The sequence below is a fragment of the Hibiscus syriacus genome, unplaced genomic scaffold (assembly GCF_006381635.1).
Source record: "Hibiscus syriacus cultivar Baekdansim isolate YM2019G1 unplaced genomic scaffold, ASM638163v2 tig00110599_pilon, whole genome shotgun sequence".
NCBI classification, from domain to species: Eukaryota; Viridiplantae; Streptophyta; class Magnoliopsida; order Malvales; family Malvaceae; genus Hibiscus; species Hibiscus syriacus.
This window is the reverse complement of record NW_024062796.1, coordinates 79,214-223,392: the sequence shown is the minus strand read 5'-3', so window position 1 is coordinate 223,392 and position 144,179 is coordinate 79,214. Positions and strand designations below refer to the sequence as shown.

At 35.8% G+C, this 144,179-nt stretch overlaps 6 protein-coding genes and 4 pseudogenes across 6 annotated transcripts in view; 4 read left to right on the top strand and 6 right to left on the bottom strand.

Moving 5' to 3' along the window:
* The window catches only part of LOC120134828 (transcription factor MYB2-like), an 898-nt gene extending 841 nt beyond the window's left edge, over positions 1-57 (bottom strand). The window contains exon 1 of the mRNA XM_039151216.1: positions 1-57. This exon is cut by the window's left edge and continues 100 nt beyond it. Within this exon, the coding sequence (XP_039007147.1) occupies positions 1-57 (57 nt within the window).
* Positions 58-7,111: 7,054 nt separating this feature from the next.
* LOC120134857 lies at positions 7,112-39,647 on the top strand (annotated as a pseudogene).
* A 4,262-nt stretch (positions 39,648-43,909) lies between these two features.
* Positions 43,910-45,589, top strand: LOC120134810 (galactinol synthase 2-like). Its single transcript, XM_039151206.1, has 4 exons — positions 43,910-44,262; positions 44,473-44,793; positions 45,116-45,250; positions 45,336-45,589. The coding sequence occupies exons 1-4, from the start codon at positions 43,966-43,968 to the stop codon at positions 45,549-45,551; spliced, it is 969 nt and encodes a 322-aa protein (XP_039007137.1). The 5' UTR covers positions 43,910-43,965; the 3' UTR covers positions 45,552-45,589.
* A 32,133-nt stretch (positions 45,590-77,722) lies between these two features.
* Positions 77,723-80,007, top strand: LOC120134835 (annotated as a pseudogene).
* A 458-nt stretch (positions 80,008-80,465) lies between these two features.
* On the bottom strand, positions 80,466-82,674 carry LOC120134827 (probable boron transporter 2). The gene is made up of 8 exons (XM_039151215.1): positions 82,508-82,674; positions 82,349-82,431; positions 82,054-82,246; positions 81,844-81,982; positions 81,587-81,741; positions 81,203-81,394; positions 80,833-81,060; positions 80,466-80,757 (listed from the first exon to the last, which is right to left on the bottom strand). Exons 1-8 carry the CDS (start codon positions 82,609-82,611, stop codon positions 80,466-80,468), a joined length of 1,386 nt encoding a protein of 461 aa, XP_039007146.1. The 5' UTR covers positions 82,612-82,674.
* A 1,854-nt stretch (positions 82,675-84,528) lies between these two features.
* Positions 84,529-86,925, top strand: LOC120134808 (proteasome assembly chaperone 4-like). The gene is made up of 5 exons (XM_039151205.1): positions 84,529-84,731; positions 84,801-84,869; positions 84,982-85,057; positions 86,388-86,452; positions 86,533-86,925. Exons 1-5 carry the CDS (start codon positions 84,570-84,572, stop codon positions 86,557-86,559), a joined length of 399 nt encoding a protein of 132 aa, XP_039007136.1. The 5' UTR covers positions 84,529-84,569; the 3' UTR covers positions 86,560-86,925.
* Positions 86,926-87,674: 749 nt separating this feature from the next.
* LOC120134805 (probable receptor-like protein kinase At5g18500) lies at positions 87,675-91,070 on the bottom strand. Its single transcript, XM_039151202.1, has 8 exons — positions 90,702-91,070; positions 89,619-90,272; positions 89,425-89,529; positions 89,122-89,244; positions 88,865-89,035; positions 88,607-88,736; positions 88,188-88,400; positions 87,675-88,028 (listed from the first exon to the last, which is right to left on the bottom strand). The coding sequence occupies exons 2-8, from the start codon at positions 90,251-90,253 to the stop codon at positions 87,927-87,929; spliced, it is 1,479 nt and encodes a 492-aa protein (XP_039007133.1). The 5' UTR covers positions 90,254-90,272; positions 90,702-91,070; the 3' UTR covers positions 87,675-87,926.
* A 795-nt stretch (positions 91,071-91,865) lies between these two features.
* On the bottom strand, positions 91,866-93,316 carry LOC120134833 (pentatricopeptide repeat-containing protein At5g66520-like). Its single transcript, XM_039151221.1, has one exon. It carries the CDS (start codon positions 93,168-93,170, stop codon positions 92,001-92,003), a length of 1,170 nt encoding a protein of 389 aa, XP_039007152.1. The 5' UTR covers positions 93,171-93,316; the 3' UTR covers positions 91,866-92,000.
* A 2,907-nt stretch (positions 93,317-96,223) lies between these two features.
* LOC120134809 lies at positions 96,224-99,862 on the bottom strand (annotated as a pseudogene).
* Positions 99,863-107,590: 7,728 nt separating this feature from the next.
* Positions 107,591-127,088, bottom strand: LOC120134826 (annotated as a pseudogene).
* Between the last annotated feature and the right edge of the window lie 17,091 nt (positions 127,089-144,179).

Sequence of the window (144,179 nt, the reverse complement as noted above, 5' to 3'; positions counted from 1 at the left end):
CTCTCTCTGGTCATCATCTTCTTCACTTAGCACGCTGCCCTTCGCCTTACCATCCATTATATTACCTTTAATGGAGTCTCTCAGAATATATATGTATATAAATATCTTCCCTTTAATGGGAAGATAGCTCAAGTGGGAGGGTTTTATAGATGGTGATCGGTCGCTGTAATATTAAAATAATAATAAATTGTGATAAATTTTAGGATAAATGACATGTTTAGTACTTAAATTATCAGTTTCAATCCATTTTAATATCTAAACTTTTAATTCTTTTTCAAAATCATACCTAATGTTTTGGGCACGAAAATGCCTCTAAATCTCACCCATACACTCCCCTAAGACTAACAAAGCTTATTAAAGTCTTATTTGAGGTCCTAGAGATTAAAAGTTATCATCTTTCATGCTTGCAAACAACAATTACGAATCTTGCTATGAAAATTACTCTAGCATGCTTCATGAACCAAACAAACCATAAATGCACATATAATGACCTACATGTGGTATGGTAAAGTTAGAATCGTGTTACCTTGAAGTTAGGTGATTGCAAAACGTCCCCAAATCACCCAAGTATTAGTTTTTCCTTGCTCTTGAACTAATCAAAACAAGTTTAATGAGTTGTTAGTTCATTTTTTAACCTTAGGGAGAAGCCAAGAACATTTTCCTACCAATCGAAACCCATAAAACGAACCAAAACTTTGAATCTCATAAACCATCACTAAACTCAATTTTGTGAAACTTGGCCAAAACTTATCAAATTGGGTTTGAATGAAAGCTTGAATGATGAGGATGATGAATCTACCTTAGATTTCACAATGGAGGCTTGAATTTCTTAAAGCTCCTAACTTTGTTTGGTTCTTGAAGAGAAAAGAAAGCAAATAGTAAAGAGGAAGAAGACAAAGCAATGGTGAAGAAAAAGAGATAGCAAAAATCAGACGTGAGATCATTTCGGATTAATGGGATTCATCCTTTGTTTCAAAAATTGGGTTAATTACTTCCCTAGTCCTCATTCATTTGATGCATGGTTAAAATCATCCCTTTTCAAGCTTGTTGGGCTCATCCCAAGCCCAAATAAAATCTACTTGGGGTCCAATCTTTGATTTATGTTTTCTGATATATAATATATCTGGCTCCCGATCTCTAATATTACTGGTTACTGTTAAACTGATTTATAGTGGGGTATTGATTGGGTAGGTTTCCTGAGTTCTGAGGTTCAACTAGATGTTAATTCCTTTTTGTTCTGTATATTGGGTACTATATATAGAGTATTCGGGTAGAGGGTACTACAATGATTTTAAAAATATGTTTTATTGAAATAAACTACTACTGTCTTTAAACAATTTGTACACTATTTCTATTTTATGGAAACACACTAGATGCCTATTTTCAATCTCCTGAACCTGATCCTCTGAGGGTTTCCTATGAACTATAAACTTCATGTCTATTACTTGAAGAAATATCAGTCGAACCTCAGCTCATTACGAAAACCTGTAGACACCTGGATCAATAAAGAATTTTATGCTTACAATTTATATGCATGTCCTTCAGCATCATATGGTAGTTATGTATTACTGAGCTTTCCCAAAGCACACTTTGTTATTTACCATTTCAAGTTAAAAATCGATCCCATGCAATTATTGACATCAGCATGGGAGTTCCTTTGGCGCTGCTTGAGAGTACGACATATGTGTAATTAGGGGACATGTATGTCACATTTGATTTCACTAAGTCTGAAACTTGTATGATTTTAATTATGTTTTTAATAGATGAGTGGATCTTTCTTTATATGTGTTTTTATATATAAATTGTTTTTATAGTTTTAAGTTTTTTCATGAACTTTTATTATGGGTCGCTCTGGTGGCCTTAATATGACACCTTGAATTGGATCAGATCACTCAAATTGATCTAGGAGTGTTACAAATCAATTTAAATATTAAAAAAAATCAAAGTATTCAACTTTTATTTGTTAATTCTAATTTTATTTGTAATTTTTTTATGGGGCTTAATACCTAGCCAGTAGCATAGTACCATTATTGAATTTAATCTATTAAAGAGTATTACCTACCAATATTGACATTAAATTTTTTTTATAATAAATTCATTTGAAACTATTAGAATGAGTAAAGAAAGCTGGAAATCTTGATGGAAGTTACTTAGTTCTTTTCATTAACAACACATGGTTTATATACACATGGTAACTAACTCCACAAACTGGTAATCTGGTATAATAGAATCCTAACAAACTTACTGCACTACATTACACACACACAGCAAATTACTTCAGCAGCTCATTCTAGATTCATTCTAGAATATTCACTTCAATATCCTCCCTACTTTTTCTCTTCTCAACTTCAAGAAACGACAGCACACCAAGTCTTTGCCTGAACTGAGCAAAGCTATCTTTCGTTAGTGCTTTAGTAAGTCCGTCTGCTACTTGATGTTCAGAAGGTACAAAATTCACTTGAAGCCTTCTTGCAGCCACACGTTCCCTCACAAAGTGTATGTCTAACTCCACATGCTTTGTCCTAGAGTGGTGTACTGGGTTAGCACTCATGGAAATCGCACTGGTGTTGTCACTCCACACCACTGAAGCAGCTTGAACTGGAACTTTCATATCAGTCAGCAATGCTTCAAGCCAAACGACATCAGATGTGGCATCAGCTAGGCTCCTGTACTCAGCCTCTGTGGTGGATCTCGAGACTATCTTTTGTTTCTTTGAACTCCACTGAACCATAATACCACCTAGGAAAACACAGGTGCCTGATATGGACCTTTTATCATCAATACTACTTCCCCAGTCTGCATCAGCAAAGGCCACAAGCTGAAATGGTTCTGTTCTCGGCAAAAACACCAGGCCATAATCAAGTGTCCCCTTAAGATATCTCAGCACCCGTTTGACAGCCACCAAGTGTTGTTCGCATGGTGCATGCATAAACTGTGCTAGCTTATTCACACAATAAGCTATGTCTGGCCTTGTATGACAGGCATATAACAAGGACCCAACTAAACTGCGATATTCCCTTGCGTTTTCTAACAAACTGCCTGCACCGTTACTTGACAGTTTAATCGACGCAACCATAGGAGTTGGAGTTGCTGTGGCCTTACTCATTCCTGACTTATCTAGCAGCTCCGTTATATATTTCTTCTGACTAAGGAACACTGCACCATCAACACCCTTAACTTCAATTCCAAGAAAGAAATTAAGCTTACCAAAGTCTTTGAGTGAATATTTTGCTCCTAGCAGCTTCACAACTTGCTCGATGTCCTCATTTTTGCCTCCTGTAACAATGATATCATCGACATAGGCTAAGACATATGTGCTGGTACAATCACTATGTCTAATGAACAACGAGGTATCTGAACGATAACTTTGAAACCCTAAGTCCACAAGAAAATTTTTCAGCTTGGAGTACCAATTCCTTGGTGCTTGCCGTAGCCCATACAAGGCTTTCTGTAGCTTACACACCAACCTTTTTCCATCTCCAGCCTGTTGTTCAAAGCCTTGAGGTTGTTCCATGAACACCTCTTCATTTAGTTCGCCATTCAAAAACGCGTTATTTACATCCACTTGTCTTAGACTCCAACCATTGCGAGCAGCAATTGTCAACACAATATTCACTGTTGACATTTTTACAACAGGGCTGAACGTTTCTTGAAAATCCTTACCAGGGACTTGTGAGAATCCTTTAGCAATAAGTCTGGCTTTATATTTTTGTATCGAGCCATTAGCATTACGCTTGACTCGAAACAGCCACCTACAGCCAACAACAGTTCTTCCTTCTGGTAGAGGGACAACCAACTATGTATTATTCCTCTGAAGTGCTTCATATTCAGCAAGCACAACAGCCTTCCACAACGGATCCTTGAAGGCTTCATGAATATTTTGAGGTTCAACCTCACTCATATCGCTGCTATTCTGACATGCAGATTCACCACTGATAGTTGAGGAGTACAACTTGGGTTTGAACACTCCATTTTTGCTGCGTGTAACCATGTGATGGCGTGTCACTGGTTGTAATATCTCATACTGATCGTGACCACTTTGACCACTATCGCTAGATGCTCCATTAGTCTGGTTCAACACCACGGTACTTGTCTCATTTGAACTTTGTTGTTCAGCCACATTCTCATCTCGCTGTTCAACCTTATCTACAGCATTTTCTCCTGACACCACAGGTTGTATATCTGCTTCATGACTAGCATCTTCAGGTAGATTCATACTATTAAACGAGTTGGACCCTGACTCATCAACACTGGCCACAGAGTTAACACCCTGTGATTCTCCTCTCATGCAGACACGCTGAGCACCAGCTACTAAAGGAAATTGTACACCACTCTTACGTAACGTACACTTGCACCCAGTCTTGATGCCTGATGTTGCAAAAGAAAAAATTCTTCATCAAAAATGACATGTCGTGAAATAAACACTCGACCGTCCGAGTCCATGCATTGATAACCTTTGTGTTGAGTGTTGTACCCCAAGAACACGCACTGAGAGGATCGATAGTTGAGTTTATGAGCATTATATGGCCGTAAATGGGGAAAGCAACGACAACCAAAAACTCTGAGATAACCATAGTCTTGTTTCTTTGAGTACAACACCTCGTATGGGGATTTGTTTTGAAGAAATTTCGTAGGTAGCCGATTAATAAGATGCACAGCAGTGCACACTGCATACGACCAGAACTTAAATGGAATCGAAGATTGAGCCATAAGAACTAGTGCTGACTCAATTATGTGTCTGTGTTTTCGCTCAACCACACCATTTTGCTCGGATGTATGTGGGCATGCTAGACGATGCAATACACCTAGAGATTTAAGCCAAGTGGAGACTGATCGATACTCACCTCCCCAATCGCTTTGAACTTCTTTCACAGTAGCATTGAACTGAGTTTGTATCAAGCTGAAGAACAACTGAAAAGTTTGCAGAACTTGATCCTTGGTTTTAAGCAAGTAAACCCAACTATGTCTCGTGCACGCATCGACGAAAGAGACATAATACCTATATCTATTGGAAGCTATGTGTGCTGGACCCCGTACATCACTGAAAACTAGATGAAATGGCGTGGTATACATTGTTTGAGATTGATTGAATGGCAATTTATGGCTTTTACCCAATCTACATGCAACACAGAATGAACTGTCAACCATATTATTTCTAGAAGTAAACACTACACCAACTTCTTTACATGCTTGCACAAGAACCGGATGAGCAGGATGCCCAAGCCTCTTGTGCCATAGATCATACTTTTTATTGTTACTACAAGAGTCTTTTACCACCATGGCATGACAAGCTTCCAAGCATTCTGTATTTGCTACAAATTGATAAAGGCCTGCTTGCTCTTGTCCCTTTAGCAACACGACTTTAGTCACTTCATCCTTAACCAAGCATGATCCCGCATGAAACTCAAAGAACACCTTGTTATCTCTAGCAAACTTTGACACAGAAAGAAGGTTTTTAGTAACTGAGGGCACATGCAATAAATCATTAAGAACCAGTGCACGAGAATTAGTAGTCATGGCAGAAGAGCCAGCTCGAGCTATAGTTAGACGATGTCCATTACCAACTACCACCTTACCTGGTCCATTATAATCCGAGCTAGTGGTAAGGTTCGAGGCATCGGGAGTGATGTGATGGGTAGCCCCAGAGTCCACAATCCACCGGCCAGAATTTGTGGAGGCAATGTGTGCTTGAGCATGCACACCACTGCTGCACGACTTACACTCATCTACAGCAGTGTAATTTGCTTCAGTACCTTCACTTTTGTCAACCAACACACCTGGAAATGTCTGATCGAAGCGATGCCAGCAGCGATCGACCGAGTGTCTATTTTTTCCACATAGCTGACATTGTAACCGAGGACGGCCACGACCACGTCCTGCAGATTTGTTATTCCTGTTATAACTGCCAGCGCCATTTCCGTTGTAGCCTTGAGCTGTAGACCTGCCATTTTCACGATTGTTTGTTCGAATAGTAGCTACATTCGCACTCATAGGAAGAGACTGCTGCAATTGAAAACCACTCAACTGTGATTCATCATCCATTAAGACTGTTTTGAAATTGTCAACAGAGAACATCTCTTTGCTCGCAGTAATCACAGCCATAAACGGTTGATATTCAACTGAAAGACCATTTAGAATGGTAGCAATCTGTTCAAGATCCGAGATAGCACTCCCACACGCTGCAAGCGCATCACACACTTCTTTAATCTTAGTAAGATATAGCCTCATGCTGTCATCTCCTTTCTTAACAGATCTGAGTTTACAATGCAAACTCATCACAGTCGTAGTCGACCAATTGGCAAAGAACTTCTAAACCGTTCGCCACACATCAGCTGCTGTCTCGGCTCCTACAAACTGAGGTAACAAGGGATCACTGATTGTAGATAGCAACCAAGATGCAAGCGCACTATCCTGAGCAACATAGTTTTCATAGTCTTCATTCACAACACTAGCACCTGATTCATCGGCAATTCGAGCAGCCTCTCTAATCTGTGGCTGCGAACCGTGAGCAGTATTTATTGTTTCCACAACAAATAATTCGCTTCATCCAGCAAGATGTTGATCTTCTTATGCGTGAAGATCTTGCTGCTACGAGCAGCTTCCCCGAACTCAAAAGCAATATTGCTGCAATCGCCCATGAAAGCAACAACCTCCAGGATCACAAGGCGGATGATACCATATTAGAATGAGTAAAGAAAGCTGGAAATCTTGATGGAAGTTACTTAGTTCTTTTCATTAACAACACATGGTTTATATACACGTGGTAACTAACTCCACAAGCTGGTAATCTGGTATAACAGAATCCTAACAAACTTACTGCACTACATTACACACACACAACAAATTACTTCAGCAGCTCATTCTAGATTCATTCTAGAATATTCACTTCAATAGAAACTCCAATTATTTTTTTACTATAATGCAAAATGCCTCAAGTGAAAAAAAGGATGAATCAATTAATTCAATTCTATTAAAGTAGGTAAATTGTGAGTTCGAATTTGATTGGTTCGCCCCCCATTTTTTGGTATAAATTTTTAAAATGTATTTTAACATAATTTAATGATATTTATTTACTTTACTCTATTTTTTAACAATTAATTTTTAATTTTTGTGTATTTGGGGGTTTTTTTTTAGAGGAGCTGAGTTTCGACGATGTTCTTCTCGGGTGATCCGACTACTCGGAAGCGGGTTGCTTTGGGAGGTCGGAGCTCGAAGGACAGAGATAGACAGAAACTCCTCGAACAGACGCGTTTGGAACGCAATCGCCGTCTCTACTTGCGCCAGCAGAATTCCGCAGCTCTCAAGATTCATGTTTGGCTTTTGAGTTAGGCTTCTTATTAGCTTTATTGAGTACTTATTATGGTTAATAGTTGAAGAATTATGTCTGCATTGATCTGAAAATTGATCTCTTGAAAAATATCCATGATTGTTTAGCTTAAATACAAATTTATATGCAATGGATTGCCGGGAATAACAATGCTTATTTTGTTGTGACAGTTTCCAAAATTTGTCGGTTTGTTTGTAAATGGAAGAGCTGGTTAGATTCTGTTGTTGCAGAGGTTTAATATATGTGTAGGCTCTTTATTTTTTGCTAGATAAGTGATTATTTAATTTTGGGGTGTCAAACTATAGGTAGATACGATCATTGTGTTACGGAATGCGATAGAGGGTTAAGGCAAATGATACAATAAACTTTCACCATTATCAGGTTTATTTGGGAAAGTATGTACTTTAACATGTATTAACGCATTGAACTGTCCTGTTTGGTTCACGGATGTAAGATTACCAGTGAGAATGTAAGATTATCAGGGAATAGGATTACTGGAAATGTTACATTACTGTGTTTGGTTTGTTTGGCAGGAATGTATGATTACAGTGTTTGGTTGAAGGAATATGAGATTACTGAAATGTATATTTTACCAAATTGTCCTTGTGCTATATGTGTTAACAATTGGAATTCTAAATATTTAAATTAAAATATTCATATAAAAAAGCATAAAAAAATATATTACTTTATTATTTTAAATTTATATACTTTTTAATAAAATTTGTATATAATTTTTTTTATAAAATTTAAAAGATAAATTGGTAGAATAAAAGAGTAAATATATCATGTATTATTTTAATTATAAATAATATTATTTTTTACATTAATTATTTAAAATTTTACATCATGATTTAACTAAATAAGCATATGAAAATTTTAATAGATGAACCATTTTACTCCTAAAGATTACAAAAGCTAAATTTTATAATTTAAACATTTTTTAAAATCAGAACAAAAGCTAAAATTTATATTTATTCATTCAATAATTTCATCATTTTATTTTGAAGTTCTTGATTGAGGTTGTTATTATTATTCTCCCCTAGAGTGGTCTTCATTGTTGCTTAAAATTTGCTCTAGTTTGTGGTGTTGCAGAGTGGATTTGGAATTCCCGAAGATTGATGTTCGATTTGAAAATCTGACTGTTGAATTTTTTGTCCATGTTTGAAGCAGAGCATTAGCAACCATTCCCAATTTTATTTTTAACATTGTCGAGGTAACAATTAATCCCTTTTTAAAAGCACATATAATGCTTCTATTTCTTGTTCATCCCATTCCAGTGAATGCTCTACCATCCCAATATAGTAAAACAATTTAAACCAGGCTTACATGGAATAAGGATCAACCTAGTATAAAGAATGAAAATTGAGAAGTAAATAGGTGTTCAGAACATAATTAAGTAAAAGTACAAACTGAAGGATAAGAGATAAGCTTACGTTCTTTGTTTAGCTTACAGAACAAAAATAAGTATAACATTAACCATAAAAAACAATAACAATGTTCAGACTTACAAAAGATAATAGCCATGACATTCTAAACTTAATCATATATGTTGGCTATATTATATACACAAAAAATTCTCCAAGTCAAAAGCTTCACATATACCTAGTGGAGCTAGACAAAAAAGTTGGGACCATATTCTAAAGTCAAAATCAAAAAAGATCGACATACAATCTCCATCATTTGTAGTTGTAAAATAAGAATTGTATCTGCAGACCACTGAAATCACATTGCCAGTTGCCAAGGTTATATCCCAGAACATAAGTATATTTCCAAGGAATGACTTACTGCCCCCAACATATGGTAACATGAACTAACAACAGAAAAATTCAGGATGAACTACCTTGACATGTCAATTTTTTGCCACTTTCCAAAATCCAAGCTAGAAAGCAGAACAACATGCTTCTTTCCACTTGCAGCAGTAAAATTTGCCAAGTATTTGGCAAATTCAACCATTCGCCCTTGTTTGGAATGACCATTCAAAGATTAAATCATTCAATTTACATTCAAGTTTTGTATAGCTTGAAAATGAAGGGGGGAAATTATTTGGAAGACAAATTTTAACAATGTCAAAAGGATACAGTTAGTTGACAATTGAATTTCAAATGGAATTGTGATCCCTCAGTCAGGACAATAAGAAATGACCCAGCACTCGATCTAAAAGTAGTCATTCATTGCTTCAAGAAGGTAATTGAAAGAAAAGAATCCATTAGCATAAGACACTAATCCAATCACTTAACTATATAAATTCAGAAATTTTTATTAATGGGGTTCCCTGTTTCGAACTGACTAATATTTAGTTAACACAGTTGCTTTCTAATAACGATCAAATAAAAAATAACAAGCAGTTTATAAGTAAATTCAATGGTTGTTATCCTTCTAGTTCAGTTTTAAGTAGTAAAACGACCTTAAATCGGTGATGAGTATTCAATGTTAACCATCTCAGAAGGTCATGGCAGCAGAACATACTTGCAACAGGAAAATATAATCGAATCATTCTAACTATAATTGAAGCAATACCATAACAACCAGAGACCACTGTTGGAGAAGAGTGAGATGACTGAAAGACGATTCGTAAGCTGAAAGATCAAGAAAGGGCGTACTCAAGTTCTAATATATTAGTCCAAGCTTACTATAACAAACAATATGAAAGGGGAGTAAAGTGAGCACCTTCGAGAGGAAGAGCAAGGTCGCCGTAAGGAATAGGGTATAAGCATCGTTTCCAACGCAGGGAAGCACAAAGGGATAATATGTATGATTTTTGAAGCATTGCTGAAGTTGCCAGCCTTCACATCATGCTTTTGACAGACAGTTCATGCTGTATTTGGTCCCTCAAGACTCTCCTAAGCAATTTGTTAGATGCAATTCTGGGAAACTCTGGGATGATCTTCACACTGTTCACCTGTGATCAATCAACTATCAATGTCTCTCTCTTAATGCAAACCACAAATATCCCTAGCCAACATATTTATTATGTAGAAACATATTCACAAACAAACCACAATACACCCAAATGGGTATGAGCCTATAACTGAACAACAATGCTATTGCAGTGAAATTCTAATTTACAATGAATCCGAAATAGCTTGACCATGCCAATTTTTTTGTCAAAGTAAAAGGCAATTTCATAAATGTAAATAAGAAACTCTAAAACATCCTCATGTTACACCTGTCTGTAAATCTTGTTTAACATTAAAATCAATACAATCTGAAGCTTTCAATTTAATAATTAGAAATCTGCGTTAAGAACTCAAAATAAACATCTGATTGGATTTAATGCAAGTTATCAATAATTGGAACTTACAAAAGCTTAAACTTAATACATGAAGAAATATCACATAACCACATCTATGTACAATCTCAAAGAGACCCAAAGATCACCCAATTAAAATTATATTTCCCCGAAACAACCATTTCTATGATATAAAATGGTTTGCATCACAAGCAGGTTCTACTTTTTTCTGTTCTATATTACTACAGCTATTGCTTCTCTAAATTTGAAATATTCAATCATTTGAAGTTAATTGTTCTTATCCCACAACAAATCCATCAAATAAGTTGTCAAAATGCCAGTTCAACTAGACATGGTAGTAAACCAAACGCACAAAGCAAGAACACAACTAAAGATCCTCGAACCAGTTTGTCTAAATTCAAAACTCCCTTTCAAAGCATAAACAGAAGGAAAGAAGAATTTAACCGCCAACTGTTCTATCTCTACCAAATCAATATTACGAGCAAATAAACTCAACCATCTACGAAAATCCTCGTAACCAAACACCGCCTTACTCTCAAAAGTCCCTTTCAAGCCTTTCGTCCTTCAATTCATAACTTAAATTGCCATCAGATCAAATGACTAAGTGACCACAATAATGCAGTAAAACCAAGAAACTAAGAGGGAATCAAAATAAGGATAAACATACGTATCCTGGCAACCGTGGGGTCCTCCGCTTGAATCTCATCGGCAGCTTGAAGAATGGCGTTGATGTTAGTGGCGTGACCTAACGAGGGTGGGGGTTGAACTGCACCGGCGATCCCACCCGGAGATATCCGACCCATCATAAATTCTGAACTTTATATCCACCAAATCCTCCTCCGACATTTTTGCACCTGCTTCCACTTGTTCAATTCCTCCTCAAATCCACTCACCCACTCATCACCGTCGACGGCTCATCAAATTTAAGTATCGACCGAAAAATGAAAGGAGTAAAATTCAAACCTGAATTCTAAAATAGGAAATTCGAAGCTTAAAAAGGGAACATAAGAGGAATAGGAAGTGAGCGTTGGGGAAATGAATGGAGAGATGGGATAAGACTTTGTCCATTTGCTTTGAAGTCTCACACCAAGAAGCTCAGAAATGAAGGATAAGCGGTGCACCACTCTGGGTTTTTTTTTTTTGGGTTCTTTCAAAACCAAGAAATATGTTGAAAATAAAAACTGAAATATGAACGTCAGAAACAAATATCTAAGTTAAATCGAAGAAGAAGATTTCAGCAGAACGAAGGGGAGAGGGAGAAGGCTATTTTAGACAACGGGTACGGGAATGAGTAAATACCTAAGGGAGAGGAGGGATAAACATTCCCGGGAATGCAGTAAAAAAAATCCCTGTTGGTATTAACTTTTTCCTGATACTTGGTAATATAACCCATCCAAACATGAGTATATTCATCTGAGAAAACAACATTCCTCCCAGGAAATAAATATACCGTGAACCAAACGAGGCCTTAAGGTCATGAAGTAAATAAGTTTTTAATAAATCAAAAGTCAAAGCCTACATTGTTTATTTAAGCTTTCGGTTTGCATTTATCTTGTGCCTGAGGATGCATGTTGTTTGGTTGGTAGTCATTTCTCTCGATTCCTTCTTAGCCTCGGGTGTTCTTATGATGAACAACATCACACTCTTATGGCTAAACTGAATTGTCATTGGCTTTGGTTCTATACGATAATCTTTTAGCTATACATTTTTACTAGGCAGTTCAGGTTAATAAATGGTTGTCTGGATTTGTTTTTAAGAACTTGGTGGTCTACATTTGGCGAAGTGTTGACTAACTATTAACTACAGAAATACTTCAGAGGGAGAAAGATAGCGGAAGTTGAACATGCCAAGGTACGAGAGCAGTTTTACCAAACTTACGGAAAGCACTGCCAAAATGTAGACAGGTAAATTTGAACACCTATTGTGTTTTTAACGTGTTTCCAGTCAAGAACTCTTTTGGTTCATTTAATTGAGAACTCCATTTAATAATGACACAGTGAATTCTAACATTATTTCTTTTTGGACTGCTTTACTGCATTTCGAAATGCCGAATTCTTTCATGTAACTCTGGACTAGGATTAGCTGTTGATTGACAAAAAGTCAAATGTTGAATTCTTAGTGTTGAACTTTATAAGTATTGAATTTGAATTGTAAAAAAATCTTTTGATATGTTACTTATAATTAAACATCACATATAAATATACTGTTTGTTAAATTTTTTACTCTTGGTTCTGCATTTTATGTTATTTCAAATAAATATGAATGGTATATTTCAATTTGAGTATGAAAGTAAAATACCTAGAAAAAAAATGAAGTATGGTATATAAAATATATAAAACCAAAAAATAGTAATTAATATATTTTTTATGAGTTGATTTGCTATTTAAAATATAATATAGTTTTATAATAAAAATTGACTGAATGAATTCTCTATTAAGTGACAAGTCACTTTCTTCGACATATTTTCTGATTTTATTCAGATTGTCCCTGTTTATGCAGGCATTGTTTTGGTCCAGACTCAGAGTTTCTCTGCCAGCTAATTTTCTTCGTTAATGCACGGAATATAAATTATTTTTCTATTCTTGTTGAGATTTGCCGGTTAATTCAGCATTTTGTTGGAGACAGTGGTGTACTTCTTTCACAATCCCTTGTTGAATATTTATTTATTTTATAAGAATGTAGACCTCATTAAAAAACCCCTTTATAATTAATAGAACACTAAGTGCTTCTTAATCAACGGAAGGAGGAAAAGAGTACCTTAGGATTCATTAAAAACCACAATATACATAAAGTTTAACAACCACGCATAAACACTCCCTTTACATAAACCAACCAAAGACTACACAAGCTAATCACAATAGTAAAACTAGCCAATACCAGCTTTGGCTAAACTATCAGCCTCAACATTGGCTGACCTAGCAACCCATCTAATAATACCATTCAACTCCCTTAGCTTAGTAACAATATCTTTCACTAAATTAGAGTATACACCGGGGCAACGATCAAAATTCTTGACCCACTCCATAGCAAGTTTACTATCTGATTCAATAATTAAACGTTCCTTAATATGCTGATGAAACGGCTCAAAGAAAGTTAATCCCCTCTTTACTGCCACTAGCTCAATCAACATCGGAGGACCTAGACCAGAAGGCTCTTTAAAAGAGCCCATCACCGAACCATCTTCAGCTCTAAGAATTCCCCCAACACCACTCTTCCGCCAATCACCATTCACTGCTGCATCCACATTTAGTTTAATATAACCCTTTGGAGGAGGAGACCAAGACACAATTTCAATGATTGAACACCTTGAGTTAGAGCAAGAATCCCCAATAGTAGGATCAGAGATGAGAGAGTCTTTTAGAATAGAGGCATCCTTGGAATTAGATATGAACTAGGTCGCCAGCCTACATCTAGCCATAAAAAACAGATCGATCTGATCAAGCCTACCCCCATGAAACACAATGTCATTCCTAAATTTCCATATAGTCCATAGCACCACACCCGGAATATATGACCAAATTCTTGAGTTAGGGACCATATGCTCCCAAGCTAGCAAAAAACTTTGAGCATTGTCCTGCAAGACTGAACTAACACCCCACAATTTCAAAAATTTCATCCATAATGCCCATGCCACAAAGCAAGTAAAAAATAAATACAATGACGATTCAGCCTCATTTTTACATAGGGGACATGACACATCTAGAATAGCTGAAACTCCTCTCCTTTGTAGTTCCTGTTTTACTGGCAATCTATGATGCACAACCTGCCACATAAAGACCTCCACTCTGGGAGGTACCAAACCCCTCCAAATGAAGCTCAACCAAAAAGAATCAACTGACAAAACATGACTGCAAGATTTGACACTGGAATTGACAGAATAGATCCCATCTCCATTCCCTCTCCAAACCAAACCATCAGACATATTCTTGGATAGAGATATATTGTGAATTAAGGTCATCAAATCACAGAACTGAACCAGTTCCCAGTCACTCAAACTCCTTCTCAATTGAACATGCCAACACCAAACTGATGACTTAAACTCACCAAACTCTTGTAGCTTCCCATCTTTATTTAAAGACAAAACAAATAGTCTCGGGAAGACCTCTTTAAGAGGGGAAACAGTCGCCCAGTTATCAAACCAGAAATTGATTCTGTCTCCAATGCCCACTCGAACATCAAACAGACTTCGAAATTTAGTTCCAAACTGGTCTTCTTTGAAATGATTATTGACTATCGAATTCCAAATCCATGAAGAAAAAGCATGTAGTTTTTTCTTGAAAATCAACAATCTAGGGTCCAGATTATACTTACTACAAATAACCTTTTTCCACACTGACCCCCTATCATTCGCAAATCTCCAAGACCACTTTCCTAGGAGAGCTCTATTCATATAATTAAGATCTAGAACACCTAGACCACCAGCACCTTTTGCAGAGTATACTGTCGACCAGTTCATCCAATGGATTATTTTAACCTCTGCCCCTCCTCCCCATAGAAAACTGGTGTCGTAACCGTCTTTCGGTTGGGCCCCGGAATTGGGTTTCGACTTGAAAAATATGGATTGGGAGTCGCCACCGATCATTTACTTTACGAAAAGTGGGTTGATCGGATACCCTATTTCTTACCTGATCTGCGTCTTTCCAAAGATGTGTCGGGTTTGGGAGTCGGTTACGGTCAAGGAAGGATTAGTACCCTTGAACCGCCCTTTCGGTACTATGTAATTTTCAGTTGTCTTTAATTAAGAAAGTTGAAAGTTTAAATTGAAAGGTAAAATAACGATCCAAAACTTACATTTGATTGATTGAAAATATACCCTTAAGAAAGTAAAAAAACCTATGTTAGATAAAATGGTAAGAAATTAATTAATTAAATTAAAATGAAAAGAAAACAAATTAAGTAAAATGATAAAATGAAGAAAGCAAAGATAAAATAGTAAGTAAAAAAACAAATAATAAAATATATATAAAAAGAAAAAGAAAATAAATAAAATAAATAAACAAAATAATAATAACAAAATACGAATAATATATATATATAATAAATAAAAAAGTAAATATATATAAATTAATAAATTAAATGACGAAAAGAACATATACACATATAATGGTAAAAAAAACCAAATAAAGATAATTACAATATATATATATAGTAACAATACTAATAATGATAATAAGTAGTTAAAAAAGACAATCACACCGAAAAGGAGAGAAAAGAAAGTAAGGTTTGGTGAAGTATAATTGACAGGAAGAAAAAATGATGAGGGATGGGGACAAAGTAGTAGATATAATTAATTTGTGTAGAATATATATATATATATATATATAATAGTAAAATGTGTATATAACAACAATAATATCAATAAAAAAAGAAAATAAATATAATATAATGATAATAAAAATATAGAAAATTAATAGAAAAATATATGTATAATATTATAAAATATAGCACTTAAAATAAAAAAAAACCAAATATTTATTAATAATAGGTATAAAAAACTAAAATATTTAAAAAGAACATACGCATATATATATATATATATAACAAAATAACTAATATAAAAATAATTCAAGCAATAATACAAGAATAATAAAAAGAAAGAGAAAGAAAAAATATAATAATAATAAAATATAAAAAATATACATATATAATTAGAATAAAAGGAAAATATAATAGTAAAAATAATAATAAATATAATAGTAATAATAAAAATGCAAAGAAAATAAATATATATATATGGGTAATAACGTATATAAATAGAGAAAAATTAAAAAAGTGATAAATTAAAAATAAAATTAGCAAGTATGTATATATATATATATATAAAACTAATTAAGGGATTAAAATGAAAGGAATGTAAATTAAGTGGGTAAATGTCAAAGAACATCGAAGATTAAAACCGACAAAAATAAAAAAAGTTTTCATTTTTTGATAGATTTTCGTACTCTCATTCCAAAAATGTAATTTGTTTTTGCGAAATAGCCTATAGGGAGCGTAGATCTGAAATCAAAGTTTCGAAAAAACTCCCTCTGGGTCATCGGCTAAAACATTTGTCTTTAGGGTTCTCCAAAGAAAACACGATTAACAACGCATGCAAGTGAAGAGTAAAGAGAAACAAACGAATGATAAAAAAAGCTTTCACCTTTATTACTTCGAATCGTTTACAATAGCTTTGCCTTTGTATTTTCCGTGTTTTCCTCTGTATTTTGTCTGTAAATCGTGTCTTACAATAGTGAGTTACAATGACTATTTATAGTGCTTGTAGATCCTATCTTTAGGAGTTTAAATCATAGTAGAACTCTATCATATTTTTTGGAGTTTAAATCCTAGCAAAATTCTATCATATTTTTAGGAGTTTGAATCCTAGTAGGACGAAAAGGTGTGTTGACAGCTGCCCCTCTTTGCCCATAGTCGTATAACGGGGATAGGAAAAGATTAAAAGACACACTTTTCGTTCGGTGGAGTTGAAAATTGACTCTGATGTTTCAATAACTCCCTGTCGAATTGAGTTACGGATGACTCCTCCGTCGTGAAGCCGAGTTCATCTTGAAATGATATGAAATTGAAGTCGTAGTTCGGAATTTGAATCAGCACGTGGCTTCTCGTTGCCTTTCGGTCTTCTTCTCAGTTTAAAGACCTTGGATAAGAATCGAACTCAGAAATCTTCATTGACAAATAGCTTTGCTTGAAAATGGTTGCTTGTCACTAAAGCACGGTTAACCCAGGTCCTCTTCTCAACTTGAAAACCTCGACTGCAACCGGAAAGTAGTGCGATTGATGTGTCATCGAGCTGAATGGAATCGAACTCGACAATTTTGATGGCAGATAACCCTTCTATCCTTGGGTTATGCTGTAAATGATGTGCCTTGGAGCTGAGCGTAGTCGAACTCGAAGGTCTTTGTTGACAGATACTCCTTCTTTGAGTTGGATATCCTTCGTCGTGAAGTTGAAATCCAATCTAAAGATAGATGATGCTTGTGTGCACGATTCCCTTCGTTGTGAAGTTGAAACCGCGGGTGGCCCCTTCGTCGTGAAGTTGATCCTGAATTTGGATATCCTTCATCGTGAAGTTGAAATCCAAGTAAGTAGCATTGTTCTGAGTCCAATATCCTCCGTCTTGAAGTTTTAATTGGCTCTGGAACTGGGAAATTGTTTGTTGACAACCAGTCGTCCCTTCATTGTGAAAGTGAACTTGTGTTGTCTCGAGTCTAATATCCTTCGTTGTGAAGTTGAAATTGACTCTGAATGAAATTTTGTTGACAATCAGCCGCCTCTTCATCGTAAAGTTGAGCTTGTGTTGCCTTGGGTTCAAGATCCTTCGCTGAGATGTTGAAATTGGCTCTAAAATTGGGAAGTTGTTTATTGACAACCAGCGGTCCCTTCGTCGTGAAGTTGAACTTGCGTTGTCTTGAGTCCAATATCCTACGCTGTGAAATTGAAATTGGCTCTGAAATTGGGAAATTGTTTATTGACAACCAGCGGCCCCTTCGTCGTGAAGTTGAACTTGCGTTGTCTGGAGTCCAATATCCTTCGTTGTGAAGTTGAAATTGGCTCTAAAATTGAAAAGTTGTTTGTTGACAACCAGCGGTCCCTTCGTCTTGAAGTTGAACTTGCGTTGTATGGAGTCCAATATCCTTCGATGTGAAGTTGAAATTGGCTCTGAAATTGGGAAGTTGTTTATTGACAACCAGCGGTCCCTTCGTCGTGAAGTTGAACTTGCATTGTCTTGAGTCCAATATTCTTCGCTGTAAAGTTGAAATTGGCTCTGAAATTAGGAAATTGTTTGTTGACAACCAGCGATCCCTTCGTCATGAAGTTGAACTTGCGTTGTCTGGAGTCCAATATCTTTCGTTGTGAAGTTGAAATTGGCTCTGAAATTGAGAAGTTGTTTGTTGACAACCAGCGGTCCCTTCGTCGTGAAGTTGAACTTGCGTTGTCTGGAGTCCAATATCCTTCGTTGTGAAGTTGAAATTTGCTCTGAAATTGAGAAGTTGTTTGTTGACAACCAGCGGTCCCTTCGTTGTGAAGTTGAACTTGCGTTGTCTGGAGTCCAATATCCTTCGCTGTGAAGTTGAAATTGGCTCTAAAATTGGGAAGTTGTTTATTGACAACCAGCGGTCCCTTCGTCGTGAAGTTGAACTTGCATTGTCTGGAGTCCAATATCCTTCGTTGTGAAGTTGAAATTGGCTCTGAAATTGAGAAGTTGTTTGTTGACAACCAGCGGTCCCTTCGTCGTGAAGTTGAACTTGCGTTGTCTGGAGTCCAATATCCTTCGTTGTGAAGTTAAAATTGGCTCTGAAATTAGAAAGTTGTTTATTGACAACCAGCGGTCCCTTCGTCGTGAAGTTGAACTTGTGTTGTCTGGAGTCCAATATCCTTCGTTGTGAAGTTGAAATTAGATATGAAATTGGGAAATTATTTATTGACAACCCGCAGTCCCTTCGTCGTGAAGTTGAACTTGCGTTGTCTGGAGTCCAATATCATTCGCTGTGAAGTTGAAATTGGCTCTGAAATTGGAAAATTGTTGTTGACAACCAGCCGTCCCTTCGTTGTTAAGTTGAACTTGTGTTGTCTTGAGTGGCACGATATCCTCCGTCGTGGATTTGAAATCGTGGATGCTTGGCTTCGAGCTAGATATCATTCGTTGTGAAGTTGAAATCTACTCTTGAGCAAATTGTGAGTTCGAGAGAAACTTTCAATCTGTCGAGTTGGTCGAAGTGTAGCTTCTTGCTGCTGAGTTAAGCAACCAATATGAATCTTTAAAGGTGCTTTTGAATCGAGTATCCTTTATCTTGAAGTTGAAACTTGACTCTAAAAGCTGCAAAAAATTATGTATATGGAAAATGATAAATATGATGCTCTAAAATGTATGTATAAGATGCATGTAACATGAATTGGTTATATTTTATCTCCTGAAAAAGGTCTGATAATTTGCATTAGGATGTTGAATCCCCAAATGATGCCCCAATATCCAAAAATGCCCCAATATTTGATGTTGAATCTTCAAAGATGCCCCAAATGTTCCTCATTTATTGCTTCAACATTGATTCTGAGCATGAGTTTTGTGTCTAAAAGTCACATGTCATTTACCAAGATCCACTCTAGAGAGACTGTCTTGTTTGAAAAAAAATGTTTTTCTTTCTCTTTTATTTTCAAAGTTATGAAAATATCAATTAAAAGAGTTTTGAAAAATGTTTGATCTAAAGTTTTGAAAATATTATCATTTTCACGGTTTTACAATTGAGACGAATAATAAACTAGAGTTAATCGAATATCAAAGAATTAATTATACTGTTAATCCTTTAATGAATTATAGCTATTTGACAAGTGTCAAGATCAAAGCTATTTTTGGGAAGTGGTTAAGTAAGGAAATGATAAAAAAAAAATCTCAGGTTATTATGTTTGGTCAAAGGTTTGGCATTTGATGCTCAAAGGTTTGGCATGTGATGCTCATAGGTTTGGCATTTGATGCTCAACGGTTTGATGGGGTAGCTTGCATGCTCCTCTACTGGAAGTGTTCTCTGACTCCCAACCTTCGTGGTCACACTCGGGTTGTGTGATGTCGTATCAAGGAATTTGTATGATCGCCTCAGTTGCAAAATTTTTATATTCGAGTCGCCTTTTCAGGTTTTCAACTCGAATCCTCTTTTGGTTTCAAGACGTTATTCAGGATTTACGTCTTGAACCCCCCCCTTTGTTATTTTCTCTACCATACATTAATTACATTGTTTTTTGCAAACAAAGATTAATCCTGATGGGCGGGATGAAATCTGAAGATATTCTCATTTGTTTAGAAATCCATGTATGATTAGAAGGGACTTTTAAGGCACGTAATGTAGGCCAAGGTTCATGGTTATGAAAGAAAAGGATAAATAGGCCCAAACAAGTGTTTCAGGGTGTTGAACCAATGATCAATTCATTCTGATGCCTTCAATCTTGCTCAAAATATTTCTCTCTCTTGATGCTCTATGATCTTCGAGTGAAGTGATTCAGTGATTCGGGAATGATTGTGCTTGATCAATCTCATAGTTTGAAGCTTGATGTACCATTTGTCTTTAGGGAATCTTTGTATGTGTTTTTTTGTCCCTTTTTCTTTTTGATTTTTGTTCTTTCTTTTTTTTTCTTCTTTTTTGCTTATTTTCTTTTTTGTTTTTGCCCTTTTTGTTCTGATTGAATCTTCGCACTTGGCATTTAGTTCACCTTTTGGTATCTCATCTGAATCAATGTCTTCACTCATGTGAGCATATTTCTTCCACCTTGCCCCCCAGTGTGGAGGGTGATCCTTGTTTAGGGTTGAATCAGAAGAAAAATACTACAAGCTGAAAAGGGGACACAAGGGATATATTTTTTCTCCTGTTGTGAAGGGATAAAGAAAGAAAGCCGTTCATCATTTCATACATGTAAATCTTCACAGAAGATGTATCCCCAGGGGGATAGATTTTCAAGATTAATTATATTCACATGAAAACAGTGTAATGAATGTATGATAGAATTATTTCGAATGAATTCTTTTTCTTTTTTCCCAGATGTCTCAATGTTCAGGCTCTCCGCGAGATGCCTCAAGTTGGTTCTTTAGAAGAATACTCATGTTAAAATGAACAACTCAATGCCTTGGGTTTTAATGGTAAGAAAGGTTATTTTTGAGTCTAAAAAAGACAGTGGTGTGATCTTATTGACTCAAAGAAAGGTATGAGTGTATCAAAAAGATAAAGCCAATTGTTCAAGAATTTCAAAAGGAGGTAATGTCAAAATTTCGTCTTTTGGTAATGACCACAGTTGTTTTGGGCAAAGAATCAAGGTATTTTATTCTGGGGTTTGAGATAGGGTAAGAAAGGTCTAATCTTTCTATATGTCAAAAATCTATAATTATTGAAGAATTAAAAGAATCATTAATTCATTTAATATTCAAAGAACTAAAGATTAAAATTTGTTCAATTGCTCCACCTTAGAAAGCATCATAAATTCAATCATTTAAAAGATTAAGCAAATATGAAAGATCAAAGACGTGTTCAAACAAAACAATCCTCTAAGTGCAAATGGTATATGCCATGCCCCCTTCTTCGGCAAGCGCCTTACAGTTTTCAGAGGAATGTTTGGGGCTTCTTATGTGGTAACAGCTAACAGCTTCAACATCGTAGCTCTTAGGATATGGGGATTCTGTTCTTAGATCATCCTGGCAGGCTTTGTCCTACAATCAGCTGATCAGGCTCCCACTGTATTGTTTTCAATTTTTTCTTTTGATGTTACAATCTTGCTTCCATTTGGTGTCATGTGGTTAAAACCACTTTATCGAATCCTCCATGAAGAAATTTCATGTTTATGAGAAAAAAATGAAATGTAGATGCACAACGCAAAATGAAAAAAAATGCATGAAATGTTCGAGGCATTGATCCAGAAAAATGTCCATTATTATAAATAATCCTTATTTTAACAAAAATGTTTTATCTTGTAAGAGACATAAAAACAATCAAAGGTACATTCGGACAATTCTCTAGACCCCGAACAGCTTCCAACAGGTTGACAAGTCTTCTGTTTTCATTTGTCTCTGGTTGTATGCCTTGTTGGACCACTCCAGCTTCCGTTACCAGGCCATGTAGATGGCGAGCTGCCTTCTGTACTTGATCCAGGAAGTCTCGGATGACTGCTTCTCTGGCCTTCACCCTTTGTTGTGCTTGCTCCCAATGAAAACGCCACTGTAAACATCCGTCGAAGGGCACTATCTGAAGCTTGCTTGCTTGCTTCTTGAACCCATCTACAATAGCTTCTAACTCAGCTATTGTTTTACCATCTCTCTCATGTTGTTTCTCCAGATCAGCCATCCGGATTCTCAAGCATTGGTTTTGATGCTGACTGCCTGCTAAGTGCCTCTGGGCAGTCTTCATCTGTTCCTTCCAAGCTCTCTCATTCCACTATTTAGAAGCCACTTTCAACTTGGAGTTATTCTTGACTTTATCTTGATACCCTTTTCTCAAGTCTTCGAGCTCTAAACGGACTCTTTTTTATTCTCTTTCTAGTTTATCTGCTCGATCTTTCTGAGAGTCGACATCTAGATTCCACTGATAGCGCTCAGCCTCAAGTTCCTTTATCCTCTTCCCAGCTCATTGTTCACAGCTTTAAACTATGTTTTGGCTATCTCAAGTCCAGAAGGGACGGGCCTGAGATGTTCTTCCATTGTCCGGGTGTCCTCACAGTCTGGCACCAAAATATTGTCATTTTTCCTCAATTTTTGCCACTCCATATAGTCCGGAGCAAGCATGTTTCTGGCAGCCACAACATCTATCCAGGATACTTTCTTCCATGACTCGGCTATCTCTTTGATCTTCTTCTTATAACTGTCAATGTGATACACAAACTCTGATGTAGATAATATGTATGTTGTTGGGACAAACTGATGTACCCATATTGTCTAATTGTCAACAACAGAGCATACCCAACTGCACCCCAAAGTCCAAGTAAGGTCATAGTGTCAGAATCCCCAAATCGTAAAAGAACATCACTGAAGAACAACCAGGGGGCTCTCCAAGTAATATCCCGGTACTGAAGATGTGTGAAGACCTTCATCCATTTTTTTCTTCGAAGCGCCTTCAAGCCATTTCATGGTGATAAACTCTCTCAAAGGTGAATACGTAGTGCTAAATCGGCAGTAGGCAACCCCATTAGTTTTCCAGAAGTGGCTGTGAATCCAAACTTGAAGGAGCTGAACACATCCAATGAATCTACCTCCGCCAGCTCTTCGGCAATGGTTGAGAGACCGAAAGGTCTCGGCTAAGATGGTTGGTGCTGGGTTGACTCTTTTCGGAAGTTGCTCAATCAGTTCCACCACGACTGCGTCAATGCATCCCAAAATCTTCGGAAAGATGATCAAGCCATACAGACCTACTGCAAAAAAGGTCTATAATCTTCCATTCATCAGGGTGGTCATTCATTAGTTTCCTTATGTGGATCCACTCAATTCCTTGCCCGTTACCTTTGTTTTAGAGTCGGTCAGTCACCTACTTTTCATCAACCCCTGCAAAAAAAGGCTGACTCTTGATGTGTTTGATGTAGGCTCGCTCTAGTTTAATGCTTTCACAGTGCAATAGTGTAGTATACTCCTCGATGGTAGGTACCATGTCCTCTTGGTTAAAAGTGAAACAACTGTATCCCGGGTTCCAGAATTGAACCAAGGCTCTGATTAAGGGCTCACCGGTCTTAACATGAAGCAAAAGTGCAATGTCACCATACTGCTGACTGAACTTCTGTTTTCGATCATTCTTCCAACTGTCCCAGATGTCTCGAAGTTCTTGTACATTGTTCTATTTTAGGCTGATAGAGGCATAGCTAACAAGCTCTGACACATAACTTCCTTGAAGACTGTCTCCCTTTTCTTTCTGAGTCTTCTCGGACCATAGTCGTACCTCGGGGTTTTTAATCTCCTGTATTACAACACATTTGTCCATTAATGCAGATTATTTATGGTTAACGAACACATTTTTTGGTGGATCAACACCTCTTTTGAATGATGCAGATGATGGAAATAAAATAAAAGAGCGGAAAAAAATGAAAAGAGTTAGTAAGGTAAAGATAATAATCAAAGCAATCGTGAAAATAAAAGTCCTACCCCACATGATATCTACCCTACATGCTTATTATTCCTACCCGGACATGATCTCTATCCCGCAAGTTGATTTTGAACAAGTCCTAACCGCATAAATTTCTAGTTCACATGTTTTGAACAGAAAGTAAAGCAGGAATTTCAGCATCCTATGGTTTAAAATGAGGTTTTGTGGTGGGCCTAACTCCTTGTAGTCTTTGAGTTTAGGTTCTAAAAAAAGGTACTCGAGTTCTCCTTACCGGTGCCCCCTTGGGCTTGCCAGAACCTTAGTCCTAAACCCATCACAGGCTTGTGTGGACTAAGTTAAACTCGAGAGGACACATTCCCTTATGCCCGCACGGTGAATAAATTCACACGAAGACATAAGGTATATGAATCCCAAAGGCTACTTGCTAGGCCCGTATGGTGAATAAATTCACAAGAAGGCGTCGCTTTTACCCCCACTTAAAACAGGGTTTGAAGCTCGAGTATAGAGCCTTAGATGAAAAAAAAAACTTTGAAGGCTGAAATCATGAGAAAACGATTAGTCCAATTATTTACTCGAAAATATAATCAAAAGTAAGTAAAAATGATCGAAATATTACCGTAAAATTTAAACTTACCCTTTTCGTTAAAAAGACAACTGGAAATTACCTTAGCCTGACTCACTTACCTGTGTCCCCAGCAGAGTCGCCAAGCTGTCGAAACCGTCTTTCGGTTGGGCCCCAGAATTGGGTTTCGACTTGAAAAATGTGGATTGGGAGTCGCCACTGATCATTTACTTTACGAAAAGTGGGTTGATCGGATACCCTATTTCTTACCTGATCTGCGTCTTTCCAAAGATGTGTCGGGTTCGGGAGTCGGTTACGGTCAAGGAAGGATTAGCACCCTTGAACCGCCCTTTCGGTACTATGTAATTTCCAGTTGTCTTTAATTAAGAAAGTTGAAAGTTTAAATTGAAAGGTAAAATAACGATCCAAAACTTACATTTGATTGATTGAAAATGTACCCTTAAGAAAGTAAAAAAAGCAATGTTAGATAAAATGGTAAGAAATTAATTAATTAAATTAAAATGAAAATAAAACAAATTAAGTAAAATGATAAAATGAAGAAAGCAAAGATAAAATAGTAAGTAAAAAAACAAATAATAAAATATATATAAAAAAGAAAAAGAAAATAAATAAAACAAAAACAAAATAATAATAACAAAGTACGAATATATATATATATATAATAAATAAAAAAGTAAATATATATAAATTAATAAATTAAATGATGAAAAGAACATATACACATATAATGGTAAAAAAAACCAAATAAAGATAATTACAATATATACATATATAGTAACAATACTAATAATGATAATAAGTAGTTAAAAAAGACAATCACACCGAAAATGAAAGAAAAGAAAGTAAGGTTTGGTGAAGTATAATTGACAAGAAGAAAAAATGATGAGGGTTGGGACAAAGTAGGTAGATATAATTAATTTGTGTAGAATATATATATATATATATATATATATATAATAATGGTAAAATATGTATCTAACAACAATAATATCAATAAAAAAAGAAAATAAATATAATATAATGATAATAAAAAATATAGAAAATTAATAGAAAAATATATGTATAATATTATAAAATATAACACTTAAAATTAAAAAAAATCAAATATTTATTAATAATAGGTATAAAAACTAAAATATTTAAAAAGAACATACGCATATATATATATATAACAAAATAAATAATATAAAAAGAATACAAGTAATAATACAAGAATAATAAAAAGAAAGAGAAAAAAAATAATAATAAAATATAAAAAATATACATATATAATACAAATAAGTAGAATAAAAGGAAAATATAATAGTAAAAATAATAATAAATATAATAGTAATAATAAAAATGCAAAGAAAATAAATATATATATATGGGTAATAACGTATATAAATATAGAAAAATTAAAAAAGTGATAAATTAAAAATAAAATTAGCAAGTATGTATATATATATATATAACTAATTAAGGGATTAAAATGAAAGGAATGTAAATTAAGTGGGTAAATGTCAAAGAACATCGAAGATTAAAACCGGAAAAAATAAAAAAAGTTTTCATTTTTTGATAGATTTTCGTACTCTCATTCCAAAAATGTAATTTTTTTTGTGAAATAGCCTCTAGGGAGCGTAGATCTGAAATCAAAGTTTCGAAAAAAACTCCCTCTGGGTCATCGGCTAAAACATTTATCTTTGAGGTTCTCCAAAGAAAACACGATTAACAACGCATGCAAGTGAAGAGTAAAGAGAAACAAACGAATGATAAAAAAAGCTTTCACCTTTATTACTTCGAATCGTTTACAGTAGCTTTGCCTTTGTATTTCCCGTGTTTTCCTCTGTATTTTGTCTGTAAATCGTGTCTTACAATAGTGAGTTACAATGGCTATTTATAGTGCTTGTGGATCCTATCTTTAGGAGTTTAAATCATAGTAGAACTCTATCATATTTTTAGGAGTTTAAATCCTAGCAAAATTCTATCCTATTTTTAGGAGTTTGAATCCTAGTAGGACGAAAAGGTGTGTTGACAACTGGTCATAATAGAGTTTAGCTTAACAATCACGGAAGAGGGTATTTTGAACAAGGACATGAAATAGGTGGGTAATGAGCATAAAACAACCTTCAATAACACTAATATTCCTGCTACAAACAGAGTCCTCGCCTTCCAGCTGGCTAGCTTCTTGTTAAACTTCTGCACTATCGGATCCCACAATGCTATAGAATTCCTCTTAGCACCAAGCGGTAAACCCAAATATTCCGAAGGGAAATGTCCCACGACACAACCAATAGTATTAGCCCACTGCAACAACACTTCCTCACTGATATTAATCCCAAATAATCTACACTTAGTGAGATTTAATTGCAGTCCTGATGTGACTTCAGAAACCCGTAGGACCCTCTTAATATTTAGAATTTGTGTCTTCGATGCCATACAAAAGAAGATAAGGTTATTTGCAAATTGCAGATGTGACAAATTAAGAGAGATATCATCCTTGCCAACAACCAAACCACTGAACAGGCCCGAAGATACTACGTTCCGAATCATTAAATTAAGTAGCTCGCCAATGAAATTAAACAACAATGGGGACAAAGAGAACCCTTGTCTAAGACCTCTCGCCATAGGAAATTCATCCGTAGGAACCCCATTCACTAGCACTGATATCGAGGCAGTTGACACACATCTCCAAATCCAGCTACACCATTTGATCCAAATCCCATTCTATCCATAACTTTAAATAAAATATCCCAATCTACCGTATCATAGGCCTTCTTGAAGTTCACCTTCAACACACAACCCTTTAATCCTTTCTTCCTTCACAAGTCAATACCTTCATTAGCAATAAATGAAAAATCCAAGATTTGTCTACCCGGAGTGAAGGCAAATTGTGAATCACTAACAACATCATTCATGCACCCCCTCAACCTTCTTGAAAGGCACTTGGAAAGAATCTTGTACATCCCACCTACTAGGCTAATTGGTCTGAAGTCATCTAAACCCCCAATATTAGAACCCTTTGGGATAAGAGTTATGAACGAATGATTAATCAGAGTTTTAAAAAGCGCGCCTGAGGCGGCGATTCAGTCGTCGGTGAGAGGCGATGCTTTTAGCGATTCACATACAATGACCCATTTCAGACATATAGATATCAGTGTGGTATGGATCAAGAACAGTTGAACATGGAGGTGGGAGCAAGAGGAGGAGAATCAAGTTGGTAAAGATTGAGAGCAGGTCCAACAAACTGGAAAACTATCCAAGCCCCGATTACGATGAAAATCGAAGCATACGCAAACTTGTTGAGCCAGAACAACAAACCCTTCTCTCCAACATACAACTCTAAAGCCTTCTCTGTCATGCTCATTTCCTCCCATTTCTTCGGAGTTGCTTCAGTTGCAGCCTTTGAGTTCATCCTTTGCCCTTCTCCCCGGGCACCTTCTTCCCGGAGCTGCCGACGCCTTCTTGACCCTCTTTTGAACCGAATTTGAAGAGTATCTGACGACGGTCTTACTGGCGATGAAACTGATGGTTCTGCGGCCTCACTGCTATTATCGACGCTGCTGTTGGTACAATAAACTTTGGGCTACTGTCGGCGACGGCGAGGAAAAGGTAGGTAATTACATGTTGGCGAAGACGAGGGTTTTAGAATAAGAGGGTTGGTTGGTAGGGGTGATTTTGAAGCAAGGGATTGGAGAATACTGCTATTCATTTTCACTTCTGAAGTATGGGTATGCTTATCCTTTTATATTTCTTGTGGGGTGAATGATATATACTTTAGTTTTGAGTTTTTTTTCTCAAGGAAAATGTGCATTTTTAGTATTTAAACTTTACGTTTGCTTAGATACTCAAACTCAAATTCAAGTTGATTTATTTAATTTACATGAACTTTATTTTTTAAAATTTTAAATTCATAATAATTATTCTTTTAATCAATTTGAAGTTCAAACTCAAAAGATAAAGGAAAAGGTGTTGCCCAAACCTCCACTCATAGAAGGCCCTCTACTGGACAAAATTTAATTGATGAAGACGATGAAGAGATAGAACAAGATATTGGACTTTCCGAAGATGATGGGGACGAGGAGGAGCTTGGGATTGATGTTGATGACGATGATGATGAAGATGAGTTTTAGGCATTTTGATTATTGATGATGCTTTTTATTTGTCTTTTTGAGATACAATATGACATATGCTACTTGGTGTTTTTGCTTATTAAGTTAATTATTAAGTTGTTTTGTGTTTGAGGTATGGTTATAAAATATTTACAAATGTTTTGTAAAATTAAGCGCCTCGCGTACGTGAATCCCTCGCCTCAAAGCGCCGCAAAAATTGAGGCTCTCGGGTAGCTAATCGCCTTAGGGCGCCTCGCGCCTTTTAAAACACTGTGATTAATGTCATGCTCCCAATCCTTTCCCGAGTAAAAATTATTGAAGAAATTCATAATATCACCTTTCAAGGAAGACCAATTTTTTTTTAAAAAACCCATACTCGGCCCATCCGGACCCGGAGCTTTGTTGCTATCACACGAATTCAAGGTTTCCCAAATTTCGTCTTCCATAAACTCCTTTTCTAGCATAAGACTCTGCTCCATAGAAATTATTGAGAAACTTAACTTAATATCCTCCACTTCCAAAGTTATATTAAGGATAAGTTGTTGTGGGTTGCATATAATTGTTCTTGTGCTTATCTTTCTTTCTCTCTCTAAACTTTTCATATTTATGGATGATTCATTGCACATTGCATATAATTATTTTAGTATACACGTTTCTTTCTCTCTCTAACTTTTGCATATAATTATGCAACAGGGGATGTCGTGGGACTCTTTGCAGGCATGGACTCCTTATCCAATCAGTCTTTGGTTGTCTACAGGTTGAAGCGACTCTCATTTGCTTGTATTCAGGCTATACATCACAACAGGTTAGTGCTTCAAACCTTCTTTTGTCAGCCGGGTATTGTCTTATTCTTATATTTCATTTTTATATTTGCATCTCATCGTAGATCCCATGTTCCTTTGTAAGCAATTTTAGATACTTTCTAGAATCTCATGGATCTAACATAGAGACTAAAACAGGGGGAAAATTGATTGCCTCATCTTGATGATAGCTTAATATATATTGTCATGCACCCCTCTCTCTTTTCCTCCTTTCATCCCATTTGTATTGTCTTGCACTATGATGACAGGCTGAATATAATGTATTCATCTATTCAGTGCATGACTTTAAGCTGTTTCATAGGGTAATATTAGTTTTTTACTGGACAGAAATCAATTGAAAGATCAACTGTTGATGACAGCGGAGGAGTCCAGTGCATCAGCAACCATCTTGCTGCAAGTACTGGTTTTGCTATTAGATCCTAAATTGCCACGGGCTTGTAAAACAGTTGGTTACCTCATGCAAAGAAATGTATTCTCTCTGTTTAGAGAAGTTATTTTGGCAGCCAAGGTAAGCACTTTTTCAACCCTGTTTTTAATCCTTCTAATTGGATAACTTCATACGTACTGATTTTGAAATCCTTATCACCATGTTTCCACATTTTAATACTTGTGATTTCCTTCTACTTTTCAAACATTACCTTTATCTTGTCGTGCAGGAAAATATGGATGGCGAAGGTTCTTCTGGGAAAGTATCTGCATTGGAGCATTTGCTTGCTTGTATGATTTCTCATGTTGGTCAGAGTCCATATATTTGCACAAATGTGGATCCACAGCGGAGTTTCTCATTCCAGATTCTTACAATCCCTTTCTTATGGCAAAAATTTCCATACCTGAAAGAGGTAGATTCTTCTATGCCTACTTGTTTGAGACTTTGTAAGTTGTTTCTTTGATTTTAATTGAATCTTGATAGTGGTTGTATGTGGTGCTGAAAAACTTCCAAGGTACATGCTTTCTGTTCTTTCTTTGGCCATCGAAATGCTTTCTGTTTAGTTAGCTGTCACTTGTTTCTACTTTTACATCTTCTACAAACTATCTGTACATATCACTAATACATACATGTGAACACATATTGTTAATGCTGCAAATATCCTACATCTTCTGTTTTATCTTATGCTTGTTATAGACTAATTTTTTTCTAATGTTTTACATTTTAGGTTTTTTCTTCTCGGAGCTTGATCCAGTACTACACTAATCAGATGGCTTTGTGTATGCAAAACCGTGCTAATGTACTTCCCAGTGATATATTGAATGAGTTTCCTGGTTATGCCTGCATCCTTGGTAATATATTAGAAACAACAGGCGTTGCTTTATCTAAGCCTGAATGCTCATTTGAAATGGTAAGAATGAGATTTTTTTTTTAATTATTATTTGAACCAAAAGTTTTTGCTATAAGCTTTTCTGTATAGTGGTAAATATAGAGCTTCTACATGCATGACCCTTGCACAGTATTATCATTTTGATATGATTTGAATGCTATGCATATGTTTGTATCTAAATGCATGCATCTTCAGATGCTAACCCTAAATAGCTTCCTGGCATCCTTGTGCTTATACTTTCAAATTATAATCATAGTATTTCCATTAAAGCTGTGTTAGCTTTAGTATCAAATGTGATTATCTACTTTTATGTTTGGATTAAAGCTGCTTCTTATGTTAAAGAAATTTCAATTTTAGTTTAAGCATGTTTTCAGGTAGTTTTCTCCTTTTGGTTTTTATTTTGAGCAGGCCTTGGACCTTGCAGCAGTTACAACATTCTTGTTGGTAGCTCTTCCTCCTATAAAATCTTCAAGCAGAGAAAGTATGCTTTGCCTCTTCATTGTCATCCATTTCTCTTTTCTCTTTCCTCCACTTATGCTGATGGATTTTTTCCCAGCGTCCTTGATAATAAAATTATAGATTTTTTTTATAATACTGCAACTGTGAATCGATTTTCTGCATGGCAGTTCATCTTATAAATTAGTTCATTGAAAGCACGTGTAACTATTTGGCTTCAGGTTCTACCGTTGGGGAGGATGATATGATCGTGGGTGATGAATCAGTGGAAATCATTTTGGATGATAATTTGCAACAGCAGATAACAATGCTATTGATTCACGTTTCCTTGTGCAATTCGTAGGTAGTTCTGACGCTTTCTGTTACTTTGAAAATCACTTTGGCTATTCTAAGAACTTGGGATTTCTTTTCAACATCAAAGAAAGGGTTCAAATTTTGTTTCTTCTGAGCAGACTAATGTGTTATTTGGAGGGATTTCCATGGTCCATGGTTCACATAATGAAGGTCCAGATGATAAAGAGGTCGCAGCTGTTGCTTCTTCTTGTGCTTTTCTGCACGTTACATTCAATACTCTACCTCTAGGGAGAATTATGACTGTACTAGCATATAGAACTGAACTTGTTCCAGTGTTTTGGAGTTTTATGAAGCGTAGTCATCAAAATCAGAAGTGGTCATCCTTTCCTGAGAGCTTTTCATATCTTTTGGGAGATGCACCTGGTCGGCTGCTACCTCTGTATGTTTTTTGTCCAGTGTACAAGTAAGATAATTGGTTGATTTCTGGCATCATAATTTTATGCAATTCTTGTTGCATGCTTCATCCTTGATTTGATTTTCTAAATGCTGAATGTTGTTTAGAGATTGATGTCTGACTAATCTGGGTTTTTTGTGGTTGATTAGGCACATGCTTATGATAGTTGATAATGAGGAATTTATGAGCAGGAGAAGCCACTGTCTTTGATGGATGTCAGATGCCTAATTGTCATTCTGAGACAGGTTACTTCATTTTGTATGATTGTTGTTCAGAAAACTATTATTTAAACTATGAAGTATGTCATGTAAATCATGTCTTTGAAGGATGTCCTTAATTGTCATTCTGAGACGGGCTCTGTGGTAAGAATAACAAAAGCAGCACCTGAAGCTTCTCTCTAACCCAGGTGTTTTTCAAATTTCAAATATCCACGACCCAGGCGTCTTTGAAATTTCTCCCCTCCGACATCCATCCGTTGTCCGCCGCTGCCGTCCGCCACCCGCCGTCGCCGTCAGACACCGTGCCGGCCGCCACGTCCGGTTGCTGTTGAACACCAAAACTTCCTGGTTTTTCGTCTCGACGCCAACATCCCGGATCTAGGCATCATTACGCCAGGGTGAGTCTACAACTCAGTGGATCTTGGACGGGGCCCTTCTACTAGTAGCTATTGGCGACGCATCTTCTTCTCCATCGAAGGTGTGAACTTTCACAGCAATAAAGCCTTGCGGAAGCTCCCGCTTCTTCTTGGTTCAAGGCATTTTTGCTTTCTTCCATCATTTCATCTTTTCCATCGCCGTCCGTCGACGTTCATCATCGCCATCCGCCTTACACCGTCCACTGTCTTCCGTCTGTCGCCTGCTGCCTCACTCCGTCATCAGTTCACCGTCATTTTTCCTTAGGAGGATCGTCGCCCCACTCTGATTCTTTTTTCGAGACTAGATTTTCAAGAAGGTCTTTTATTCGGCGTTGTTCTAAACGCCTTGGTTTTCCGATTCACGCCGGAGTTCATCACCAATACATCTTCTTTCCACTGGGCTCGCCGTATTCTCGCGCTGTTGGGCTCTCTTCATCACCTCCACCCTTCTTTCTTCACCGGCAGTCACAACCTTCACTTTCGCCGGGCACGCAACTTGGATAGTTTCGTCCAGTCTCTGGTTTTTTAACTTCATCAATTATTCTTCATGTCGGGTGCTGGAATCCCCCCTTCTCTCCAGCAGAGTTCTACGATCCAAACTCCTTCATCCTCTGCAGCTACACTTTCTCCGCCATCACACCCTTCTCATCAAGACGAGGTTCGTACTATCTTCATTATGGGTGTGCCTGTTGATGTCAAAGAGAGAGAGCTGCAGAATTTTCTGAGATGGCTTCAAGTTTTTGAAGATTCTCAATTGAGTTATAAGGGAGAAAAGCCTAAGGTTTTTGCTCTCTTCTCAAATGCAGAATTTGCTGTTGCTGCTAAGGATGCCCTTCAGAGAATGGTTTTTGATTCTAAGTTGAAGTCCCTTTTACACATTGAGATGGCAATGAAGAATCTTGTTGTTAAAAGAGGTATTATTACTGATTCTGATGTTTATGTCAAATATGGACGTTTTACTGTTCCTCCAGTACTGTCATCGCCAAATCCAGCTTGTGTAGCTTCTCCTAGTATTCATGTGCCTGTTAGAACTGGGTGTTGTGACGAAAAGTCTGCTGTAGATGGTGTCCTCGAGGGAACCAGGGAATCTACCACAAAGGAGTACAATATTGACAAGTCTGGATGTTACTCTTTATTTGTTGAAAATCTGCCTGAGAAGATCCATTGGAAGAGGTTTGGATCTTTATTTTGCTCCCATGGTCGAGTGCTCGATGCTTTTATTCCAAATAAAAGAAATGCAAAAGGAGTTCGCTTCGGTTTCATTCGCTTCGCTTCAATCCAAGAAGCAAGTAGAGCAACCTCTATAATGAATGGCTCTTTTATCGAAGGCAGCAAAATTGGTGTTTCTTTCGCTAAATTCAAACCTCGTCGTTCCTCTTGGAGAAAGCCTTCTACTGGTGTTCTCCACAAGTCCGGGATGGAAGATGATTCGAGGAAGAATCATTTTAAAGTTGAAGGTGTTATAGATGATGAAAAACTTCAGGTGTTGAGCAATTGTCTAGTGGGGTAGTACAAAAACTTTATTAAAATCGGTCACCTCGCTAAACAAATGCATGCGAAGGGCCTCACTGGCTTCTCCTTAATGAGAGCTGTTGGAAATGCAGTATTAATGATTTTCGAAGACTCTGCTTCATTGAGAAGTGTGAAGAACGAGAAATCAGATACTCTCGCAGAGTGGTTCTCCTTAGTCGAAGCTTGGTCAGAGAGTTTGGTATTGGATTGTCGCCGAGTATGGATAGTTTGCGAGGGTGTTCCATTTCACGCATGGAATTGGGATACTTTTAAGAACATTGCTGATAGTTGGGGTCAATTACTAGCAATTGATGAAAGCTATCAGTCTCCATCATCCTTTGATCGGGCAAAAATTCAAGTCCTCGCAAAGGCAGGCGCGAGAATTGATGCAACGTTGGAATTGAAGGTTGGTGACAACTCCTTCAAGATCATGGTGCATGAGATAGAGCCTTCATTCAAGCCAAGCTCTTGGGCTCCTGAAGAAGACGAATCTCTCTAGATCTCGTCTTTCTATTTGTGGTTTAATTTAGTTTATATGGTTGTAGGTGTTGCTTTTCTTTTGTTGTATGTTCTGTTGCGTTGTTTTAATCCTTTTTCTGGAGGTGTAATTAGAGATAAGGTGATTAGTCTGTGACTTTGGATGAGGTTATATGAGGCTAAAGTGTTTGTTGTAATGGTATATTTCACCATAGGAGGTTATTACATGTAATCTTTTGTATTGGGTATTATTATTAATAAACTTTGAGGTACTCTTTTCTTCCTTCCAATGTTCGTTAACATACTTCTTAGTATGTGAACGAATACGAAGGGAGTTTTTAATGAGACCTCCAACTTCTATAAAAAAAAAGACAGGCTCTGTGGCAACTCCCATGAGTGAATCCTTCAACTCACCTCAGTTTTAGGAAATCTTTCTCCAACACTTCTGGTCATAAGAGGCACCCTGTTGAAGCTATTCAAAGTAGGGTTGGTACTGTAGCCTCTGAGCTGCTATCCCAGGTAGATGCCAGTGTAAATTGTCAAATTTCTCACTTCCCACTTGTTGATATTTTGTCTTGTGTATGATATTAAAATCAACTGGGTTATCCTTAATAAATATAAACAGAATGATGCATTTCTTGAGAGTAATATCATTTAGGGAATCATTATGCTCTTTGTCACCTTTCTGATTTTGTTATTTAAACCTGCCCTTATAGTTGCAAGATTGGAATAACCGGCGGCAATTTACTCCCCCTAGTGACTTCCATGCTAATGGTGTAAATGACTATTTTATTTCTCAGGTAATAGTTTCTCTATTGCAGCTTTAAGTTCCAAGCATAAATTTCCGATGTAACTTGTTAGTTCTGAACTTCTGATCTGAGCTTTCCCTAGCAGACTGTAATGGAAGGCAAAAGAGGGCATGATATATTGAAGCAAGCACCTTTCTTGATTCCATTCACTAGCAGAATTAAAATATTCACTGTGAGTAATAGCAAATTTTTGTTTGGAACTGTTGGATCTTGAAGAATAATATCAAACTGTTGTGATCATCACAATATAAATTCCTTGGACTGAGAGTTTGGAGTTTTCTGTCAAATTAGTCCAACATTCGGAGTCTTTTTTCATTGATATCTAATTTCCTTTTTATCTTCTCTATATACCTCCATCTACCAGTCACAACTAGCCTCAGCCAGGCAGAGACGAGGCCCATGGTGTTTTTACCAGAAACCGATTCAGAATACGAAGGAATCATATTTTGGAAGATGCTTATAATCAGATGTGTGCCTTATCTGAAGAGGATCTTAGAGGACTGGTATACTTAGGTCTTCTCACTATAAAAACACTATTATCTTTAATGGCTACCGGAATCTGGCCTCTTCAATCTTGACACCATCCAAGTTCCAACAATTCAATCTTGTCACCGTCCAAGTTCCAACAATGATATAAGTAGCTTCATTTGCTTCCCTGCAGATTTGTGTAACGTTTGTCAATGAATTTGGAGTGGACGAAGCTGGTATTGATGGTGGTGGAATTTTCAAAGATTTTATGGAGAATATTACTCGAGCTGCATTTGATGTACAATATGGGTTATTTAAGGTTATTAATTTATACTTAATGCTATCTCCTTTTCATCTTTCCGTATACACTGATAAGCTGGTTAGGCATACTGTCGAGATACTAAATTTTATTTTTTATTTCACTTATGGTAAAGTGCCAATATATGATCCCCTGACTTTCTCTTATGGTGTGATTTAAGATGATATGCTTTCTCTGGATCAAACAGGTTGAGAGAGAAGAGCAATATTCATTTCTTTGCTGAACAAGGGAAAAGTAAAAGAACAATGAGATTACCTTTGATCACAATTAGTTTTATTTATTTATTTAGTTTTTTTTACAAATAATATGAATATGATTGGCATGAACTGTAGACAAAGAGATGCTCTGTTAGACTGTTACAGAGATGGAAACACTGATTAGAATCTGAACTTGCTTTGATCGTCACTGGTTGGGATCCGCTTTGTTGTACATGTTAACTTGTCTCACTTGTTCTGTGTTGTTTTCTCTTAAATGTTTTTTTTTTTTTGACATACTACTTGGAATGGCTATCCAGGAAACAGCTGATCACCTCTTATTCCCAAATCCTGGATCAGGGATGATACATGAACAACACCTCCAGTTTTTCCATTTCTTGGGATCACTCCTTGCAAAGGTATGCCATTCTATTACTGAAGCTTAGTCTATTCTGGGCAATGCTTTATCTATATTTAATTTTTAATTTGCCTGTATGCTGGGCTTACTGATGAGGCAGGGTATTCCTTCCTTGTAGGCCATGTTTGAAGGAATTCTTGTAGATATACCATTTGCAACTTTCTTCTTGAGCAAACTGAAACAAAAGTAAGGTTTCGAATGGTTTCCTCCTATTTGGAAGGCCTTGTACTGCAGAGATATTTATACACATGCATTTTTTTAATTGATTAGGTACAACTATTTAAATGATTTGCCTTCCTTGGACCCTGAGCTATATCGTCACCTTATTTTCTTGAAGGTGATTATTCTTGATCTATTCCCTTTCTTATATCTTGTATTCATACTTTTTGGAAATGTTAATTGCATAGTCACCCTTTTACGTAGACTGCTTGTTATTATGGCTCTAGCACTCTAATCCCTATGTCTTCCATGACATTCAACATTATAAAGGGGACATTTCGGAGTTGGAGCTCTATTTTGTAATTGTGAATAATGAATACGGAAAGCAAACAGAGAAAGAGCTGCTTCCAGGAGGCAAAAACATACTTGTTACTAATGAGAATGTTATCACATTTATCCACCTTGTATCTAACCACCGTTTGAATTTTCAGGTAGTAAGACACTTCATTTCTAAGTAACTTAATGCTTTTTTCCTATACCTTACGTGATAGTGACACTATGAAATGATGTATTGCGGATAAGACAACAAAGTACACATTTCCTTGGGGGATTTCAGCAACTTATACGGAAAGAGTGGATTGACATGTTTAATGAACATGAGTTGCAGATATTGTAGCCTACTTTAAAATTTTGCAGGTTGGCTCACTTTGTGGGCAATAGTTTCCAAACCTTACATTGAGGTTCTAATCTACCCATTTAAACATGATAGATGGAGTTTGCCGGAATTCCTTTTGACTTTGGAAAGTTAAAGAACTTTCAAATTGTTATCCCTGTGAATTGAAATTTTTCCAGTTGTTTGTGGTTGTCATGCATAATGCCTTTTTAACATTGTTCAAATTTCCTAGCATTATTTTGATTCAATTATTCTTTATGTGTGTAAGCCTCTTAAGTTCCTAACATCTTTTCTGTGATACTTCAAGATAAGGAAACAATTACTGCGTTCACCCGGGCTGAAAAATCTGCGTATCTTTCAAATTAAAACTTTCATCACTTTCGTGCATCTGCTAAAAAATTTTGAGATTCTCTTAAATTCTCTAAATGTTTTTTCTATGCAGCTTCTGATATCAGGTTCACTTGACAGCTTGGATGTTGATGACCTAAGACACAATACGAATTATGCATGTGGCTACCATGGTGTAAGTTTTTTACTGCTCTCCACATTTCATTTTTGTTGGATTAGAATGGTTATTACATATTTCGTACCAGCTTCACTTTGAATTTTCCTAGTTTTATTCAAGTTGAGATGACAAGAATGCAAATCGTTGCCGACATAACTCGTTAACCTGTCTGTCATATTTATCGACAATCAGCTCTTTATATTGGATTTCAGAAGCTTATTTTCACTTCTTTGCTCAACAGGAGCACTACGTCATAGAAATGTTTTGGGAAGTCCTCAAAAGCTTTTCGTTGGAAAACCAAAAGAAATTTTTGAAGTGAGTTGCATCATCTTTGATCTGTGTGATTATTATCCTCTTGTAATGGCTAATTTAATAATTCGCTTCAAGAATTATGTACGTGAGAGAAAACAGTAACTTGATGAAGTTCTTCTTAGGTTCGTGACTGGTTGTTCCCGAGGACCGTTGCTGGGATTCAAATATCTTGAACCTTTATTTTGCATACAGAGGTATTCATTTCCGAATAGAAATTAAATATTTTACTATCAATTCATTTTGCAGACCTGGTGGCAGTGCTTCTGAAGAAACATTGGACCAATTACCGACATCTGCGACTTGTATGAACCTTCTAAAGCTTCCAGCATATAGAAGGTTTCTCTCTCCCTCCCTCCCTCCCTCCCTCTCTCTCTCATGCTGGCTTTCTCGCTCCCCTAGTTGCTTACCATAGAATGATTTCGAGAGAAGTTGTATTTGAATTGTTGACAAGGTTTGCAATATTTCTAAAACAAGTCATGAACTCAGGAGTCGATTATAAATTAGATTGCAAAAAGAAAGGAACTAATGATTCTCGTCTATTCCATATCATTAACCGTAATCATTTTGATATCGGCTTTTTCCTTTACCTTTCTTTTGCGATATGAACTTCAGCATGATGATAATGATGATATGTGGTTATGGTGCAGCAAAGAGCAACTGGAAACCAAGTTGCTATATGCCATAAATGCAGATGCTGGATTCGATTTGAGTTGACGTACTCTACATAAAGAACTCCATTTCTACACTAGACGAGGACAGGCTCCAGTGGTAGGTCGAGAATTATACATATATGCATCGGCAATTTGTATTTTATATTTAATTGGAATTGGAATGAATGGTGGCTGTGAGAATTTTCTAACCAATACCTATCAGAGCTGGAAGGAAGATGGTTAGGTCGGGTTGGGCCAAAGGCCAGGCATAACGGTGAGCGAGTGCATAGATAAATAGGTAGTCAGCTGTTCGAGTCTGGTTGTCATCGACGGTGTATATTCTGGTTCAAGCAAAGATTAAGCAACCGATTGCAAATCTACGATATTTATGCAGGTTGCTACTCTCAAAGATGTTTTTGTAATGTAAGGCGAAGAATTAGTTTTGTATTGTATCGTATCGCGATTTTTGTAAATGGATAACAATAGTACCCAAAAAAAAAAATTGCCCGCTCTCGGTTGTTAATAATCCAATATGAACTAGAATGTTGGACAGGTTGCCACTTAATATTGGTCTGACCAAAGTATAACAAGCCTCTCAATTACATCAAAGCAGCCATGGTGGTGTGGCTGTTGTACTCTAGAGATTTTAAATTTTTATATAATTTAAATATTTCTTTTGTTTCTTTTATGACCTACTTTTGTATTTTTTGAAATATCATAACTTTGCATATCTATTTCTAATATAATTTTTAAAAATTTACATCATTGATATAAAATTTTGGGTAAATTACATCGGCCATCACTAATTTTACTCTTTCTCCTATTTCTCTCGATATACTTTAAATCCGTTTAATTTTCTCAATGAATTTAACATAATTAGCATTTTTGATCATTCATCCGTTTTTTCACTAAACGACGTTATAAATGAGCAATTATATAGATGTAAAACGATGATGTTTTGGTGAAAATTTTATTTTTTTAAACGGTTTCGTTTTAACGCTGTTAAATATTTAACGAGTGAGTGATCAAAAATGCTAATTATGTTAAATTTAGTGAGAAAATTGAATGAATTTAAAGTATAGTGAATGAAATAGGAGAGAGTAAAGTTCAGTGATGATTGGTGTAATTTACACTAATTTTTTTTAATCGATCATGCATCAAGTATATGCTGGGTAGGTGTAAGCCACTTGTCTTGAGAGATCTAAATAGGCAGGGATGAACTTAGGGCAGTTGCCTGGCGTAAAAATTTAAAATTATTATATATTTAAATTTTTTTATATTTCTTATTAAAAATTTATTTTTGCCCTTTTGAAATTTTATAAATTCAAATTCGCTCTCCCTAAAATTTTAAAAGTTTAAATTTGTCCTCTTAATATAAAATCCCGGGTATCAGAATGAATATATAAATCTTCTTCATTTATAAAAACAGATACAAAGTCATGTAACACTTATTTAGCTTAATAAGGTACATTTTGCTATGGTTTGTTTTAGTTACACGATTTCCTGTGATTATTAAAAAAAGAGGAAAGCAAAAGAGGTTAGGAAGGTGGTTTATAAAGTAAAAAACCTAATACGCGCATGCACGAATTTTGTATTGAATATATGTCTACTGGAAACGATATTGATTGAAAGTAAGATATGTTTTATTAATTTGCTCAAATCATGGACGAAATCACAGACTTACAATAACACGCATCATTTCATCCTTTATTTTACATTATTATTATCATTATGATCAATTACAAATTTGGTAACTGAATTTTATTCTCTCTCACACACATTTCACTCACTATACTTTAAATCTTTTCAATTTTCTCATTAAATTTAATACATTGGATTTTTCTGTCACTCATCTACTAAATAGTTAACGACATTAAAATGGACAGTTATATAGAAGTAAAACATCATCGTTTTGGTGATTTTTTTAAAGCGACATCGTTTTTAACGTCATTAGCTATTTAACAATGGAGTGACTAAAATAGGAGATAGAGTAAAGTTTAACGAGAAAAACAAAAATCTCAATGCATTAAGTTCAGTGAGTAAATTAAAAAGGTTTAATGATCGGAAAAGGAGAGAGAATAAAGTTAAGTGATAAATTTGTAATTTATCACTTATTATTATTAAACTTTGCTAAATGTTGAAGAATATCCGTGTGGTCCGGAATATTAACTGAAAACGACTCCCGTCCACAATGAAACTATTTTCTGCTTTAATTTAATTAATTTCCCACTTTGAAAGCAAACACAGATTTGGTGCCCTCAATCATCAACCTAACCAATTTCCCAACTGTCTCAATATCTTTGAATAACGGTTTATATATACACACACACGTGGATAAGATTCGATTATTTTCATAATTTTTCTTATTTTATTATAAAAAATTATTTTCTTTCTCCTAGAATTGTAGGTCAATCGTCACCAATTATCGATTGACATTCGTGACAATATTAATATCAAAATCTTCGTATTTTACTCATTTTTTAAATCGGTTTTCTATTAAATTCACTCAAAATCAATGGAAATTCATCTAATGATTTGATATTCTTAAGTGTTGATCTCATCTAATGGTCGTCCGGTAAGACTAATTTTAAAAGTATTTTGAAAGTATTTAAATTGATAAAGTGATACAAAGATTTCGTGAATTTCATATTCGTTCCATTATGGTATGGGGTATGAATGTCTTAATCTGTTAGGGAAATAATATAAAACTTGATTACGAATTAATACATTTGATTTGGTCCCAATAATATATATTCTAAAACTAAGCATGTTTGATATATACTAATATTAATTATTATTATAATTATATAAAATATATATTCAAAAAAGTATCATTAAATTTTGTCATTAGAAAACATGGTCGAAATATATTTAATGGAATTTACGCATTCTAAAGTTCAAATTAATTTAATAATAAAATTTTAATATTTCTAATATTCACCAGAGATGGACATTTAATCCGAATCCGATGAGTTTCGACCCAATTTTATAAGGTTGGATTTTTATAAAAAAAATAGAATTGGATTGGTTTTTTAAGGATAATGTCATGTTAGATCGGATTCGGTTTAGGTCAAAAATACTCGACTCAACTCGAGAATAATACTATAATCAACTTTTTTATATATTTAGAGATAATTGTTATGGTACTTCTCTATTTGTGCTTTTGCAATTGACTCTTTATTTTACCTATAAAAAATAATGTATATTTATATTTATATCAGGTTGGGTCATGTATGGTACGAGTTTTTACCTTAAAATCGAGTTGAGTTTCGAGTCAATGGAACTTCCATAAACTCGAACCAGACCATATAACATGTGAAAGAGTGTTATACCGTGATCAAATTAAAATGAACTAAAAATCTAACTAAACTCGAGTTATGGTCATCCCTATTTATCCTAAATTGAGTTCTTCACGATTATTGTTTTCCAATCAAGGGAATTCATATATTTAGTAGCAAAATTAAATATGTTTATTTATATAATTAAATCATATATAGGGGAATAAATTCCTTTAAGTTATAATCATATGTATATATATTTTATATAAATCAAAATCAATTATATATATAAATATATATTAAATAGCGAATGAAATACTCAAATTAAGGCAATATCCTTATGTTTACCCAATGAATTATTAATTAATTACCATAAATTGATGAGATCCCACCTCTTAATTAACTTAAATTATCCTACTCAAAGGAAAAATCAACCCAATGGTTGAGCCATTAAGATCTTAACACATGGTATAGGTTTCATCACACTTGGAATTACTAATAATTTGCTGCCACCTCCCATTAACTTCCAAAATTTCAGTTATTTCTCTCTCTCTGTTTTGAGTTATCCTCACCACCGACTACCAATTTGATAAGGCTCAATCCCTAGCGTAGAATAACCACCGTTGGATCTAACATTAAGTTGACTTGCTAGCTTCTTAGTCGTTGGATGTCCACTAGACATAAAATACGTTGTTCTATAAAAAAGGAGGACAAAAAGACATTGTGATCTACAATTTGGATCATCGGGTTGGATTTTCAATAATTTGATCTCATATTGTGGTTTTGTTTGTCAATGTATTCATATCTGTTCGAATTTATCTTTTGTTCGAGTTTTAAACTTTTCCCTTATATAAAATTTATATAATCTCGAGTGATTAATTTCTTATGTCAATAGTTATAATAAAATGTCTTAATTATATATTTAGTTTACATTTATGATTGTAAATTTTAATTATAATTCGATAATTTAATAAAATTAGATACTTCTATTTGCATAAAAAGAACATAAAAGACTAAAATTTAAAAGTCTAAGAAATACAAGGACCAGGCGCAAAATTAAATCATCTAATGAAGGTAGCAGCTTAAGTTTGGTTTCCCTCGACATCTTAATGTGTCAAGAGAAGAGGCAGGTGTAAACTTTCCTTTTTCTTTTCTATATAAAAAATTGATTAATTCTTTTTGAATATAAAATATAAAACAAATATAAAAAGATATCGAAATAAAATTAAAAAAGATTCAAAACAAAGGAGTTGCCAAATTTACCCGAAATCTTTTTTTTAATTACATCTCAAAAGCTTATAAATAGAGTAGTAGGCCTAACCCTTGTTTCACCAACACACACACCCCACATTGATTCCTCGGCTTCTTATATTACTGTTCTGTTTCTTCTTCTCAGCTCATAAAACATGTCTGCAAACGGTGTTTCCGGCGGTGTTCCCAAGAGGGCTTACGTTACTTTCTTGGCCGGCAATGGTGATTACGTGAAAGGTGTTGTCGGTTTAGCCAAGGGCTTGAGGCATGTCAAGTCTTTGTACCCTTTGGTGGTTGCTGTTCTGCCTGATGTTCCCCGAGACCACCGCGAGATCCTCTGCTCACAGGGCTGTATCGTTCGTGAGATCGAGCCGGTGTATCCGCCGAAGAATCAGATACAGTTTGCCATGGCTTACTATGTCATCAACTATTCCAAACTTCGTATTTGGGAGGTAATATATATATATACACACACGCTTGCAAGTTTTTTAAGAAGTTATATTAAAATTTTAAAGATGTAAAATTATAGAATTTTAAATATACGGAATTAAATTTTTAATATAAAGTATATGAGAACTTGAACTTTTAAGGGTGCCATTGTACTACCACCTTCAATTTATATGACAATTAAATTTCTTAATTGTGAGTTAATTAATTTGTAGTTTGTGGAGTATGAGAAGATGATATACTTGGACGGCGATATTCAAGTGTTCGGCAATATCGATCACCTTTTCGAGCTAGAGGATGGCTATTTCTATGCCGTCATGGACTGCTTCTGTGAGAAAACATGGTCCAGTTCTCCTCAGTACACGATCGGATATTGCCAGCAATGCCCCGATAAGGTTGAGTGGCCGGTGTCGATGGGGTCGCCTCCGCCGCTCTATTTCAATGCTGGAATGTTCGTCTACCAGCCTGATCTTGGTACTTACTGCCGCCTCTTAGACATCCTCAGAGTCACTGCTCCTACTTCCTTTGCTGAGCAGGTAGATTCATAATTTCATTTATTTTCTCTTTAATCTCAAAGTCTTGGTCCAATTTCGGTCTAGGTCCTGTAGTAAACTAAAATTAAGATTTAGTCCTTGTAATTTTAAAATCTTTATTTTTCTTTAAAACCCTTTACTATGCCAGCATAATGAGTTAGAATGGATTCTTTTAACAAAATCACATAACAAATCAAGATATGTCGAATTAAAAGGATTAAATCATAATTTGAGCTTAGTAAACGGACTAAAACTGTAATTTGACCTATTTTTTATATTTCATGAAATTTTGATTATTAATGCTATGGGGAAATTACAATTGCAGGACTTCCTGAATATGTTCTTCAGGGAGATTTACAAGCCGATCCCTCCTGTTTACAACCTCGTCTTGGCTCTTCTTTGGCGCCACCCCGAAAATATAGACCTCGGCAAAGTCAAGGTCGTCCATTATTGTGCTGCGGTAAGTATTTATGTATGCATCTATTCATGTACGTATGTTAAGTAACTTTTACTGATGCATGCATGGATGCATGTAACTATTGCAGGGATCAAAGCCATGGAGGCACACAGGGAAGGAAGAAAACATGGAGAGAGAGGACATAAAGATGTTGGTGAAGAAATGGTGGGAGATTTACGAAGATGAATCTCTGGATTACAAGGGATCCGCCATTGATGAACCAACAAAGCTCGGCTCCATGATCTCTAAACTTAACAAAGACGATGTTGTCGGAAACGAGAGGAAAGCTCCATCTGCAGCTTGAACAAGTCATATTAATCCATTACTTATTGTTATGCTATTAGTTTTGAGATATGTTTAATATGCATGTGGGTATGTCAACGTAGTATTAATTCGGTTGGCATCGATCTTAAAATACTCATACATGATTATTATTCTTCTTTTAAGCATCAATATGTTTTTATTGACTCCTATGATATCAAAATAAAATAAGTGTTTTTTTACCTCTTTTTACGTCTATCTTTAATGGTTATATTCTACGAACCCAACAACCTAAATGATAAAGAAGTTGTTGATATTCCTTAAAAGTAAGAATTTTATTTGTAATCGCTCCCTAAACTTTTGGGTGTTTCAATTTTATCCTTAAACTATGACTATCATTCTAAATTAGTCCTCAAACTTTTAAACATTTCAATTTCATCCCCAAACTATGACCTTCATTCTAAATTAGTCCCCAAACTCTTTTAACATTCCAATTTCATCCCAAACTACACATATATACTAATCACATCCATTGTTAATAAAATCGGTAGGTCAAGTTATATTATTATATATTTGAAAGAAAGAAAAAAAAACAAAATTTAGCTTAAATTATGGCTGAAATTAATTACATATTTGAATGGACCTGGGATGAAATTGAAAAGTTCAAAAAGTTTGGGGACCAATTTATAAAGAGGGCATAGTTTAGAAATGAAATTGAAATGATTAAAAGTTTAAGGACTAGTTTAGAATGAGAATAATAATTTGGGGGTGTAATTCGAATATTCAAAAATTTAGTACCAATGGAAAATGATAGTTATAATTTGGGGACATATATTATGGTGCAATTAACTCCGGAAAAATTAATACTATCCATAAGACTAGAATCTAAAATCTTGCCATACAATCCAATAAAATTAGGGACTGATTGAAATTATAATTGGGAATATTTCTGTTGAGATTTTATTTACTTTTATTAGTTAAAATTTATTTGATTGTAAATATATTTAAGGTAATACATATATTATTATTTTAAAAATCTTGAATAAGATTTCTTAATAATTAAATTATTGTTTGTAATTGAATAGGGTTTAACCTTTAGAATAAAGTGAATTTAAAGAGGTCTTCAATTATGGTAAATAATCAATTAAGTGCGTTTAGCAATCTATCTTCGTAATCAATTATGGTAAATAAACCCGTATATATTAAATGTTTATCAATGTAGGGAGAATATTCCTATTAGAAATCTTACTTATAAATGCTGAGATTTAGATTTGATTGATTGAATTTCTTAATATGATTTTTTTTTTAAAATTATATAATTTGTTATTTTAAAATTATATGTATTTTCATCGTTCATTTATGAATTGTTTTTTGAATGTCTAGTTGGTCGTCCACGACGAGCATAGAACACATGAACAATTTTCTTGCTCGATGTATCATAGTCAATGGTGAGGACAGCTTCATGTATGAACTCCTCGCCATTGGGTTCCATGATATAGACTTTGAGGATTTTCTTATCGATGTAGATAGCCTTGGTTCTTCTATTTGCCAAGAAAGGGAACTTCTCGGCACGGTAATCAATACCGAGCGCGTTAACCTCCAGTGACCTTGTCATAATCGACGTGGTCGAGTTTACCGGCTATAAACTCAACACCATCCTCCTCTGTTTCGTGGGCTAACATTGGCCCTGGAATCATATCTCCAATGGCATACACAACTGCCTCATTCGTAGCTAATGTTATCTTCAATCTCATTGAAGCTGTAGACACATTTTTCTTCGTCCATAATATTTTATTCAGGACCCATGTTACCAGCTGGCCCAAGGAACTACAAGCCCAGCAGCAGCCCACGTGGAACCCTAACCCCATCTCCGCCACAGCGTTGTTTCCTCTGTGGATTCTTCTCACCCGTGTCCGAATTTCACGCAACAATCCCACCTTTTCGGCCTCCAACCGGCGTGCATGTATGGGACACCAACAACCAACACAGTAGAGTTAGATTAGGACTCAAATTAGTCTAAAAATAATATTTTTTTTGTGTATAAATAAGCTCGTAAATCAAACAAGTCACATACACAATAAACACGAGAAAGGCAAAGGAAATACGAGCAAATCAAAGCATGTGTACGGTTCAAAGAGAAATAAAGGACATAATTTTTTACCTATATTGCTTCGGTTCTTGCTTGACGTGGCTTGTTTCTCTCCCTTTTTCCGTTTTTGCTTCGAAAAACTGATGAACGGAGGGGCGTTTTCAAGATCTATCCCCCGAAGTTTATATTTTTAAAAAATACGTTTTGATTTTTAAAAAAGTGGATTTGAAAAGCTTTCGAAAATTGTTTAAAAAAAATTCCGCCGAGGCGGCGCGGTGGCCATTTCTGGGTTTATATGGCGGGTGTTCTTCGTTCCCATGAACATTGCAGAGGAAATATGAACAAGGGGGAGCATTCGTTTGGAAGGAAAGGAAATGAGGGATTTTGGCATATAAGTGGTACTTATAGTACCCATTTAATTGACCCACGACCCGATCCAATACCATGTGACCCGCGTGTTTCTGTTTAAAAAGGAGAAATCTCATTTTTAGTCCTTTTGAGTTTAAATCCTTTTACTTTGCCCCCTAAATCAAATTTACACATTGAATTTCTTTTTATATTTACCCCAATTTTGTTTTTCTTTTAATTTAGTCCTTTTATTATTTTTATTTGTTCATTTTGTTTTTTTTTCTTATTTCCTATTACTATTATTTTTTATACGTTATTATTAGTATTATATATATATATTTTCTATTTTATTTTAATCTTTTTATTTTTTTATATCTTATCATATATTTTATTTTTTTTCCTAACGTTCATGTATGTATATATTTTTATTATTTTTTAATTATCTTATTAAAGATTATATTGTATATATATATTACTAATTTATAGGACCCACTTTTTTAATTTATTCCCGTTAGGTGGTATTAGTGGTGTTAGGTAATTTTTGTTTTATTATTATTATTATTTGGTATATTATTTGTTTTTATATAACGTCATCTTTATATTTTTGATCTTTTTTTATTTCTTTTATTTTGTATATATATATTATTTTTATTATTTTATTTTACTTATATTTTATTTATTTATTTTTATTTATTTACTTATTTTTATTTTCTTCTTGTTGTTATTATGTATATATTATCATTATTATTACTTTCCTTTGTTTTATTTGTTTTATCTATTTTATTTATTTATTTATTTATTTTTATTTTTATTTTTAAAATTTTTCCGTTAATACGTTTCTTGATTTTTTTGGGTATACTTTAAAATCGATCAGAGGTAAGTGGTTGGGATCGTTATTTTACCTTTTAATTTAAACTTATAATTTTTTAAGACAACTGGAAATTATATAGTACCTGTAGATGCTCGTTTCTGTCTGGGGCCAAGTCGGAGCAGACCCGAAGCAATGAGAGCCCAGATGAGCCCAAACCAGATGGAGGTCCATCTCCAAACCGATGGACAGCAGCAGTATGCTAAAGATGAGAGAAATTGGGGTCAATTTTAGCAGTTAAAATTAACCACTAGATAGAGAGTGGGGGTCAGTTTTGAGGGGGTTTTAACCACTAGAAACTATTAACCATGAGAAATATAGAGAAAAGGAGGGAACGAATAGAAAAAAAAAGGGCGGCGTGATCAGGAATTAGGGAAGAACGAGACGAAATAGAGAAAAGACAGAAAATAGAGGATTACAGGGAGAGAGAAGGGTAAACAAACAAAGGAGAAAAAGCATCAACAACCAAAAGGGGGGATAAATTGAAGTCAGTGAAATCAAAGGATCGGCTTTTCCTTTCATTTTTTACACGCAGGACAGCACAACAAATTCCTTTTTCATTTTCCTTTGTAACAGAGGAAAGGTAAGTGTTAAAACTCATGTTTGTATTTGAGGCATTTTTCTATATCTATAAAAATCAATGGAAATTTCTAAAGAATATTCGATTCTGTTTTAGTCTATAGTGTATGGTATTTGTGTGTGGGTATGTGAGTACTTTGGAATGGAGATATAAGGATAAAGGGAAGAGGGTAGTCTTACCTTAGGTGTGGTGTCTTTGTTTATGTAATATTCTGCTTTTGGTTTTCATTGTCGAGCGTCGGAGAGGTAAATCTGATAAGTCGGTTGGGTGAAGACAGTGAGCTTCTAAGGTCCTTGTCGAGAGAGTGAGAAGATAAAAACAAGATTCTCGGTTTATATGGTTTAGCTTGGGTTTTCCTCTTTGTTGAATGGTTGTCGTCGAGTGGACTGGCCACCGAGTGGTGGCAGATGCGACCGTTGTGAGGATTAAATAGGAAAAGGATGTCGTTGTTTCCTAGATGGTTGGGGTAGCCAACCGTGTATTGTGATGTTTGGAAAGCAGTGTCGTTTGAGAAGAAAATGGGAGAGTTGAAAGCAAAGAGAGAGGGACAGGGAGTGATAGTTAGCTTAGGTTTAGTTTTATTTAGCTTTTATATTAAGATATTTGGGTTAATTAGTGTTTAGCCATTAATATTTTAGGATGAAACTATTATTTGGTCCATGTGTTGATTTTTTTTAGCTTCTGATTCCACCATTAATTTTTGTGAGTATTTAATTTTAGCCCCTTGAATCTAATTGTTTTGAATTTTCATTTTTTATACATTTATGATATTTATTTTGAGAATTACATTTTAGTCTAATATGAGATTAGGGATTTATTTTAATTTCAGTACATGGAATGTGATAGTTTATATATTTGGACTTGATTTATATTAAATTTATGATTTTAATTTCAAAGTTATGTATCCATTTATTTTTTGTCCTTAGGTTATTATTATTATTATTATTTTATCATGATAATATACATATAAGGGTATTATGAAAAAAATAGTGTTTAATTAAATAGATTTTACATGGATTTTAATAAATTATAATTATATTAAGTAATTTTTGTTAATAATTAAGTAATTTGTAACATATGTATATATATATTTATTAATGGTTTTTTTTTTAAAAAAAAATTCTTTAAATAAATTAACCTTACGGATATTAGCATTGCTTTTAAAAAGTCATTAGAATATTAAATTTCATTGGTTTTAATATATTTAATGTATTAAATATTAATTTCTATAATTACATTTGTTTTGTTTACTTATATCATTTTATTAATTAGTGGTATTGTAATTTGCATGCTAACCTCATTTGCATAACTCGACTTATTACATAATCGGACTAAGGGTAATACCCTTTTAATTTAAAATTGTCTTGAGTGGTCTGTCTTAACTGATTAGAGGGCCGTTTTGATGATTTTAAATTAAAAGTGTATCCCGAAAGTGAAACAAAAAAAATTGATGCGTCACTTAAAATTTGGGAACAAAAGAAAAGGAAGTGTTCGTTTATTTAAATTTATCGAGAAAAGGTTGTTATAGCTTTTAAGATCTGGTCTCGATATTTGTAAATAATCGAACACTCTTTATCTTTCTAAAACGACTTTATAATTTTAATTTAATTTGTTTGAGTGCTGTTGAATGTTTTTAAATTTATATCTTTGTTTTATGGGATCAAAAATCAAATTAAGTTCGAATTTGTAAAGTTCATTGCAAAAACGTTAATTAATCGACTAGGTACCGATTTAGGGCGTTGTGGTGGTGCTAATCCTTCCCCATACGTAATCGACTCCCGAACTCGGATTTTGGTAACGCATACCTCAATTTGTTGTTTTAATTAAAATTAATTTTTATTTAAAATGACAAAGCATTTTTGGGTTCCCAATCACACCCTAATCAAAGATTGGTGGCGACTCTTTGAACCGTATTTTTCGATCGTAAAGGAAATCCAAAAAATTTTTTGAAACGAGAGGTCTTTTAAATCGCATTTGTTTTTAAATTAAAAAGAGATAATTAAGAATTAATGTGGTTTTCAAAATCTCACCCTTTTCTCACTTTTAAGAAAAAAATCGTTTCGACAGCTTGGCGACTCCATTGGGGACTTTTTTTTAGAGAGTCAGGCTGATAGTCGATTAATTAATTGTCTTTTCAATTGGAAATTATAAATTCGTTTTAATTTGGTTTTTGATCCCTTGCTTTGTTTTTAATAAGTTTTGTTTGTATTTTGATTTCTTTAATTTAATTCGATTGACAATTAAATAGTTATACTGATCTGTTTGCTAATGATTTCAGAATGATTGTGTGTTTTGGGAATTGATTTTGAGTGTTTTTATTGATTGTTTTTTCGCTTTTCCTCACACACTGCACAGCTGCATTATCATAACATGAGCTAAAACCCCGCTCCGTCCTAATTAAGTAGGAGTGAGAGACTATACCCTCGTGTGGTTTTCACCTCCACATGGGATAGTGGATCGCTCCTGGAGCTCACGCCTTATGGTCCTCGTGATGGTATTCACCTCCGCATGGACATAAGGAGGTGTGTTCCCTCGAAATTGAACTCGATCCCCTAAAGCTTGTGATGGGCCAGGATTGAGGGTTCGGTAGCCCAAGGGGCACCGACAAGGACAATTCGAGAACCTATTACTTTAGAACCTAACCCGGCATATAGTGAACATAGAGCCTGAACTTAGGTTGAACCAAACCCGAACCTTAAGAATCCCGTGAGGAGGGTACACAAGGAAAAGCTTTTTTTTAGTCATTTTTTTTCGTTTTTCGAATAAATGCTTGCGAACTAGATATCATGCGGTTAGGTTTATTTTTCGAACAAGCATGCGAACTAGATATCATGTGGTTAGGTTTATTTTTTGAATAAGTATGCGAATTAGATATCATGCGGTTAGGACTTATTTTTGTGAATAACAAAGCATGGGGGTAGATATCATGTTGGGTAGGATCTGATAAAGCATGATGGGGTAGTCAGCATATGTGGGTAGGATTTTTGAACAAATTATTATCCTGAATTAATTGCTTCATGTTTACTAACCGATCTTTTGTTGTTTTTGCCTTGTTTCTTTTCTATTTTGCATTGCATTGTCCATTACATGGTGTTGATTTGGGGTCGATGTCCATATAGAAGGCCAGTAATAGGGAACGAACGGTTCAGAAAGAGGTTGAGGACAATGCAGATGTTCTGAGGTTGTCGGAACAGTCCCAATTGACCAATGGAGACAGCGTGATGCCTGGATATGTGTCAGAGTTATTTGGTTACACTCACATCAACGTACGTCAGAATGATCTGAGTGAGCTAAGAGAGATATGGGGAAGATGGAAAGCAGCCGATAAGGAGATGTTTTATCAGTTGTACGGCGATATTCCGTATCTTCTGGATGTTCCTATTGACCGAAATCTGTTTAGAGCATTGGCGCAGTTCTGGAATCCTGCTTATAGCTGTTTCACATTCGGTAGAGTGGATATGACACCAACAATAGAGGAGTATCAAGCATTGGTCCGTTGTCCGAGGTCCCAGATAGATAGAATATATACCAAGCTGCCAGTCAATCCTTCATTTAAGAAGAAATTACTATTGATGACCGGAATGAGTGAAGATTGGGTAATCAGAAACATTAAGAAGAAGGGAGACAGTGAGTGCATCTCTTGGGCTGCTCTGAAAGAAGTAATTGCTCATCATCCTGATAAGAGAAAGAAGCTTGACTTGTTTGCTTTAGGGATTTATGGGCTCGTTATTTTTCCAAAAGTGCTAGGATATGTAGACGTATCAGCTGTTGGCCTGTTTGAAAGATTAGACAAGCACGTGGATCCTGTTCCAGCCATTTTAGCTGAGATGTTCAGGTCTTTGAGTTTTTGTAGGCGCGAGGGAGAATGACGCTTTATAGGATGTGCGTCTTTGCTGCTAGTGTGGATTCTAAGTCATTTCAAACATGTTGAAAGAGCACCAGGATGAGTGTTTATAGAGGGGTTTTCGCCTTTGAAAGATTTTCTTTCTAAAGAATGGCCTAGGGGCTTCACCAAAGAAAAATGGATGGTCATCTTCAAGGATATCAGAGATGGAGATATTTTGTGGCGAGCTTCGTGGAATACCTATTCGGATATACTTTACCGATGTGGAGAGCGAGATTGGGTTCCTTTGCCAGGTATATGGGGTTCTGTTGGGTATGCACCGCTACTAGTTTCCAGACAGTTTGGATCGAGGCAGTTCATCCCAGCCATGTGGGACTTGGTAGGACCGGATTTTGCATTCAAAGGAGATCAATATAAGGGTAAAGTTAAAGGGGTTGCTGAGGCCTGGAAGCAAACTCGTCGCGTGAATTTGTTCACCTATGACCTCGGGTTATCTCAAGAGTACAAGCAGTGGAGAAGCGGTCGAGTAAACGATAACATCCCGATAGTGAATCCTGAAAATATTCAGCCAATAGAGGAACAGTTGAGAGTGGTGCCATCTCCATTAGAGTTAGCCAAACGCGATTTCGAAGCAGAACGGAGACAATGGAGAATGACTTTGCAGAAACTGGAAGATGAAGTGTATCAAAAGGGATTGGAGATCGACATTCAGAAGAGTAGAGCAGATCGAATTGAAAAAGTGGAGAAGCAACTTCGGCTAGACTTTGACGATCTTCGGTCAACTTATCAGCGAATGGTAAAAGCTCAGGCAGGTTCTAGCTCGAGTAAGTCTGTCAAATTGAGGCAAGAGGTGGCGAGCCTCAAAAGAGTAGCCGGAGAGAGTCAAGAAGAGCTCAAGCAAAGCAGGCACCAGGTGAAAATTTTACCGAAAGAAAATGATTCTTTAGAGCAGCGGTTACAAAAGAGTCAAGCCCAGAATGAAAAGTTGAAGGAGAAAATTTCAAGTTTAGAGACCGTATTACGACGGTACCAAAGCGGGGAAGGTAGCTCGAGCCGTGGGGAGGTTGAAAGTTTGAAGAGACAAGTGAGCGAGCTTGAAGCCATGGTTCAAGAGTTTCAGAGGCAATCAAGTGAGCTATCGATAGTTCCTTATGAGGGGGATATACAATGGCGTTTTCAATGGGAGCGAGCTCAGGCGAGAGTTAAGCAAAGAGAAGACCTTATTGCTTGTTACCTAGAACACACGCGGGGAATAGCTCAATATTTGGTCATTCTATCTGAGGAAGCTGCTGATGTAACTGAAGAACTGGATCCAGAGGCTGAAGAAAATCAGAAGATTGTAGAGTTGCTAGCACATGTACAAGAAATAGGAGAGATGGTGCAGATTTATTTGTGATATGTTTCAACTTTGTAATTGAACGTCGTTCTAATATAAAGAGTTGTTCTAAGGAGTCGTTCCAGGATCAACACCCTGCATTTTGCATATGCATTTTTAATACATTTAAATTTTTGCATCGCATTTTATTTATACATATCATATGTTTCATATTCATTAATAAATATCAGCGATAACAAAATTACTCTGTGATAGAGTAATACTGGAAAATCCCAAGCATACCTACAGAACCAGGAAGAAAGTTATGGAGGAAAAACTTACCCAAATTGAGAAGACTCAGTGGAGTTACAAGATAATATCAAGAAAATGCAAGAAGATATGATTAATGCCCAAAAGGAGATGTTTGCCAAGTTTGCGAGTATGTTGGAAGGAAGAAATCCAGAACATGGGAAAAGCCCTATGCCAGAAGGTGTAACTGATGACCCACTTCATCATCCAGTGTTAACCCCAGAACAATCTCATAACGTTCAAGTGACCCCTGTTCATGTCGGGAAGGTGCACATTAATCCAGTCGGTGCTTCTGTTAACGTACAGCCTGGATCTAGTTCGTATCAGGAAGAACATCAATATCATCAAGTTCCGGACCTTGATGAAGAAGCCAAGAAGGACCAAAACAATCTGTTGGAAGAGAAATGGAAGCAGTTAGAAAGAGAGGTCAGAGCCATGAAGGAAGATACCAGTGTCTATGGATTTGACGCAAAGGAGTTAAGTCTAGTTCCTGATCTGGTCTTGCCTCCAAAGTTTAAAGTTCCTGACTTTGAAAAGTTTGATGGTACTAGGTGTCCCTCTGCGCATATCACAATGTTTTGTAGGAAGATGACCGAATATATAGGGGACGATCAATTATTGATACACTACTTTCAGGAAAGCTTAACTGGCTCGGCAATCCGATGGTATAACCAGCTGAGTAGAGCTAATATTAAATCGTGGAAAGACTTGGCTAAGTCATTTCTTGAGCAATACAAACATGTGAAAGATGTTAGGCCCAACAGGATGATGTTGCAATGAATGGAAAAGAAGTCTAACGAGAGATTTAGACAATATGCTCAAAGATGGAGAGATGTAGCAGTGCAAGTCCACCCGCCATTGGAAAAGGAGGAAACAAATATGCTTTTTGTCAATACCTTAAAGGCTCCTTTTTCTAGCATCTTATCGGTAATCCTTATCGAAGTTTTGCTGATGTGGTTACAGCATGAGAAATGATTGAAATGGCGATTAAGAGTGGAAAGCTCGAAGGAGGAGAGTCTAGTAAGAGGCCACCAACGAGGAAAAAGGAAAGCAAAGTCAGTAATGTGAGGCAGTACGATTCTAATAACATCACTGTTTCCGTCCTCAAGGAGCAGGGTCGTCAACACAAAATGATAATAGACAAGGGGCAAGGGATCAGAGGAGAGAGAGGCCTCAGTTTGACCCCATCCCGATGACTTATAAGGAATTGTTTCAGATTTTGTATGATCGGCATGTGGTTTCGTCGTAGCACGTGACACCAATGCAACCTCCTTTTCCCAAATAGTATGATGCTAGTGCTCAGTGTGAGTACCATGCAGGGAACCCTGGGCATTCCATTGAGAATTGTATTGCTTTTAATAAGGTTGTCCAAGCTTTGAGAACGAGGAATGTCATCAACTTTGGTGACAGTGAGCAGCCAAATATAGCTCAGAATCCATTGCCAAGCCATGCAGGGGCAGGAGTTAACGCGATTACTGAAGAGAAAGGAAAGAGAATTGTAAGGAATGTTAGTGAGGTGGTATCACCCATGAGTTGGGTGTGGTACCAGATGGTCAATGTAGGATTATTGAAGCCCAGTTTGACAGGTGAACAGTTTAACAGTGGAGAGGTATGTCTGTATCATAACAGTGAAGGACACAATATTCAACAATGTCCTGACTTCCTATCTTTGGTACAAGACATGATGGACAGTAAAAAAATTGTGTTCTTTAGAGAGATTGCTGAAGAAGAGGAAGCGGAAGTTTGCGCTTCAGAATGATCGTCTAAAGGGGTATACAATGCCAGTTGTCCCCTAATTATTACTCCCAAAAATCGAGTTGCTGAGAAGGTAGTCCCGAAAGTGGTTATTACACCTCCATCTTCATTCCCATATCGGGATAATAAACAAGTGCCTTGGAGATATGATTGCCAGATGGGAGATGTAACAAAAGAGAATGAGGAAGTAGATGAGGTGGGACGCTTTACTAGAAGCGGTAGGTGTTATTCTCTTAATCCACCTAAAGAGTCTGAGAAGAAGGTTGCAGTTGATAAGGGGAAAAAGGTTGATGTGCAGATAGAAGAAGATAAGCCTGTTATCAATGAACCAGTAACCGAGAGTGAAGCGGTAGAATTTTTGAAGTTTCTGAAACATAGTGAATACAGTGTTGTGGAACAGTTACACAAGTTTCCTGCCCGTATTTCTGTTTTATCATTACTTTTGAGTTCAGAGGCCCATAGGAATGCTTTGTTAAAGGTTTTGAACCAGACTTTTGTTCCGAAAGAGTTGCCCATTGAAAAGTTGGATCGGTTAGTTTCCAATGTACAAGCTGATAATTTTTATCTTTTTCTGAGGATGAAATCCCTTCTGGGATGATGGGTAGTCAGAAGGCTTTGAACATTACAGTTAAATGTAAAGGGCATGTGTTGTCCCGGGCCTTGGTTGATAATGGTTCAGCTTTGAATGTGATGCCCTTAGTGACTCTAAAGAAGCTTCCATTAGATAGTACACTTATGAGAACCTGTCAAAGTGTGGTTCGAGCTTTCGATGGGACTAAAAGAGAAGTGTTGGGCAAGATTGATGTTCCCCTGAATATTGGTGCAGCAACTTATGAAGTGGAATTTCTCATAATGGATATTATGCCTACGTACAATTGTTTGTTGGGAAGGCCTTGGATTCATCAGGCCGGTGCAGTTCCGTCCACATTGCACCAGAGACTGAAATTTGTGATTGATGGAAGGTTGGTATGTATTCATGCTGAAGAGGACATTATTGCTTCTGTTTCCACTACTGCTCCGTACATTGAAGTGGATGAGCAAGCGGTCGAGTGTTCTTTCAGATCATTGGAGTTTGTCAATGCTACGTTTGTGGCTGAAGGCGGGAAGATACCAAAGCCTAGACTGTCAAATTGTACCAAAATGGGACTCAAGCTGACCCTTGGAAGAGGAGCAAAAGTTGGGAAAGGGTTAGGAAGTCAGTTACAAGGACCAGTAAATCCAATATGCCCTGTTACTAAAAGAGATCGATTTGGTTTGGGGTATCAGCCAACTCCGAGGGATAAGCTGAGGGGAATTAAAAAGGGTCAGGAAATGAGAAAGGCCAGATTGGCTGGTGAAGACCTTAGCTGGGAACCCATGACCTTCCCGCCGTTGAGCAGCATTTTCATATCTGGAGGGTATATGTTTCAAGGGAATTCAAGGAACACTGAGGTGATGGTTGAGGATGCATTGTGAGATTTAGGCATTAATGTTATAACTGATGGCGAGTTTAAGGAAATGAGAGCTATGGGCATTTATCCTGTACCGTTGGGCTTCGTGTTGAACAATTGGACTGCGGAAGAACTGCCTGTAGTTTACAAATCTTTTACAGAGTAATGCACTGGAACTTTCTCCCTGTTGTTCATACCCTGGGGCAATAGGTGATTTTATGTAAAGGGTTAAGCTGTTTGTTTTTTCTTGATTTCAATAAAAGATGCATTCTGTTAGTTCCAAATGGCAAACATTTTCCCATGCATTTCATTCATTCATTATTTGTTGTATATATGTATGTATTTATTTATTTCTATTTATTTATATGGGAAAAGATCCTCCCATATGTATATATGTATATATATCTTCTCTTTCATTATTTTTTCAGGAGCTCAGATATCAATAATATGAATGCCAATGACTCTGACCCGGAGATTGATTTCGAGAAGCCTATATGTCAAGGAGAAATCGAGGATTGTGATGATGATGAGGGATGTGAACTACCTTCTGAATTGCTGAAAATGGTGGAGAATGAAGATAAGCAGATTCTACCTCATAAAGAGCCTACCGAGATTTTGAATTTGGGAACAGATGAGAATAAGAGAGAAGTAAAGATTGGAACCACTCTATCAGTTGGAGGTCGACAAGATTTGATAGAATTGCTTCAAGAATACAAGGATGTGTTTGCTTGGTCATATGAAGATATGCCGGGTTTAGATACAGAATTGGTTGTTCACAAGCTGCCAATAAGGCCTGAATGTAAACCGGTACAACAAAAACTGAGAAGAATGAGACCCGAGATGCTGCTCAAGATTAAAGAGGAAGTGAAAAAACAATTTGATGCCGGGTTTCTCAAAGTGGCTAAATATCCTGAGTGGGTGGCGAATATTGTCCCAGTACCGAAGAAGGATGGAAAAGTTCGAATGTGTGTTGACTACAGAGATCTCAACCAAGCTAGTCCAAAGGATAATTTTCCCTTGCCACATATAGACACTCTAGTGGATAATACTGCTGGAAATTCTTTGTTCTCTTTTATGGATGGTTTCTCTGGCTACAATTAAATTAAGATGAACCCTGAAGATATGGAAAAAACGACATTCGTTACCATGTGGGGAACGTTTTATTATAAAGTAATGCCGTTTGGACTGAAGAATGCAGGGGCAACATATCAAAGGGCCATGGTGACGTTATTTCACGACATGATGCATAAAGAGATAGAAGTTTATGTCGATGATATGATTGTCAAAGCTAAGACAGAGGAAGAACATATTGGGAATTTGAGAAAACTTTTTAAAAGACTAAGAAGATGCCATCTAAAACTCAACCCAAATAAGTGTACTTTTGGGGTGATATCTGGGAAGCTGTTGGGTTTCGTAGTAAGCCAAAAAGGAATTGAAATAGACCCAGATAAAGTAAAAGCTATTCAAGATTTGCCAGCCCCATGAACACAAAAAGAAGTCAGAGGATTTTTGGGGAGATTGAATTATATAGCTCGGTTTATTTCACAGCTGACTGAAAAGTGTGATCCCATATTCCGCCTTCTTCGTAAGAATAACTCAGGAGAATGGAGTGAAGACTGTCAAAGAGCTTTTGAAACAGTGAAGAGATATTTGTCGAGCACTCCAATCTTAGTGCCACCCATCTCAGGCAAACCCTTGATTCTTTATTTGTCAGTTTATGAAAATTCAATGGGGTGTGTGATGGGGCAACGTGACCAAACTGAGAAGAAAGAAAGGGCTATCTATTATCTCAGCAAGAAGTTCACTGAATGTGAGACAAGATACTCACCCGTTGAAAAGTTGTGTTGCGCTTTAGTATGGGCTACCCGAAGGCTTAGGCAATATATGTTGTATCATATTACTTGGCTTATATCCAAGCTTGATCCCTTGAATATCTAATGGGTGTGCCTGTATTATCTGGAAGATTAGCTCGTTGGCAGATCTTATTGTCCGAGTTTGACATCCAGTATGTAAACCAGACGGCAATTAAAGGAAGTGTTATAGCAGAATTCATTTCAAGCAGGGCTTCGCAAGAATATGAGTCGTTGAGCTTTGATTTCCCAGATGAAGATTTAATGGCTATTTCGGTAGAAGAAGTAGTTGCATCCACTAGCAAATATTGGAAGTTGAACTTCGATGGTGCTTCAAATGCCTTGGGACATGGAATCGGGGCAATTTTGGTCTCACCAGAGGGAGAGTATTATCTTTTCACCAGTCGGCTTAATTTTCATTGTACAAAAAATATGGCCGAGTATGAAGCTTGTGTTCTGGGTCTTAGAGCTGTCGTTGATTGCAAAGTAAAAATGCTTAAAGTATATGGAGATTCAGCTTTGGTAATATACCAACTCAGGGGAGAATGGGAGACAAAAGATCCTAAGCTTGTAGAATACCGTAAGTTGGTTATGGAACTTGTTCAAGAATTTGAAGAAGTAACTTTCAATTACCTCCCCAGAGAAGAGAATCAAATGGCAGATGCCTTAGCCACACTGGCAGCAGCGTTTAAGATGAACGAGCATTCAAATATGATGCCCATTGAAATGAAGGCTTATGAGTATCCAGCCCATTGTTTTAATATCGAAGAGGAAGAAGATGGAAACCCTTGGTATTATGATATCTTGTAATATATAAGGTATCAGAGTTATCCAGGACAGGCCACTAAGAATGATAAGAGAACCATTAGAAGAATGGCATCAGGATATGTGCTTGATGGTGAGACTCTATACAAGAAAAGTCTGGATCAGGTCTTGTTAAGATGTGTGGACACGAAAGAAGCCAAATTGATTCTTGAAGAAGTGCATGAGGGAATATATGGTACCCATGCTAATGGGCATGCTATGGCTAGGCAGATTATGAGATTTGGGTATTATTGGTCAACTATGGAAACAGACTGTATCAATTATGCCCGAAAATATCATCAGTGTCAGATTTATGGAGATAGGATACATACTCCTCCTCATCCGTTGCATGTAATGACAGCTCCGTGGCCATTCTTAATGTGGGGCATGGATGTTATTGGACAAATTTCGCCCAAAGCTTCAAATGGTCATCGCTTTATTCTGGTAGCCATAGATTATTTCACCAAGTGGGTAGAAGCAGCTTCTTACGCAAATGTTACCCAGTCTACAATATGCAAATTTTTGAAGAAGGAGATCATTTGTAGATATGGTTTGCCCGAGAGGATTATCTCCGATAATGCGTTGAATTTAAACAATAAGATGATGGACTTGGTCTGTAAACAGTTCAAAATAAAGCATCATAATTCCACCACTTATCGCCCAAAGATGAATGGGGCAGTAGAGGCGGCTAATAAGAACATCAAAAGGCTCATAGAGAAGATGACTGAGACCTATAAAGATTGGCATGAGAAGTTGCCATTTGCTCTGTTTGCCTATCGAACTTCTGTACGAACGTCAACTGGGGCAACTCCATTTTCTTTGGTTTATGGGATGGAAGCTGTCTTACCTATTGAGGTGGAAATTCCCTCACTTCGGATTTTGTCAGAGGTAAAGCTTGATGAGGCAGAATGGGTCCAAGCTAGGTATGATCAGTTGAATTTGATTGAAGAAAAGAGATTGAAAGCTATTTGTCATGGTCAGATGTACCAAAAACGTATGATACGGGCACATGGTAAGAAAGTTCGCCTTCGAGAATTCCATGAGGGAGATTTGGTGCTTAAAAGGATTTTGCCTATTCATAAGGATTTCAGAGGAAAATGGATGCCCAATTGGGAAGGACCTTATGTTGTCAAGAAGGCCTTTTCTGGGGGAGCTCTAGTCCTAACTGAAATGGACGGATCAGAATTACCATATCCAGTGAATTCCGATGCTGTTAAGAGATATTTCGCTTGAACAAGAAATAAAATAGAAAAAATGAAAAAATGAAAAAAATGAAAAATAATAAAAATGAGAAAAAGTAAAAGAAGAAAAGAAAAATGAGAAAAAAGAAAAATGATGGAAAAACGAAAAGAAAAAAAAGAAGAGAAAAATGGAAAATAGAAGAAAAAATGAAAAATGAAAAAAGAGAAAAATGAAAAAAAAGAGAAATAAAAGGAGGGTTCAAGATGAAAACCCAAAAAGGGCGCCTTGGAACCAAAGGAGGTCTCAAGTTGAAAACCCGCAAAGGGCGACTTGAGTTGAGTTTGAAATTCAGAATTCGTGCATGGTGGAGGTTCTGAATCAATTCTGGAAGTGGAAAGAGATCCTGATATGGATAGTAACAATGACAGTTGGTGATCTGGGATGAGACTAAAGATTAATGAGTCTCGATTGAAATAACCAAGAGAAATTGAATGCACATGAGATTCAATACTTGTTTAGGGCATCCAATGATAGAGATTTGGGAGTTTAGAAGCAGCTTCATACTCTTAAGCATCACAATTTTGGAGATCTTTTTGACAGAAGCTACACTCGAGACATTCTAACGGCGTGCCAGTTCAAAAGCATTTGCATTATTGATATTTGAAGACGCCTACTCTTTTGTTCTTTTATTGTTTCCAGTTAAAAGTTTGCCATGTAGTTACCTGAAAATTCTCGACATTTATATAAATAAAGAGATGTCTTTACTTGTTCGTTTCCCTCTTGTAAGTATCTTATTTTGAAAAGTTAAAACATATAGCTTAACTTGAAGTACATGAGATAATTTTGTATTATTGTGCAAAAGGTTTTGAAAAATACAGGTATTCTGAAGCTGACAATGGTTTATACATGTACGCTTGTGTGGCTACAGGAAAATAAAATCTTGAAATTCATAGAAAATCACAGCCACTAAAAGATAACCCAAGGAGATTGTCATTAATCAAGAAGTTGGTTATGGGTACCGGTGGGTTTTCAGAAAACAAAGAAGTCAAGGTCCTGTTAAACCGAATGATATGGTATTGAGATTGTCAATTGGGGTGAATTGGTCAGACGTTCTGTGCCCAAGACGAAACCGAGTTCTATTGAGATCAAAAGGAGATAGAGTTCATTCGAAGATTGACACACATTGAATTGCATAATTGCATACATTTTAGACATGAATAGGATCATGGCATTCATAATTGCATGATGACTTAAATATCTACATGTTTCTCAGGGATAATTGAAGATTGAAGATATAGAAACATCAAGATGAGGATAACTAGTTTTGAAATCTTGAAAAGAATGATGTTTAGATGACGATTGAGCCAAAATAGATCCGCATATCCAATGGCTTCCAGATAAGTTTTCACTATGGAGATGGATTTTCAGAAATTTTATCAAATTCTAAATTTTTGAATATAATATTTTCAGACATACATTAATGATTGATAATGTTTGATTTTCAGGTTGGACCTTCGAAACAGGTCAATCTTAAGCCTTCACGGAAGAGTAGTGAAGCAAACCATATGTAAGCCTTCACGGAAGATTAGTGAAGCAAACTTATTTTATGAAGATCGAGTACTATACTCTCTGAAGGAATAGGGAGCAGACACATTTTATAAAGATCGAGTCCTATACTCTCTGAAAGAATAGGGAGCGGACATGTTTGTTAAAGATTGAGTCCTATACTCTCTGAATGAATAGAGAGCGGACCCGTTGTATGAAGATTGTTCGAGTTCTATACTCTCTGAAGGAATAGAGAGCGGACACGTTTGTTGAAGATTGTTCGAGTTCTATACTCTCTGAAGGAATAGAGAGCAGACCCGTTTTATGAAGATTGCTCGAGTTCTATACTCTCTGAAGGAATAGGGAGCGAACACGTTTGTTAAAGATTAAGTCCTATACTCTCTGAAAGAATAGGGAGCGGACCTGTTTATTAAAGATTTTCCAAGTTCTATACTCTCTGAAGGAATAGAGAGCGGACCCGTTTTATTGAAGATTGTTCAAGTCTTATACTCTCTGAATAAATAGAGAGCATACACATTTTATGAATATTGTTCGAGCCTTATACTTCTGAAGGAATAGGGAGCAGACTCGTCATTTGAAGATTTTTCAAGTCTTATTTATCCTAACGTAACAGTGAGTGGTTTAATCTTTTGAAGTTCTCATGACCGGACAAATTCGATCATCTTTTGATCTTTGCTCTATTCCCGTTACACGACAATGAACAAAGAGGGGCAGCTGTAGATGCTCGTTTCTGTCCGGGGCCAAGTCGGAGCAGACCCGAAGCAATGAGAGCCCAGATGAGCCCAAACCATATGGAGGTCCATCTCCAAATTGATGGACAGCAGCAGCATGCTAAAGATGAGAGAAATTGTGGTCAATTTTAGCAGTTAAAATTAACCACTAGATAGAGAGTGGGGGTTAGTTTTGAGGGGGTTTTAACCACTAGAAACTATCAACCATGAGAAATATAGAGAAAAGGAGGGAACAGATAGAAAAAAAAGGGGGCGTGATCAGGAATTAGGGAAGAACGAGACGAAATAGAGAAAAGACAGAAAAGAGATGATTACAGGGAGAGAGAAGGGTAAACAAACAAAGGAGAAAAATCATCAACAACCAAAAGGGGGGATAAATTGAAGTCAGTGAAATCAAAGGATCGGCTTTTCCTTTCATTTTTTACACGCAGGACAACACAACAAATTCCTTTTTCATTTTCCTTTGTAACAGAGGAAAGGTAAGTGTTAAAACTTATGTTTGTATTTGAGGCGTTTTTCTATATCTATAAAAATCAATGGAAATTTCTAAAGAATATTCGATTTTGTTTTAGTCTATAGTGTATGGTATTTGTGTGTGGGTATGTGAGTACTTTGGAATGGAGATATAAGGATAAAGGGAAGAGGGTAGTCTTACCTTAGGTGTGGTGTCTTTGTTTATGTAATATTCTGCTTTTGGTTTTCATTGTCGAGCATCGGAGAGGTAAATCTGATAAGTCGGTTGGGTGAAGACAGTGAGCTTCTAAGGTCCTTGTCGAGAGAGTGAGAAGATAAAAACAAGATTCTCGGTTTATATGGCTTAGCTTGGGTTTTCCTCTTTGTTGAATGGTTGTCGTCGAGTGGAGTGGCCACCGAGTGGTGGCCGATGCGACCGTTGTGAGGATTAAATAGGAAAAGGATGTCGTTGTTTCCTAGATGGTTGGGGTAGCCAACCGTGTATTGTGATGTTTGGAAAGCAGTGTCGTTTGAGAAGAAAATGGGAGAGTTGAAAGCAAAGAGAGAGCGGTAGGGAGTGATAATTAGTTTAGGTTTAGTTTTATTTAGCTTTTATATTAAGATATTTGGGTTAATTAGTGTTTAGCCATTAATATTTTAGGATGAAACTATTATTTGGTCCATGTGTTGATTTTTTTTAGCTTCTGATTCCACCATTAATTTTTGTGAGTATTTAATTTTAGCCCCTTGAATCTAATTGTTTTGAATTTTCATTTTTTATACATTTATGATATTTATTTTGAGAATTACATTTTAGTCTAATATGAGATTAGGGATTTATTTTAATTTCAGTACATGGAATGTGATAGTTTATATATTTGGACTTGATTTATATTAAATTTATGATTTTAATTTCAAAGTTGTGTATCCATTTATTTTTTGTCCTTAGGTTATTATTATTATTATTATTTTATCATGATAATATACGTATAAGGGTATTATGAAAAAATAGTGTTTAATTAAATAGATTTTACATGGATTTTAATAAATTATAATTATATTACGTAATTTTTGTTAATAATTAAGTAATTTGTAACATATGTATATATATATTTATTAATGGTTTTTTTTAAAAAAAATCTTTAAATAAATTAACCTTACGGATATTAGCATTGCTTTTAAAAAGTCATTAGAATATTAAATTTTATTGGTTTTTAATATATTTAATGTATTAAATATTATTTTCTATAATTACATTTGTTTTGTTTACTTATATCATTTTATTAATTAGTGGTATTGTAATTTGCATACTAACCTCATTTGCATAACTCGACTTATTACATAATCGGACTATGGGTAATACCCTTTTAATTTAAAATTGTCTTGAGTGGTTTGTCTTAACTGATTAGATGGTCGTTTTGATGATTTTAAATTAAAAGTGTATCCCGAAAGTGAAACAAAAAAAGTTGATGCGTCACTTAAAATTTGGGAACGAAAGAAAAGGAAGTGTTCGTTTATTTAAATTTATCGAGAAAAGGTTGTTATAGCTTTTAAGATCTGGTCTCGATATTTGTAAATAATCGAACACTCTTTATCTTTCTAAAACGACTTGATAATTTTAATTTAATTTGTTTGAGTGTTCTTGAATGTTTTTAAATTTATATATTTGTTTTATGGGATCAAAAATCAAATTAAGTTCGAATTTGTAAAGTTCATTGCAAAAACGTTAATTAATCGACTAGGTACCGATTTAGGGCGTTGTGGTGGTGCTAATCCTTCCCCATACGTAACCGACTCTCGAACTCGGATTTTGGTAACGCAGACCTCAATTTGTTGTTTTAATTAAAATTAATTTTTATTTAAAATGACAAAGCATTTTGGGGTGCCCAATCACACCCTAATCAAAGATTGGTGGCGACTCTTTGAACCGTATTTTTTGATCGTAAAGGAAATCCAATTTTTTTTTGAAACGAGAGGTCTTTTAAATCGCATTTGTTTTTAAATAAAAAAAGATAATTAAGAATTAATGTGGTTTTCAAAATCTCACCCTTTTCTCACTTTTAAGAAAAAAATCATTTCGACAGTACCGAAAGGGTAGTTCAAGGGTGCTAATCCTTCCTTAACTGTAACCGACTCCCGAATCCAACATATCTTTGGTAAGACGCATATCAGGTAATAAATAAGGTATCCGATCAACCCATTTGCTTTAAAATAAATGATCAGTGGCGACTCCAATCCACATTTTCCAAGTCGAAGCCCAATTCTTGGCCCAACCGAAAGACAGTTCCGACAGCTTGGCGACTCCACTGAGGACAGGTAAGTGAGTCAGGCTAAGATAATTTCCAGTTGTCTTTTTAACGAAAAGGGTAAGTTTAAATTTTAAGGTAACATTTTGATCCTTTTTTACTTACCTTTGATTATATTTTCGAGTAAATAGTTGTACTAATCGTTTTCTCATGATTTCAGCCTTCAAAGTTTTTTTCACATAAGGCTCTAAACCCGAGCTCTGAACCCATTTTAAGTGGGGATGAAAGCGACGCCTTCGTGTGAATTTATTCACCGCATAGGCCTAGCAAGTAGCCTTCGGGATTCATATACCTTATGTATTCATGTGAATTTATTCTCCGCATATACATAAAGGAATATGTCCTCTCGAGTTTAACTTAGTCCACACAAGCCTGTGATGGGTTTAGGACTAAAGATCTGGTAAGCCCAAGGGGCACCGACAAGAATAATTCGGGTATCGTTTTTAGAACCTAAACTGGGAGACTGTGGAGAATTAGAGCCTATCCCAAACCACATTTCAAAACATAGGATATTTTCACCCTAACCGTGGCGCCCACAATTGAAGAGTATATCACTTTGTTGCGTTATAAAGGACTCAGAATGAATCGGGTTTACATCAGGCATAATGAAAGTATATTTTGGAAGAACTGACTGTCTGAGGTTGCATGGACAAGATGAAGGTCACTGATCTTGGGAGTCCCTTCAAAGACAACAATGGATAGCTGAAATTGGAGACCATTGCTGACGAATTCAAGAAACAGACAAATGAACTTCACATAATTTCTATCAATTGAGGGCTCCAATGACGTATTCGTTGGGAACACACTCAACAAAAGATAAATGCCCGAGATGCAGTCATTTGAGACTTCTTGGGCCAATACAAAAAGCAACTCAACATTTGCACGGTTCATCCAGAGAAGCCAGAGCAGTTTGATAGGTTAGTCAACCGGTGACAGACGAACGCAGAAGACTAGTCAGCATGTCAGAAGCTGTCATGATATTTTTGGTCTCTTAAAAGATAAAACATTTTTGTCCCCAATAAAGATTATTCACAATAACAAGCACATTTTTTTGGATCAATGCCTCGGACATTTCATGCATCATGTATTTAGAAATATTTTGCATTTTGTTATTTTCTTTGCATTCGCATTAACTAACGAAAGAATGCTTCAAAATAAAGGAATAAATACTGGATACACCACCTCAAGTGTTGGACACACCCCATCCGTATAACACCCGCTTGAAAAAGAGGCGAATGGAGGCTAGAATAATTCAAATCGAAGAGAATATGGCAAAATTGCAGAAAGAGCTGGAGGATAAGATGACTCAGAACAGTCAAAGTACCCTAGAGTCCATCAAGAAGAACAAGGAGTCCTTGGTCGATCAAATTATGTCCAAGTTATCGGGTCTCCAACAAGCCAGTATACCAGGGGCAGGTTCATCTGAAAGAGTCACTATATCACCAACCCCACAAGTAGTTGTGTCACTCGGGATCTTACCCGGATTATAAGGGGACTTATCTGCTATCAAGGGGAAAGCCATATATGGTGCAGATATACAAGCTTCCGCAACCAACATATACAATCATCCGAAAGACTATCACATCCCAGATTTTGACGAGGAAGATAAGGCAAAGAAGATGGAAGATAAGATTAGGATGTTAGAAGATCAAATGAAGATGGTCCAATGGGACCATGATTATTATGTAGTGGACGCAATGGAGCTGAGCCTGGTTCCAAATTTGGTGCTTCCACCAAAGTTTAAGATCCATGAGTTTGAGAAGATCGATGGGAACAATTGCCCCTCAGTCTACATCACTATGTTCTATCGGAAGATGACGGGATATGGGGGGAATGACCAACTCCTGATCTACTGCTTCCAGGAGAGTCTGTCCGGTTTAGCTATATGGTGGTGCAACCAGCTCAATCGAACTCATATTAAGACATGGAAAGACTTAGCCAAGTCTTTCTTGGAGCAATACAAACATATTAATTATATGAGACCAGACCGGGTTATGCTACAAAGCCTGGAGAAAAAACACAATGAAAGTTTCCGATAATACGCACAACGATTGAGGGATTTGGTTGTGCAAGTTCATCCACATTTGGATGAAAAGGAAACTAGAAAGCTGTTTGTACAGACCATGAAGAAGCCTTACTTCGAGCACCTGGTGGCAATTACATCGGGAACTTTCTCAGATATAGTTATGGCTGGTGAGATGATCGAGCTAGCTATAAAACAAGGAAAATTGAGGGAAGTGACTCCAGTGATAAGCCTCCCATGAAGAACAAAGAGCGAGAGATCAACAATATCAACACCTAAATGCTAACAAAGGTGTTACGATCTCAACCACCGTAGTTGTACAATGCGGTACTTCTAAACGAACTCAAAGAGAACCAAGGAACGAAAGGGAATCTTACCTGACTAATTTGGGGATTAGACATCATAATGTCTTCCATAAAAATACTTGCATCAGTCCAATCCCAATGACATATGAGGAGTTGCTCCCAATGCTAGTTGAGAAGAATCTTGTGACTCTGGTTCGGTCCAAACCTAGAAAAGCCCCATATCCTGAAGGCCATGATATTAACGCCATATGCAGCTGTCATATTGGGAGCTTAGGGCACACCACTGAGAACTGTGGGGCATTGAAACGTAAGGTCCAAGATCTGATCGATTCAGGGGTATTGACTTTCAATGTGTAATAAGGCATTCTGATCGAGTTGATTAGGGCATCCATCAGGAGTTTTGTTGTGTTCTCATCTTGTTTGAAATTATTTTTCTTTTGTGTTTCTTATGTCAAAAAGTCACTTGACGTTTAAACATTTTAAATAAAATGCTTCATTCTGAGGAAATGAGAAAATTTTAATCTTGAATTCCTTGAATATCACCTTAATTAAAAGTTTTTTAATAATTGAGGTTGTAAATCTTTGACAAATGACAAGATTGAACCCTGCAAAACAAAGACCCCTTGGTCCTAATTTAAAAGATACATCAGATTACATGATATTCTCTTACGGGGACTGAGCTAGTTTTCTCTCCTCATAAAGAGTTCATCAAGGAGCGGATAAAATAGGGCATCTAGTACCTGAAATTGCAAAACTAATTGGTTTCTACTTCTGTTAATGACGTTCAGTGATGATCATGATCTTCTAAGATGGAATGGTCAAGTAGGTAAATATAGTTTAGGTCAATTGCTTGGGAATTGAACTCTAACGATGGGATTCTCTGACCTTCAAAAACACTTAGACTATAACAGGTTCTTCTTAACAAACTTAAAAAATTGTACCTGCATACCCACATTATAATATTATATATATACAATAAAGCTTGAGTTGTCCCTCTAGAGCAATTGGTTAAACGCCCCGGCTTTATGGATAATATTCAGCTAGCCTGATACAGGTAATTATACTATACAATAAAGCTTGAGTTATCCGTATAAGGCAATTGGTTAAACACCCCAGCTTTATGGATAAGATTCAGCTAACCTGATAAAGGTATTTACATATTGAGTTATCCCTCTAGAGCAATTGGTAAAACGCCTCGGCTTTATGGATCCAGCTAGCCATTTAATGGCAAATTCAAATAAGGAGTTTTGGTAAAAATAGACCAAGGGAGTTAAGGAACACTTGTTATAGTCAAATACACATGAGCACTCAAGAAACTCATTTTTAGATCGATATTTCTGCACTACCTTTGTTAGAGGAGCTTACAAAACTGGAACAAATGGAAGATTTCATAGAACTGAAACATAAGTGTTCTGAAAGGTCTAGCCATTGATTTTGTTAGTTATGTCATTTTGTTCGCCTCCGATCAAGATGCCAAATCAAGAAAGATGGGCATGCCATGGTTTTCGCGATGATCGAATCGATGAAACAAACCTTAATAACCCACCTCTAAACAAACTTATCGGTCTTGACTTAAAAGAGAATTTGATTCTTTTGACATCCAATAAACTCTTGTTTTATGATTTGCTTCAATTGTGAAACCTATAAGGAGGTAATTTTTTTTTCAAACTCCTTTTGATATTTTTCAAAAAATTTGAAAATTCAAAGAAAAAAACATTTTCAAACAAGATAAGTTCTCTGGAAACATGTCTTGGAAATCAACGAATATCTCTCCGAAGCTCAAGATTGAAACTGGGGCAAGAGAAGCCAAATTTTTGGGGCAAAATTTGTTGGAGCAAGGAAAATAAATTGTCTTAGGTTGAGGTTTGCAATAATACACCCTGGTGGAAATGAAGACAAACTGAGAGAATGAAGACTGCTCACACAATTATTCCCTTCACAGATCAACATTCTGTTTTAAGCATATTGAAGAATCCAAGATCAAGAATCACAAATTCAAGATTCCAGCATCAAGGGTCATCAAGACTGACAACCAGGGATTGAGATTTATATCCAAACCCTAAAATAACATATTTTGCATATACATTTTAGGCATACATAAGAGCATCACATCCATAGCATCGCATATGTGCATAATTTTGCAGATTCATCCTAGATTCAATTTCAACTTCTCAACGAAAGATATTGAACTCAAAAGAAGTGCAATTTACAAGTGTAGATCTGAACTTCACAACGAAGAACACATAATTAAAAGCTCAATTTCACAGCAAGTGAGCCATCCACGATTTCAAAGTCACGAAGAAGGATATCGTGCCCGATCAAGTGATCTAGTATCACAATAAACATGCTATCCGCAGGTTTGACTTCCTTAAGTCAACGATTAAGGCTTCTGAAAGGATTTCTTTAACTGCATGAACAAGAAGATTATCGATCAACTTTGAGATTGTTTCTCTCAAAACAAGGGGTCGCCTCGCTCAAGACTAATTTACTCAAAACAAAGTTTTGTCTCTCTTGAGACAGTTTCTTTTAAAGCAAATTTTGTCTCTCTTGAGACGGTTTCCCTTGAAACAAAAACATTGAATTTGTTTTCCTTGAAACAAAGTTTTGTATCTCTTGAGACAGTTTCTTTTAGAACTAAATTTTGTCTCTCTTGAGACATTTTCTCGTAAAACAAATTTTGTCTCTCTTGAGACAGTTTCCCTTGAAACAAAATCTTTGAATCTGTTTTCCTTTAAACAAATTTCGTCTCTCTTGAGACAATTTCTTTTAGAACTAAATTTTGTCTCTCTTGAGACATTTTCTCGTAAAACAAATTTTGTCTCTCTTGAGACAGTTTCTCTTGAAACAAAATTTCTGAATATGTTTTCCTTGAAACAAATTTCGTCTCCCTTGAGACAGTTTCTTTTGGAACTAAATTTTGTCTCTCTTGAGACAGTTTCCCTTGAAACAAAATCTTTGAATATGTTTTCCATTAAACAAATTTCGTCTCACTCGAGACAATTTCTTTTGAGACAGTTTCTATTGAAACACAAAAAAAAATCTTTGAAAATGTTTCTCTTGAAACACAAAACCTTCGAGTTCAGTTACGCTCATCTCAAAGGCACATCAGTTGCAGCATAGCTTAAGTCGAGAAAAGCTATTTGTCAACGAAGACCTTTCGAGTTCGATCACATTCAGGTCGAATGCCTATCAACCACTTGGTGAAGTCAAAGAATTATTTTCCAGTCGAATTTCAAACCAAGGTCTTTAAACCGAGAAGAAGACCGAAGTTGACTACAATTTGGCAACGAGAAGCCACATTCCGATTCAAATTCTTAATTGCTGCTTCAATTCCATTTCAAGATGGACTCGACTTCGTAACTAAGGAGCCATTCATAACTCAACCTCACGACAAGGGAGTCATTTCAGGATTCAATTCAAATTGACAAGTCTCAGCATCGGGTTTCAACTCTACGACAGAGGATATTCGAAAAAGATGAATGAGTGGTGTATAATTTGGATACATTCATGTTAAACGAAAAGTGTGTCTTCTAATCTTTGCCCTACACCCGTTACACGACTATGAGCAAAGAGGGGCAGCTGTAGACACACATTTTTCTTCGTCCATAATATTTTATTATAGTATATAATATATGTACTATGTCATACGTTCATACTATATTATATAAGCATATATTAATATTTTATTTTTATTTTCAGGACCCATGTTACCAGCTGGCCCAAGGAACTACAAGCCCAACAGCAGCCCACGTGGAACCCTAACCCCATCTCCCCCACAGCGTCGTTTCCTCTGTGGATTCTTCTCACCCGTGTCTGAATTTCACGCAACAATCCCACCTTTTCAGCCTCCAACCGGCGTGCATGTATGGGACACCAACAACCAACACAGTAGAGTTCGATTAGGACTCAAATTAGTCTAAAAAATAGCATTTTTGTGTATAAATAAGCTCGTAAATCAAACAAGTCACACACACAATAACACGAGAAAGGCAAAGGAAATACGAGCAAATCAAAGCGTGTGTACGGTTCAAAGAGAAATAAAAGAGGTATTTTTTTTACCTATATTGCTTCGGTTCTTGCTTGACGTGGCTTGTTTTTTCTCCCTTTTTCCATTTTTGCTTCGAAAAACCGATGAACGGAGGGGCGTTTTCAAGATCTTCATTTGTAGATCTATCCCCCGAGATTTATATTTTTAAAAAATATGTTTTGATTTTTTAAAAAAGTGGTTTTGAAAAACTTTTGAAAATTGTTTTAAAAAAATTCCGCTTATGAACGATGGCAGCACGGTGGCCATTTCTGGGTTTATACGGCGGGTGTTCTTCAAAACGAATAACACCCCATGAACATTGCAGAGGAAATATGAATAAAGGGGGGGAACATTCGTTTGGAAGGAAAGTAAATGAGGGATTTTGGCATATAAGTGGTACTTATAGTACCCATTTAACTGACCCACGACCCGATCCAATACCATGTGACCCGCATGTTTCTGTTTAAAAAGGGGAAATCCCATTTTTAGTCCTTTTGAGTTTAAATCCTTTTACTTTGCCCCCTAAATCGAATTTGCACATTGAATTTCTTTTTATATTTACCCCCAATTTTGTTTTCCTTTTAATTTAGTCATTTTATTATTTTTATTTGTTCATTTTTTTTCTTATTTCCTATTACTATTATTTTTACGTTATATATATATATATATATATATATATATATTATTTCTATTTCTATTTCTATTTTAATCTTTTTATTTTTTTATTTTTTATATCTTATCGTATATTTATCTATTTATTTATTTTTTTTCCTAACATTCATGTATGTATATATTTTTATTATTTTTTAATTATCTTATTAAAGATTATATTGTATATATATATTACTATTTTATAGGGCCCACTTTTCCAATTTATTCTAGGTGGTTTTAGTGGTGTTAGGTAATTTTTTATTTTATTATTATTATTATTTGGTATATTATTTGTTTTTATATAATGTCATCTTTATATGTTTGATCTTTTGTTTCATTTCATTTATTTTGTATATATATATATATATATATTATTTTTATTATTTTATTTTCTTTATATTTTCTTTTTTATTTATTTACTTATTTTTATTTTCTTCTTGTTGTTATTATGTATATATTATCATTATTATTATTTTCCTTTGTTTTATTTATTTTATCTATTTTATTTATTTATTTTTCTCTCTTTATTTTTATTTTTATTTTTTACATTTTTTTTGTTAATACGTTTCTCAATTTTTTGGGGTATACTTTCAAATCGATCAGAGGTAACTGGTTGGGATCGTTATTTTACCTTTTAATTTAAACTTATAATTTTTTAAGACAACTGGAAATTATATAGTACCGAAAGGGCAGTTCAAGGGTGCTAACCCTTCCTTGACTGTAACTGACTCCCGAATCCGACATATCTTTGGTAAGACACAGATCAGGTAATAAATAAGGTATTCGATCAACACATTTGCTTTAAAATAAATGATCGATGACGACTTCAATCCACATTTTTCAAGTCGAAGATCAATTTCGGACCCAACTGAAAGACAGTTCTGACATAAGCCAATTACACGAGCCCAACAAATGGCGGTCACATAAGCAAATGTTTTGGTCCGTCGAAAATTATTAATTTAATCAATTATCTCATATAATAATCGAATCGATCATAATCGATTTTATCGAATGAACACAATTAGAGATGTGTGATGAGGGTTGCACTGCAATGGCAACTTACAAACGTACTCCCCCTTCATAATCCATGAAAAGCATGGGAATCTCGTATTTGTCCACTCACCATATTTCATCACTTATGCATTTATTATTAGGGTAAAATATACAAATGATTCTCCGATTATAAGATATTGTTTCATTAAGTCCATCAATTATTAGAAATTACAAAATGATCCTTTGTCTATAGAGTGTTGCTTTGTTGAGTCCCTCGACTATTAAAAGTTATAAAATGATCATCTGACTATTCATTAGATTTCAAACTAGTCCTTTTTGTTAGAAAGTTGATGGAATTTTGAGCTGAAAATCAACATGTTGACTGTGATATGATAAAATCCAATCTCATAATCTCAAATGATTATCACATCTCAGTCATCATGTTAACGTCCAACTTAGACAAACACCAAATATTTTAATGGAAAATGATGAGTTTGAAACATAATAAATAGTCGGATGACCATTTTGTGACTTTTAATAGTCGAGGGACTCAACAAAACAAAACTCTATAGTCAGAGGATCATTTTATAACTTTTAATAGTCAATAGACTTAATAAAGCAATGCCCTATAGTCAGAGGACCATTTGTGTACTTTACCCTTACTATTATTAATCTTAGATCTCTTAGTTTCCAATAATAACATTAAATTTTGATTATATTTAAAATCGAATCGAATCAAATTTCTAAAGAAAGAATAATTTTTTAACTACACGAACCAAACGGTGTTAGTGGTTAAAGGGATGATTGTTATCTCTAGAGGTTTTCGAGTTCAAGCACCAACGATTACAAGGTATTTGAACGTCTTTAGAACATGTACTATCACTTGTAATTATTTTAGATTAATAAATTATTTTTTCTACCTATTATTTTCTTTCATAGTAACTGAAACTGCGTCGTATTTCTTTCACTGTATTTTTAATTTCTATTTTCGATAACAAATTTTTTATTTTTTAATTTAGTCCATCAAATTTTCATAAATTCCTTATTTCTTCAATTCATTCCTTATTTTAAGTATGTTTTTATCAAATTTGAACTACATGCTCATGTACTACTATAAAAATACTTATGTGACTTCAATTCTTATTTTTACTAAAAATATACTTTCTTTTTTATTTAAACCCTTAACATTGAACTTTACTCAACTTGGTATTTTGACTACAATTATTACAAATTTTTTCTTCCTATCAATTCCTTTACTCTTATACTTTCATCAATATTTTACCTACAAAATAAAGAAAATATAATATTGTGAATATTTTTATAATTTTATATTGCATTTGATATAAATAACATTAGAATGTGAAATGAATATGAAATATATATATATATAGAGAGAGAGAGAGAAAGGCAGAACATTAGAATAACTGACTCAAATGATTCAAATCGAAAAAAATTTAAATTAAATTTAAATTATAAAATATAACTCATCAATTTAAATAATTTTAATTTTTTTAACTTGAATCTATAGAATGTTATAGATGAGTCCCATGTTCAGCCTAAATAAAACTTCCCCACGAGCTCGTAGCCAATCAACTCGGTGGCCCCAAGCACTCACAAAAAAACAAACCAATGGCTGAATCTCCTGCAAATCAACTCAGTCCTACGTGTCATTGCTCCCAGCCACAAGCTCGGCCTGACACTGCCAGGAATATTAAGAAAAGTGTTATTGAAGCTTGAAGTTAAACCCACCCGTGATGGCCTCACAGCTTTTTGAGATCCAATATTTAGTATAGAATTTAGGGTTGGTTTTTATTTTAATTTTAGATTATTATAATCAATTATAGTAATATATTAAAATTTTAATTTTCTTCTTTCAATTTTTTAATTGAATGAGTTGAATTTATCAGTTCCATCCTATTGAGTTATTGATGAGAATGAAGGTTTATGGACCACAGAATTTGGATGCACCCGTGAGTGTTTTAATTCTCTTGTCGTCCACCACCTACTATATGTGCTCTCACACAAAGAGCTAAACTACAACACACAGTCACGAGATTTGTTGCTTTTACATGACATCAGTTGAGCTGAAGATGTGATGGTTCAACCCGATTCGAATCACCATCGAATGAAATTCGAGTCACAATCTCTAACACTATTTATGTATTACTTTAACATACATAAACTCTTTATCATCTTAATAAACCGAATGATAAGGGATTCGATATTTATCGACCAAGATTTTGGATTCGAATTTCTGAACCTGGAAAACAATGTTAAGAAAGCTTAGGGGTCCATGGTGGTTAAAACCTTAAAAGATTGAAGCTGTAGCTTTGGCACTTGTGTACAGTTCACAAGCTTAATGCCACAGCTTCTTCCTACAATAATAAAAAAAGAAAAATACCCAAAAAAACTGGAAAAATACAAATAATAGTAAATGCGTTTGGAAGGAAAAAAATGACATCTTTGAGCCACACATCAGATGGCATAAAAGCAAAACCAGCAGCAGAAATCTTAACATCCACTGATGACCAATGAAGAATCGAGCCAAATCCAAATAACCTTCTGCCGAATTCGGCACACGAAAGCAAAACCCTCCATCAATCACGGCTCGACACACGTCGAACTGTCACTCACGACGGTTTTTCCCGTGGAGTTAGTGTTTCACTCTAAATTAGCACAACCCTTTGGTTCATCTCTTCAAAAGTCCTTATATCACTTGTGAAAACTTTCCATTTTGCTCTGTTCTTATTAGCCTGCTTGATACTTATACGTTGTGTAGCCTCCGATGGACCTCGGTCGTTGGTTTTTATTCGTGTGGACGGTGGTGGCAATGGTGGTCACCCTTTCTACTATCAATGTCGATGCGAGATATCATTACCACAAGGGACAAAAGGTTAATGTGTCCCCTCCTTCTCCATCTGATGAAGCACCAGCTCCTTCAGTTCCTACAACACCTGCTGAACCTCCTCCTGCTAGCTCGCCATCTATTCCCTGTATCCGAACGATCCCGGCAATAAATGGGACTGCATTTTCGATGTGACTTCGTATGGTGCAGCGGGTGATGGTTCTTTGGACGACACTGCGGCTTTCAGAGAAGCATGGAAAGCTGCTAGTGCTGTAGAATCAGCCACTATTTTGGTTCCTTCGGATAAAGTTTTCATGATCACTTCCACTATCTTCTCAGGGCCTTGCAAACCTGGACTTGTGTTTCAAGTAAGCTTTTTTCGATCCTTTCTCTTAAGAAAACAATGCTGAACTAGCCCTTAGTTTACGAATTCAGAGTTTAATTCGATTGTGATTGAATGGTGGAAGGTTGATGGAGTCCTAATGCCAACAGAGGGACCCGAATGCTGGCCCAAAGCAAATAGCCGCAAGCAATGGCTAGTAATTTATAGACTTAATGACATGAAACTCACGGGTAATGGGATCATTGAAGGAAATACACACAAATGGTAGGAACTCCCTTGCAAACCTCACAGGGTACTTTATCTTATTATTATTTTTCAAGTTAAAAATAATCAATTTGTGGCTCTAAATTCTTGTGATGATGTGACTAGGGTCTCAATGGTTCATATCTGTCAGGACTCAGGACCAAGCGACGGCCCTGCTGTAAGTACGATTTAAACGACGTATCGATATATATAATTATACGCTGTTAGTGTATTCAATATTGACCTTTGATTTGCTTTATACAGATGATAAGGTTCTTCATGAGCTCGAACTTAGTAGTGAGTGACATAAGGATCCAAAGCAGCCCTCAGTTTCATACGAAATTCGATGGGTGAGAAGGTGTTTTGATCGAGAAGTCCGTATCGACGCCTAAGCTTAGCCCCAACACCGATGGGATCCACATTGAGAACACGAAATCTGTTGGGATTTATAACTCTATGTAAGCAACGGTGGGAGACATGCTTTGTTATCTGTGTACACAGTTTATTTCTGCAATAATGCAGAGAAAAAAACTCATGGTTTTGATCTAAATAGGAGATGATTGCATTTCACTTGGTACTGGATGCTCGAATGTAGACATCGATGGCGTCACCTGTGGTCCTAGTCACGGGATCAGGTATCTTAGACTGCCCCTCTCTTTGCACTGGTTTAACATAGTTGTTGCAGTTGAAAAACGCTTTTTGGTTTGGTTTCAATGCTAAAGACACACTTAGTTAACTACTAAACCAGACATACCTGTAAGATGTGTGCAAAACAGATGAAAAGCACCTACAACTAATTTCTTGGTTTGGCTCCAAAAAGTGATTTTAGCCACACACAAAAAAATTGTTCACTTTTGCCATCGAAAAATGCTCTTCTACAGCCAAAAGCGATGTTAAACATGTGTTGGATAGCATTTAATTCAGCGAGGTACACTTTAGTTGATTAAAAAGGTAAAAATTACTTAAAACATAGAAACAAAATTCATGTGCACATTGTGTATGATTGGCATCGGATGTCGTTTTCGACACTAAATGAACACCTCAACCAATTGCTTTTGAGCTATAAATAGTTGCCGTGTCATGAAAATAGCTTGATCATAAATGGACATTAAGTACTGAGCCAAGTTCATTTATGCAGCATTGGGAGCCTTGGGGTGCATAATTCCCAGGCATGTGTTTCGAACATAACCGTATGCAACACCATCATAAGAGAATCCGACAACGGTGTGAGGATCAAGACATGGCAAGGGGGAACCGGTTCGGTTTCAGGCTATCGTTCGAGAACATCCAGATGGAGAACGTTCTGAACTGCATAATTGTGGACTAATACTACTGTCTGTCAAAGGAATGCCTGAACCAAAAATCAGCTGTTCATGTCACAGACATCCAATACAGGAACATCAAGGGCACGTACGATGTTAGAACCCCTCCAATCCATTTCGCGTGCAGCGATACCATGGCCTGCACAAACATAACGATGGCGGAAGTTGAGCTCCTGCCAGAAGAAGGAGATTTGCTGGATGATCCATTTTGTTGGAATGCTTATGGAATTGAAGAGACATTAACTATACCTCCCATTGGTTGCTTACAGGAAGGCATGCCCTAGACAGTAACAGAGACATCTCAGTATAGTTGTTGAGATTGAATAGACAAGATTTTGATTCCCATATATCTATGTATACATATTGCTTACTATTAAATACAAAATACTTCAGCCTTTAGGTTTCATCCCTGATGGGGTTTATTTTCCCCTTATTGTGTGATGAGATGTACTATTATTAGTATAGTAACAATGCCCAAATGGGTCAAGTTAAATGAGATAGAATGAGTCGAGTGAACAAGTCAAAAGTTATCGGTTTTTCTACGATAATCAATAACACTTTTATTGGTAGTAGAGTATATATTACACAAGTGATAGCCGAAACAAGGAGCTTAAACTAGAATGATAATAGTAGTATGGAAAATGCATGGCAGACTTCCTGCAACTGCATACTCATTCAGTCATGTTCCTAACAACCTTTTCCTAAATTTTATGGCTTTGCTTCACTTGTTCTTGGACTAAATGGCCCTCTTCCCCTCTTCCAACTTTTTTGGGACTTAGATCCCTCTCAGTTGGCATACTCTGGGGCTGTACACCTTTTCCGACATGGTTCTCGTAAATTCTTTGGATGGAGTAGTGGTGGAGGTTGTTAACTTCGGGCTGCACACTTTTTCTGAGATGGTTCTCCTAAATTCTTTGGATGGAATTGTGGTGGAGCTTGATACCTTCAGGCTGCAAATGCTCATCTCGCCCCGGGTTCGGGTAATCATTCCATCTAAAATCTCTCCATCATCAGCAAAGGAAGCTGTCCTAACCAGCTCTCCTTCGAACAAAGTTACATAACGATACCTATAATCATTCGTTAAAGATTAACATCGACTTACATTTATAAGGTTGAATGGTACATCCGGTGACTCTTCATACTCAGCAGCATCGAGATCTTGAAGGTGCACTCCTTTGAAAAACTTGGGCAATACGTATTGTCTCACAGGAACCAAGAGCATGATCATCAACGGGAAAAGAACCCCGGCAATCGGAACCCAAGTAATCCCAAAACAAACAAGCAAGTACGCCGCCTGGAATACCCTAAACATGGCGATTGTCTTGAAAGGCACGGTTTCCACCAATGTAGCATGGTACTCCTCTAGTACTCTGAAATAAATTATTAAGAAAACAAGCAGGCTAAATAAACGTGACTAGAACAATATGATGAAGCAAGCAAATGCACTTTTAAGAGGTTTATTTGTATCTTCGACTCGGAGATGTGAAGAGCAACAATAGTCACTCCCAAAACTGGTTTCCAGGCAAGCTTTCGATGGCCATGAATGCAAAGTAGCCCCAAAGCACCAAGGTCGGGATCTTTTTAATCAAAGGCATTGCTGCAACACATCCTGCAACCATTGTAGCTTGAAGCAAGTTACCATCAATGGAACGCCATAGTCTGCTACGAAGCCTCGCAATGATCCTTCCGGAGGATATAGATAATCTAGTAAAATTTCAGTAAGCTGACACATAATAGACAGGCTGTTCACTAGTCTATTTCTTTTGTTTATGATAAGCTAATGAATTTTGGTCATTGAGCATTTTTATTTCTGAGAATTAATGTTGGATTTATGAAATTGTAAATGTCTGTGACCAAGAATCATGTAAGGCTGCTAACAAAACTCAGAATCCGCACCTCCAAGATCGCGCTTTTCTGCTTCTCAATGCAGTAAACAGAAGACCAAATGACAAAACCAAAGAAAACATCCCATTTGTGAATCTCCACGAAGGCTGAAACTCGATCGTCTTTGGATTTGCTCTTTCGGGTATGCGAAACTCATCGGCAAGTCCCTATTAAACCCAATTCGATATTTAGTTATTCGAATTTCATTCAACAGACATATATTGCTTTGGTTTAAGGTGTAAGGATAGAATAAAACATGAAGTTCTCACCTTAATAGCTTGCTGCATGAAAAGCATCGCGATAAGAAGGCCGAACAGCTCCCCGGCGAGACGAGTAAATCTGTTGATAATGGAGCAAGCTCCTAAGATAGCCAGCAGGAACAGAAAGATTGCAGTCCACACGCATACCCTGCATGTCCGTAAACAGCTTTAGTGAACAATATAAATTCATAAACATAACAAAGTTGTGAAGACACATACCATCCAGTCCAAGCAAGAAACAGCTGTGACCCCAAATCCGGCCTATTCTTGGCGAAATCGAACATAAACGTGTACATAATGACGGTCGGCTCTGCAACTCCAAGTATCAACAAAGGCTGACCACCTATGATAGAGTGTATTATTCCACACAATGCAGTGGAAGCCAATGTTTGAACTGCTGTGAGAACCCCATCTGTCAACACAAAGAAAACATTCCATTTTAAGCACAAATTGTCTCTAATCCAATAATGTATACAGATACATACACACACACACATGTATATGTATGTATTACCTGTGTCTCTTTCCAATTGTTCTCCAAATGAAATCACTGGAATTGCTGATGCAAAGAATATATAGGTGGTGAGGGCCAAAATCCTGCAGAAGAATCATGCAATTACATCAATAGCACAAGATTGTTACAAATGTTTGTCATGAAAATTAAATGAGGTACCTAAAACCAGCATTAAGGCCACTGGTCCAGTCTTGATTGTAACACCTGATTCGCCCTCGGATATCGTTTTTTATTCCACAGAACGACACAAAACTCTCCTCCATTGCTTCCTCTGCAAACTAGGACCACTGAGCTTTCTCTTGAATCTGTCAACAATGGAAACTCATACATGACCAAAAATTAAACTCTGAGACTTAGAAGCATGTTGTTATAAAGTAAATGCTGCTATAAGAAAAACCCAGATTTTGAATCTGAAGGGAAAGTTTTGTGCAAACTTGAAAACCCGAAATAGACATTGGATAGTTGAATGCAGACAAAACAAATGTATTAGTTGATGTTGAAGATTTACCTCAATGTGGAGAGTGAGAAGAGTAGCAAGGGAAGCTCCATATATATATGGGCCTTAAAACTAAAGGATTTGAGGGAATTTAAGTCTTGAAAAGTGTGTCAAAAAGAAAATGAAAATGCACATCACTGTCAATGGCACAACAGCAAGAAAACAATTACTACAAACTGCATTAAAAAACTTATACAGTAAACTCAAAAAGAAAGTTAGTAGCTTTCAGTAGAAAGAAAATGAAAACTGGAGATTCATAGTCAGAAACACTATAGAGTACTTACCACCAATGCCAATGCCAACGCCAAAGAAGAAACTCAACTTTAATATATATATATATATATATAGAGAGAGAGAGAGAGAGAGAGATTAATTTCATTACCCATATATACCATTTTTAAAAATTATTTATGAAAATAATACCATCCCAATATTATTGATCAAAATAATAATCATTTTCTAGATTCCAATTCATAATCATAATCACCTAATGAGAAAAAAAAAGGAAGGGGCAGAGACTTCATCTCTACTCAACCATGCACATGAAAATTATAATTTCAAAACTATATATCATTCTCCATTCTCCATCATCATATCATTAATCATTAGTCATAAATTCCATCACAATGGGGGTAAGTACAAAGTCGATTGAAACCGTGATATTAAACGCTCATACTACTAACCTCAAAAAATAATAATAATTTTTGTATAACCGAGATTGTTTCGTTCGTACTAAATCAAATATAGTTGAATCCATAATAAATGTGCATCTTTAGTTCCAATTAAATATAGATAGCATTTTATGAATTGGGAGGTTTTGATGGGGTAGGTCCAAATGATTTTGCCTCCGACACGACGTTGTTAATGAATGTGGCAGAGACTCCGACTAAGGTAGGTCCATCACCTTGTCAAAATCAAGCAGTTTTGTTTGGTAGGGCTGGAACCATGACATTTGTCCGGCTTAATAAGGTTGAATCCACCAAGTAAATTTAGATTTTTGGAGAGAAAGGAGCTTTGAGTACAACATCCTGTTTGAAAAGGCAGAATTGATGTGTTGCCAACCAGTGGGGAGCGGAGCCGAGGCCATGGTTTATCTCATAAGCAAAGCCGATTCTTGCGCCACTCGTAATTGTTCGGTGGGCAGTGAAGATCCAAAAATATTTTTGAGGACAGATACATGCATATGAATTATTGAAATTTGTTGTATGGGTGGACACTTATAATAAAATAAACAATTAATGAAAAAAAAATTGAATTGCAAGATAGACACGTGTATACCTTAAGTATGCTTTGAATCCACCACTGTTAAGTATCAAATAAAAATAAATATATATATATATATATATATATAAAATTTAATTATCTTCATATCTTATCAAATAAAAAACATTTATGTTAAGTCGGAAATGATTTTTCATCTCCAAATTCGGTATAAGTTCAAAGTTGATAAAACATGATCAAGTCGGAAAGAAATGAATTAGATAGAAGACTTCAATTTGTAGGTTTAGTACCTTTAATGCCCCAATTAGTAAGCTAAATGAAGGATTTGTATACCATATTGATACTTTAAGGTTCAATATCAACTAAGTTAAGGGACTAATTTAAGATTTGAGCCATATTTTAGTGAAGCTTATCGTAATTAACCCAAAGAAAATTAGGACTTTTAGTTTGAGTGAGTTAAGGCTAATCGTATACTGGAACAGAAGGAAGACGAAGACGATAAACATGTCCTCTCCTTCTCCTTCTGGTATAACATCGGACTTTGAAGCCGCTTCGAAAACAGTCATTGCTTCTGCCGCCTCCGCCTCCGGTGTGCAAGTCACAACCTTTTGGGAGCTCGTCGATGAAGTGACCCTCCACTTTCAGATCATTCGCCTCGCTAAGCAGGTATTCCAATTTCTCCATTTATTTATTACTCTCACGAATCTACATATTTACTGTTTAATTAATTGATAGATATACGTATGGATCGGCTCTGATTCTGCTAAACTGGGGAATTTATATGCCGCTGCTCCTACACGACCTGTAAGGGTTTTTTTTAATTTTTATTTATCTTCAATTCATTAATTTGTGATCATTGATTATGATATGGATTTGGAATTTTTGCTAAAATAAAAAAGATTCATGGTAATAATAGAATAATACGGTGAGCGTGTCTTCAATTCTTGGAGGTGCTTCAGATAATACTGGTTCTGGGATTGCTCGACGATTAGGTCAGTTTTCTTCAATTTTGCCAACATTTTGAATACTAATATGTTGGTCTAATTATGGTTTTAGTCTTATACTATGCTTAAGGATGCTGAGAGTAAGAAATTGGCTTTCTTCTCTAGAGCGACAGACCTTGCACTCCGATTCTTGCAGAGATTTTTGCAATCAAAGCTGGTTTAGATTTATTTTTTGAATCAGTTTGGAGGGATAAAGGGTCCCCGATCCTAGAAAGTGATTCACTTCTTGCTTTGAAGTGGATCAACAACCCGGAACTCAGCCCGGTTCTTTATGTCGATATGATCACAGAGATTCAGAAGTCTGTGATGCAATTTAATGTTATTATAAGGCATATTAATTGATGTGTTAATGGGGAAGCTGACTGTTTAGCTAAATCTGGAATAGGTTAAGGAATGTTTGAGTTTCTGGGTTGGTGAGATTGGGGCCTGTGGGTTGTTGAGTTGAAGGTCTTTTGTACTGAGTGTTTGTTTGGTTTTGGTTGTAATTCTTATGTTTGATAATAAATTTTGGGCACCCTTTTCCCCTTTCCAATGATTATTGTGTCTCACAACATAATAATTATGAAGGGGGTTTTAACGGGGCCAATTCTTATCAAAAAAAAAGTTTTGATATACTCTAGAATGGCGTAATTTGGTCCTCTGGTAGTTTAAATTGGTATCACTGCTAGTTAATGGTGCAGTAAGAATGATGAGCTAGGAAAATTTTCTCGGGTAAAGTACAGAATTGGTCACTAAACTATGCTGAAATTATCTTCTTGGCCACTGAAGTTTCACAAATTACAAAATAGTCATTAAACTTATCAAGCTATTACAAAATGGTCGTTAAAACTTATCTAACTGCTACAAAATGGTTGTTAAAACGTATCAAACTGCTACAAAGTGATCCTTAAACTTATCGAATTTTATCACTATTTTATAATGTGTAGTAATTATTTTATAATAGTTCGATAAGTTTAACGATCATGTTGTAACTTTCGAAACTTCAGTGGCCAAAAAGATCATTTTAATATAGTTTAGTGACCGCTTTTGTACTTTACCTAATCTTAATTTATTGTTATTCAATCACATAGGGTCGTACACGAAAATTCAATCGAGCATTTTCAACCAATAGTAAATTTGTTTGTTAATGGTAACATAATAGTAAAAAATTCTACATCACCTTTTAACGGTAACATCTAAGTGTTATCGATTTGAATCTATTAATAAGTAAAATATTGATTAAATCCTAAATCTCAATATAATAGGACTAAAATCATAATTAGATTTCTTTTATCCTCTCTTTCTGGCTTGAACTAAATGCAAATCGATTGGTTTGCAGTGCTAAAGACTGGACTTAATATAGTTGTGGCGTGCAATATCCCAAAGAATAACCCCATGCTTGAGGTTTGGATTTTCATTCAAGCAATATCTGATAGGTTGATCTTTTTGCTCATATTACCATTTTGTTCCCTTTTCCTTCCCAGGCTAATGCTGAAAAGAAGTTGATATAGAAGCTAATAACCATGGGCTACTCGAGGCCGAAACCCAGATTCCCGGGCCAGAGTTGCCGTCCTCGTAGTTGTATTCGGTAAGCAATTAGATCAAACATGCCCTCTTAACGGTGAATGTAGTTTGCATTGTACCAGTAAGCAATTAGATGATACAAGTTTACAGTGTAGCATCAGTTATGGAATTCTTTTGTCACTCATTTAAACGGCGAACATGATGCTTTCTGCTTTGTTAGCTCCTTGGTGTTTTTGGTTTGACGTTGAGTTTAATGCTGCTGGTTTGACCATAGTATAACTTGAATTTGGATTTCAATGCTTTTGTTGTCAAAGTTGGCATTCAAGTTATAGCATATGTAATGGTTGATTACACGAGTTAAATGATTGATTATAAGTGCCCTTTCTAATCTCTTTTGGTCATTACAAAGACAATAGTCTAATTTTAGTTTTGGTCCCTCTATTATACTTGAATTTTTAAGTTAATCATGTACTTTATATAATTGAAGTTATTGCTTGAACCTGAAGTCACATAAGGAGAACATCATTTTCTTTACTGTCGAGATCGTTCTTTGGGTTCAATTATTGTTTTAATTTTGTAAGTGGTGGATGATTCTAATTTTGTCCTGAAAATGGAGGAACTTTAAAACTTATGGCCAACATGTCTCTCTTTTGAACCTATATAACAATGATGATTAATCATTAGTCTCATTTCTTAAACTTTTAACTGGACATGCTCTCTTCAATGTTATTTAAGAAAACAAAAACAGTTTTCCGTGTAACATTAAATACATAATATATTTTGATTTTGTTATAAAATCAAAATAAATAAAGATATAAAAATGGATTATAAAGAGTGAAGAATACCAGTGCTAAACAAAGCAACAGCTAAGATGAGAATGGGAAGGCTTCAATGATTTCATGTACCAACAAAACCAAAGCATGTGTTAGATTAGATGTTACCCCCACCACATGGAGACAGCAGCTTAGATATTAGTAAATCTGCACATGGCCACCCCATAGGCAAATGCTCATAATTTTAAACTTCAATCATTAAGCACAGCCTAATCACAACTATCCATCCACCACAAACACCTGCAACATGGCGTATTCAGACATATTTGTACCCGACACTCGAATGTATGTGTATATATATATAAGATCCGAGCACTGCAACATGAGTTCATAAAAGCGAATTTTTTTTAGCGAATCCATATGATAGACCCTGTACAGAATCTCATGACCGAACAATGCAATTTCAAGAAAACAAACTAATCTTTCTCTACAATCTACAAGTAAATAGAATCTCCATAACAGTTTAAGAAAAAAGAATTCCCCCGCTTGCCTCGTCTCTGCTAAGTCTAGGAGGGGTGGCGTTACATTCTGCTGTCCGACCTTGAATCCGGATCGTCACTCCTATCAGCATCTGAGTTTCTCGGTTCTGAGTTCACTGTCTGATTCCTTCTGCGCCTTCTATCCTGAAAATTTTAGCCACGTTACAACCTTAAACCAGACATTCTCCTGACAGACAATCTAAACTAAAGCAAAGAAGTTGCTCAGCCTCTTTCCTTTAACATAGAGTTCGAGTAGTAACGACAAGTGATACTTATTAACTGGTTAAGGTATCAGAATCGAACCTCCCGAGGAATAGGATACTCCTCTGATTCAAGCATGTGAACAGCCTGACTCATCTTTGGTCTTTTATCAGCATCGGGATCGACACATCTCAGAGCAGTCAAAAGAGCCCGTTTCAGAGCACTGATCGATGGTCTAGTCTCTATGTTAGGGTCAACTACTTCCTCTGAGCGTTGTTGTTGAACCATCATCTTTAGCCACTCAACCATATTTACCTGAGAGGTTACCATACAACAAGATACGTCAAACAAATTTTTATATCAAGTGCGCTATGTCTAAAATTGTTGACAAAGGCATCAGACATAACATTGACATCATGAGGTAATTAATGATGCAAAGAGCTTCAGTGCAATTTTGAGCATATACTATTCATGTCTCAAAACAACAAAACTTCTCGTGATAAAGATGCATTTTTCTGTACCTCAGGCTGAGGGCGACCATAATCAATGGGGTACCTTCCGGTAATTGCTTCTAAGAGCACTACACCGAAGCTATAAACATCACTCTTCTCATTTAAGAGGCCAGAGTTGGCATATTCCGGAGCAACATAACTGGAAAATTATGCAACACGAAGAAAAATACGTAGTTAATTAACAAATTTTTTTGGATTCTCTAAGGATACTAACATAAGTTGAGAAGGCCAAGGCAGTAGGTTGTCAAGGAAGGACTTTATTCTCACCCAAAGGTACCCATAACTCTAGTTGTGACATAACTTTTCCCATCGCCTAGCAGTTTGGCCAGACCAAAATCAGATATCTTAGAATCATAATTTTCATCAATCAATATATTACTCGATTTTATGTCTCTGTGTACAACTTTTGGTTCAATAGCTTCGTGCAAATAAGCCAACCTGCAACATTTAGTTTTCGACTAACAAAATGAGAATAAACTGAAAGTAAGCATTAACAACCAAGATTTAGTTAAATGCAAACTTACGCCTTGGCAGTACCAATAAGAATCTTTATACGAGCCTCCCAAGTGATATATCGCTTCTGAGGCATATCCCCACGGAGCCATTGCTCTAAATTGCCATTATTGACATATTCGTAAACAAGTATCCTGGAGTTTTAGCCAGATTTTTTTTTAAAAAATCAGTAAAGATATCTTTCCTTCTATGCAACCCGGATTATAAGAACACAAATATAACAATTTATCAACATTAACTCTCATACAGGGATACAAAATCACGAGCAGCCTACTCAATCTTTATAATAGGGCCTACATAAAATGATAGAGTACCTTTGAGTTCCCTCGATGCAGTACCCAAGAAGTCGAACTAAGTTTTTATGCCGCACGTGACCTATGGCTTCAACTTCCACTCGGAAATCCTTGTCAGCTTGCCCACTAAAAGAACATAGAACAAGTACGAGGGAACCTTAGAAGCTATAGACAACAAAACACAAACCAAAGGATTAATCTTCTATACAACGTACGGATTGCTAAGGAGCTTTTTGACAGCTACGGGGTTCCCATTAATCAGATTGCCCCTGTAAACAACTCCATATCCACCATCACCGATAATATTATCCTTTGAAAACCGGTTAGTTGCAAGCTGTAGGTCTCTAAGAGTGAACCAATGGCCCCAACCTAGGTGTGAAAATTCAGGTAGACCTGACAAAGGTGAAGGTGCAGTTAGCGGATGTGAAGAAGGCCTGAATGTGGAAACCACTCCCGTGCCTCTTTCTACCACCAATTGAGATCCTTTAACGTCTTTCCCCAAATGATTAAACGAGCCGGACTGGCCACTTTCATCTCCATTGTCAGAATTAAACAAAACCTTATCAGAGTCTCTGTCACTGAATTTAGCATCAAGGGTGTTGATATCACCATTGTTCGCCGAAGCTTGATCGACTCTTATCTCCTTAATTTCCTCCGAAACATAAGGCATATAAGGTGCTTGCCTTACGAGATTCAAATCATTACCCGTTCTGGTTTTCTTCCGAAAACTAAGCCACAGATCTATACCGAGAATAACTAAAAAAACCTCTCCTAAGCATATTACAATAAGCACCCAAAGCTGCAGACCAATGTATGTTTTCGATAGAGTTTTGTCCAGATCGGACGCCATTTAGCCAACACCAGCATGCCTGACAAACGATCATCATCGAAAACATCTTAAAATCACAATCTATATCTAATAATGAAAAGAAAACGGCCACATATCTAGCATTTATTCAAATATCAATTGATAGTCCAATCAAATCTCATTTCCAATTACATAAGATATAGCAAATCAAATATTTCACATTAAACAAGAGCAGCTGGAAAGCAAGTAAAGATCTTAGACCACAATCAAGCTCCCAACATAAACCCTAAGATCTTCTAGTCAAAGTCCACAGACCACACTCAATAAACACCAAAACCCAAAGCCTCTAAATCAAACATCAAATAAAATTATACATTTCTAGCAAAAAAAAAAAGAATTACAGGCATCATTTGACTGGATCAATAAAAAAGTCAAAACTTTGAACTTTAGATGCCATCAAACAAAGTGAAGAGCAGTTATCAGTACAAACCTGGTTCAGGCAGTGCTTGTTAGAGACAAAAGGGGGTAGAAGAAGAAGCAGAAATTGGAGTTTGGGAGGTGTTTATAATGAAAGAAGGTATAAACCCCAAAGTGAAGCACATTGAAATGGGTGCAGCAAATAGCAATTTCTAAAAAAAGAAGGGATTTTTGTGCAGGTTTCAATGCTTTTTCTGGGTTTGCGAGAAATGGGTTCGGCTTTTTGGGCATCGGGCGATGAGAAAATGTGGAATTATCAGAAGTAGGTGATGTGGAAAGACATGGTTTTTACAGTTAACAGTGTAAATGGAAGCAGCTAAGCTTTTATACAGAACTAATGTCAATTGAAAGTTTGCTCTGCTGTCTTTTCTTTTCCTTTAAACTTCCTTTTTATATATAAAAAATAACGTGGAATCAAATTTAAATTGGGGATTCAAACTACCACATAATTAAGCTGTTGTGAATTAAATCACCAATAAAAAGTATCAATTTTAGTCACAATTATTTGATAAATTAACAGTTATTATTTATGAAAAAAAGAATTTATCTAGTTGTCATTGAATTAGTTTGGAATTTTGCTGCTTTTAGATTGTTGATTAATGCATGTAGCAAATTGGACAGCTGTTTGGGGATGCTGAGTATACAATAATCGTACACCAAATTAAAATATCCATTCAGTTTACTTGAGCATTGAATTTCTCTATTTTAATTTAATATAATTTGATCTTTTACTCGTATAGTATTAGTAGTTCAAATTGATGACACTCTTATTTATTGTCGTTAAAATAATTATATGAACTTTACTATAAAATAACCTTACACAGGCTACTACTATGAATCGGATAATAGTAGAAAATCCCATAAAATCACTCTAACGACGTCAAGTGTTTCGATATGATAACATTGTAAGAGTAGAAAGACCAAATTATGTTATATTGAAGTGTAAGAGTCAAATCTCGAATTTCAGTATAGTAGAGGGATTAAACCGTAGTTAGACCACAAGTAAATGGTAAGCGCTTGTTTACCAGTAATCTTTGCAAGAACAAACACTTTTTTTAGTTTATATATATATAGTCTTTTTTAATGGATCTCTTTTCACCGGGATCCAATCCCGGAGATGGTGGCAATCTCTGCAAACTCTTAGATCCTTTGTTATTCAAAATGTTTCCCCTGCTTTCGTCTTCAACAATCCGAAGGCAATGGATTCTCGCTGTGATAGGCCAAAGGATTCTCCTTTTCCTCTTCCTCATCAAGCTCTTGTATCGTTCCCTTCCGAAGGGACGTACCCGACAGCTCGAATACATTCGAGCATCTAGTCAGCTTTCGTGTATATCTCTTTACTCTCAGGATGGTCCCTTCCTCCTGCTATAAATTCATTAACTTCACCTTGTAATTCAATGACGGAGAAACCAGGAACTTTCTTCACTCCCCTCTCGTTCATCATTCTCCTCACGTTAGCCACGTCTTCCCATCTGCCGGCATCGGCATACATATTGGCCAATAACACGTAGCGTCCACTGTTGTCCGGCTCCAGCTCTATTACTCTCTTGCCTATCTCCTCTCCCAACTCGATATTTCCATGGATCCTACATGCTCCGAAAAGGGCACCTAGTACACCTACATCGGGGCTCATTGGCATTTGATCAATTAGCGTTTTGGCTTCAGCTAGTAATCCAGCCCTTCCAAGCAAATCAACCATGCATCCATAATGCTCCATTCGGGGTTCTATTCCGTGAACTTCAGTCATGTACCGGAAGTAATAATGACCCTCCTCGATCAACCCTGAATGAGAACATGCACCAAGGATATTCACAAAGGTTATGTCATCGGAACCGACTCCTTCCTTCTCCATTTCCTTGAAAATGGCAATGGCAGCTTCTCCTTTTCCATGCATAGCAAAGCCCCCAATCATGCAATTCCATGAAGAAATCCCTTTACAAGTAAGACCTTTAAAAGTTTCATAATCTTTCTCCAAGCACCTGCATTTGCAGTGCATATCGAAAATGGTCGTCGCAAGTTTCGAATCCAGTTCGATCTCTTTGTTTTGTATATATTCATGTATCCACTCGCCTTGTTCGAGAGCTCCTAAACCGGTACATGCCGATAACATACTAGCTGCCAGATACTTATCCAGCACCACCTTCTCAGCCCTCATCCTATTAAACAAACCAAAAGCCTCGTGGAAGCGATTGCTCTGCACATAAGCAGCAATCATGGCATTCCAAGAAACCGAATTCCTCTCCGGCATCAGCTCGAAAATCTCGACAGCCGCATCGACGAGACCCAATTGAGCATACCCACTTATCAAAGTAGTCCACGAAACAACTTCTCTCTTATTCCCAGGCATCTTGTCAAAAACCTTCCTAGCATCTTCCAAGGCCCTGAAATTCACATACATATGAATCAAATTGTTTCGACAAAACCGCGAACCCGAATTTGAAGATGCCGGCATGGATTTGCGTCCCTTGTCGAATAGCACCATCGACCGAACAGGCTCTTATGAGACAAGGGAAAGTGAATTTATTAGGAAGAACAGAGTCTTGCAACATTAACAAGTAGAAAAGGATGCATTGAGCAGGTTGTTGGCGTTGCAAGTAGCCTCTGATGATAGTATTGTAGATGAAAGCATCCGGTTGAGGCAATGTATCGAACAGGTGGAGGGCATAGTTCAAATCTCCAGTTTCTTCAATGATATAGAACTTAATGAGTCGACCCATGGCATCATTATCGGAGGAAAGGCCGAGTTTGAAGAGTTGGGCATGGTGTTGCTTGAGTTTGGGCATGGTGTTGCTTGAGTTTGGCCATGGAGGAGCATGTTTCGAGAGCTTCCAGAGGTGAATAACCAGGGTTTGAGGTTGATGAGACAGCAGAGGTCAGTGAAGGTACTAAAAGGGTCTGCAAAGAGCTCATATCTCATCCAAAAACCTAATTACAAAGCATTCAAACAAGCTGGAAATGGTAGTGCAGTTGAATGTTATCGAAACAATTGGTGGCCACCCTCAAAGGCCAAGGCAGAAGGCAAGAGATAATGGCAAACACAATGAACCAACAGAAAATTCACAAGGAATTACGATAATAATGGTGAAAAGATAGCATTTTTGCATGCATAATTGACAACTCAAATATATTTAAAACATGAATAAAATTATAAATGTATGTATATATGTATTTATAGTATAGATAATTTGAGTCTAATGAAAATTTCAATAAACTTAAAATTATATTTTTATATGCTAATTTCAGACTATATTAAAAATATGGGTAAAGTATAGTAATGGTCACTGAACATTTCTGAAACTTGCATTTAGGTCCCCCAACATTTAAAACTTGTAATACAATCCCCCAACATTTATTCCGTTTGCAATATGGTCCCCCAACTTAAACCACAGTTAGAAAATTAGGATAAATTATATAAACGGTCATTGAACTTTTCAGCCACTTGAATTTCGGTCCCCCAACTTTTAAAACTTGCAAAACAGTCATCAATTTCATTCTAAACCCCAATTTCCAAAGTATTTCAATTTTATTCTAAACCCTAAATTCTAAAATACTTCAATTAAATTCTAAAATACTTCAATTTAAGGTAATATAGGCTTGAAGAAAGAGTTCAAGGCACAGACACAACGAATAAAAATATATTTATATAAATGTATATTTATATTTAGATGTATAAATAAAAAATATATTCATATATTAATGTATGAATCATTTATATTTTTTGAATATTTTATTTTTAATAAGAAATTAAAATTATTAATTATATTAGAAATACTCAACTTAAGATTATATATATAATCATGAATTATAAATATGAAAAATAATTATTAATTTAGTTTAAAAATATAAATCTTAAATTTATTCTTTTAAAATATTGTATCAACTAATATTTAAAAATATATTAAATCTATCAAACAATTTATCAAATATATTTTTTTATTGTAAAAAATATAATATTTTCCCATCATTTATTGCTTTCAAATTTTTTGCCGAAGTTCAAATCTCATTATTTCCATTTTACATTATATTCTTTTTTTTCTGGCATTGGTCTAATATTAGTATATTATTGTATATCTCTTAACACAAACGATGGTGTTAGCTTAGTGGCTCCACCCTATATCTTTCATTTGCGTGACTCAGGTTTGAGTTTGCCCAAGACCCAAATTTTACTTCTTTGTAACTTAATTTTCTTCTAATTAGGAGGTGACATGTGTCACCAATAACACATATCATGATCATGTGTTAACACATGTCAGATCCTGATTAAATGATTAATTATTAAATTTTATTTAATTTAGGACCAAATTGATAGCATATATAAATAATTAGGTGGTAACACGTGTCACCAATGACACGTGTCATGATCATGTGCTAACACATGTCAGATCCTAATTAAATGATTAATTTATTAAATTTTATTTAATTTAGGACCAAATTGATTATATAAATAATAAAGACTGAATGTATAATAATGTCAATTCCTTTTAACTGCCACATCATCATTTTTATCAATTGGTAACGACTAGTGGCTTAGTTGAAACAGTTAAATAATTATGTGGTATGATTGATAAATTTAAAAGATCGATGACAAAAGTAAAAAGGGCTAGATAGTTAAGTTGTCAACCGAGTAGTTTACACTTTTATTTATACGTCAAATAACATTTTATAAATTTAAAATTCGAATTATTTCAACCTCTTTTATATCCTAACTACTTTTTTTAATTAAAAAATTTCTTCAACAGATAAGAATTATACTATTATATTTATATAAAAAATACGTATCACATGAAATAAGATGAAATTAAATAATAATAACTTTGACATAATTGAATTTAATTTAAGTATTTTGGAATTTAGGGTTTAGAATAAAATTGAATTACTTTGGAAATTGGGGTTTAGAATGAAATTGATGATTGTTTTGCAAGTTTTAAAAGTTGGGGGACCTAAATTCAAGTGACTGAAAAGTTCAATGACCATTTATATAATTTATCCTAATTTTCTAAATGTGGTTTAAGTTGGAAGACCATATTACAAACGGAATAAATGTTGGGGACTGTATTACAAGTTTTAAATGTTAGGGGACCTAAATGCAAGCTTCTGAAATGTTCAGTGACCATTACTATACTTTACCCTTAAAATATTTGTAAAATATACAAATGATCATCCGATTATAGATGTTGCTTTATTGAATCCTCCAATTATAAAAAATTACAAAATAACCTCCAAATGTTACTTTGTTAAGTCTCTTAATTATTAAAAATTAGCTTATTATGTTCCAAATAATTCATGTTTGTGTTCTAAAACATATACTTTTTACCTATGAATCAACCCAAATGAGATAGTATACCTAAGAGGCTAAGATATATCTTTATCTATGAATCAACCCAAATGAAAAGGATTACTTTCTGAAATCAAATCAAATTATTGGAAGTGTTACAAAAAACACACGAGCGTCTTCCCATAAGAAACCATTGCACCCACAGCATATATCCTTTTTCTTTCCATCCATTTGCATGACTTGTACTAAACAAAACGAGATAGAAAGCAAGGGGGGGGGGGGAACTACATTCAAAGTGTTCTAAGTTAAACAATAAGGGAAATACATCCCAGTTTAACCAACAAAAAGTCACACCAAGTTAAGCCCTGCTCCTGCCGATCAGTCACCTCATCACCAAATCAAAAGAAATAAGACCATAATTGTTGATTTTTTTTCATATTCTTACAAACAGAAAGTAAAAGAAAAAAGGGCAGTCTCCGCAGCTCCGGGTCGTTACTGTTACCGCATATGCTTGCTTTCAGATAGTTGGTCAGCACTCGGAATGGTGATGAAGGATCAGGACATGACAGAAGTAGTGAAAGAAAGCACCCCACTTAAAAAGTCCAAATAAGGCACTGATTTGCAACAAAGAACACGTCTTTAGCAAGGAAATGAAGAGAATGCATGCACACAGATCAGTGAACCACAGCCTTGTCTAAGCATGAATCTTCGAAAATCACAAAAATAACGGAAATCACGTATTCATCATGTCTATGAGATGATTTATGGTGCCACACAACAACAAGAAGCAAATCCGACCTATGTCACATATGGTTATTGGCTAGTAATGTTCTATCGCATTTGGTTCCCAGGTTAATGCATGGAAAATAGATGCCAGCAATAAGAGCAATACTCAGTGCTCAGCAACTTCTACAGGCCACACAATGATAGGCAGAATATACGAATATAACGGGCAATTTTTCAAGAACATAAGGCAAATATAGCACAATGCGTAAAGCCATATGACACTACAATATAAAAGTCTATTTAACCTTTATATAGCTGTAAAAACATGAAGAGTAGGTGCCTACTTACGGTGTCCTACATCTACACTAGGGTTGTTTTGCAAGTTTTCTTGTTGTGGCCAAGGCCCTTGCATTTGCTACACTGGAGCTGCCGTTTGAGAAGGTCTATTGATTCCTGCTTCTTCTTTGGTCGACCTGGTGGGCATTCAGTTGGAGGAGTTACAGTAACAGCTACCTCAAGTGATTCATCCTCGATTGGTCCTTCCACATTTGGAACAGGATGAATGGATTCGGAATAAGTTAAGCGGAAACTCTCGGTTGTGAAGTATCTAGAACAATAGTCATAAGGACTTCGACCAATGCATTCAAAGACAGCAATAGCATGACAACAAGGCAAACCAGTATGTTGCCAGCCCTTGCAGCTGCAGTCCCAATGATCTATATTAACAACCTCAACAGATGTCCCCTCAACACATTCCCCACGAACTTCAAAGATGCTACCATGTGTGAGTAACACTTGAAGTGACCGCGCCATTGCAGTTTCCTTCTGCAACTTTTCCTCATTACTTGGAGTTAAGGTCGTCATCCACTGACTCGAATCCACACGACGTTTGTAGATCGACTCCATCATCTTACCCCGTAACAGATTAATCATGTGTGTTATAGGAAACTCGTGTGCTTCTGATACCCAACTATAGAACTCCTGTCCAAAGCTTGAGACCATGTGGTTATATCTTGCTCCTCCAAAAAAGGCATTTGCCCAGTGCTCTGGTTCACTTTGAATGACCCAGTCGTAAACTTCAGGAGAAATGGCTTTCAAATTTTCAGCAGCTTGCTGGAAACCTTCAAGTCGTGGTGCACGGGCAGAAGTGTAAAAGTCATTGATCATAAACCGTCTGGCGTCATGAGAAAACTGCCCCTTTAAATCTCCGATGAGTTTGTCGGCAAGATGTTTTAAACAATAGCTGTGGTAGCATTTATCAAATACATCAGCCAATGCCTGCTTTAAACCATTCTGAAAATCTGCAACAAATGTTAACTGGCTTGACGTAGAAACTGCAGATTTGAGTTCCCTTAGAAACCAAGTCCAATTGTCTTCATTCTCAGCATCAACTACAGCAAAAGCTACAGGAAAAATACCATCCTCTGCATCGGCGGCCGTAGCAGCCAACAACATCCCTCCGTATTTCGAATTTAAAATAGTACTGTCAAGAAAAATTAGAGGTCGACAGCCTTGTAAAAACCAGATATCGAGGCATGAAATGAGACAAAGAGTCGATGGAAGCTCGAATCATCCTTGGTAATAAAGGAGACAATGCTGCCCGGGTTAGTCTCTTTTATCTTCTCACAGAAATAAGGTAAGAGATTATATGCCTCTTTAATGGATCCTCGAAGTTGTTCCTTGGCAATCTCTATTGCACGCCATGTCTGAGAATAATTTAGTTGGATTCCATATTCTCTTTTGATGTCATTGGCAATGTCTTTTGGCTTGCAGTTGGGAGAAGCTTTCAATTTCTCCTTTATAATACTTCCCACCCAGCCCCTTGTTGCCCGTGCCCAGCTTTTACAGCAGCTCCCTCACATGTATGCGTCGTGTTCATTTTCTTGATGCAAATCAACTGGGTAGTGGACAGTTGTGATGCAAATATCCTCCAGGGGCAGCCTTGAGCTTTGCATTTAACAGTAGCACGATGGTGGTTGTTTTTCTTAAACCTATAAGCAAAACCATGTGCAACAGAGTATTTATGCACAGCTTCTCGGAATTCATTAAAACTATTAAATCTTTGGTCAACACCAGTGATCGTATTCTCCCAAACTTCAGCAGCTTTAAGATGCTTCCCATCATTCATATCAATGGGCATACAGTCCAAAGGAGTTTCATTCGGCATGACCAAGTCAAGTTGGTCGATGCCATTGATCATCCCAACATCAGCATTGGCAGGTGCAACAATAGGAACCCCAACTTCTGAAATAGTCGTCCCGCTCGACCTGTGCATTTAAGAATACATAACCATGACAGCTAGGGCCAAACTAGATGGTAAATTCAGAAACAAGAAGGGTAACTACCTACTAGCAGGCATGTTGGAAACATTCCGAGCAGCCGCTTCCTCCGGCACAATGAAGACATCAACGGTCGAAGTTTCACCAATGAAGTTAAGCATGCGCTGCAAATCCTTGTCTTTGGAGATGGTTATGAGGGTCTTCTTGTTCCCAGGGAGGAAGTACTTGATAGACATGTTACCAGACCTCAAATTAAACATGTCTTTTATCTCAGACTTGAAATCACTTAACTTAGAGTGCTCATTGATATCTATAGCATAGGCCTCGCCGCCGTTGTAGGACAAAGAACCGTCTTTATTGGTGACAAAATCGCCACCTGACTGACATATTGCTATAATTTTCTTCCCAGCCATGGCCTAACCAGGAGAAAACCAAATCAACCACAGAAAAAACTACATTAACTAAACATGAAATATAAAAGAAAAAGATGGTAATTTTATTTTTCTCAACACACAAAATTAAAAAAAAAAATCAAATACTAAAGCAGTAACATGTGGAAGCTAAACAACTTAAAAAACCCAGAATCGAAAAAAAAGAAGAAGAAAGCAAACAAGAAGGGGGGGAAAACATACATGAATAGGGCAGAAACCCTAAAATCAATGGAGTTTGAATTGAAAAGAGAGAGAGAGAGAAAAGAAGATACCTTAAATGGAGAAACGTCAGAAAGGGGGGAATTTTACTTTTTGGTTTTGTTATTGGGAGGTTAAATCCTTGAAATTGAAGAGATACCCAGAGACCCAAAGCCTAGACCCGAACCCCAAATACCCTAAAAACTCGAAAGATAAACGAGTGAAGGAATTCAATACAATCCGCAGCGTATGCTAATGGACTTGGCCTAATGCTATGCTCACTTCCAATTGCAACCCTTTGGTTTGTTCGACCCTCTTTATTTTATTTTATTTATAGATGTACTTTTGCCTGCCCTCGGGTTTGGTATCTGTTTTCTTTAAGATTATTTGGATGGACTATGACAAAGAGTTGTCCATTGGGTAGGTGGAGTTGGTCTTGTGTTGGGTTGATATTAGATCATTGCAATATGAGTTTTAATTATGTAATTTTGATGGTCAAATTAAATAAAATAAAATTTATAATCTGTTATCAATATTATATAACGGATGTTTGTATAGAGGATCGTTTGACTTGAATTTGATTAGCTTTAACTTGATTAAATTTTATCGAGTCAAGTATTTTGTAAAAAATTTTAGATTTCGATTGAATTTAATTTTTTAGTAAAAAGTAGTCGATTTCATTAATGAATAATTGTATAATTAAATTTTTTAAATATATTTAGTGATAATTCTATCTATATTTTTCAATTACATTCTTATTTTATCTAATAAAATAATAAAAAAAAATACATGTATCAAGTGAAGTTTAAGTTTTTACCTTAAAAGTTGAGCTGAATTTCAAATAAGTTGAATTTCCCTAAATCCAAACCGGATCAAGTGATGAGTGAAGGGTGTTGAACTTAATTTAAGCAGATGAAGATCATCCCGAAAATCTAGCTTAACCTGACCCATGATCATTCCTAAATGTTTAAACATTTAACGGAAAATAAGATTATTTATATTAATAATAGTGTCATATGGTGAAACACATTGATACCCTGAGCCGAAAATATATTATAGCTAGCTAATAGTGCCAAAATTTACTCGTATATGGAATGGGGGTCTCTTAACTGAAACTTTGTCAATTTTATCAGTGGGGACCAAATGGATAGGAACTTTATTGCTTCAGTTGCCATAGGTTTTGCAACAGGTTTCAGTTGCCAGGCAAATCATTCTCGGCTCGATTGAGCTTTATCATTTCCCTGTAACTCTCCTGCATCAGGGTTGATGGAAGTTGGAAGATGCTTAAAACATACTATGTAAGAGAAAAATCGATGGATCATACTATATAAGTGCAGTGTTTCCGTCGATCCACCATAAACTCGAAAGTTGCCGAGGTCACGTGCTTGCACTAAAACATGTAGAATTCTGGTTGTTTATCTTGGTACATTAAAGCACTGTCTATCATTTCATAAATAAAAACGCAAAATCATGTCATTGACTTTCATGGCGACCGGCAAGAAGAGTATCGGCTGCAGCATCCAAGTCTTGAGGGAAGAAAACCCTGCATATTCCGGAAAGTCTTTCGGTAATTATAAAGATAAGGATGATGATGGAAAAGAAAACAAAAGCTTATCTGATCTCTAGGTAAGCACATTATCTAGTGCCCGGATTGCGTTAAATTTGAGAAGTTCCTAAGATTGCTAACAGAAGTACCTGCAGTTATTCTGGTACAATGTAGCGCTCAACTGATCGATGTCACTGATTCCTTTACAGCCACTTACCACCTCAAGAACTCGCCTAGACCGATTAACACCAGAGAAAGGAAGATGGAAAATATTATGAACAAACGAACCGGAATATTCATCAGATGCTACAACACTCATATTAGCTTCAAACATTCTATGGATGAATATTTCTATTTTAAAACTCTCTGGAGGTATAAAAAGATGAAGGAATAAAGTTATGATACTACCCCAGAAAAGCACTCACTGCATTAAACGAGGTTGATTACGTCCTTTAACCAGACCTTCTTGGTCATACTTTTCTTTCTTCTTAGAAGGCTATAAGGACTTAACGAACTTGATCCCTGCATGATAAAATGAAATAAAAATGATAGTGTAAGTGCTAAACGTAGAATTTATCCTTTTAATATTTACTTAACAAGGACTATTTAGTTAGTGGTATATTTCGGTGTCGCTTTACTAGTGCGTTGCGGTGTGCGACGTACGTTATAGACTCATTCATATATATATATTAGAAACATCATTTAAATGATATCATTTTAAATATATTTAAAGATAAAAAGTCAATAAATTTTATAAATTAAATCATATAACGAGTTTTTCAGAACAAGACAAACATATCTAACATTTATTGTATCATAATTATTTTAATGTTTTTTTTATAAATTCTTCTATTACATATATAACAATTTTCTATACTATTTTATTTAGTCATATTTATACAATTTTCTTTATTTTTAGTTTAACTTTTGTTTTCTTTTAATAATATGTATGTGGGGTTTGTTGCCCATTTTAAGCTCTCCTATTAAGGCATAATTGATGTCTCCCATTACCTAATCAAATATCTTCCCATCCCATGCCTCATCAAAATACCCAATTGCACACATGCACTTATATATATATATATATATATATATATATATATATTGATAAAAACGAAATCATAATTATATAACGAGAGAAATTATATTTCTTATCATCAAAGTTAGGCTTAAACGTCAAAAAGGTGTACAACATATGCCTTTTTTTTAGTTTGATGCTTAATATTTTTATTTCGGTTTGGTGTCTAACGTTTTATTCTGTAACTCAATTTGGGTCAGACGTGACATGCCATTAATTTCGGCCGTTAAATGTCACTTGGCATGGGTATAATATTAAAAAATGAATTTTCTAATTAAAATAATAACTAATTAATTAATTGAAATTGAAATTGAAAAATAAAAAAAGATTAATTTTTTTTTACCTTTAACCCTAAGTAATTTTCCCTCTCTTCCCCGTCACTCTCTTCCCATTTCGTCTCCACCTTTTTTCTTGAAATTGAATTCAAGAACCCTAAATTAGTTCTCGAAATCTACAGGCAAAGAGTGAAGGATGTCAAGTGAAAGTTTAAGACCTTGTTACGGTTCAAGGGTCGTGAAATGTCATTGTGGAATGAAAGCTCCTATTTGGATTACTAATAAGCCATAGAGTAAAGGGAAAAAATTTTATGGGTGTTGCAATCAAAGAGGTAGGTTTTGATTTTGTAAGAATTTTTAGTGTTTATTGACTTATTAGCCTAATAATTTAATTTTTTGTATGTTGCATAATCGGTGTAATTTTTTTCCAGTGGGTAGACAATGGATGTATTGATGAAGACTTGAAATTTCAATTTTAGGGATTTGAAAAATGAAAACCAAAAATTGAAGAAAATTGTAAAATGTACAAAAAGGAGGACAAATGCTTTATTATATAAGATAGTATTCTTTACTTCTTGGATAGTGTACTTCATGATGAAATTTGGTCTTTATTTGAATGATGGAAATTATGACAATTGGAATGTTGGTGTAGTTGAAGAAAATTGTAGTTGTTATGTGCAATTTGGTCTTTACTTAGTATTCTTTAGACTTGAAATTTCAATTGAAAATATTGACAATTGTTATGTGCAAAGAGGAGGGAAGTTGTTATGTTTGTTTCTTGTAATGTTGGTGTAGTTAAAGGAAATTGTAGTTGTTGTAATGTTGGTATGACAATCGTATATTAGAAGATCATAAAAGTATTAATATGTTGTTATGGAAATGTTATATTTTGTGTATGGAAATTGAATGTTAGCAGACCCGAACTCATTTTTCTACAAGACGACGGAGAGTGCAAATAGTACACCCCAAACGGTGTAACTAGTCTAAAAAAAGTAAGTGTTTATCCTCCCCGAATCAGATAAAACACCAAATTGTAGAGTCGCCGTCAATCTTTTTGTTTGGTGAGATTGGTCACCAAAATGTCATATTATTTTAATAAAAATTCCTAAGAACAATATCAAAATAATACAACTCGGGTCTGCTTACCAGAAAAATAAGTTCGGGAGTCGCTTACGTATGGGGAAGGATTAGCACCCCCATAACGCCCAAAATTGGTACCGATATTTATTAATTATAGTCTTTGCAATAAATTATAAATTTGTATTTAAACTGATTTACAAATAATTTAAAATAATTACTAATTAATGTTTAATATAAAGTTATCATAACATATATAATTATATTAATATTATAATTAGTCTTAAAATAATAATTAATGATGAAATCATAGAATATTAAAATTAATTAACATAATTTGAAATATTATTAAAACAATGTACTAATAATGTAATTTTCCCTAAATTATTATATAGATCATAGTATAAAATATTAAAAATATTAAGGACTAAATGTGATATTTTATCCTAGAATATGTAAACATATAAATGGGACTAAAATATAAATAATTAAAATGCGAAAGAACCTGTTTTAGTGACTGAATTGGAAGATTACAAAACTAAAGGGACTGCAGATGAAATTTACCCATTTTCCTAAACTACACAAACACCCTATCCCCAAAATGACGTCGTTTGGGGAGGGTTTATATAGCCCAAAACTAGCATTTTGAGGCCAAATTCTCTCATTTTCTCTCTCTTTAAACGGAGAGATGCTCTGGCATCTCTCTAAAAGCTCTCGCAAGAGGTACATCGATCACCTAACGATGCCATATTCCGCCACCGTCAACCACCACTCACGGTGGCCGGAAAATACCTAACCTACCTAAAATGTATATCAATATCCCCTCTATTTGAATCCAAGCCCCTTCTTTTCTAAAGGCCTCCCAATCGACCTAAATCTGATATTTTACCTTTAAAATCCAGAGATTTCTGAAGATGTTCAAGCTTCTTCCACGAGCAAGGTAAGTCCTTTCTTCTTCCTCTTTGTTATTCGAATCCTAGTTGCTGTTGTGGGTCGTTGTGTATGCTTGTTCTCTCCATTTTGTCACACCTTGTGTTTCGTTGCTTCTTCCTTGTCTCTTTCTGTGTCTCTTGCTCTATATTTTTCATTGCAAGTTTGATCGAGTCCTTTTATAGGCTTGGTGGTGCATCTCTTGGACCGGTCAAGGGTTCCCTTCGGTGAGTCAACTGAGCTACGGTGGTAACTCACCCTAGGGTTACAACGTGTGCGACTAATAATCCTCTTCTAGAGCCTTCTGTTGTGCTCTAGAGAGGCGGCAACGGCGTGGAATCAGGCGATTGGAGCACCTGAAGGTGGGAGAATGATAACCCTAGGGTTTTTGTTAGCTTGATCTGGACCCTTGATCTACGTTGAGATCGAGTGGCTCGGAGCTTCTGGTGGCGCTGGAATTGAGATGAATCCCTAGCAGCTGATGGGTATTCTTGCGGGCTTGCTGAAAATTTTGGGCCTGGATGAGTTTGGGTTTGCATCTGAATAGGGCTCGGGTTTGGTTGTAATCAGGCTTGTGATTTGCTTTGTTGTAATTTGGATTGGACTCATTGTAATTGGGCATATGTGCCTTGTAAATAATAATATTACTACTATAATATTATTATATATAATAACGTATATAAAATGTCACTTAGACGAAAACTGTTGTCGACACCTGCCCCTCTTTGCTTATTTTTATGTAAACAAGAATAAAGCAAAGATAAAAAGACAAGTTTTCGTCAAGTGAACTTCTTGCTTTGCCGGGAAATTCGTTCCACTACTCTTTCGTGGAAATCAAATTTTGATATGATAGTGCTCCTGCTTCACTACTCTTATGTGAAGGCTGAATTTGCATGACTTGAACATAATCTATTTCGCTACTCTTCTGTGAAAACTAAATGATTGACTTAATAAGAATCTAATTTCACTACTCTTCAGTGAAGATCAGACTCGCAATTGGATTACTTCGTTACTATTATGTGAAGATTTCATACTTTGCTGAAAAATCCGTTCCACTACTCTTCCGTGGAGAGCGAATATTGTTCTTGTTATGGCTTTTGCTTTTGCTTCTGCTTCACTACTCTTCTGTGAAGATTTCATACTTTGCTGAAAAATCCGTTCAACTACTATTCCGTGGAGAGCGAATTTTAATTTTGCTTCTGCTTCTTACTTCGTTAATCTTCCGTGAAGACTGAGAATGACTAACTTGAGAAGAATCGATTTCACTACTTTTCTGTGAAGATCAGATTCACAGTTGGATTGCTTCCACTATTCTTCCGTGGAGTTTGATTTGACTTGAAAAGAACCTTCTTGCTCAAGATATTTTCAAAAATACTATTTTGGAAAAGATTGAATGAGAAACGTTGAAAATTACTTTCTCATTTTTTTCAAAATAACTTGTTGGTTGGGCATGCCCTAAAAATACTGCTTCCATTATAGATTGCATCCATCTATTCTTTAAATGTCTGCCTCTCCAAACATGATTCCTGTAATTTGTGATTCGAATTCTACCTTATACTTATAAGGTCTTTTGTCTCTGCATCTTTCTTACAAAACATGTATTTATACAAATATAATGAAATGGATGATCTTTATACAAATAATGTTCTTATGAATGTATGAATGCATCAATGTTCATCTGAATCCAAAGTTTGATCTTTTTCTTTTTCCAGGTTATCTTCAAATAATATAGCAATTTACACTATCAAGCTTGCATTTCTGAATAGCCATCTGATTAACTTGTATCTTTGTGCCTTCCTTACATTAAAGTCTCAGAAGAACTGTTTCATGGGACTTTTGCCATACTCAGAATTATGACCTGGATGGCATCTCTCTAAAAGATCTCGTCATAGGTACGTCGGTCATCGACCGACAACCTTACGATGTCGTATTCTGTCACCGCCAGCCACCACTCATGGTGGTCGAAAAATACCTAACCTACCTAAAATGTACATCAAGACCCCCTCTATTCGAATTCGAGCCCCTTCTTTCCTAAAAGCCTCCTAATCAGCCTAAATCTGATATTTTACCTTCGAAATCCAGAGGTTTCCGACGATGTTCAAGCTTCTTCCACGAGCAAGGTAAGTCCTTTCTTCTTTCTCTTTGCTGTTCGAATCCTAGTTGCTACTGTGGATCGTTGTGTATGCTTGTTCTCTCCATTTTGTCGCACCTTGTGTTTCGTTGCTTCTTCCTTGTCTCTTTCTGTGTCTCTTGCTTTATATTTTTCGTTGCAGGTTTGATCGAGTCCTTTTATAGGCTCGGTGGTGTATCCCTTGGACTGGTCACAATGGTGCCCTTCAGTGAGTCACCGGAGCTATAGTGGTGACTCACTCTAAGGTTACAACGTGTGTGGCTAATAATCCTCTTCTATAGCCTTCTGCTGTGCTCTGGTGAGATCTGAAGAGGCGGCAACAGCATGGAATCAGGCGATTGGAGCACCTGGAGGCGACAGAATGATAACCCTAGGGTTTATAGGGTTTCTGTTAGCTTGATCTAAACCCTTGATCTACGTTGAGATCGAGCGGCTGGGAGCTTCTGATGGCACTGGAGTTGAGATGAAACCCTAGCAGCTGATGGATATTCTCACAGGCCAGCTGAAAGTGTTGGGTCTGGATGAGTTTGGGCTTGCATCTGAATCGGGCTCGGATTTGGTTGTAATCAGGCATGTGATTTGCTTTGTTGTAATTTAGATTGTGCTCATTGTAATCGGGACTGTATGTCTTGTAAATAATAATACTACTACTATAATATTATTATATATAATAGCGTATATAAAATGTCACTCGGACGAAAACTGCTGTCAAAAATACATAATTGTTGAATGAGAATAGGTATTTAAATAGTTGGAAAGTAATAGGATCAAAAGAAAATTTTCATATATTAAAGTCAAATGCCCATAATAGTTAGGATACAAAATAGTTTCATATCTAAATGAACTGTCAACTGCCCAAATAGTTCACATGAGTAAACTAAGTCAAATAACCAATTTCATGTGACTAAAGACAATGCAACACAAAACAAAAAAGAAACATAAACATAAACTTCATTCTAAGGTCTCAAAATGGTTGGTTTAGGGAAAGGCCTTTTGATGGGAAGTTTTGGCCTGTTGATGAGAAGATTTGGCAATCTTGCTTGTGGATCAATGTTGGAAGTTTCCATTGAAGATGACTGAAAAGATGATGAAGGTGGTGGTGGTGGTGTACCACTTGAACTTTGCATCTTGACTGCAACAGATGACCTTGTGTTACATCGAGAAAGGAGCACTTGACTTGGTATTCATGGCTATTAAAATGAAAACAAATATGAGAAACTCATAATTTTTATAAAATTTTAATTGAAGTTATTAGAATTAGAATTACTTATATTTAAAATTTGTAGTCATGTTGTTTCTTTTGTGTACATGTAAATCCCTTGCATGATTGTTTTGCCCCTTGACCGTGGTGTAACATGACCTCTAGGGGGAAGGGATTTTCTATTTGTTGTCACCTTCTTATTTCTAGGTGTAGAGATTGTAGATGTTTGAATAGTTGGAGTAGGCATGAACCTTATTTATGGAGCAATTGTTGTTAATAGTGGTGGCACTTATGGTGTTGAAGTTGATACTGTAAAACCAGGGGTGTAGATGTTGATGGTGTAGAAAAAGTGGTTGAAGTGGCTGATGATGTATAAAGAGATAGTGTTGAAGCAGTCCCTATTAAAGTTGCTGGTGGTGTGACTTGGTTTACCTTAAAAAATAATTAGAATACATAGATTCAAATTATTAAATTAAAGCAAAAGAATGAAAAACTAAATTAAACTTACATTGTATTGAGTTTTTTATGGGCAAGTTCTTAAATTGTGTCCAGCTTGCCTACAAATACTACAATTCATTTTCATTCCAGTCATTCTCATCTTATTTGCACTGTTGTTGATGGTGTTTTTACTTTTCAGTTCACCTTCTTCTCTTATCCTTTTATGCTTTGGTCTTCTAGGCATTTTTTAAAAGGTGAATCAATCTTGGGCATTTGTGTCTTTCCAATACTTTCACTTGGAATACTAGGAAGAACAACACTGTACAATGCTTGATAAATCTAGGTTTTATACAGACTAAGTACATATGATTCCAACTATTATTTCCTATGCAATATTACACATAACATGAGGGCATGGTATTCCGTGAGATCCCACACTCTACAAGTACATTTCCAGCCCCTAACATCAACTACAATGTAACATCCCAAAAACCAGGTTAGTGACTGAAATGGAAGTTTTTGAAATTTAGGAATCAATTTAGGAATAATTGATAAGTTCAAAGACTTAAATAGGAATATTTCAATATTGGATTAAATTGTAATTATGGAATGAGTGAAGGGCATTAAGATAATTGCAGTTTAAAATATATTTTTCCCTTTAATAGGAGATATACACGTGAAAGATGGGGGAATTATCCAAAACCTTTCTTCCGTCTTCTTCCCGTTTGCTCTAGCTCCAAAGGTAAGTTTTCTGGTTAATTGATTATTTGTTGATTTTAAGTGTGGGTTTTGATCCTTAGGTGATACTTAAGCTTAAGGAAAGCTTATGTTATCTTATAATCAAAAGATGAAGAAGTTATGGAAGATTAAAGATAAGAGGTTTCGAAATGAATTTCTAGAAAAGAGTTGATAAGTTGAATTCGAAACTAAATTTGCTTGTCATCAACATAATTAAAAAATATGAAGTGATATAATTAGATTTAGAACATCTTGAAAATTTGGTATGATTATTGATTTTCATATGAAATATAGGATTTTGATATTTAAGATGTGATAAATGAGTGCAAATGGGCTTAAGTATGTGTATTTGAGTTTAGTATATGAAAGGGGATGGAATATGAAGTGTTTAAGCTGAAAGAAGTGAATTTTCCTACTTAAAATTGATTTCTGGGCTAGTGTGCATCGGTACACATTCAACATGTACCGATGCATCAAGGGTAAATTTCCAGAAATTATTCAGTGTGTATCGATGCACAGGAAGTGTATCGATGCACCCCTTAAAATGAAAATATCAAATGTAATTTGTGTATCGATACATAGTTAGTGTATCGATACACATGTTAAGGAATGTACCGATGCACTACAGAGTGTACCGATGCATACCTTAAATAAAAGATTAAATCAACCTTTCTTTTAGTCTAAGAAATGAAAGATTAGAGTATGCTATTTAGAATACTGATATGTATAATGCACAATTATGTAGATATCAATTGAGAGCAAGGTTTAGACCCGTCGATAAGTAATATACATCAAGGAAAGTTAAGAGAACGATATTGACTAGTGAGGCTAGGTGAGTGCAATTTAATTTGTACTATGTTATAGAACAAACATTGGCTTGCGATGAGCTAGCGACGGAGTTACGATGGTAAGAAGTGACTCCTAAAATGTTATTTGATATGTGATTGATGTGATCCTTATGTTTGCATGAGTACATGAAAATAGTATATGTGCCATATGTTATTATATATGACATGATTTACATGATTACATGTATATGTGATACGTGGTATTGATATAAGTGACTATAGGATCACGAACTATGTAAAATAGCAATGATTTATGTGATAACAAGAGAAAGTGATATAAACTAGGTGGTATAGATATAATTGATAAGTTAAACGAAATAGACATATGTGATTATAGGAGAGAGAATATAAGCTATGTGATTATGTAAAACTGTGAGATAAGTTATAGGGCATTGATATACGAACTATATGAAAGTATGTACATGAATACATGTATAAGTTTATATGTGTTATGTGATGTATATATAAACATATATGAACAAGATGTAAAATATATGTTTACATGAACACATGAGAAATGATATAAATTATATGATACAAATTATATGATTACATACACATGTGATATATGTTATATGATATGGACCTATGTGACTACGTGAGAAAGAATATATGTCTATCAGAAGACATAAGAACAAGGTATAAGCCATGCGACATGTGAATATGAATCATATGAAAATGTTGTACGTGTAAGTGAACTATGTGCTGATATGAATATGTGATAAATATTAAAGATGATGCCCATGTTATGTGTCATGAGATATAGAGGTATAGTTGGCATGCCAAGAGTTGAGGGTCAACGCGGTCATTCAGGATAATTCTACATGGTCCTTCGGGATATATATGTATTCTTTGGAACATGTATGAGGTCTTTTGAGACACCTACTTGATCCTTGGTATATGTATATGATTCTTAAGGAATTTCTATGTGGTCTTTATGGAAAATTTTATATGGCACTACGGTGCATTTCTACGCGACACTTCGGTGCAATTCTACGTGGCACTTTGGTGTATTTATACGAGCTATGGTGACAGCATATGTGCACAACCTTAGCGTACTTGCATACCTTGAGTTCTCAGTAATGTACATGGGCTTATAAAAGATATCAAAAGTGTTTGCATTATTATATGATATCATGTTATTATTGTTTACACTGAATCACATGTGCACATGAGATAATAAAAGAGATAACATGAATACACTGTATGTGATGTATATGCTTTATTATATGAAATATGTTACAAGATTTATATGTGATATTGTGTGTATTGCTAAGTGAAATGTATTACATGATAATGATAGAGATCATGATAATGATGTTGATATTGATAAGGTCGGTATATGTGCATGTATGCATTCTGTTATATGAAATGTTCTATGGTTTTATTATATGTTTTATATGCCTCACTAAGTCAACGACTTAGCGTGTGATTGTTTCACACGTAGGTTCCAAGAAGAGGAAGAATGATAAAAGTTAAGCAAGACAGGTCAGTTCTCCTTTCCAAAGATCATATCAGAAAAAAATTGAATAGTATGAATTTTGTAATACTGATTGTGGTTGGCATGTAAATAAAGATTTGAATTCGATATGCTCTAATTGGTTTTTGTAAAATCATATGATTATATTTTATATAAATATTCAGTGGTATTAGTAAAAGTTTTAAAATTATTTACTATTTTGTACAAGTAAATGTTTTGAAATGTCAATGTGACACCTCAGACTCGTATTCGGGTCGGATACAGGTTGGGGTGTTATATACAAACATGTCCTCATTTTGTAAAACTTCATATCCTTCAGCCTCATTCCAGATGATATGGCAACCATAACTCAATTTCTTATGTTATGCAATCCTAGGACAAACGCGACTTCTTCTTGTGACCAATAACTATGTGCATCACCTAGTGCCTGTAACACTCATAACCCGTATAATTATACCTTTACAGATTATAGATATCACCCGAATTTTTAAAAACCATTTTTAATTCAAATTGCGATTTAAAATTTATTTTCTTAAAATGGTAATTGATATTATATAAATATCAGATCATATAAATTATGTTTCGTTATAACAAATTTAATTTAAAAGATTTTTATTTTTTTATGAATAGTACTGTGAATAGTGAATAGTGAACAATGATGGTATCGGTACCTGTAGTAGGGTATCGATACCCCTGAAGCATTCTGGAAATTTTTAACGTCGGTATTGTTCATCACTACAGGACTGCTACAGTAACTTCAAAATATATATATATATATATATATATATATATATATATATATATATATATATATATTTCTTCAATATAAAGTTACCATTTTGTTTCCAAATTTTGTTCAACAAAACAAATTGAACATTATTAATTACATGCCACTATCTAAGTCAAATTTCATCATAGGATGTCTTACTAATATTGAAATATACTCCTTGATGTTTGATGTCACTTTGAACTCTTTATTCCACTAATGGCTTTTTACCTACGTGTGAAAATCATCACATTCTAAGTATATACTTAGTGAGGCAATTAAAACAATAAACAGTGCAATACAACTCATGCATTAATTTCAATGTCATAAACAAATGCCATAAGATCATGTTACTTTCATATCCAATATTTTATCATGATCAAAATAATACAAAATTTCATATCAAAATATTTACCATTTATCCCATAAGCTTGTAAGCTTATTTTACCAACATACTTACCATTTATTTCATAAGCTCATAAGCTTATTTTACCAATATACTTACCATTGATTCCATAAGCTCGTAAGCTTATTTGCATGGTTACCATTTATTAACCAATAAACCATAACCCAAAGTATAATTGTATGAGGAACCTGGAATAGGAGTCAAATATTGCACCGAAGTGCTGAGGTCGAGCATTGCTCACCTAATAATGCACCGTAGTGCTGAGGTCATGTTTTACTCACCTTGTACACCATAGTGTTTTGTATTGTGTCTTCACTAGACACTTTGAGGCCTGCACTATGTGCCTTCTCTAGACACTCTAGTGCTACCTAATATGTAGCTGCTAGACTCTATGGCATGCCATTAATACCACTGATCCTCAATAACATACTTGGGCATATAATAAATTTTATTTGATCCATCCATGAAAAAGTATGTTATCATAATTTAACATTGGACAGTTCATACCCAAAATAACATTCATGGTAAAATATCACATTATTCATGATCAATGCATTATAATTTCATACTGTGACATATCAATGTCATGTCAATTTATAAAAAAAAATGACATAATATTATGTTGATATAAACAAAGTCGACTTATTGCAAGTCTTCCTGATGATGTATAAAACATCCATGTATAATTTCTTGCATGTATTGCACTCACCTTGACACTTTATATCTTTCAAAATATGTGCCTCACTATTGTCCACAATAAACCCTTTTTATACTTAACATGCTTCAATCGCAAATCAATCATGATCTGTATAAATCACAAATTCATAATGATACATATGTTAGTATTGTACTAACATAAACATATCCCAAGTAACTCCATAATATACTTGAAACTCATTTTCTATCACAATACTCAATACTTAATAATTCCTTTTAACATTGGAACCAATTTTTCCAATTTACACAAAATGGTCCTTCACCATTTTATCACTTAGATTCTTAATATCCAAAAATTCCAACATTGAAATTATTATCATTCAAATGCTTTTACAAAAGCATAATTACATTTAAGTACCCCAACTATGCAATTGTTGTACTTAAATCATTAATCTTTTCAAACTTCCAAAATAATTATATTTCACATCTAAACACTCATTTTAATTCCAAAACAACATTTTCCAGTATAGTACATCAACTATTAAACAATTATACAACCATTCACAAGTTTTCCAAAGTTACCGAATTAGTCCCCTAACTTTTCAAAAATTACAAAATGGTCCCCAAATTTTTTGAGGCTTGTAGAATACTTTCTTCATCATTTTCAACCCATATATAATTTTCCATAATTTTTCTCACTCAAACCATCTATGGCCGAAATTTAAAGAACAAGTTCTAGAAAAATTAACATGTTATAATCATCACACATGCTTGAATATGAATCTACTACCTCACAAACATCAAGATCCATCATTAATTTTGTGATCCCTTATATGAAAAAAAACTATAGAATTTGAGATCTTTGAACACCAACAAGATTATCATGCAATATTGGTATCAAATGATAGTGTTTTTCGCGTATAACAATTTTCTATTTCATATCATACTCAAAATCCAAATGAATTTGCTAAAAAATTGAATTGAAGCTTTCTCTCACCTTTGGAGAAACCCACGCAGCTTGGAGAAGAAGATTAGCAATTTGGATGAAATGTTGCGTGCATTTTATAGTAGTTTACATTTAATTCCACTATAAAATGAATAAAATATTCATTTAATTGAGATAAGACCAAATCACCCTTAATAAATCTTTCTATTCACCATAAAACCATGACAACTCATCCTTATTATCTTTTAAAGTCAAAGATGAATTAATTTGACTCTAATTTATGAAATTTCCTATGAAATTTTCAAAACTTGCATTTTAGTCACTAAATTCCACTGTTTCGGTCAAATCTAAAAAATTGAACATTTCCAAACCAAATTTCTCTTATCTAAAATATTAAAATAATATTTCCAACCATTTTATAACATCCTTCAAATTTTTGTAAAATTCCAATTCGATCTGAATTACCGATTCCTTATAGGCTTTAACCCTTTCAAATTTTTCTTTACTAAAATTCTAAATCCAAAAATATGATTTCTATAAAACCCCACTCTCAAGAGTAAACTATCCATTTATGGAATAAAATTTATTTTTAAGAAATTTATCACTTAATTCCTCAAACTTTTCCCAATTTTCTTCTTTGACCATCAAACTTTCAAAATTTTCATTTTGGTCATTATCTAAATTTTTGGGGTATTACAGTGCCTAATATCTTCTAACATAGAAAATTATCCTAATATGATAGAATTGAAAGCCTCTAAAAAATTATTTTCTATAACATGACAATTTGATCTGGAACTAAAAATACTTTATACCAATATCTAGGATGTCTAACCATCATATCATCATATGCAGCTTTTTTGAGCTTACCAATTCTGTTGATATTGTGTTCAAAAACAACTTCTGTTGTAGCCTTGCAACAAGACCAAAACTATAAGTGAAGATTACCTCTTTTGTGGCTTTTTTATTCAATTGGCATAAATACGCCTAGCACAGAATTTGTGCTCCACATTTGGTAAACGCAGAGAGACCTCTTCCAGCAACCCCTACAAAAACACAAATAGAAGTAATCAGTACAAATAGTATAAAAGTTGGGAACCTAATATGGAAATAAGTATTAAAGTTTGGACATCAAACTGGACCCAAGACAAATGTTAGGCACCAAACTGGAACCGAGACAAAGGTTGGGCACCAAATTGGAAAACAATTAAAATTGAAAAATGAACTTTACCTTCTGCATGTCACTAAGCAATGTCACCTTCTCACCGTCTCCTAGATTCAAATCAGTATGAAGGTTTTTCAGAACTATGCCCAAGTCTATCTGTTTTCCACCTTAACCACAGTCCAAGCAATAGAAAATATCTGATTGTTGATGTCTCTTCCCACAGCAGACAGAAGTTCACCTTGGAATGCACCTCTCAAATAACATCCATCTAATCCTAGAACAACCCTACAATACTTCTTAAAACAATCATTCAACAAACATATAGCCTCTTAAATTTGAGATTCTCAACAGGAGTGGGTCTAACAACCACTAAAACATAACTACCCTAAGGATCAACCATCCTGAATGCATTGACATAATCATACAATCTACTAAATTAATGTTCTTTAAAAAACTTTTATTTAAAATAAATATAGATAAAACAATCCGCAAAATTATTAGTGTTTGCTCTTTAAAAAAACTTTATTTGAAATGAAATAATGTAAAATTCGTTCTTGACTATTCTGCTTACAGTTAGTTGGTATATTTTGTAAGATTAGATTTTTAAATAACATCAAAGATTTAAATGGGTTATAATAATATTGATTCAAATTAATCAATAAATATATAAAATATAGATAATTATATAATTATATAATAAAAAAAGTAAATCACTTTTTTTTAACTAGTTAGAGGAATTAATTTCTCGAATACATAAAAGACAATGGCTATAAAATCATAATATACTAATAACATTATCCAATCATTCTTCCTAAAATCATCACCTATTAATAATGGAAAGACCGTATATGGATTAGAAAAACTCTAATCAAACGATTAAAGAAAATAGAACTATCGTCATTGAATGATAAGCAACATCAACACTAATGGAAAAATAAGTATAACGATGATGATATGTCTATAAACTATCTTTAACACGACCTACATGGAATAATTGTAAATACCTATCAATATGATAAAATTAACCTACAGTAAAAAAGATTGTGAAAAAACAACGAACAAACAACTTCAATGAATTACCTTATTGATTAAAGAATCGGATCAAATGAAAGAAACCGATAGCTATGTTACAATGACACTAAGAAAAAGGTTCCCATCATCTAATTCATTTCCTCTATACCCTAAAAACCTATACAACCTCTTCTATTTGACGGGCTGCTGTCAAAAAAATTACAAGGAATTGAATTCTACCGTAAGTGGATGGTTAGAAATTTGTACATGTTTTCATGGTACAATGGTACTTTTTTCCTGCTTTGCTATCCCACAGGCATCCCCTCTGAAAAAATGGTCTGAGAGATCCCCATCAGTTAAAGCAATGGAGGAGAGCCGAACCCTGAACAAAAAAAATGCCAAATGAAAGGCAAAAGCTGAAAGGAAATCGATAGATCAAAGCGAGAAGCGCCGGCCATGACTGCTACAAAATTTGTTTTGATAATACTAGATTCGTTATCACTGACCTTGATTACTTGCGATTGAAGGTACACCTTTTGTCACATTGCATTTGTGTGATTGCAGATGTGGCGAATGATATATCGGTTAATCGTGATGAACTTTGACAGCAGAAAGAGCCGAATCAACAAAATAACAACCGAAAAATTGAAGTGCGTTAGCTGTTTGAATCCCTGATCGTAACCATTCTGCATAGAAGCTTGGCCCATCTTATTTACCGAGTAATGGGAGGCATGTCCTGAAGGATTATGCATAGTTCAAGTCCTGCAAAAGCCTCCTGGATAAGGCCCTTGCCCTTTATGCAACATCTATGAAGGCTTGAAAATGCACCAATACAGAGGGTGAGGCATATCCTGCCATTGAGATAAAAGTTGCAGCTCAAAGAATGATTCGAGTTCCTCAAAAGCAGTATTTCCCGTAATTCAGTCAAACTCGTCAGTACTAGTATGCAATCAAGCTGAGTCAAGTTCAAAATGTAAGAATATCGAGCTCAATTCAACTCAAAATTCGAGGCTTGAAGCTTGATTCGAGTTTGATTGATTTTCACTTTTAAAGTTCAAGCAGTCTTCGAGATAATAATCCAACTGCTTAAACTCGGTTGAATGGGCATATATATTTGAGTTCAAGTTCAAGTTAGATTAGAATTTCAGTACTAATTAAATATAAAAAGATTGATTAGGTTCACGAGGTATTCAAGTTAGTATCAGAATGCTCGAGCTCAAGTAGCTCAATGGCTTAGCTCAACTCGCAATGACCAAAGTGGATTCAAGTTTTCATTGAGCCAAACCTGAATATCTTGCAAGTACAGGTCTTCTGTCTACGAGTATAATGAACTCTGCAGAAGCATATTACCTTGTGGGAATAGAGAAACTGATCCTCCTCTATTTTGCAATCTTCTTTGTAAATGGTTAATTCACTTGGCCTTCTCCTGTTCAGCATCCTTCAAAGCTTTTCTCTTATCCATTTCCTCCTGCTTCAAATTCTCTTCATGTGATTTTTGAAACAACTTCACAAATTTTAAGATTGTTGCGGTAACTGCATTCGTCAAAACACAGAATCATCGATTCAACTTCAAATCACCAAACGAAAGCAGTTTTACCGTGAGAGAACATGCTGATTTAGATTGAAATAAACAGAATCCTAACTAGCTATATTATCTGGAATAATGTGCCAGTGTGGGATACACATAGGCGTACATGTCATATAGTTATTTTCATTTTTATTGTAAGATTTTCTGTGTATGGAAGGTATTACATCCACAACCTACCTTGCTCAAATGGGCATCGGGCAGGATCCTCACCAAAATAGTGTACAAGCCCATCTGCATTTCTACCCTGTCCACCAAAAGATATAATATCAATGACTGAAGCCATAATCGAAAGAGTCGGATAACATTTAGAATTATGTTACTCGGACTCAACTCTTGAAAGATCGTATCCCCTAGATAAGTGCTAGAATCAGGTACTTAAAAGGAGTTAGAGAAACATAGACATTAAACTAAGTATCAGAGAGAAAGTCAAACATTTGGCAAATTACCACCACAGTATATAGAGTTTGCAAGGATGCTCCCTCTGTTTCGGCTGCAGAAGTAAATTCCTGTAATGTCTAAATTAAAAGAGAAAAATATTAGAACAATGAAAGCATTCCCTTAGTAAAAAAATGCAAAGTAGTTGATAGTGTTTGATATAGGTTTTATGTTCAACAAGAATGTGCTCAATTTTCGTTCCAAGTTCTTTCATATATTTGGAAGAACATACTCCCACACAAATATCCGAGTATGTTTTGGATACAAGAGTCGAACACAAATACTCCAGGAATAATAAAAATGGAGTGACATAGGTAAACAAATACTTGGCATGAAATAAAACACAGTGAAGAATGCACCAAATTTTCTATCTGAATGTTGAAGAATAGAAAGCAGTGAAACAACAAAGTACCATCCGGAAAACTTCAGACACGGGACCATCAGTTTCTGAGGCAGCCAGCTCCTGCTTAACCTTATCTAATCCCTTAGTTATAGCTTGCATTTCTTCTGCTAAGGATTTTAATTGTATCTGCAAGGACAAAAGGCTTCCAACTAAACATACTGTTACCTACGAAGTTAATTGGATTCAAGTACAAGTGTCAAACAATGATACTTTTAAGACAAATAAAAAGAGTTGGAATAACATAGGTTAACAAAATACAAATTTCAAGGGCTAAAAAAGACCCATGGAAACCTTAGTTGAGGCCTCAAGGTTAACAAATTCCAGGTGAAACTCAAGAAGTTCTGGTGTCTTGTTAGCTAGGACCTGAGACAATAAAACACAGTTGTTATCAATCCAAATTGTCAGTTCCTTTTTGCATCAGAAACAAGTTACATTTTCAAAAATTCTATTGAGTAAATCATAAAAATATAATAAAGTCTAGCAAAAACTAAAGAACCGGATCTAAAATATATAAAAAACGGCTTACAAATTAAAAGAGTGTTATTTAAATCTTCCAAAAAAAAAACAATAACCTTATATAATACCAAAGATAAGGAAATAAAATTATCTGACCTTGCAAAGGTAATGCATTAACGTCATCCTGCTAGTAGAAGCACGTGTATCTGAGAGCTTTAGAAGACTATCCAACTTAAATCCAACAGCAGAACCTGTATGATACGAATAATTTTGAAACTTCATATTAAAGGAACATGCATCCTTACATATCACATTTTGCAAGCACCTTTTTTCCGAATCATATTAGGACATGAGTATGGTGGAATGATCCTCCAAATATCTCAAAGAACTTAGAATATATTGAACATACCCATGTCGAACATAACTTTATCCAATGTTTATCTCGAGTCTATGAGTTATATAGCTACTAGAATCCAACAGCAACCATCAGACATGATAACCGTACTTTCAACATCAAATAGTATGCCTAGGATTACACACAACAAGGCTTCTGATTTAAGAAATACTGCTCAATATATGTGACTTAACCTCACCTGCATGTGGTTTAGCTAGTATGTATCATCCTGTGTTACTTTGAATTGGGTATGAGTGTTAGATATTAGCATGTATGATTCTGGAGGGTTTTTCTAGGGTATTATCTCCATTCCCTTATATGAATAACAGAATCGGGTGCGAGTGTCTTACACAGTTAAGGTCAAATACTTTTCAAGATTTTCATGAATTTAGAAGATTTTTGAAGGATCAATTCCACATGCTCATGCCCAGATATGAAATGGAGACTGGTTCGTGGCATCAAAGACTGAAGCCAAAAGGAAAATTGAATGTATAATTTACCCCTTGCAGTTCCTTGGTTCAATGCATTTCCCAGATACAGAATTTTCTTCATGATCTCCTTGAATTTTTGGGAATTTCGAATCTAAATTATGCAAATACAAAAGTAATTAAGAGAATTGTGAAGAAAAAAAATTATACTTAAGCCCATTTAGCAATATTAATCAAATACCTCATCACATGCAGAATTTACAATGTTTAAGCTCTTTCTAAATTCAACAATCTGCAAAAACAAAGGTTAAAGAGGCGATTTAATAAGGGAAAAGAAAAGAAAAAGCAACAGAATAAGCACAAAAAAATATTGTAAACTTATGGAGCTTCTGACAAACCTGAGTGTTGAACTGAATCTTGAAAAGGAACACGTTTAATTTTGCCTCTACTCGTGGCACTGTCATCAGCTCCATAAAGAACTGAACATGGAAAAATCAAAAGCTAGTTAGTTTGGAACTTTTGCAAACATGGATCAAACAAAAATGTAACACGAAAAGTCATCCTAAACAATATTCAAATTCTATCACTAGTCCCTGTATATTTTTTTTTGAAAATTAAGAAATTATTATAAATAAAAGATAGAGATACACTCATTGCAGGGGTCTCATTAAAAAACCTCCCTAATCCTAAATGGAGGAAAAAGAGTGTCCCAAGACAATGACTAAAGGAGACAGCAGCCTCTACATTTGAAATTTCACTCCTAACTGAAAGGATACACAGATGATATGACTAGATTACAAGGAATGATCAAATAACATAAACTAAATCTAGGTATAATACATGAAGTATAGAAAAAATTCACTTAACAAATTTAACAACTACTGTTCTGATCAGGACCAAAATTTGAAAATTACAGGACAAAAAAATGACCAAACTAGAATATCAACACTAAATTTGTAATTTACACATAGTACAGAGACTAATAACAAAATTTGACAAAAAATAGCATAAGCAAGGTCTGGAACAATGTTTTAACACATTTGGGTTGGTTTGAATTATTTAATAACAAAAATATAAAAATACTAATATAAACGAAATAGTATTTTATTATTTTATGAATAGTGAGTTAGGCATGCAAATAAGCTTCAGCCCGGGCCAAAACTTAGTATAGGAAGCACAAATACATTAAAAAGGTATAAAAAAAAACTTCAAACACAAAATGACCTCTGAATATGATAAGTTTGATCAAATTGACCCCTAAACTTGACAAGTTTGATCAAATTGGCCCCTAAGATTTTTTGGGTTAAGTTTGCCCATGAGCTTTACAAGTTTAGCCAAATTGACCCCAAGACTTCTTATATCAACTTCTTAAGTCTAAGGACCAATTTGACTCAAAAATTAGTTTAGGGCCAAGTTGACCCCAGAAAAGTGTAGGGGGTAAATTGACCCAACTTGTCAAGTTCAAGGACCATTTTGTGTTTTAAACTTACAAAAATAAACTTACTTATTTTGGATATATATTCATAGTAAACACTCATATCCAAATAACCTATAATATTAAATTATTACAAAAAAAAAAAGAATTTAATTCGCAAAATTTCTCTTGTAACATGTCCGTGTTAACGCAATCATCTACGAATCTACTAAAACTAAGAAATTATTAAGTCTATTGAGTTAAAAAATGGAAGATGTGATTTAGAGAAAATTTTGCAGACCTGTTCACACTTCCCTAGAGCATCCTTGTCACCGGTGTACTTCTAAAAAATAAGAACATTGAATCAAACTAAAGAAGATAACTTGAAAATGCATATATACATATAATATGTTGTTGTGACTCTTTATTTTTTTATTTTTTTAAAGTATACGTGTTTAACGCTATTTATGCCCGAGATAAATCAAGATGGGTAAAGGGATATGACCCTCCAAATATGTGAAAAATCTTCAAAAAATAAAATCCTTATTGGGCACATAGCCATGCCCGACTCTCATAATCAAGTCCGAGTAATCTAATGAGCATGTATATATACATTTATGCTAAGGCTTCACCTTGATCAGTTCCATTTCGTCTTTAGTCGGACAAAATTTTATGAGATTTTCCACTTGATCAGCATCTAATGCTGTATCATCCAATGCTAGCACTGCAGCCTGAAAAAAATACATGAAGATGTATATGGTTATTAAACAAATAAAATGGACAACCTTCAGTTAAAACTAAAGAGAAATTAAAAGAAAACCAAAGGAAGAGAGAGCTGCCAAGAAAATTAAATATATTTGGTTCGATTTAATTTTAGTTCATTAATTTTAGAAACTGTAATTATCCGATCTGAACCTAATATTTTTTTTGTTTAATTTTGATTTGATCTTTTATAATATAAAAATAATCAATTAGTGAAAAAAACTTAAGAAAATACAAGAAGAAGACCATGTCCAGCATACCATCATATCAGGAAGAGGCATCTTAACTTTAGTGAGCATTATTTCAGTGTTATTAGCCCTCTTAATGTCAACCTACAATGGAATAAACAAAATTTGTTAGTTATAGTGATGAATATTAAGATCTAGGGTTTAGTAATAAAATGAGGTTCCATATTACCAGGTGGATTACTTCAGCTTTTGTACTAGCTGGCTTGGCTTGCGCTGCAGATTTATTAGCAGGTTTAGGAACAACTGCAGAGAAAAGAGTCTCAAGCTCCGACATATCAAATTCTGAGGCACTGAGAGAAGGAAATGTCAGCAAATATATATATATAGGAAAATAACAAATATAAAAGTGTAGTGCTAACATGTAATCCCATGGAATTCTAGAGTAAATAATTAGTCATATATTTATTGCTTATGACGGTGTACTACAGAAAAACTAACTCATTAAAAGAAGAGAAAATACAGTTGTTGAGGCTCTCCATGTTTTTGCAATTCATCCCATAAGCTTCCTTGTATCGCCCTTGTAACCTTGACCCAGTGTAAAGGCTTTAAATTAGATTTTCGTGGTGCTGCAGCACGTCCACGCCCTCTTCCTTTCATGTCAGCTCCTTTGGCACCTAGTGGAGGTGGGCCACGAGCTCCAGCTGGTGGAGGTGGAGGGCCAGGAGCTCCAGGTGGAGGTGGGGGACCAAGAGCTCGACCTCCAGGAGCTCCTCCAGCTGGAGGTGGTGGTGGAGGTGGTGCTCCAGGAGCTCCTCCACCAGGAGGTGGTGGTGGTGCTCCAGATAAGGGAGGCGGTGGAGATGGCACTCCATGCAGTGGAGAAGGAGCATTTGACGTTGGACGTGGAGGAGGGGGTGGAGCAGCATTGGAAGTTGGAGGTGGAGGAGGGGGTGAAGCAGCATCGGACGTTGGAGGTGGAGGAGCGGGTGGGGGAGCATTACACGTTGGAGGTGGAGCAGCATCGGACTTTGGAGGTGGAGGAGGGGCTGGAGGAGCATTGGATGTTAGAAGTGTGGTGGAGGTGGGTTTGGGGGTGGCGTTGATGATGAAGCCCCATGTCCAGTAGATGGCGCTAGTAACGGCGAAGCTCCATGTGGTGATTCTGCAAGAGTAGGTGGAGGTGGTGGGGGTGATGTTCCACATGATGTAGGTGGAGCAGTTATTTCGTGCAATGGAGGAGAGGGTGTTGGTGATGGAGGAGGAAGAACTGAAGGTGGAGTAGGGGAAGGTAGAGATGGAGGGCTTGGGGAAGAATGGGAAGCTGATCGCAGTCCATGGACAAATGCTAGAGCCATAGCAATTTGAATTGGTGTGGTGGGAGGGGGAGGACGGAAATGACGTTCTTTCGATGGGGAGGGAAAAGGATGACTAAAATTACAAGGTTTTGATGGAGAGGGAAGAGGATGACTAAAATTGCAAGGTGTTGATGGGGAACGTGGAAAACGACGAATATTACTGAGTTTTGATGTGCCTTTTGAAGATCCAACATTGGTTGGGGTTGAAAGAGAAGGTGGAATATGTGGTACGGTCTGGGTAGCTGAAGAAGACTCAACCTTCCATGGTGGTGGAGGAAACATTAGCGCAGTAGTCTGGTTATTCAAGAAATGGGAAGATGTTGAAGCCGTTTGTGAAACAATTCCAACATTTTGTACATTTTCTGCTCTATTGGGTTGAGGGGGAGGGGGAGGTGGTGCTGCGAGAGCCATTTTAGAAAAAGCATTTCCAATAGCTGCCATGAGAGGATGCGGTGGGGGTAGTATAGATTTTGCATTTTTGTTAACAGACTCTGATACCAACAAAGACAATTTGAGTGGAGGTCGAGGTGGAGGCAGAGGAGGAGGTGGCGGCGAGGGTGAGGATGGTGGTGGAGGTGGAGAAGGTGGAGGTGAGGGTGAGGGTGAGGATGATGGTGGAGGTGGAGGTGGAGTAGGAAGTGGTGGCGAGTGTGAGGATGATGACGGAGGTGAATGAGGAGGTGGCGGCGAGGGTGAGGATGATAGTGAAGGTGGAGGAGGAGGTGGCGGTGAGGGTGAGGGTGAGGATGATGGTGAAGGTAGTGTGCTTGGTGAGATAGAAACTGGTTGCTGCAAACCAGAAGGTAGTGTAGGCAATGCAGTATGACGATAGACTTTGCTAGGAGGGATTGGATGAGATACATCACTCGGCTGAGATACATCACTTGGCTGACAAACATCACTTGGCTGACAAACATCACTTGGCTGACAAACATCACTTGGCTTCGCTTGTCTTCCAAGAAAATCCTGAGATTCTAATTGTTTCCTATTTAGCTTCACCATAACAGAACTTCGAGCTGATTCAGAGCCCGTCCCAGGCATTTTCTCTAAAGTTGGCAATACATCCTCGAAGTTAGGTTTGAGAACAACAGTTTCCAACATTTTACCCAACATTTGCCCCAACACCTTAGATTCTGAATTCTTCAAGGAAATGGAGTCTTCTCTATAACCCTCACTTCTCGTCACTTCTGATTTTCCAAGCACATTCATCACATCCTCCCTCAACATATCTTTCTGTGCTGGCTTGTTGTCATGGACTATTGGACTCTCATCATCCACCTTTCCTTCCATTGCATCGACCATGCTGAAGATCTCTTGCACCTCAAAATATTCCTCCTTTGAAACACTTTCTACCTCACTAAAGTCATTAAGGTCCGTAAAAAGTACCTGATACAAATATGAATATGCATTCAACTCCTACAGTTTTAGAAAAGAAAAACTGAGTAATAATTTTAAACCTACCTCAACTCTGAAGTCCTTTGGAATTTGATACTTGGCATCCCACAATGTATCAATTTCATTGCTGTTAAACATCAAAATACTTCCTTGAACAAACGCTGTGTGAAACATGACTCTAAATATCATTTCTTCACGTACCAAGTCTTCATTCAAATGAATGCACTCAAGCACAACGTCCCCTTGAATGTAGCTATGAATATCTAGTTTCACCAGTGCACATTCTTCCTGTACATAAACCTTATTAGAACATCCCAAATTTTTGGTTAATTTATCTTTCGTTTCAATTGTTTGACTTAGGAATCACCTTTCGGAAGTGACGAACTTGGGATTTTTTCATCGAATTTGAATAAAGAAGTTTGGAACTTCTATTAGTCTGTTTTTCCGAGTTCTGTCCGTAAACTCGTATAACTGGTCTGCACCCTTTTCCCCTTCAAAAGTTGGAAGAACTCTAATGATCAGACAATCCAAATATAGAGATGTGTCTGACGAACGCCAATTATAACCCCGGTTTGCTCTAGCAATATACTGGAGATACCTCAACTGGGAAGGCTGAGGGTTCAAAGGAGACAGAAGCTGAAGAAGGGCCTTAGGAGCTTGCTTGTAGACCATTTCGAGAGTCTTCTGCTCATCGCTGTACTGTTTACGATATAGCAAAAGACTGGCAAGCATGAAAGCAAGAATTGGCCATCCTCCTCTTTCACAGTGCATCAAAAGCACATTTTGTTGTCCTTGACATGACAACCAGCTTTCACTCGATCGAAGGAAGTAATGAATCATTTCAAGTGTCAACAACGGACACCCCTCGTATTGCCGTGGGTAATCCATAGCAGTCATCTCATACTGAGATAAAATGTCTGATATTGGGCTTGGATTATCTCCTTTGAAATTAACCACCATGAAAGAAGATTCAGGAAAGTTCTGATGTAGCTGTGCCACAATCCTACACAGATACAACTTGTACTCATCTCGTCAAACACATCCGTCGAGAAACAACAGTCAAATACTGCAAAACAAACAGCAGAAAATCGAATCAAATAGCCAACACTTGGTAACCATATGCCACTAAAATTAAGATCATCATGACCATGTTCTTGGATAAATCCCAACTATACATGAAATGGCCAATATGTTACACGAATTTTTATTTTTCTACAATTGTATATATAAAATCAATTTTCACAAACCACAAACAACGTACCAACGTAACACCATTTTGAGTTTACTTACTGTATATACCATTTTGAGATTCATCCTATACAGTTTCAAGAAAGAACCAATATCGAAACTGTACCAAAAATTTTATGCATAAGAAACATATGGCATATAGTTTCTGAGCTCCAATCGAATTTCTAAGAAAGTTCAAAGGCTAATATATTCAGCAATTCAAGATTTCAAACTATGAAAATGAACAAGCTAAAAATACATAGTCCCTTAGTTGTAATAAATAACCGAAGATTAATCAATAAAAACCTGAAAATCCAGAAATTAAGACGTCATTGTCCACAGAAATTAACATCAAAACAAAAAATCTCCCAAACAGGATCATACAATTCAAACACATCTAGAATGGAATCAATTTTAACCTAAATTGAACAATAAATCAAGAAGGAAAAAGATTACCGTAAACACGTTCAGTAATCTCGAGAAGTCGCTCCTGCGGTTTCCGGTAAAAAATGCGTTTGAACAGCGCCATCTAATGGCGCTGTTTCTCCCTAATCGGATCCAAAACCCTTTCTCTTAACATCAGCAAGAATCGTATCACATTTGAATCTGATCTTCCGCTTCTCTCAACGAAAACACCAAAGATTTTTGCAATTGTATTTAATTCTCAAATCCTCAAATTCAATTGCAAATTGTGCTCCTTGTAACATTTTAACCCCATTCCGTTTTAAAAAATCAAACAAATCCGCAAATTCGATCTCCAAATGCGTGTTATTGTTCAATTTATTCAAAACTTCAGAGCCTGAAAGCAAAATGAAGCTGTAAAAGTTTATGAAGAAAAAAGAAATTTACAAATTAAAATTCAGCTTTAAAACTATACAAAAAAAAAAAAGGAAATTTAGGGAGGATTGAGTTATGTAAATTCGATATTTTGATTCTAATTCTTTTATTAGAATCAAATAAGGATAAGCCTTTTCCAAGTTTTATTTTGGTCCAACTCATCGGATTTTAATTTTAACAAAAAATCAATGCCCTTCATCTTCCATAATTTCATTAACAGTCTATTCTCTAAAACTAACGACTCAGCAGCTAATATCATCTGATAAAAATACAATTCGATCGCCATGTGTCGTGACAATATACATGTTATTTGAAAAAAAATGTTTCAGTCCCTTTCTAATACGAAAATCGATATCATCGCCACGAATCTCTTTGCATTCACAAAGTATCATTTCACAACGTAGAGAAGTCGTTAACGACGACGGCCGGATTCAGCTCCACGACAATTGCCAATTCATTTTAAAAAATATATAGACGAGAATTCGATCTGGCGGAGCGAAAATTTTCAAATTAGTTGGACTTATATAGTCAACGAAAAATTGATTAAACTGTGTATTAAATAAGAAATTATTGTGTCCCAACGTAATTAAATTTATATCTTATTGAATGTTATAATAATAACTGTGTTAATTGATAAATGATTTTTAAATATAAAAATTGAAAATATTACTTCAATTTGAAAGGAATATTTAGATAAATATTGTGAAAAAAAAAAACAATGTACGAAATTTATATAAGAAAATAAATTAAAATCTACATTATTTAATAAAATTATAGTGTAAACTACATAAATGGTCTCCTGATTATAAGATATTGTTTTTCTTGAGTCTCCTAACTATTAAAAATTATAAAATGATCTTTGACTATAGATAGTTGTTTTGTTGAGTCTCTCGACTATTAAAAGTTACAAAACAGTCATTCAATTATTTATTATGTTACAAACTCGTCATTTTATGTTAAAAGATTAACGGTCATTTAAGATGGATCTTAACATGTTGACTGAGATATGATAGTCGTTTGAGACTATGAGATCAGATTTATCATATCTCAGCTAGTATATTAGTATTCAGCTCAGACCGTCATTAATTTTTTAACAAAAAGAACTAGTTTGGAAGATAATGAATAATCATATGACCATTTTGTAACTTTTAATACTTTAAGGACTCAACAAAGTATTATCTTATAATCAAAGGACTATTTGTTTACTTTACCCAAAATCTTATTTTTATGAATACAATTTTATTAAAGTCGTCTTATATTTATATATATATACACAACATACATATAAGTTAAGATCCACTTACACTTTGTAAAACTCTTTTAGTTTTACACTCTTTTATGATCATTGGATGAGAGGAAATCAAAAGATGAGATTAACTCATTGTTTTTTCCCCAATAAATATCTTCTCATTTTTTAATATTAATCAACCTTTGATTTTTCATCATCAAACTATCCTAAAAAAATAAAAACTTTCTAGTTTTACGGATATATATATATATATATATATATATATATATCCTAAAAAAAACTTTCTTAATGTAAAATTATCGACAATTGCCAGATATTTTTTAGAGTCATGTGCAACTGTTGACGGTTTTAGGATAAATTAGACATGAATTAAACCAAATAAATTTAAAAAAAATAAGATATGAACTAGACTGAAAGAAAATATATCCCATTCATAATAGCTCGTTGTTAAATATGGTGGTCAAACCGGCATAAATAAATTTTTAAATCAAAGATATGTATGACGGATTTAACCGAGTTTTCTCAGCCTTAGCATCATTTACATGTTGCGGAAGACGGCTATCGGATAGAGCAAAATCGCAACTGATAATTTGAGAAAATAAAAATGAAGATAAAAGACACATAAAATTTACGTGGAAAACCCCTAAAATTTTAGGGTAAAAACCACGGGCAACGGTAGAAGAATTTCACTATGAGAAAATAGGAATTACAACCTCTCTCGATCTACCAAGGAGAAAACAATGATAATTCTCTCTTGATAAAAAAGGAGAAAATAACTCTCAAGAAACTCTCTAAATTCTCTCTAGTATTGGAAGAAAGCTAGAATGCTTTGGGGATGATTTTGAAGCTAAATAGGCTAGGGTATTTATAGTTGAAACTTAAGGACTAATCTTATAAATACCCTAAATTACAATGACTAAAATTAATTATCACATTACCCAATTTCAACAAAAAATTAGGTGCCTAATTTTTGACTTTGACAAAGCACTATTTGGTGCCTAATTTGGTGTCTAACATTATTTGACTTTTAACAATCTCCCACTTGAAGATTTGATTGAAATAATCATATCTTCACACCATTCTTTCTACCTTGTACCTTCATGTTGCTTACGTTTCTAACAGGCCACAGGAGGATCGACACCAGGTAAATTTATCAGCATTGATTGCCTTCGTCATGAAATCTGCTATGTTGTCTTTGGTATGGATCTTCTGCATATCTACCATTCCTTCTTCCACTTTTTCACGAATGAAATGGTACTGAACTCGTATGTGCTTTGTCCTTGAATGAAATGCTGGATTCCTTGCTAGATGCAAGGCACTTTGACTGTCACAAAACATAGAGACATACTCTTGATTGTGCCCAAGCTCCTCCAATAACATCTTCGACCATATTGCTTCTTTACTGGCTTGTGTAGCTACTACATATTCGGCTTCTGTTGTGGATGTAGCCACAACTGACTGCAATTTTGAAACCCAGCTTACAGCTCCACCAGCAACTTTAAACACATATCATGTAGTAGATTTGCTTTTATCCAAGTCCCCTGCATAGTCAGAATCTGCATACCCATTGATTAGTAAGTTTGATCCTCTGTAATATAATGCAACATTTGAGGTCCCTTTGATGTATCTCAGGATCATCTTTACTGTATTCCAATGCTCTTTTCCTGGATTCACCATGTACCGACTAACCACTCTCACTGCTTATGCAATGTCTGGTTTTGTGAATATCATAGCGAACATTAAACTTCCCACTGCTGATGTATACGGTACTCGAGACATCTCCATCCTCTCTTCTTCACTACTAGGACTCATACTGGAGGATAATTTGAAGTTAATAGGAAGAGGGGTAGAAATTGGCTTACAATCTTGCATGCTGAATCGTGACAAGATTTTCTTCAAGTAATTCTTTTGTGAAAGTCAAATCTTCCTATTACTTCTGTCTCGGTGAATTTGCATCCCTAGAATCTTGTTTGCTGATCCCAAGTCCTTCATTTCAAATTCCCTAGCCAGTTGTGCCTTCAATTCTTCAATACGATCTTTGTTGGATCCTGCAACCAACATGTCATCCACATACAATAACAATATAACAAAATCGTTATCACCAGACCTCTTGAAATAAGCACAAGGGTCTGCATTAAGTCTGTTGTATCCAATGCACATAATGAATGAATCAAATCTCTTATACCAACAACTCGGCGCCTGCTTTAGACCGTACAAAGATTTGTTCAACCTGCAAACCAAGTTCTTCTTTTCTTTTTCTTCAAAACCTTCAGGATGGAGCATATAAATCTCTTCTTCAAGATTTCCATGAAGAAAAGCTGTTTTAACATCTAGCTGCTCTAGATGTAAGTTCAATGTAGCACACATTGCCAAAACTACTCGAACTGTTGTTAGTCAAACCACAGGAGAAAATATTTCATTGAAATCAATACCTTCTTTTTGATCATATCCTTTGACCACCAGTCTTGCACGATACCTCTCAACTTGATCGTCACCATTTCGCTTGATTTTGAAGACCCATTTGTTACCAATTGGCTTCCTTCCTTGTGGTAGTGGCACAAGGTCCCATGTAATATTTTTATGAAGGGCTTCAATTTCTTCTTGCATCGCCATCATCCACAGTGAAACATATGAGCTGTTTATTGCCTCCTGGTATATTGATGGCTCACCGTTATCTGTTAAAAGGCAGTATGCAATATTACCTTCTATAACATAATCTGAGTGCCAAATTGGACGCCTTCTCATACGATCTGATTGACGAGTTGTTGGAGCTTCATATCTGTGTAGTCTCTGACTTTTCAGTGCTATCATTGTCTTATTTTCTTTGTAGTTTATCTTCTACAAAGATAGCATCCCTGCTGATGATCACTTTGCAGGCAGTGGGATCCCACAAGCGATACCCCTTGACTCCATCAGCATACCCCAAGAATTTGCATTTCCTGGAATTCGAATCCAGCTTTGAGATTTCTTGGGAGTTGTACATCACGTACACAATATTTCCAAATACATGGAGGTTTGAATAATCAGCTGGTTTACCAGTCCACATCTCCATTGGTGTCTTCAGCTTTATTGCAGTTGATGGAGCTCGATTCACCAAATAACAGGCGGTATTGACTGCTTCTGCCCAGAATGATTTTTCTAGGTTGCATCCCTCAACATTGCTCTTGTTCTTTCTAACAAGGTTCTGTTCATCCGCTCTGCCACTCTATTTTGTTTAGGAGTGTTCGCTACTATGAACTGTCTTTTGATGCCTTCTTTCCTGCAAAAGTCATCAAATTCTTCGCTTGTGTATTCTCCTCCATTATCTGTTCTGAAACACTTGATCTTATTTCCAGAATCAAGTTCCACCCGCGCTTTGAAGTTTTTTGAAAGTGCAAAACACATCTGACTTCTTCTTAATAGGGTACACCCAACATCTCCTGGAGTAGTCATCAATAAATGAGACAAAGTATTTTGCTCCACCTAGGGATGTAACTGGTGCTTGCCATAAGTCAGAGTGAACCAATTCTAGAACACTTTTGCCTCTAGAATTTGATGTGTTGAATTTCAACCGGTGCTGATAACTTGTTATGCAATGCTCACACAAAGGAAGTGATACATTTGTTAAGCCTGGAAGTAGCTTTTGCTCCACAAGGACTTTCATTCCTTGTTCTGACATGTTCATATTGATGGAACCATTCTCTTCTTGAGGTCATGTGATATGTTGCTCCCGAATCAATGAGCCATATATCTGCAAATCGTTTTCTACCTTTCACGGTGGTTGACGCTTCACAGCATAGAGTATCTTCATCATCCGAAGTGTTTGCGGTATTGCCTTGTGGATTGAAGTTTTTATTTAGACTCCAACAATCCTTCTTCAAGTGACCATTCTTTCCACAGTGGTAGCACTTTAAATTCTTTTTGCTTCTTGACTTCGATCTACCATGTTTGTGACTGCTGCTTTGGCCACGTTCTGTTGATCTCCCTCTCATCGTTGTCAAAGCTTCTGCTTGTTGCAGATTTACTTGTCTGTCTTCCTTGTTCTTGCGCCGATTTTCTTCTTGTAGAACAGCAGCTGCAACGTCATCGAAGACTAGACTGGTGACATTACTGTTTGTCAAGTTGATGATGAGTTGATCATACGAATCCGATAGACTTTGAAGTAGAAGTTCAGCACGTTCTTGTTCTCCTATTTTACAGCTTAAAGATGTAAGCTGAGAAAATAAAGTGTTCAATGTATTTAAGTGCTCCGTCACTGAAGTAGATTCTGGCATACGGAGAGTGTACAATTTTCTCTTAAGGAAAATTTTATTATGCAGCCATATCTCCTTAGTTGTCTTTTTCTCCTCGATGCTTGACAATACTTCATCTGCTAATGCTAGATGAAAGTTTTCCATAGCATTCCTGTCCATTTCGATCCATTTGTTGTCATCTGTGAAATCCAGCGGCCTTTCACTGATAGCTGCTAGACAACCGTCTTTCCTCAGGATGACCTTCATCTTCAATTTCCACAATAAGAAATTTCTCCCATTGAATTTTTCAATATCAAATTTCGTTGACATAGCTTCTATTACGGATAGCTCCCACTATTTCATTATCGTGAATAGTTCTCTCGAACCTTCAAAGAATGAGTAATACCTTCTTATTTTCATATGTTGGAGGATCCACCTTTTGGTGGCAACCACAAAGACAATAAACATATATTACACACTCTAATCTAGCTCTGATACCAATTGTTGCTGAAGACGGCTATCGGATAGAGCAAAATCGCAACTGATAATTTGAGAAAATAAAAATGAAGATAAAAGAGACACAAAATTTACGTGAAAACCCCCTAAAAATTTAGAGTAAAAACCACTGGCAACGGTAGAAGAATTTCACTATGAGAAAATAAGAATTACAACCTCTCTCGATCTACCAAGGAGAAAACAATGATAATTCTTAGCATAAATGGTGCCTAATATCTAATTTCAATAAAAAATTAGATGTCTAATTTTTAACTTTGACAAAGCACCATTTGGTGCCTAATATTATTTGACTTTTAATATTACATCTTTCAAATGCAAAGAGAAACATCTTAGCATAAATGGTAGAATGCAACCTGAAACAGTAAATAATATTTTAATTGCTTTTTGTTCCATTGGAAAACAATTTTAAACCGGAAAGGCATGCGGTGCATGCAGTTGCTGGTTCGTTCCGACCAAAACCGAGCCTTTCCTTGTATTAGTTCCATGAGTTGCGGGCTGCATATCGTGAACCAGCTCTCCAATCACTTGTTATACCTGGATGACAGTCTGATGAATCGGCCCGAGGCGGCTCTGCAGCATCGGCAGCAGACTGAAATAGCAACACATTTAAATGAATACAAACAATAGGTTTCATTCATAACACCATTGATTTTCCATGCATTTCAAGTATCCTCTCCGATCTTTTTGTAAAGGCATGCTTAGAGATATGATACTTCGAACCGGATCATATAGCAAAACTCATTCTGTCAGAGACTACTACTTTAAATCATACATGCCAAATTCGGATATGTAGAGGTACAATTAATATACACTTGGAAATTATAATTGAAGCAAGCTTTACACACCTATAGCGTCTTGGTGCAAGACCATTAACCGCCCTAATCAGTTCATTTAGTCCTTATATTTTAAAGCGCACACAAACACGAAATCGGTTTTCCAATTCGAATACTCACTTCATCTTCATGATGCGCCGTCTCAGGATTGGTGCTCGTCTGGGGCTGGTCATCTGAAAACAGAGTTGAGCTGTTTGTATTAGCATCACTCGGGTCTGATGCCATTAGTTCAACATGGCAGTTGAAGATATTCTTATCTGCCAGACCAAGCTGCTAGGGAAAGCAAATAATTGAATATCAAAACATACAGCCAAGGAAAAACTAAATTGCTATATGCAAACCGCGCGCCGCCTTCTCCAGATGTGTGTCCACAAGTTCGACATTTCATTGGTTCGTAATTGCTTGAGACAAGATAGCCAGCAGCACCAAATCTCAAGCACTTTATAACAACGGAGATCTCAGACTTTGCCGACATCACTTCTCATTGAAAAACATACAATGATCAGACCACAAACACTTCCAAGGAAAATTCATTCATTACCACAAGAAAAAAAAAACCTTACTGATAACAGAAATATGGCACAGTGCCTTATCCCTCGTAACATGCTTTAACATCTTCATTCCTTTGGTTATTGGGAGGTTGACCTCAGAAAGAATGACGTCGATCTCGGTCCCTCGGCACTCAACGCCTCGATCATCCGTAGAGCAGACGTTTACGGTCGTCACTGTGAACAACTAGTAACACAGAATCATGGAACTACAGGGAAAAGGATACGATTAAGCACATGGATTTTTTCGAGCTCTAATTGCAGTTCTTCTTCAACATTGATTTTTAGCATCTAGGCTTCACTCATATCAACCGTTTTCATCACATGGTAAAATTCAAAACCAGGTTAACAAAAAAATTAGAACAAAACCCAGAATTCAATTCCAAATACCCAACAAAGAAGATCATTTAGAAGGAGAAGAAGTGAATTGTACATACCCTGATTGAGCATTTCAAAAGAAGTGAATATACCTCATCACTCCTTATCACTATCACATAGCAAAATCCTCACTTTGCTCCTGTCCATAAACTCATCTCCATCTTTATTCAAAATCAGCTCATTTCTCTCCATATCCTCTCCGCACAACAAAAAATTCTCACTTTCTTTTTCCAACCCAAAGAGATCAATCTTTATTTTCATAGACATTGGATTGAAGTTTGGGTTTTTGCTTAACCATTTTAAATGAATCGCCTTGCATATACCAACAAGCGAAAAAGCTCAAGTGGACCCGACCCATTTAAGATCGAGGACAGAAATTACTGTATAAAGATTTAGCTTAAAAAAATATTCTTAATCACATATTTATTTTGATATAAAAATTTTAATCACATTTAAATTAATTCAACAGTGATTGGATTTCATCATTCGTGTCAGAAAATCAAAAAGAAATCAAAATATTAAGTTAAAGATTTGAGAATGAAAATTTTATAAATATTTACAGATCTAAAAGAAAAATTTTATGACTTTTTCATAATTTTAAAAAGATAAGTATCTATTATAACGATAAATAACAGAAGAAAATAAAAATATATATAACGTTGAATGATTATATTAAAAAAATTGAAATTAAATGCTTAAAACCGATTGGACTCTAGAAACCTTGTATAGGAATAGGATAGATAGGTGGTGCCATGGGAAAGCCGAAAGGTGTGGATATTGTGGCAGTGAAGGAAAAAGGTCACGTGCTAAAATTAAATAATATAAACTAAGGAAGTCCAGCAGAAAGCGGAAGGTGCAATTACCAATTAGAGACGCTAAAGCAAATCCCACACGTTAAAGTGAAAGCATATTGACTGAATTTCAAATATACAAAGAATACAAGGACTTGAAGCATATTTTAACTTAAAAACAATGATATTGAGCCACATTTCGAAATTTTGTCAAATTTCTTATTCAACTCCGATCATTCTTTGTTTTGGATCGATACGATAACTTGTTTCTCTGTAAAAATCCAAATCAATTTGAATTAAAAAAGTTCTCCTCATAATTCAGTCTTCAAACATATCTACTTATAATTTATGCGAACGTCATGTTTCATTTTTTTCTATTACATTATTTTATTTTTTATTAAACTTTTCCTTGATCACCTTCGCTGAGCGTTTGCTTAGAACTCTCGCCAAAAGTTTGTCCCGACATCTTTCCACTGTACAAGTCCGAGAACAAAGCTAGAATGTCTGCTTTTAGGATGAGCCAATATCTCTTGAAGAAATCTAAATTGAATCCGTCTGGGCCAGAAGCTCGGGACCCATCCGCCGATTTCAAAGCGCGCCATATTTCCTCTTCCTCATCCTCAAACGGAGCTTTCAAAAATCTTCTTGATGCTACTGTCAGTTTCTTGAATGAGACACCAAGCTTCTTGATAGGGATCGTCTTAGACGTGTTGAAATGCTTTTCAAAATGAGCCATAAAGGCCCTGGAGATCTGCCTTGGATCTTCAACTAGATTGTTATTGTTGGGGAAAACGGGTTATTTTTCACACGAACGTAGTTTTAAAATTGACCTAAAATGTCAAGATTAAAACCACCAAAGGTTGCAAAACGGATAAACCTGTTAAACTATTGAATATTGAAACACAATGGAAAAGAACCGAATAAAAAACAATAAAGGAGAGAACACACCAAATTTACGAGGTTCGACGAGAATATCGTCTACTCCTCGGACACACCACACCGGATGATAACTTCACTATATCGCCAATATTACAACAAATGGAATTCTTTGGAATTCCCAAAGTGGGAGAATGAAGAATACAAGAGGAAGAGAGAACTTGTTTTTGGGATGATTTCTAATGGAAATACTTAGGCCTATTTATAGTTGAGTTTCAAGAACAATATGTTCAAAATTTGGCCACCTACCAAAGAATTTTCCAATGTGTACAAGTTAGCCATCAAATATGAAATTCACATGCTCAAAGTTTGGCCACCAGCCAAGATGAAATTTCCAATAAGTTGGCCACCAACCAAGATGAAATTTTCAACTTGTCAACTTAATTTCTAGACAAATCTAATAAATCTCCACCTTGGCTTGAAATTACCAAGCCTACTCAACTTCTTCAACTCCCCAAATTTGTAGTGCCTCTAATTGCGCTCACAAGCGCCACACACCCGAAGGTGTTCATACTTTCAGGATGTTAATCAAGTTCAAACAATGATTGAACTTGATTACTGTTACCACCTTGGTCATCATATCTGCAGGATTTTCTGATGTCGCAATTTTCTGAAGTAGAATCTTTCATTCTTAAAAGATCTCCCGCACAAAGTGATACCTCACACGTCGATATGCTTAGTCCTTGAATGGTAGACTTGATTTTTTTTCTAAGTGAATAACGCTCTGACTGTCACAATAGAGACTAATGTGACTTTGAACAACTCCCAAGTCTTCCATCAACCCGTTAAGCCAAATTGCTTCCTTTACAGCCTCTGAAACTGCCATGTATTCTGCCTCTGTAGTAGACAAGGCCACCGTAGATTGCAATGTAGACTTCCAACTTACTGGGGCTTTAGCAAGAGTAAACAAATATCCAGTAGTTGATCGACGCTTATCCAAATCACCAGCATAATCGGAATGAACATATCCAACCATACACTGACCAAGTGCTTCATCCTGTTCAAAAACTAAACCAACATCCACGGTTTGTTGGAGATACCGTAGAATCCATTTCACAGCTTGTCAATGTCCTTCTCCAAGATCATGCATGTACCTGCTCACAACTCCAACTGCTTGTGAAATGTCAGGACGCGTACACACCATTGCATACATCAAGCTCCCAACTGCATTAGGATATGGAACTTTTGCCATATACACTCGTTCTTCGTTATTTTTAGGAGATAATTGAGAACTAAGTTTCAAATGAGAAGCCAATGGGATACTTACATGTTTGGTATTTTCATTCATGCCAAAACATTGTAATACATTTCTCAGATACTGCTTCTGTGTTAAACAAAGCTTCCCTCTCTGTCTATCTCTGCTTATCTCTATACCAAGAATCTTCTTGGCCTCACCTAGATCTTTCATCTCAAACTCTTGATTCAACTGAGCCTTTAATTTGTCTATCTTCTTTTGACTCTTCGAAGCGATCAACATATCGTCAATATTCAAGAGAAGATAAATGAAAGATCCATCTTTGAGCTTTTGCAAATACACACAATGATCATATTTGCTTCTAGTATACTTTTGCCTCCTCATAAAGCTATCAAATCGCGTGTACCACTGCCTCGGAGATTGCTTCAATCCATATAGCGATTTGTTCAGCTTACAAACCCATTTCTCACGACCACCATCTTTGTATCCTTCTGGCTGAGTCATATAGATCTTCTCTTCTAAATCACCATGCAAGAAAGCCGTCTTTACATCAAGTTGAGCTAGCTCCAAATTCAACTGTGCTACCAAGGCCAACAATATTCTAATGGAGGAATGCTTCACAACAGGGGAAAATACTTCATTGTAGTCGATTCCCTCCTTTTGAGCGTAGCCTTTAGCTACCAATCGTGCCTTGTAGCGAACATCTTTCTTGTTATGAGATACATCTTTCTTTACAAATACCCACTTGCATCCAATGGCTCTTTTACCTTTCGGTAATTGTGCCAGTTTCCAAGTGTTGTTCTTTTGGAGAGATTGCATTCTTCATCCATGGCACTTTTCACTTATCACTTTCCAAGCTTTGTATTGCTTCTTGGTAAGTAATAGGGATATCATCATCAACAACTGGAAGAGCATAGGGCACCATATCAACAAATCGAACAGGCCTACGAATTTCTCTCCTTGGCCTTGTAACTGCAAGTGTTTATGGTGTCTCCAATGGTTCTTAGGTTTGAACCTCTTCATCTTCTGATTCTTCTATTGGAGTTGAAGAATCAGCTGCATCAACTTCTGGGATCATTATCTGCTGAAACTCCACCTGTTTTGGAGTATGCTCCACCTACTGCGGAGTACTACTTGTCTGGACAGCTTCACTTGTTACCTTCTTTACTAGGGCAGATTCATCAAAGGTAACATCTCTGCTACAAATTATCTTCTTGGTGTCTAAACACCAAAGGCGAAATCCCTTCACTCCATGGGTGATTCCCATAAAGAGAGCCTTCTTTGATCTCGGATTAAGCTTGGATTCCTTCACATGATAATAAGCAGTGGATCCAAATACATGTAATGAATCATAATCAGTAGTAGGTTTTCCAGACCATACCTCCAATGGTGTTTTTTCTCCTATCGCTGATGACGGCAGACGATTAATGAGATGGCCAGCATATGTCACAGCCTCAGCCCAAAATGCCTTGCCTAACCCAGCATTAGATAACATACATCGAACTTTCTCCAATAGTGTTCGATTCATACGCTCTGCCACCCCATTCTGTTGTGGTGTATGTCTAACAGTGAAGTGTCGAACAATACCATACTCATGGCAAACGTCAAAGAATGGGTCACTTTTATATTCCCCTCTATTGTTCGTCCTAAGATGTTTGATCTTTCTACCAGTCTGGTTCTCGATCATATTTTTCCATTTCAAGAAAATTTGAAGCACTTCATCTTTAGACTTCATCGGATACACCCAAACTCTTCTGGAAAAGTCATCTACAAAAGTTACAAAATAATTGTTTCCTCCCAAAGACGATGACTTTGAAGGACCCCATACATCTGAGTGAATATAATCTACAATACCTTTTGTATTATGTATAGTGGTGCCAAACTTCACTCTCTTCTGCTTTCCCAGAACACAATGCTCGCAAAAATTCAATTTGCAAGCCTTTGCACCTTTCAACAATCCTTTCTTTGCCAGAATTTGCAAGGATTTCTCTCCAGCATGTCCCAACCGCATATGCCACAACTGGGTTGCGTCCAAATCATCACCTCCGGAAGCTGCTGCAACTGCTCAATAATTGTACTACCTTGGTAGTAATACAAATTATTTTTCTGATGCCCTTCATCACAAGTGCGCCATATGTGACTTTTAAAACTCCATCTCTCATAGTGACTACTGAGCCTTTGGATTCTAAGGCTCCCAACGAGATGAGATTTTTCTTTAAACTGGTTACGTATCGGACATCCGTCAGAACGCTAGTTGATCCATCTTGATTCTTCAATCGAATTGAACCTATCCCAACAGTTTTACAGGATTGTCATTGCCCATATAAACAACTCCTGCATTTAGTTCCACTAAATCGGAGAACCACTCCCGATTAGGGGACATATGATAGGTGCAACCCGAATCTAATATCCACTCATCGGAATGGAATGTTGTTGATGAAGAAACCAATGATATGTCAGAGTCATGTGCATCATGCTCTGCAACACATGCATCTGGAGCAGCTTTTCCTTTCTTCTTCAGCTTCGGACAGTCTTTCTTCCAATGGCCTTTCTCATGACAAAAGGCATGTAACAACCCGGAATAAAATTTGTAAAAAAAATTATTAATTAAGTATTCACCCATTCAAAAACTGTAACAGAGCGTGGTGAAACCAACAATCAGTAGATATACTATCTGAACCCATTATCGAGGTGTGTTCCTGTTTACTACATAATGGTTTTATATGTTTTGAAATATGGTACATTGAAATCTATGGTTTATTATTGTTGGTACACCGATTTATTGTTGATGATTTATGGACTTTGATGACTGGTATATGGATATTGATTTTGGGATGATTGAACTACAATTGTATAGCTCTGATCAAGCTAATAAACGAGCCTAATGTGACTCTTGAGGGCCCCAAGATGTTTCTTTAGGTCGGTTTTCCTTTGTTGTGTGCTTAGGGTAAGCTATATGGACTTATTGACTTGGGCTTAAGGATACAGGCTTCATAGCTTATCCTTAAGTCAGCTTTCTTTTTGCTATGTGCATAAAGTAAGCTATATGGAAAATAATTTTGGGAACTACTGATGGTGTACCAGAAAAGGGTTTAAACTATGATTTTCAAAAGTTAAACTCTTTTACGAATTTGTGAGATTTACTGGACTATGATTTGTTTAATGTATCTATTGTGATTTTATGGTAATGTTGGGACACACTGAGCCTAGCTCACCTTTCGAAAATGTTTTTCCCCTTTCAGATACTGTTGGTTAGATACCTCGGTTCGAGCACTTTTGGGGGCAGTTGATACAAGGAGCAGGTAGAGCTACTGGTGTTGTATCAGAGGTTCCTATTTCGCAGACTTTGATTGCCAATGGAGTTAGAACTTTTGGGGGACCGATTGGTGGAGCTCCTACTGAAGTTGAGGATTGGCTCCAGGATACAGAGAGACGCATGGATCAGTTGGGTTTAGACTCAACTAAGAGATATCAGGGTGCTGTGGCGATGTTAGATGGCAATGCCTAAACTTGGTAGGAGTCAGTGACCAGTAGTGTTCCTACCGATCGTTTGACCTGGAATTTCTTTAAGAATCACTTTCGGAGTCGTTTTCTGGGAGAGCGCTACTTAGCTCAGAGACGTCAGCAGTTTCAAGACCTGGTTCAGGGAGACATGACTGTTTCTGGGTATGAGATCGAGTTCTTGATGTTACTGAAGTATGGATTCAGTATGGTACCTGCTGAGAGAGATCGATGTCGTAAATTTACCCTTGGACTCAGATACGAGCTGCGTAGGCAAGTTGTAACCCATCAGGATGAGATATTTGATGTGCTGGTGGGCAGAGCCAAAGATGCTGAAGAGGTAGAGGTTTTAGCTTTTGGTAGAGAGCGTGTTGAACAGGAACGATCTAAGAAATTTTCAGGCCCGATGTAGTCATCAGCACAGTCCGGGAAAAAGACTCGTACTTCAGCCCCTCAGAGAAGCAATACACGTTTCAGGCCTGCAGCATCCTCACCGTTAGTTGGCAATCGAGGCGGTTCCTCGTCGTATTATCATGGGTTCCTCTGTGAGTTTTGTGGTAAACAACACACAGGAGAGTGTCGTAAGAAGATGGGTCTTTGCTATTAGTGTGGATCTAGTGGTCATTTTCGGAGGGATTGTCCTTAGCTAGCTTCATTTGAGCAGACCGCTACTCAGACTCCTGTGCGTTCTCAGACTACAGTACAGACTCCAATTAGAGACCGTAGCCAAGTAAAGGCTCGTGGTTCAGCGTCCAGGACTGACAGTAGAGCCCGACCTCAGCAAAATAGAGGGCCAACAGTTTCTGAGGCTAGACAACCAGCTTTGGTTTATGCCACTAGACGTTGGGATGACAGAGATGAGCCTGAGGTTATTGCAGGTACATTTACTATTTATTCTATCCCATACTTTGCATTACTGGACAATGGCTCCACTCACTCCTATGTATCGAGCTCGGTATCTCGAAACCATCAGATTCTGATGGAGAACACTAAAAATACTGTTACAGTTACGAGTCCAGTAGGACAAGCGGTATTAGTGAATAAAGTATTTCGGCGTTGTCCTCTATAGGTTCAGGGAGAAATTTTTCTCCCTGATCTTATAGAACTTCCTTTAGAGGAGTTCGATCTAATTCTTGGGATGGATTGGTTGAATAAACACAAGGTAAATCTGGATTGCGAATACAAGCGGGCTACTCTAAAGACTTCAGATGGTCGGACCGTTGTGTTAATTGGTGAACGACGTGGCTATCTCTCCAATATAGTTTCAGCGATGTAAATTGATCGTATGATACGGAAGGGGTATGAGACTTTCATTGCTTGTATTTTGAACACTAAAGGTTCATTGTCTACGATCGAAGAGATCCGTATAGTTAGCGAGTTTCCTGATGTCTTTCCAGAGGAGTTTCCTGGTTTACCTCCTGATAGAGAGGTAGAGTTCGAGATAGAGACTTATTCGGGATCTGCACCTATTTCTATGGCACCTTATCGCATGGCTCCAAAAGAACTTAAGGAGTTGAAGGTCCAATTGTAAGAATTATTCGATCGAGGATTTATTCGGCATAGTACTTTACCATGGGGAGATCCAGTTCTGTTCGTGAAAAAGAAGGATGGGTTGCTAAGATTATGTATTGACTATAGGAAGTTGAATCAGATGACGGTCAAGAATAAATATCCACTACCAAGAATTGATGACTTATTTGATCAGTTGCGAGGAGCTACTGTATTCTCTAAGATTGATCTTCGTTCGGGTTATTATCAATTGAAAGTTAAAGGATCTGATGTTGCCAAGACGGCCATTCGCACTAGATATGATCATTATGAATTCTTAGTGATGCCTTTTGGTTTGATGAATACTCCTGCAGCTTTCATGGATTTGATGAATCGGGTGTTCCGACCATATTTGGATCAATTTGTGGTGGTCTTTATTGATGATATTCTGATCTATTCTCATACTGAGGCAGAGCATGACGAGCATTTGAAAATCGTTCTGCGGACTTTGAGAGAGCATCGTCTATATGCCAAACTAAGCAAGTGTGAATTTTGGCTTCAAGAAGTGTCGTTTCTGGGGCATATTATTTCTGCGCGAGGTATTCAGGTCGATCCAAGCAAGATCGAGGCGATTGTGAATTGGAAACGACCCAAAAATATCTTTGAAATCCGCAGTTTCTTGGGCTTGGATGGTTATTATCGACGTTTTGTTGAGGGCTTCTCGATCATCGCTTTTCCTTTGACAAAGTTGTTAAGGAAGAATGTGCCGTTTGACTGGGGTGAGGCATGAGAGCTTTGAGAAATTAAAGGCAGTATTGACTCAAGCACCAGTGTTGATGCAACCAGAGTCCGGGAAGGATTTTATAGTGTATAGTGATGCGTCACACTCAGGACTCAGCTGTGATCTAATGCAGGAAGATAAGGTAGTGGCTTATGCATCCCGTCAACTGCGACCGCATGAGTGTAATTATCCTACTCATGATTTGGAGTTAGCAGCAGTGATTTTTGCCTTGAATATTTGGAGACACTATCTTTATGGAGAGAAGTGTTACATTTTCACGGATCATAAGAGTTTAAAGTATCTTCTGACCCAGAAGGAGCTTAATTTGAGACAGCGACGCTGGCTAGAGCTTCTAAAGGATTATGATTGTGTGATTGATTATCACCCTGGTAAAGCTAATATTGTAGCGGATGCTTTGAGTCGAAAGATGGTAACAGAGTTGAGATCTTTAATGGCCAGGATGAATTTATATGACGATGGCACTCTGTTAGCAGAATTACAAGTTAAGCCGACCTTGGTTAATGAGTTCAAAGCTAAGCAGCCCCTTGATAGCTCCTTGGTTTCCATCTTTGAGCAAGTAGAG

Excerpts from the sequence above, each read along its gene's own strand:
- LOC120134810 (XM_039151206.1), top strand. The coding sequence starts at position 43,966 with ATGTCTGCAAACGGTGTTTCCGGCGGTGTTCCCAAGAGGGCTTACGTT. Across the intron at positions 44,263-44,472 it reads CCAAACTTCGTATTTGGGAG|TTTGTGGAGTATGAGAAGAT; the intron begins GTAATATATATA and ends ATTAATTTGTAG. Across the intron at positions 45,251-45,335 it reads TCGTCCATTATTGTGCTGCG|GGATCAAAGCCATGGAGGCA; the intron begins GTAAGTATTTAT and ends TAACTATTGCAG.
- LOC120134827 (XM_039151215.1), bottom strand. The coding sequence starts at position 82,611 with ATGGAGGAGAGTTTTGTGTCGTTCTGTGGAATAAAAAACGATATCCGA. Across the intron at positions 81,983-82,053 it reads TTTCTTGCTTGGACTGGATG|GGTATGCGTGTGGACTGCAA; the intron begins GTATGTGTCTTC and ends ACGGACATGCAG. Across the intron at positions 81,395-81,586 it reads AGAAAAGCGCGATCTTGGAG|ATTATCTATATCCTCCGGAA; the intron begins GTGCGGATTCTG and ends AAATTTTACTAG.
- LOC120134808 (XM_039151205.1), top strand. The coding sequence starts at position 84,570 with ATGTCCTCTCCTTCTCCTTCTGGTATAACATCGGACTTTGAAGCCGCT. Across the intron at positions 84,870-84,981 it reads CCGCTGCTCCTACACGACCT|AATAATACGGTGAGCGTGTC; the intron begins GTAAGGGTTTTT and ends TGGTAATAATAG. Across the intron at positions 86,453-86,532 it reads AGAATAACCCCATGCTTGAG|GCTAATGCTGAAAAGAAGTT; the intron begins GTTTGGATTTTC and ends TTTCCTTCCCAG.
- LOC120134805 (XM_039151202.1), bottom strand. The coding sequence starts at position 90,253 with ATGGCGTCCGATCTGGACAAAACTCTATCGAAAACATACATTGGTCTG. Across the intron at positions 88,737-88,864 it reads AGAGTTATGGGTACCTTTGG|TTATGTTGCTCCGGAATATG; the intron begins GTGAGAATAAAG and ends ATAATTTTCCAG. Across the intron at positions 88,401-88,606 it reads ATGGTCGCCCTCAGCCTGAG|GTAAATATGGTTGAGTGGCT; the intron begins GTACAGAAAAAT and ends GTAACCTCTCAG.
- LOC120134833 (XM_039151221.1), bottom strand. The coding sequence starts at position 93,170 with ATGGTGCTATTCGACAAGGGACGCAAATCCATGCCGGCATCTTCAAAT.